Source organism: Lissotriton vulgaris, chromosome 5, assembly GCF_964263255.1.
Source record: "Lissotriton vulgaris chromosome 5, aLisVul1.2, whole genome shotgun sequence".
NCBI lineage: Eukaryota > Metazoa > Chordata > Amphibia > Caudata > Salamandridae > Lissotriton > Lissotriton vulgaris.
Genome location: NC_141693.1, coordinates 941,077,619 through 941,221,797, shown reverse-complemented (window position 1 = coordinate 941,221,797; position 144,179 = coordinate 941,077,619).

Sequence of the window (144,179 nt, the reverse complement as noted above, 5' to 3'; positions counted from 1 at the left end):
TCTACAGTGTTTCTGGATGTTTCAGACTGAAGCTGGCGTCAGCATGAGAGCACCACCATCTCGTAGCTCCGTCGTGGCCATTCCGCAAGCAATCATGGCAGCCGCTCCCCACCGGAAGCCTGCGGGAGTCGGGGGCCCCCAAGACTTTTGTAGAATCTTCAAGGCTGAGTGGACGCTTTCGAGAATGGAGCCCAAGCCCTAGCAGACAAGCGTCCGAGTTCCAAGGTGTCCCAGGGCCATTTTTGTGGACCAGGCCCAAATCCGAAGAGCTGGCCTCCATTTTAAGAGTCCTGTGGCAGCCGCCTATCGCTGCACCGCAAGAGTGGGCGCAACTCAACTACATGGTGAGCGGGACGCTGTAGCCGCAAGAGCGGGCGGTACACAGCTGAATGGCGGATGAGGCACAGTGTAGCAAAAGCGGGCGGAATGGCAACTGAAACGGTAAAGGGGCGCCCCACTACAGCAGACGAGCCTCCACCTGGGGAGGCCCGTTCATGCTGCCTCCCCCCCCTCCCGGGCGCCCCACGCCGCTTTTCGGAGCAGCATTGTAGGATACCAAAACCAGTGCGGCAACTTACTGGACATCACCTGGGTGCCGTCCAGATCGCAGCGCGTTCTGCTGCCTTGGGACTATTCGCACAACAGACCGCTACTGACGAGGCACAGTGCAGCAAAAGCGGGCGGAAAACCGCTGAATGGCAAGTGAAACGCTAAAGGGGCGCCCCACTACAACAGACGAGCCTCCACCTGGGGAGGCCCGTTCACGCCGCCTAAACCCCCCGCCCCACGGCCCCCGCCCCACGGCCGCCCCACGCCGTTTTTTGGAGCAGCATTGTAGGATACCAAAACCAGTGCGGCACCCAGGTGACATCACTGGGGTGCCGTCCAGAACTCAGCACGTTGTGCTGCCTTGGGACTATTCGCACAACAGACCGCTACTGACCATTGTTGCTTCTGTTTTAATAAAAAAAATTTAAGGTGTTTACTGTTTTTGTTGCGATGTATATATTTATAAGTTATTAAAGTGTTCTAATCCTACTACTTTGTTGGAGTGCTATATATTTTTAATGTGACACATAATTGTGAAGACTTTGATGTACAAAAAGGCATCCCTGGAAACCAGTGCGACAACTTACTGGACATCACCTGGGTGCCATCCACATCTCAGCGCGTTCTGCTGCCTTGGGACTATTGGCACAACAGACCGCTACTGACGAGGCCTCCCCGCGCACCCCCCGGGACGCCCCACGCCGTTTTTCGGAGCTGCATTGTAGGATACCAAAAACCAGTGCGGCACCCAGGTAACATCACCGTCCAGAACTCAGCAGGTTGTGCTGCCTTGGGACTATTCGCACAAAACACAGCTACTGACCATTGGTGCTTCTTTTTTCAAAAAAATGTTTAAATGTATTTACTGTTTTTGTTGCGTTCTATATATTTAAAAGTTATTAAAGTGTTATAATCCTACTTTGTTGGAGTGCTATATATTTATAATGTGACACATAATTGTAAAAACGTTGATGTACAAAGAGGCATCCCTGGAATCTTCCGCTTCAGGCTCGGTCCCACACACCCTCACAGTGAGAATCCCCTCCCCAATCACAATACAGGATGGTTATCAGATAGTAGGAACGCGTGTGGTGTGATGGATCTCATCGGGTGGGGTCCTTGATCTACTGTAACTCCTTTGAAGAGGGGTGATTCTTTACAGTTGAGGCCATAAACTACATCGGCAGGGCTACGTGATAGCCTGGGACCGGCCTGGACAATCAGACACAAAGGAAGAGGAATGTCAGAGGGTGCGGTAGTGAATAGGGTGAAAGGGTGGTGTCGGGCGGGCACAGGGTGTGATTCTCAGGGAAGAGCAGCGCAGATGGGGGGAGGTTTATGGCCCATGCATAAGACAGAGAGCGGGGGTGACCAGTGCATGGGGGAGATGCTTGCGAGGGTGGGGAGCCATGCTGAGGATCGGCGGCGTGCAGAGAGTGGGTCTGGTCAATGCATCTAAAATGGCTGCCGTGCACGACAAAAGTGTGGCATTGGTAAAAAAGCAAGATGGCGCAGACAATATTTATCAATACGGATTAATTTATAACAATTATTTTAACAATATATTTACTCGCAGTGTCAAAATGGCGGTCAACACTTCCTGATTTCCTTCAAATCGAACGTTAACAGACGTCACGCAGCAAAAAAAAAAAAAAAAACGCTCACGCGCAGCCGCTGGAAGACAAGTATCAAAATATATGAGCCTCCTCAGCCACCCTCAGAAAACATAGGGGGTCAGGATACGTCTCCCGTACCCCCTTATACCCATTTCTCACATTGTTTTTCCTCCATCTTGTAATTTATTTAAATCGAAACACAAAATGGCGAATTCCCGTTTCGCGTCCCGGTTCACTACCCGGTTCGCGAACCGGAAAGCGCTTCTACCGCAAAAAATCTATATTTTTTTATTTGCCCCACGGGACCCTTTATTAACCCCAACATCATTCCTAGGGGGTCAAGAAGGGTCTACCTTGCCCCCTTTCATTAAATTCCCCCTTCGTTTTTCTCCTCTTCTTGTCTCTTGATCCTACCGAGAGACAAGATGGCGGCCGCTCCGGACTGTTTAGAATGTTGACATCAGTGATGTCATCAGTGATGTCATTTGAGATGTCATCAGTGATGTCATCAGTGATGTCACTGACCATGTCATGAATGATGTAATATGTGACATCATTAGCAGTGGATTGCGGGTCCGCGATATATAGTTAGTGCAACTAACTATATATGGAATTTCAATGGTTTTATGCGAGTAAAATAAGGTTTTGTAAATGCTAATCCCTAACTATATATGGTCTATAACCTATGGTTTTTTCAGTGAATTTTCAAGGTTTTGTAAATGCAAATTCCTAACTATATATGGTCTATAACCTATGTTTTTTTCAGTGAATTTCATTGGTTTTTTAAAAGCTAATATCTATAGCTGTAAAATATATTCTTTATTACGTGACGTATCATGTAGCCAGTGAGACGCCTCATGATGCTTCGCATAACCGTGACAAATCGTCTCTGCAGCGCAAACAAAACCGCAATCGCAATTTTTTTTTTCTTTTGCCCCGCGGGGAACTTTAATAGCCCCCTCATCAATCCTAGGGGTTCAGGAGGAGTCTACCTTACCCCTTTCCTTCATTTACACCTTTTTTTTTTTTCCACCTCTTGTCTCTCGATCCCACAGAGAGACAAGATGGCGGCCGCTCCAGACTGTTTACAATGTTGACAGCCAATCAGCTACTCCTCAGACTCCCGTTACACTGCCGGTTAGCTTCCCGGTTAGCTGCCCGGTTCGCGTACCAAGACGCGTCTCTACGGCGAAAAAATCAGATTTTTTTTTTTTTTTTTTGGGCCCCGCGTGGCTCTATAATATCCCCCTCATCAATCCTAGGGGGTCAGAAGGGGTCTACCTTGCCCCCTTTCCTTCATTTCCCCCTTTGTTTTGGCCTCCTCTTGTCTCTCGATCCTACCAAGAGACAAGATGGTGGCCGCTCCGGACTGTTTAGAATGTTGACAGACACCGGAGAGCCAATCAGCTTCGCTTCGCAAAGTTCCGTTACGCGAAAAGTACGCGAACCGGAGCGCTGCCCGGAGCGCTGTTACAGATATATATCATTTTTAAACGTTAATTTCTCAAAATCCACTGAAGCACATATATTGAGACCTAGCAAAGGCACATCGGGCTAACAGTCCCTACAATTTTGCCAAGTTTCGTGCAAATCCATTCAGCCGTTCGAGCTAAAAGTGAGGCCAACCGCCCTATGGAAAAATGAATGGGAAAAACGCGTTTTGGGACCCCCTTTTTTCTCGGCCCCCCCTTGACGACACCCCCTCAAATTTTCAGGGGCTGCTCAGAAACAGAATGTGCCATTTTCCTGAAAATTTCAGCCAATTCCGTCCACAAACGCCAAAGTTATTAGACATAGAATTTTCAAAAGTTCCATAGAGAAAAAATCCTAACTATATATACCTACTGGCTATCGCCAGTAGGTAATATATATATATATATATATATATATATATATATATATATATATATATATATTACCTACTGGTGATAGCCAGTAGGTATATAGTTAGGATTATTTTTCTACAGAACTTTTGAAAATTCTATGTCTAATAACTTTGGCGTTTGTGGACGGAATCGGCTGAAATTTTCAGGAAGATGGCACATTTCGTTTCTGAGCAGCCCCTGAAAATTTGGGGGGGGTTCATCTATGGGGGGCTGAGAAAAAAGGGGGGTCCCAAAATGCGTTTTTCCCATGTTAATTTCCATAGGGCGTTTGGCCTCACTTTTAGCTCGAACGGCTGAATGGATTTGCACGAAACTTGGCAAAATTGTAGGGACTGTTAGCCCGATGTGCCTTTGCTGGGTCTCAATATATGTGCTCCAGTGGATTTTGAGAAATTAATGTTTTAAAAAATGTATATATCTGTGACAGCGTCCCAGATAGCGCTCCAGATCGCGTACTTTTCGCGTAACGGAGCTTTGCGTAGCGAAACTGATTGGCTCTCCGGTGTCTGTCAACATTCTAAACAGTCCGGTGCGGCCGCCATCTTGTCTGTCGGTAGGATCGAGAGACAAGAGGAGGAGAAAAACGAAGGGGGAATTTAATGAAAGGGGGCTTGGTAGACCCCTCTTGACCCCCTAGGAATGATGTTGGGGTTGTTAAAGGGTCCCGTGGGGCAAAAATTAAAAATTTGATTTTTCGCGGTAGAAGCGCTTCTCGGTTCGCGAACCGGGTCGCAAACTGGTAGCGAAACGTGAATTCGCCATTTTGTGTTTCGATTTCATTAAATTACTAGGTATAAGGGGGTACGGGAGACGTATCCTGACCCCTTTTGTTTTCTGAGGGTGGCTGAGGAGGCTCATATATGTTGATACATGTCTTCCAGCGGCTGTGCGTGAGCGTTTTTTTTTTTGTTGCGTGACGTCTGTTAACGTTCGATTCGATGGAAATCAGGAACTGTTGACCGCCATTTTGTCACTGCGAGTAAATATTTTGTTTTAAATAATTGTTATAAATTAATCCTTATTGATAAACATTGTCTGCGCCATCTTGTCTTTTTTGCAATGCCACACTTTTGTTGAGCACGGCAGCCATTTTAGATGCCTTGACCAGACCCACTCTCTGCACGCCGCCGATCCTCAGCATGGCTCCCCACCCTCGCAAGCATCTCCCCCACGCACTGGTCACCCCCGCTCTCTCTCTCATGCATGGGCCAGAAACCCCCTCCCATGTGCGCTGCTCTTCCCTGAGAATCACACCCTGTGCCCGCCCGACACCACCCTTTCACCCTATTCACTACCGCACCCTCTGACACTCCTCTTCCTCTGTGTCCGATTGTTCAGGCCGGTCCCAGGCTATCACCTAGCCCTGCAGATGTAGTTTATGGCCCCAGCTGTAGAGAATCACCCCTCTTCAAAGGAGTTACAGTAGATCAAGGCCCCCACCCGATGAGATCTGTCACACCACACGCGTTCCTACTATCTGATAACCATCCTGTATTGTGCTTGGGGAGGGGATTCTCACTGTGAGGGTGTGTGGGACCGAGCCTGAAGCGGAAGATTCCAGGGATGCCTCTTTGTACATCAACGTTTTTACAATTATGTGTCACATTATAAATATATAGCACTCCAACAAAGTAGGATTATAACACTTTAATAACTTTTAAATATATAGAACGCAACAAAAACAGTAAATACATTTAAACATTTTTTTGAAAAAAGAAGCACCAATGGTCAGTAGCTGTGTTTTGTGCGAATAGTCCCAAGGCAGCACAACGTGCTGAGTTCTGGACGGCACCCAGGTGATGTTACCTGGGTGCCGCACTGGTTTTTGGTATCCTACAATGCAGCTCCGAAAAACGGTGTGGGGCATCCCGGGGGTGCGCGGGGAGGCCTCGTCAGTAGCGGTCTGCTGTGCGAATAGTCCCAAGGCAGCAGAACGCGCTGAGATGTGGATGGCACCCAGGTGATGTCCAGTAAGTTGTCGCACTGGTTTTGGCATTCTACAATGCTGCTCCGAAAAACAGCGTGGGGCGCCCCGGGGGGGGGGGGGGGGAGGGGGGGAGGCGGCGTGAACGGGTCACCCCAGGTGGAGGCTCGTCAGCTGTACTGGGGCGCCCCTTTACCGTTTCAGTTGCCATTCCGCCCGCTTTTGCTACACTGTGCCTCATCCTCCATTCAGCTGTTTATCGCCCGCTCTTGCAGCTACAGCGTCTCGCTCACCATGTAGTTGAGTTGCGCCCACTCTTGCAGTGCAGCGATAGGCGGCTGCCACAGGACTCTTAAAATGGCGGACGGCTCTTCGGATTTGGGCCTGGTCCACTAAAATGGCCCTGGGACACCTTGGAACTCGGACGTCCCCTGAGCCTTGAAGATTTTATAAAAGTCTTGGGGGCTCCCGACTCCTGCAGGCTTCCGGTGGGGAGCGGCTACCATGATTGCTCGCGGAATGACCACGACGGAGCCACGAGATGGTGGTGCTCTCAGGCTGACGCCAGCTTCAGTCTGAAACATCTAGAAACAAGGTGGGGCTTTCATTGTTTGGGAAAAAAAAATGTTTTAATCCAATGAAAAGTGTTATTTTTAGGTCATATGATCAAGTCTTCCATCATTAGGAAACCAAAAGTAAAATGAACCAATGAAAAGTTTTATAAAGAAGTCACATGACCTGTTATGCTTACGTTACGTGCTGCTATAACAAGCGTAGAAAATCCGTTGGCACGTGAGGCGGCGTCAGTAGCGGACCGATGTGCGAATAGGCCGAAGGCAGCACAACGCGCCGAGATCCGGATGGCACCGAGGTGGTGTCCAGCAAGTTGCACTGGTGTGGCCAACCTGCAATGTTGCGCCGAAAGTCGGCGTGGGGTGCCTGGGGGGGGGAGGTGGCGCAAACTGGCCTCTCTCGCCTCCCCAGGTGGAGGCACCTGATGTGCAGTGCGGCGCCCCTTATCTTTTCACTCGCCGTCCAGCAGAGTTGCGCCCGCACTTGCTGCTACAGTAGGCCGAAGGCAGCACAACGCGCCAAGATCCGGATGGCACCGAGGTGGTGTCCAGCAAGTTGCTGCACTGGTGTGGCCATCCTACAATGCTGCGCCGAAAGTCGGCGTGGGGCCCCCGTTGGCCTGTGAGGTCGCGTCAGTCAGTGGGGGCTGTTTGAGAAAGCAATGTGATGCTGTGCGTCGCCCCCAAGATGGAGGCTCCTTGGCTGCAGTGGGGCGCCCCTTGGTGTTTCACTCGCTATCCAGCTGAGTTGCGTCCGCACTTGCGGCTACAGTAGGCCGAAGGAAGCACAACGCGCCGAGATCTGGATGGCACCGAGGTGGTGTCTAGCAAGTTGCCGCACTGGTGTGGCCATCCTACAATGCTGCGCCGAAAGTCGGCGTGGGGTGTCCCGTTGGCCTATGAGGTGGTTTCAGTAGCGGACCGATGTGTGAATAGGTCGGAACAAGCACAAGGTGCCAAGATCCGGATGGCACGGAGGTGGTGTCATAGTTGAGAGTTCTGAGCAGCGCTTGTAACACTGTCTGAAGCTTATTTGCACCTGCTGCAGCTTCACTATTGCCCTGGTGTGGCCAAAGATCGCCCATGACATAGGCGGCCGGCTCCCATGGTCCGGCGGAACTTTTTTCCTTTTCCTTTCTGCATCTTGTCCCACAATCCGTTTGACCTTTAGACACGACCAGGTCCCTGAATGTGTGCAGGGGGACGCTATTGATTGAATCAAAATGGCGGCTTCACACAAAGCTGAATCAAGCGTTGCTGGTGATGCTATACAGACAAAAAATGGTTTTCAGTTTGTACATTCTTCAGGATTTTTCCATCCAAGTCTGCTTGAGAGTTTGTAGAACAATGGCTTTAGATCTTGCCCTCCCCTCTTTTGACTGTTGGTCTTGTTGCCTATCTCTTCTGTTGTCATTTAACTGAACCTTTTTTGACTGCTGAAAGGGGTTCTGGTCCGACCGCTGGTTGGTGGAGACATTTTGACTATATCCTGGACCTGCCCGGCCTCGCCCAAAATGGCGCCGGTATAAATGGGACTCGTAACTTCTTGTTGTGTACTGGTTGCACAACCTTGATATCACGAGATACGTATGCAGTTTTGAAGCACATGGCGGGCGGGAATGAGAATTGATTGAATATTTTGACATCCCTATTGGTATTAAGTTCTGATGTGTTATTGATTACTGTACTATTGAAAGTTCGAATTAACGTCACCCATGGTACTTGCCCGCAAATGTATATCTAGATAATTTTATTGTAAGTGGCCCTGTCGTATTTTAATTACAAAATGTACGTCCACCGATTCCGCAACTGTTAGACACCTTAATTCTTGCAACCTAATGGCCCGCTCGTTGCGTTCCTCTACAGTGTAAATGTCTCCTCATCATATACGATTCCAGTTTGCTCCGTGGCCGGCCCACGTGGTTATAGGCCCGTATTTGTATACTGACATTTTCACAATAAAGGTTTTTAAAACAAAACATGGTAGTAGTATTTACATTGGTAAAGTTTTTAATTTTAGTCATTGTTTTCGAATCAGTAAAAGGCAAGTGAAATAAAGCAGTCCAATTACATGACGGATAAAAGGTATAATACGCAGGAATGCAGTAAAGATAAATGGTCAAGGGCTGTTGTGTTTTTTACTCCTGCAATATAAAGTGATCGATAAGAATCTGATATTCAGGCGTATCGGTGACTAAGACAGCAGGCCGAGCATCTTTTGCTCAACGGCTCCGTCATGGGACGAAGAAACGCCCTTTTTCTAGAAAAAGGAATATATGTTACTTGCAGGACAGTTGTAAATTTTCCGGGAAAATACATTAGCCTGGAACATTATAACATATATGTTTAAGAAAAAATAATGTTCGAAAGCAATAAAAAGCGTAATTTTTAGGTCATATGACCAAGCCTTTCATCATTAGAATAACAAAAGTAAAATGAACCAATGAAAAGTTTTATTAACAAGTCACATGACCTGTTATGCTTATGGTACGCGCTGCGCGCCGCGCCCCGGATCCCTTCCGGGAAGCTGCGCTTCGCGCACTGGAGTACTTCCGGGTGCGCTAACGCGGCGTGTCATATAACGCATTACGCGACAACGTAGGTCCAGAATATAGTCAAAATTTCTCCACCAACCAGCGGTCGGAACACAACCCCTTTCAGCAGTCTAAAAAGTTCTGTTAAATGGCAACAGAAGGGACAGGCAACAAGAACCATCAGTCAAAGAGGGGAGGGCAAGTTCTTCCCTACCGGGTCACGTTGGGGCGCTACCGGAACTGATCGAATTGGTAGTCTACAGTGTTTCTGGATGTTTCAGACTGAAGCTGGTGTTAGCATGAGAGCACCACCATCTCGTATCTCAGTCGTGGCCATTCCACGAGCAATCATGGCAGCCGCTCCCCACCAGAAGCCTGCGGGAGTCGGGGGCCCCCAAGACTTTTGTAGAATCTTCAAGGCTCAGTGGACGCTTTCGAGAATGGGGCCCAAGCCCTAGCAGACAAGCGTCCGAGTTCCAAGGTGTCCCATGGCCATTTTAGTGGACCACGCCCAAATCTGAAGAGGCGGCCGCCATTTTGAGAGTCCTGTGGCAGCCGCCTATAGCTGCATCGCAAGAGCGGGAGCAACTCAACTACATGGTGAGCGAGACGCTGTAGTCGCAAGAGCGGGTGGTAAACAGCTGAATGGCGGAAGAGGCACAGTGTAGCAAAAGCGGGCGGAATGGCAACTGAAACGGTAAAGGGGCGCCCCACTACAGCGTGTCTTCAGGTCAAACGGATTGTGGGATAAGGTCCAGAATGGAAGAGTCATCAAAAAGCAAAAAGTTCCGCCTGACCCCGGGAGCCGGCCGCCTATGTTGGGGGCGATCTTAGGCCACGCCAGGGCAACACGACTTGGGGAGGGGGCAGAAGTCAAGCGCACCCTCCCAGTCCGCGCCACCACACCGTATGTTGAAAATCTGAAGCCATCGTTCTACAAACTCTCAACCAGCCTTGGATGAAAAATCTTGAAGAATGTACAAACTGAAAATCAGTTTTTGTTTGCATAGCATCAGCAGCAACGCTTGCTATCAGAGTGCATGAGTTTCATGCTCCATCGATTGAGCTAGCCGGATCAGGCAACAAAAAGTATAAAATAGTTATGTAAATAGTTATTTAATAAAATGTTTTACCCTGTTACTTTGCTGGTGTGTTGTATATATTTATAATATTTGCATAGAGTTTATCGTTATTTTGGGTGGGGTGGGTGGCGGAGCCGAGCTGTCTTGCAGCCATCATGGTGTGGAGCTCAGTTCATCTCACTAGTTTCGTATTTCTCATGAAGGGTTGTTCCTAATGTTTCTATTTTAGCGAGGTCAAAAAGAGATCCCATTAGTGGCCTACTGATTTTGCTTGATTATTTTTTTTTTTTACACGATTTTTCACTATCTGCAAAGACTAAACAGAGTATTGCGGCTTTGTGCTTGTTAGTAAACAGAGAATGAACCAAAGAGAATAAATTCTAAAATAGTAAATGCTTGGATAACAATCAATCAAATGGAGAGACAAGCAGGCACGACGGATTACAACGGGGGCAAAGGCCTGCGTTAACTACCCTTCACTATCTGCAAAGAGAGAGTACTTCTAAGAGAAAAGAGGGGGGTGCAGCGTTTAAAGCACATCAGCGTGCATAAACACGAAAATGTTTTTACCTATCACGTACTTGACATTTGACAGCTTTTGATATTTGCTATTAAAAAACCATTGAAATTCAATAAAAAAAACATAGGTTTTAGCCCATATATAGTTAGGGATTAGCATTTACAAAACCTTGAAAATTCACTGAAAAAACCATAGGTTATAGACCATATATAGTTAGGGATTAGCATTTACAAAACCTTATTTTACTCGCATAAAACCATTGAAATTCGAATATATAGTTAGTTGCGCTAACTATATAACGCGCACCCGCAATCCACTGCTGATGATGTCACATATTACATCATTCATGACATGGTCAGTGACATCACTGATGACATCACTGATGACATCATCCAGTGACTGTGTGTTTCTGTAAAGTTAAAATATGTCTTACATATTGAAGAATGAGTGGATGTATAAGTGTCTGGATGAAGGATTTAGTAGGTGCATGACTGACTGTATGAGAGAGTGATTAAATGTGTGCATGGGTTAGTGACTAAACTGTCTTAATTTGTGCATTATTATGTCTGTTGTTCTGAAAACTGCTGCATGTGTTGATCAGTAGCTATATGAGTAACTATATGGGTTATTGATTGGTTGCCCAAGTATTTGTATGGGAGAGTGAGTGTGTGTGTGTGGGTGGCTGGGAGGTGTGTGACTCTGTGCATAGATGTGTGAACAGTTGATTCACTAGATGTATGGGTTCAAAACTGCATGTGGAAACAGCTGTATGGGTGGTTGACTGTGTGCATGAGTGTATTGGTGAGTGATTGGTTTCTCAGTGCTACATGTCAAAGTAAGAACATATGTAAAACACAGTACATGTGAGAGTTGACATATATAAATAACTGCATAAGAGCCAGTGAATGTGTGAGTGGCTGTATGGATCATTGTGAACTTGTATCAGGGATTGTATAAGGGAGTAAAAATGTGTTAGTATATGTTTGAATAAGTAAGATGTGTATAACTGTATAGTTGAGGAAATGGAGGTGTGATTGATTCTTTGCATGACTGACTAGGTGTGTGAGTAACTCCATGGATGAGTGACAGTCTGTGAGTGTCTGTTTACACTGAGTGTATCTAAGGTTATATCAGAGTCTGAAGAGGTTCATCGTATAATCACATGAATGATGTCATCAGTGATGTGATCAGTAATGTCAAATGAGATGTTATCAGTGATGTCATCAGTGATGTCATTTGAGATGTCATCAGTGATGCCATCAGTGATGTCATTTAAGATGTCATCATTGATGTCATCAGTGATGTCATTTGAGATGTCATCAGTGATGTCATCAGTGATGTCATTTGAGATGTCATCAGTGATGTCATCAGTGATGTCACTGACCATGTCATGAATGATGTAATATGTGACATCATCAGCAGTGGATTGCGGGTGCGCGATATATAGTTAGCGCAACTAACTATATATTCGAATTTCAATGGTTTTATGCGAGTAAAATAAGGTTTTGTAAATGCTAATCCCTAACTATATATGGTCTATAACCTATGGTTTTTTCAGTGAATTTTCAAGGTTTTGTAAATGCTAATCCCTAACTATATATGGGCTAAAACCTATGGTTTTTTCATTGAATATATATATATATATATATATATATATATATATATATATATATCCGTTCCAACTCCTACTCTCGGCAAAAGTGCAGAGTCCTCGACGTAGGTACAGACCACAAACACTGCGATAGGTTTTAGTTCAAGGGTGGTTTATTGCTCTTCTGTCCCCAGCATGACGCGTTTCGGCTGCAACACGGCAGCCTTGATCACATGACTAGAAAGAACCAATAAGTGTGCTTATATACTGTGAATGCTCCCAATCAGACTTAAATGCAACATAAACATGGAAAAAATACTTAGTAAACGGAGCAGTTATTTACAATCCCATCGACAATGTACAATGGTCCAAGTGCAAAAGGCAAGTTCATTACATGAAAAAATATCTATCAATGTAAACACATCACAAGGCAAATTAATATATTTACAAACTATTTCCAAATAAATATATCATTTATACTGATGCCTATGGAAATAAAGTGCAATGCCCATCATATTCATGATTCACTCCAATACATGTATTTAAGTATTACAAAGTTGCAAAAAGTCTTAAAAATGGGGAACGTGCAATTTATGCTATTATAAAGTGCATTTATAGTGATAATGTGCAAAATAGTGCATGTTAAAACTGAGTTCTATACTCTAATTTCTTAAGGGAGTGCATTGGAGGTGGCACGCTAATTTAATCTCTATTAATGAAGAGTTGCATGCCACCCACTAACAGAAGTAAATGTGTGTAATAGTTACAATGACGTCAAAAAACCTTTTAAAGACAACGTATGTGTTAAGGCACAACGGAAACATCATGGCATAGTGCCCAAATATGTGACAGGAAAAGCTACACCATGGGGTGCACCACGGGGCCCAACAGGTATTTAGAGTTAATATTGTGGCATAGTGCCCTTTTCATTTGTTCAACGGGCAGCTTAATCCCGACGGATATTTATTATGATTGAAGTGACAGGGTGGCTGATAAACCTTACTATACTGTTACCTCTAGAGGAAACAATAAAGATCCTCCCCTGTATTCAAACCGTTTGGGATTCTGGTATCGAGTAATATGATGTATATATATATATATATATATATATATATATATATATATATATATATATATATATATATATATGTCCTGGCGGTCGCCAGGATTGTTTTCTATAGGAAATCCGCAACATTCTTTTGGGAATAACTTTGGCGCCGGTAGAGGAATCTGCCTGTAATTTTCCTTACATTTGCCTCGCTGCGCTCCGCTCCTTCCCTGAAAGGTTGGGGGGAATTCGTCTAGCGGGGGCCGAGATAAAAAGGGGGGTCCCAAAACGTGTTTTCCCCATGTTCATTTCCATAGGGCGGTTGGACTCACTTTTAGCCTGAATGGCTGAATGGATTTCCACAACACTTGGCAAAATTGTAGGGACTGGTAGCCCGATGTGCCTTTGCTATGTCTCAAGATATGTGCTCCAGTGGATTTTGAGTAATTTTGGTTCAAAAAAATATATATATCTGGGCGGAGCATAACCACACATCTGATCTGATTGGCTGTCAGCACTTCATCCAAGAAGTGTTGGCAGCCATCTTGGGACCAATATACATGATAGCACCTCATTAAAAAGCATTGTAGTTAATAGAGGGTTTTAGGACTTTAGTTACATTATAAATCATGTGTTGATGGTAAAATACTCATTTTAGGAATTGCGGTGTGTTCTAAGGTGATTTTACCATGTGAAAAGCCTTCTGCTGTGATATCATGAATCATGTTTGAAAGAAAACTAATATCTCATGATTTTCCCACAGTGGTTTGGAAGGGGATCTATAAGCTAAACTGAAAGCATATTTTCTGTAAATTCACATTATCTTTCTCAGTCATGTGAGAATGAAGTCTGACATTCTCAGTAAAACATGTACATCCAACAAGGACAGAGACTGTCAGTTGATTCCTTTGTGTTCTACTGCAGCCTCCTAGAGTGTTCTAAAGAACAACTAGAGAGCTAACAGTCCTACTTATTACAAAGGTATAGCACACCTGAAGCCATTGTGATGGGAATAAAGTGGTAACTCTTAAAACATTTAATTTAAAAAGGAACAAAATGAGGGGGTATATTATGCCATAGAAAGTATTATTAGTGCTGCAGAAAGAAAAATTAGGGCACATTTTGAGTGACTTCTCAAATCCTCTTCTATTTCATTAAAAAAGTCTGACATGCAGTCTCCCAAGATGGCCACCAGAGCCAAAAGAGCCCAAATGTAGCCCAAATATCACCCAGATGTAGCCGAAGTATAGCCCAATGACAGAATGTCCCAGAGTGTTCTAAAGAACAACTAGAGCGCTGACAGTCCTACTTATTACAAAGGTATGGCACACCTGAAGCCATCTTGATTGGAATAAAGTGGTAACTCTTAAAACATTTAATTTAAAAAGGAACAATATGAGGGGGTATATTTTGCCATAGAAAGTATGATTAGTGCTGCAGAAAGACAAATTAGGGCACATTTTGAGTGACTTCTCAAATCCTCTTCAATTTCATTTAAAAATTCTGACATACAGTCTCCCGAGATGGCCACCAGAGACAAAAGAGCCTACATGTAGCCCAAATATCACGCAGATGTAGCCCAAGTATAGCCCAATGACAGAATGTCCCAGAGTGTTCTAAAGAACAACTAGAGCGCTAACAGTCTTACTTATGACAAAAGTATGGCACACCAGAAGCCATCTTGATTGGAATGGAGTGGTAAGTCTGAAAACATTTAATTTAAAAAGAAACAAAATGAGGGGGTTAATGTTGCCATAGAAAGTATGATTAGTGCTTCAGAAAGAAAAATTAGGGATCACTTTGAGTGACTTCTCAAATCCTCTTCTATTTCATTAAAAAAATTCTGACATGCAGACTGAAACATGCACTTTGAATACCAGCAGCAGAGCATTCCTTGGTGAGCAGTAGCTTTACCACAGTGATCTAATGAGCAACTAGAGTGCTAACATTTAGAATTTTTGGCAAATGTGTGACACATCTGAATGCCTTCTTGGTGGAACCAAAGTAAACAAGCATTGAAAATGCAATAGATCTGAGGCAAGATGGCGCCTGCACGTCAGGCGTGTTTGTGAGAGCTCCGTTTGGGCTGACAAGACGCACCTGAGTTTCAGCGGCGGTGTTCTTGGCGGCTGTTGAGCGAGTTTGGAAAATCTTTGATGGCTGGCCGACGCTGTTCCCCGTTTTAGTCTGAGGCTGTGTGGAGGCGCTTTGAAGTTAGCAGCAATAGCTGTAGTATTCCCGGAGTACGCCTTGGACCGCGTAACCCCCGCCTGGCTGGGAGATTCCCGTTGTGCTGGGGCAGGCGGGGAAGCCACTGCGGTGCTTGGAGAAAGTTTCGAAAGCCTTGTATTAAATACGCTGGCTTTGGTGCAGCGTCTGCTCGGCTGTTTGGCTTGGGCTACCCTGGCTGCAACCCCCGCCCGGGTTGGGCGACTCCTGTTGACTCCTGTCGTGCTGGCGTGCTGGGGCAGGCACCGGGGGAAACCTTTGAATCATCACACGCTGGTTTCGGTGCAGCGGCGGCTCGGCTGATCAGCTGGAAGGCTTCTGGTACGCCGGATTAGACGTGCGTGTTGCAGCGGCGCCTTGGGGAAAAAACTACACACTCTCTCTTGGTGCAGCAGAGACGGAGGATAACAGCTTAAGCAAAACCGCGGAATGCCACAAAACCCAGAGACTTTACAGCAGAAGACATCGAAAACTACCAAGTAAGATACCTTAATAATCTCCCTGTAGCAACTGTGGGTGTAACAAAAAGGCTGTAAAAAAAACTAAAGTAGACTTGATTCAGTGGAGTCAAAACGCCATACATACCTGAAGGGGCTAAAGGGAACCAAGGAGGTTTTAGAGGATCCCAGGTTCAGGGAGACTTGACATGTGGCTGAACAACGGTAGAAGGTGTGGCAAAGAGGCTTTTTGGAACTTTGGAATCTTGGCTATACATAGCACAACAATATAACGCTAGGATATTTCAAAAATGCCCCCAAAAGCTGCACGTGGTGGGAAAACTAGACCTAGTGGCGACAACCAGATTGGGACTCGCGCTGCACTTGCGGCAAAGACAAGACAAGATAATAGTAATAACGACCCGGACAGCAATCAATTGAGCACCCCAAAAATTCCACAAATGTTCTCCAAGGGAAAAGCACCAACAATCATTAATACTGACCCTCAGAATGATGGAGGAAGCCAGGGAAAAGGTGGTGTATCTTCGATTATTGATCAAGATGAGACATTAGTAGCTGCACTCGAACAATTGATTGTTTCTCCAACAACCTCTCTTGCTATGCCACCCATATGTGCATCATCCGCGGACACCCACGCACCATTAGAAATACAAAAAGATGCCGCTCTCAATAGTCATGATGAAAGGGCCATGGAAGCAGACCTACCCCGAGTGGAAGGGATAGAAGTGGAAGGTGATCCCGATCCTACTGGCAGCAAAGATAGCGAATTCTATTCTTTATCAGAACATTCAGAGGGGTCCGACCTGGAAGAGGAGTTGGATGAGGAGTTCGAAAATGTGAGCAAGTAGAACATAAGCAAGGAAGCACATGCTAGTGCTACAGAAGAAACGCGTACAATCAGGTCCTGGAGTGAGGAAACTTCAGAAGGAGATCCTACCATCATAGATCAAGAAATAGAGCTGGACCTAGCAGATTCTATTCAACAAACTAGCTCTAGCCCGGGACTGCCCAATCAAATGCCCATTGATATTATATTGAAAGCAATAACGGAGCAACGACTAGAGGTAAAAGCCGAACACCTGAAAACGCATAATGCATGCAAAAAACTGCAGAACACGGTACGACGCTTAGTCAAATCATGTAATGATTTCACAGATAGGATGGCAGAAGCAGAGGGCCGCATATCCTCATTAGAGGATCAAGTAACATACATTAAAACCAACCTTGGCGACTCTAAAGGACTAAAGGAAGACGTGAACTCTAAACTGGTTGATTTAGAGAATAGACTTCGTCGTAATAATCTACGAGTTTTGGGAGTTCCAGAAGGAAGCGAGGGCCAAGATGTACGACAATTTGTTGTTGAACTATTCGAAGAAGCCTTTCCAGAAGTCAAAGAGTGGACCTGGTCTTTGGAGATCCAGAGGGCACATCGTTCCCCTTTCCGCAAACAAACTGCACGGAACACTCAAAACACGTCAATATCCCGAGCCATCTTGATCTCCGTGAATAACTTTTTGGCAAGACAGAAAGTGTATGATCTGGCTAGGCCGGACAGGAAGCGCTCCGGGAAGGGTATAGAATTTTTTGTACGCCCTGATTATTGTCATTCCACTGTGGAAAATCGTTGGAGAATGCGCCAAATGATTGAACCATTTCAGAAAAAGGGCGCGCAAGCTTTCTTGCTCCAACCATCTACGCTTAAAATTGTGTATAAAGGCCAAAACAGATTCTTTACCGCTGAGGCTCTTGCAAAGGCTTATCTGAATACACTAGAGTGAGAAGTAAGATTTGAAGATTAGTGGATCAAATGTATAGTATACAGACTCACTCTATCTAATGTTTTGACTTTTGGTCACGCCCAAACATCGGCGGCGCTCTCACATACATCACCGGGGCAATAGGCCCCTTTGCCTTAATGTTGGGGAAGGGTCACGGGGGGAGGGTAGCAGTTTTGGGGGAGGGTTCGGGGGGGTGGGTTGTTCACGGGGGGTGTGCTTGGGAGGAAAAAGGGGGAAAAAATTCAGTCAAAGTCATGGATTATCATGTTGAAATGAATAGCTTTTTTGATGCTGCTGGAATGGTACAATGTTATAAATTAATATCTGCAATGAACTTTTACTTTTTTCATGGCAAATCCTAATTTCCGTATATGTTCTTTTAATGTATGTGGTCTCAATAATGCGCAAAAACGCAAACGTGTGATGCATGAAATTCGGCTAATTCAACCTGACATAATATGTCTCCAAGAGACGCATATACCATGGGTGAAAAGACATGTATTAACAGATCTTGGATTTACTGTGCTTGCTGCTTCGCAACAATCAACTACGAATAGAGGGGTGGCTATCTTAGGCCAACGCTCTGTAAACACGATGGGGAAGGTTAAAGTAGATAGTTTAGGATGCTGGGCTATTGTGGAATGTGTAATTGGTAATGTTGTGACAACGATTTGTACAGTTTACGGATCCAATGTGGATGATATTGCAGTTATAGAATATCTAAATGTAGAATTAGCCCTATGGAGCACTCCATTAATTGTATTGGGTGATTTTAATATCCATGGTGAACTGAACACATGGGATCCAAACTTCTCTAGATATACAGGGAGGAAGCCCAAGGTCTTCAGGGCATTACGGCAACTATTATCCCAACATGGGTTGATTGATGGTTGGCCTGTGAACCATCCGAACGATCCCGGATATACTTATTTTTCTTCACCACATAAGAAATTTGTCCGAATAGATTATATTTTCATACCCAGATACTGGGCACAAGGATCCAATATGACTGTTAAACCACGCATCACCTCTGATCATGCCCCAATTGTTATGGAGTTACCTATATCTAACACATATAGAACACAAAGATCCTTTACCTTTAATAAGAAATTGCTATTAGACGAAACATATGTGAACCAAATTATGGACTGGGCCCAGTAATTTCTTGATCATAACAAAGCTTCCACTTCGTATGCAATGGTTTGGGACTGTTTTAAGGCAGGGCTACGCGGTGAAACTTCTAGCTATAGTTGGAGCGTACAAAAGAAAAGGAAAATATAATGATAGAATTAATACGAGACTTAGCGAATGCAGAACACGACTTAATCCAAGATATTAGACTACAACGTAACAGTGAAACATCCCAAAATGAAGTTGCGAAACGTAAAGCGAAGATAAATACGATTTCGAGGCAGGATATAGCATTACAATATAAGGCGTTTCGCGCAGAAAGATATGAATATGGGGAAAATATAGGCAGATGTTTAGCACAGAGAATGCGCGGGAGACAAAATATGCAGCGCATAAATTCTATAGAAAATAATCAGGGAGGGTAGAAACACTAGAGGGGATATTACAAGTGTTTTACAAATACTATACAAATCTCTATACCCAAGAAGATTTCTCTTTTGATTTACTTAATCAATACATAGATAATGTGGAGTTGCCCCATTTAAATTTAGCACAGCAGGAACAATTAGAGTTGCCTATTACAATTGAAGAACTCGAGACCTCATTGAAAGAATTAGCCCTCGGGAAAGCCTCTGGCCCTGACAAACTGCCATTAGAAGTCTACAAAATCCTATTTCCCATAATTAAAACAGATATGCTTGCAACCTTTCTAGAAGCTCAAAAGGGTCACCCTCCACCATCATGGGAAGATGCTAGTATAGTTATATTTCATAAAAAAGACAAACCCTCGAATCTACCTGGGTCATACCGCCCTATTTCCCTTATAAATGCGGACGCAAAAATATATTCTAAAATTTTTGCTAATCGATTGAGTCAAATTGTCCCAACCTTAGTTTCTCAACAACAACACGGCTTTCTCCCAGAAAGCGGCACTATTAACCATATACACCGGGTTATCGCAACATTAGACTATGCTTCTGCACATCATAAAGACGTCGGACTGGTGCTTTTAGATGCTGAAAAAGCATTTGACCGCGTGTCATGGGCATTTTTGTGGGCAGTTATGAGGAAAATGGGATTTGGTCCACAACTCATATTTTCGCTACAAATTATGTACAGGCACCCGAGGGCTAAGATCTGTATATCTGGACAAGAATCCTTGGCAGTCAATATCACCCGGGGCACACGACAGGGTTGTCCCTGCTCACCCTTATTATTTGCCATTTATATAGAACCCTTGTTAAAGGCATTAATGTCATCCCAACAAATCCAGCCCATGGCTCTACCAGCCGGCGATATAAAGGTGTTAGCGTATGCTGACGATATTGCAGTGGTAACTTCTGATCCGGAACCTGCACTAATTGAAATAGAAAATCTGACAGGTGTGTTCGGTAATGTATAAACTCAATAGCCAAAAAACCCAGGTTATATGCTCACCTGGTCTCTGTCATAATGACAGCAGGGTTACGATAGAGGCTAAATACTTAGGTATTAAAATTAGACTCATGCCACAACAGCTAGTTGCGTCAAATTGGACAGATATATTAATGTCAGTTAAAAACCAACTTGACAAAATAGAATGTCTGCATTTATCGTTAGTGGGGAGACGCAATGTTTTAAAAATGACTATCCTTCCAAAAGTGTTATATTATTTCCGAGCAATACCATTGGAAATACCCACATTAGAATTGAAAAAATTGCAATCTATAACTGATCGATTTTTATGGAGTGGGAAAGCAACACGCAGAGCATCTAAATTTATGACTTTACCAATCCTAAGAGGAGGCTGGGGAGTCCCAAACTTCACACTTTATTACTTGGCATGCCTTATGCAAAACATTAAATATTTTTCAATTGGCGGAATTCCACCCCCATGTGAAAGCCCTGATATTTTCTCTCTTTTACTAGGTCCACAATCTCGTCAAATGCTACTTCGTTTTATAGAACCTAGCTACTACAAAAGAACTAGATTCAAACTTATATTGTCCGCCTTTAAAGGATGGCGCTCTAATCGGAAGCTTATCTCACTAGGTCGTATTAATTTTCACACACCTTGCAATTCTATAGAACTCCTCCCGGCAATTAGGGATCGTACTATGGACATCTGGCGGGAGAAGGGCATAATAGCTATTGGTGACATGGTTAAAAATGGCATTATTGCCTCATTTCAGGAGTTAAGAGACCAATTTAGCCTACCGAAACACGACTTCTTTAAACTTGCAAATAAGGAATTTCTTCCATACACACCCACATATTGTACCATTATGCTCTAATGAATTTATTGAAATATTTAAAAAACCAACACGCATAGGGACGGTTTACAACTTTCTGTTAAATTTGCATCAGGATGATATGGATCAACAGGCATCAAAATGGTGTACGAGACTAGGCACATTAACATAACCATTTCAAGAATCAATATTGGCTGATAAAATTATTCTTTCTGCCAATTTATATTCTCAACACTATAAAACTTTATTTAATCTCTATCATACACCACTTAAAATGTTAAAATGGAGTAATGCATATAACGGGAAATGTTATAGGTGTCAATGTGATTTGGCAGATATTTTACATATATTTTCAGACTGCCCTATATTAAAACCTCTCTTTATTTCTATAGAACTTTTTCTAGCACATATTACTAAATGTGATGTAAAAATCTCTAGAGAGATGATTATTTTTGGTTTGTCGAATGATGATGAATTGTTCCGAGGTTATCAAGAGAATAGATATGCCATATTCATGGCCATGGCTGTGGCTCGCCTGTGTATATCATCGATGTGGTTAAAACCTGAGGCACCTACATATGAAATGTGGCGAGCAAAATTTTATAATATCTTTAATTTGGAGTTTAACCTCTATCGCATTAAATCTATTAGGAAAAAGAGAAGAGGATACAAAATCTGGCAGACTTTGATAGAATATTTGGATCATTAGAGATCATGATTTATGTTATCTAACAATATGAAGACGCTGCCTAGATTGTATATATTAGATGTTATGACCACTTCATGATTCTACTACCTCTATGTATGTGGAATATTTGTTTATTTATTTTTTTTAATTTTTTTTGAATACATGACTTTGTACTGAATCAATAAAATTTTTTTTAAAAAAAAGAAAATGCAATAGATCTCGCCCTCGTTTAAGTTAAAGCCATTCTGTTTGTAATGAGGTGGCTTTTTAGCTTTGCTTTTATTAGTGTTTTTTAAACGTTCATGTAAATAACATGCATCTGTATGCATATATGTATATGTATGCATGCATTTATATTTGTATTTATATAGATATACAGATTATATATGTTTATATATGTATGTATATATATATATACATACACATACATATATATAAATGCATATGCATTTATATGCATATATATATGTGTATATGTGTGCGTGTAGAGAGAGGTAGAGAGGTAGAGGTGTAGAGGTAGAGAGGTAGAGGTAGAGAGTTAGCGGTAGAGAGGTAGAGACTAGTAGAGAGAGAAGTAGAGAGAGGTAGAGAGTGAGTAATAGAGAGTAGAGAGTGAGTAGTAGAGAGCAGTAGAGAGAGTAGCAGAGAGTGAGTAGTAGAGAGTAGTAGAGTGAGTAGTAGAGAGTAGTAGAGAGTGAGTAGTAGAGAGTGAGTAGTAGAGAGTAAGTAGTAGAGTGAGTAGTAGAGAGCAGTAGAGAGTGAGTAGTAGAGAGTAGTAAAGAGTGAGTAGTAGAGAGTAGTAGAGAGTGAGTAGTAGAGAGTGAGTAGTAGAGAGTAGAAGAGAGTGAGTAGAAGAGAGAGAGAATAGTAGAGAGTAGTAGAGAGTGAGTAGTAGAGTGAGTAGCAGACACTAGTAGAGAGAGAGTAGTAGAGAGTGAGTAGTAGAGAGTGAGTAGTAGACTGAGTAGTAGAGAGTGAGTAGTAGAGAGAGAGTAGTAGAGAGTGAGTAGTAGAGAGTGAGAAGTAGAGAGTGAATAGTAGAGAGTAGTAGAGAGTGAGTAGTAAAGAGTGAGTAGTAGAGAGAGTAGTAGAGAGTGAGTAGTAGAGAGTAGTAAATAGTGAGTAGTAGGGAGTGAGTAGTAGAGAGAGAGTAGTAGAGAGTAGTAGAGTAGTAGAGAATGAGTAGTAGAGAGTGAGTATTTGAGAGTAGTGGAGTAGGAGAGAGTAGGTAGTAGAGAGTAGTGGAGAATATTCCAAAGTTTGGCACAGCCCCACATTCACAATAAGTCCAATCAAATCATATCACTTAGAGTCCTTATTGAAGCGCTGAATCTTGGTGTATATTCAAATGCTTTTATTTTCCTTAAGTTTATGTACCACAGCCAGCCAAAACGTTTCGTTCTGTACAACAGAACTTCTGCAGGGCGTTCTTATTTCCTTCAAGCTATGTCGGTATCCTGTTGTCATATAACTAGATATTTCTTCCAAATGTTAGACGAGACGTAAGTACATTCTTATTCAAAGTGACTAGGTATCAATTTTACCCACACAATTCGGGCAGACTTGAGTAATTTATAGCATCCTCAAAGTCAGTCTTTCAAAAATTCCAAAGTATAGGACATGATAATCCAAATCCAAATGTTTCTCAAGAAAAGTCATTTTCAATCGTTCGGAATATCGGTGTTTGGGCAGATATGACCCAGGGACCCCCAGTATGCAAGGGGAATTAGTCCCCCCTCTGCAAACGCGCCAGTGGCCAGCGTTGCAGAGAGGTGTAAAAAGGGGCATAGCCTCATTACACCTCTGTGCAATGCAGCCCCCTGGCGCATACTGGAGGCTCCTGGTGGGCTAGTTGGCCCCCAGGTACCCCCAGTATGCAAGGGGAATTAGTTCCCCTCTGCAAACGCGGCAGGGGTTGCGTTGCAGAGAGGTGTAACAAGGGGAATAGCCTCATTACACCTCTGCAATGCAGCCCCCTGGCGCATACTGGAGGTTCCAGGTGGGCTAGTTGGCCCCCAGGGGCCCCTAGTATGCAAGGGCAATTAGTTCCCCCTCTTCAAACATGCACGGGGGCTGCGTTGCAGAGAGGTGTAAAAAGGGGCGTGGCTTCATTACACCTCTCTGCAATGCAGTCCCCTGGCGCATACTGGAGATTCCAGGTGGGCTTTCAGGTCTTATATAGTTAGGAATTATCATTAAAAAAACTTTGAAATTCACTGAAAAAAACATAAGTTTCAGGCCTTATATAGTTTTGAATTAGCGTTCAAAAAACCTATGATATTCACTGAAAAAAACATAGGTTTCACACCAGTTATAGTTAGGAATTATCATTTAAAAACCCTATTAAATTCACTGAAAAAACCATAGGTTTGACACCAGTTATAGTTAGCTGGACATTTTACTGACATAAAACCATTGAAATTCCCACGTTATAGTTAGTTGGACTCACTATAATTTGCGCGCCTGCAATGCACTGCTGATGACGTCACATATTACATCACTCATGACATGGTCAGTGACATCACTCGTGACATCACTGATGACACCATCCTTGTGACAGAGTGACAGACCGCCTTTCAGTGTAATGTAACCCTTGAAACACATATTCAAAAATAGAAACTAAAATTTTCAAAAAAATAGAGATACCATACCAGTTACAACAACCAATTCAGTAATACCACCATCTATATACACATCCACTCATTCACCAACAGTTCTATATAGTCACTCAAACATATATTCACTCATCATATGTAGTGAACCACCTATACATCCTGTTACACACAGACAGTCATCCAAAAGTTACTCACACACATAATCACACATGCAAATAAACTATTGAACATCCATTTATTTGCATATACAGCTATACACACACACTACCACCTTACTTCTAAGGAAACTTACACATACTTACTCTCTTAAACAATCACTTATAGAAACACATACTTATTTAAACAAGAACTCTTTTAATCTCTCACATATACTCACTTATATACATCAATACTCACATATACTAGATTAAAACATATGTAGTTACTGATAAAGACACTAGTGAGACAGTCATTCACTCACTAACACACACATATACACACTTATCCACCCATACAGTCCTGCACATATGCTGTCTTCAAAACACATACAAACAGTGAGTCAGTCATTGATGCATCTATGTGCTAAGTAACACCCCCACCAAACCATACAGACACTCATACTGATACTAAAAAAACATCTAATAGCCCATATACACACACATGTAGCTACTCACCAACCCATGCAGCCACTTATTCACAACGTGAAACACTGATACAAACATTTAAATATTTAAACAATACTCACTAATACATGTATTCACTAAGATACACTTAATAAGCCAGTTAACCAATCAATTTTTTGTCAAAAAAACATCCATTAAGACACTTATTTAAACATTTATTCTTCCATCGACCTTTACATATACATATATAAAACATATTTATTTTTCAGAAAGACACACATTCACTGGATGGTGTCATCAGTGATGTCATGAGTGATGTCACTGACCATGTCATGAGTGATGTAATATGTGACATCATCAGCAGTGCATTGCAGGCGTGCAAGTTATAGTGAGTCCAACTAACTATAACGTGGGAATTTCAATGGTTTTATATCAGTAAAATTCCGGCTAACTATAACTGGTGTCAAACCTATGGTTTTTTCAGTGAATATATATATGTACAATATATATGTATATATATAATTGTTATAGTAGTAAATAAAAAAAATAAAAAAATGTAATATAAGGTAAAATATGTTTAATAACAGTGTAAAATTATATATAAGTATATATAAACATAGAATTACATATGTGTGTGTTTATAAAACTATATATTTATAAATAGTATCAAACATTACTTAAACTATATTAATGTTATCTGTTAAAATATTTACAATTTACTATTTTTAGTATTTTTAACTATAATGACTGCTATATAAGCTCAGCTAACTATAACTGCTGAATTTAACTGGTTTTGTACTAGTGAAATCTGACCCTAGTTATAATGTCCCTGTAAACTTTCTTTTTTACAGTGAATTTCTTAGGTATTTTTATTGCTAATTCCTAACTATAACGTACCTGTAACCTACGTTTTTTTCAGTGAATTTCTAAGCTTTATAACTAGTAGTTGTGTCTGCAGTGAAAGGGGGTCTGGGCCTCTGACCAACTCTCAGAAATCACACTGTGTAGGACTTACAGGAGGTACCAGGTGGGCTTCTTGGCCCCCAAGGTCCCTCAGCAGTGAAATTGAAAACATGTCCCAACCAGTAGTGCACCATGAGCTGTGTTTGCTGAGTGGTGGAGAAAGGGGGCATGGCCTCCGAAGACCTCTTAGCAATCCTGCTGTGTGGGACTTACAGGAGATGACAGTAGGGGTAGTTGGCCCCAAGGATGTCCTTGGGGCCCAACTCCCCCTCCAGTAACCTCTAGTAAGTCCCACACAGCAGGATTCCTAAGACCTGGTAGGAGACCACTCACTCTTTCTCTACCACTCTGCAAACACACTTCCTGGTGCACTACTAGTTGGGGGATGAAGTCCCCTTGCTCTCGAGGGTCCTTGGAGGCCAACTAGCCTTTCTGTTACCTCCAGTAAGACTCACATCACTGGGGTGATGATAGAGGTGGTCAGAGGCCACGCGCCCTTTGCCCAGCACTTTATAAATGCACCTGCTGGCACACTGCTGCTTGGGGAAAGACATCCACTCTAGTCTGGTGGCCAGTACACCTCATTCTACCACCAGCAGTACACCTTGAGATGCATTTGTAGAGTAGTGGAAAAAGGAGGCATAGCCTCTGATCACCTGTAAGCAATCCCACTATGTGGAGCTTAGTGGAGCTAAAAGGAGGTCTTGTTGGCCCCTAATGACTGTCAGCAGCCAAGGGGACTTCATCTCCCAAGAAGCAGCAGCTTCATTTAGGCGCATTTGCAGAGATGGGGTGAAGGGGGGCCCTCCAGTAAGATGCCAGCTTTTTCATTTATTTTTTATGTTCCAGGAAGGGGGCCTGCATGGGCCCCCTTCCCTGGACCATTTTGGGCCCCGAAGACCCCATCCCCTAGGGCCTGGACCACTTTAATTTTTTATTAAAATAAAAGGAGAGGGTGCTCCATGGCCTAGGCTGATTTTGATCCCTGGGGCCCCATCCCTCTAGGCCTAGCCTTTTAGTATTAATTTTTTATAAGTAAAGGAAGGGTGGCCCCTTTCCTTGGGCCATTTTAGCCCCATAGACCCCATTCACCTGTGCCTGCCCCCTTTTCATTTTTTTAAATGAAGGCTGATTTTTGCCCCAGGATTCTATACCCCAGGGGCAAAGCATTTTCTTTTCTTTTTAATTTCCATAAAGAGAGGGGTCCCTTTTCAGCCAGGGAACTCCATCCACAGCAGTCCCCAGGGCTCTGAATGACCCAGGAGGGGTGCCAACAGTCCACCCTCCCATTCCTCAAATATAGAGTTTGGCCCCAGGGAGGTGGTGGTCTCCGGTGCCATGGGGTCTGTGAAGTCCCCCATTTTAAAATGTTAAAACCCTGGAAAGGTGGTGGTTTTGATGCCCACCCATTATATTAGCCCTTGGGTGGTGGTGGTCCTTGAGGCTGCGGGGACCATAGGTCCTTCTCCAAAACATGTATGTAGATGTGTCTTCCTAAAATTGCTTGCATTAATGTCCAAAATTTGTTTAGAGAATTGGAATCTCTTAACAGCTAAATTTAAACTGGTTATTGATTAGATTAAGCAACATACTGGAAGGACGGAAAAATCTTACTTTTGTGGCCTTCTTTTTAAAAGTCGTAAAGGTGGTTACGCTAAAGTTGTCAATTTCGCAGTACTCTTTCAAACACGCCATATGAAACCAATTCAATAAAGCATAAAGATTATGTTTTGAACTTTTTAAGAGGCGCACAATGCCTGCGATAATCCATGAACAGATTTGGATACATTTCTGGTGATCTTGTTTATCTCCAGAACTAATATCAGCTGTGTTGTTCCCTTGTACATGATGTTTTAGAGCTAAAACAGTTCTTTTGGCAATACAAACATGGGTGGGTGTTTGGCTTTATCCGCTTGTGCTATTAGAATTCCCCACTTCCCTCAACTCTTCTTTTCTGGCCCAGACCTTACATACGATCTCCTCCGTGAACCAGGTTGCACTGGTGTATTCACCATTTACTGGTTTTATCAGCAAGAAAAACAAACTGACAAGAGGTGACTGTACTGCATCCTGTTGTTCTGTGAAAAGCTTGCATCTAGATGCAAAATTTACAGCAACATGTATTTGATTTATATATATACATATAACCTACTGGCGGTCGTCAGTAGGTAGTTATAGTTAGGACCTAGTTTCCATAGGAAATACAGCAACATTCTATTTGGAATAACTTTGGCGCCGGTGGACGAACCTTCGTGAATTTCTCCAAGAAAATGGCCTGCTCCGCTCTGCTCCTTCCCTAAAAGTTTGGGGGTGAGTCAAGAAGCAGGGGCCGAGAAAAAAGGGGGTCCCAAAACATGTTTTTCCCATGCAATTTTCCATTGAAACGAAATGAAATGAAAAATTATATTTTTATAGCGCCAAACTACCCGGAGGCCTCGCAGCGCTTATAATGATTGCTAAAATGGGCTACCCACAGGTTAACAGGTATTTGTGTACAGATATGTTTTCAGCGCTTTCCTGAAAGCCATCCTGTTTGGGTTCCCTCTGAGTGCGAGGGGGAGGGAGTTCCAGAGTTTGGCAGCAGTATGGGAAAAGGAGCGTCCACCCCATCTGGCTTTGTTGATTTTTATTGTAGTCGCCAGATGCAGTGAACCGGAGCGAATAGCTCTAGAAGGAACATAGGGTGAAACTAAGGGGAATAGAATGGCAGGGCCCGTTCGATGGAGGGATTTGTGCACAATGCACATGGCCTTGAACTGAGTTCTGGCGGCGACTGGAAGCCAGTGAAGGTCCTTTAGGGCCTGCTTGGCTGACTGCCAGCGGGGAATGTTGTAAAGTAGGCGCGCTGCACAGTTTTGTGTAACCTGGAACCTGTGGGTCACCGCTGCTGGGGCTCCTAGGTACAACGCATTTCCATAATCCAGGCGAGAGAGGATCAAGGCCTGGACCATGATTCTCCTCGCCTGGAGAGGGAGCAAAAGGAGCACTTTACGAAGCATCTTCATAAGCCCCACGCATGTAGCCGCTGCTTTAGTTGCTTGAGCCGAGAAATCAAGCGACTTATCGAGCCAAATGCCCAGGCTCTTTATCTGGGGTTTGGGTGGGGGAGAGATGCCAAGGCAGGAGGGCCAAATGGAAACCAAAGAGGTCAATGGAGAATTGCCTAACAGCATAACCTCCGTCTTCTCTCCATTGAGTTTGAGGCAGGAAAGTTGCATCCACTTAGCAACAGCCTCCTGACAGGGACCTAAGGTGTTGGACGACCCTTCCGTGTGTTCAAGAGAGACCACCAGTGGGTATCGTCTGCGTAGGTGACAATACGCACACCAAAGGGTTGGACTATCCCTGCCAGAGGTTGCATATAAATGTTAAAAAGCGTGGGGCTCAGGGAGGAGCCCTGAGGCACCCTGCAGCTAAGTGGATGTTTGATGGACACTGCCTCATCCTCGAACACCTGGAAGAAAAGCTCATCCAGGAAGGAGGACAGCCATTCCAGTGCCGCACCCGACACACCCAACCCCATTAAAGGTTGTAATAAAATGGTGTGGTTGACCATGTCGAACGCGGCGCTGAGATCGAGTAAAATGATGGCTGCCTTTCCTCCCCGGTCCAGCACGGCTCGAGCTTCCTCCGTCACCGCAATAAGAGCAGTTTCGGTCCCGTGCTGGGGGCAAAACCCTGTCTGAGAGGCACAGAGCAGACCCGCTGATTCCAGGTAGTCTACTAATATGGTATTAATGTGCCTCTCAAGCAATTTGCTCAACCAGGGGAGCAAGGAGATCGGGTGGAAGTTGGCTAAGTTGTTCTGGTCCAGGGAGGGCTTTTTCAACAGAGCCCTGACCATCGCACACTTCCACGAGGCAGGGACAGAATTCGTGGTAATGGAGGCATTAAGAGTATTCAGAATGGCTGGGCGAATAGCATCCCAAGCCTTGATGAGGATCCGCGGAGGTGCTGGGTCGTTAGGGGATCCCGAGGTAACTTTAGGAATGATTTTATCGAGAGTGATGGGGTCCAACAGTGGGAATTTATCCATCGTGCGAAAGGCAGTGGGAGCAATCTCCACGGAGGTGGTAGGCCCCCCATCCTCGTTACCTCCAGAAAACGAGGAATAGATAGTTTGAATCTTCTGAAAGAAATAAAGAGCCAAATCATCACAGCGGGAATGGGCGTCCGCTGGAGACAGGCTCTCGGGGGCGGGAGAGATTAGGGATTTGGCTATTCTGAAGATTTCTTTGGGAGAGTTAGCGGCTAAATTAATTTTCGATTCATAGAATAGGGCTTGCGCAGTTTTCATTTCAAGTTTATAGATTTTTATGGCGGCTCTATAGTTGTTTTTTTGCGGTGAGTAATCACTTCGCCAAGCTCTCTCCAATTTGCGACAAGATTGCTTCATGAGCCTAAGAGCGGGGGAGTACCAGGAGGCAACTTTGGGTCTTTTTATTAAGTCAAGGGTTTTTTTGGGGAGGACTTGGTCGAGGGCACAAGTTATCCAGTTATCAAAGTTGGTTGTGGCCGTAGTAGGATTAGTCTCTGTCACCGGAGGATGATCATTAAGGATCTGTATCCACTCAGGGGACGGGAGCAAAGCCCACTTCCTTCCCCATCGTTTGTTATGGCTCAGTAGGATGGGGCAGGTGGTTGGAGACCAAACAAAGGGTATTAAAAAGTGATTGGTCCAGGGTAGGGGGATAGGTGCCTCAACTATTAGATTATCTAGATTGCTGAAGATATGGTCAAGAAGATGGCCTTTAATGTGCGTTGGGTGGAACCCTTTCTGTCCTAAGTCAATAGCCAAGAGGTTCGACCGAAGACTATTGGCTGTTTAGTCAGATGGGTCATCTAAATGTAAATTCAAGTCACCCAACATGGTGAAGTTAGCCGAAGTGAGCATTGAATTGGCGGCTATGTCTGTACTGTCAGAGATAAAGTTGCCAAGAGGCCCAGGTGGATGATAGACTAGAACTCCCGTGAAGGTTGAAGTAGGGGAGAATTCCAGAGTGAAATGTAGACTCTCACAACCTAGTATTGTAATAGGGGAGATGCGACACCTATAGTCCTCTCTATAGATAATAGCCAACCCTCCTCCTCTTCCAGTCTGGCGGTCCAGTCGTTTAATGGTGTAACCCGGGGAGGACGCCCAGACTGCCGCGGGATCGGCCTCAAATTGAAGCCATGTCTCCGTTAGGAAGAGGACTTCGGGTTTGTGTTCCTCTATGAGTATTGCCAACTCAGTGTGGTGTTTTGACAAGGATCGACAATTAAGAAGGGACATCCTCCATTTTTGCACCATTGGACCTTTAGCCAGGGCTACAGCCCGAACGACTGAACGGAATTACACCAAATTTGGCAAAAAGGTAGAGTTCGGTTTGCAGATCATGCTTTATGTTAAATGGTGTAAATCAGTTTAGTAGTTCTTGAGAAAATCATAAGTAAAATCATAAGTATATCTATAGGCGTGTACGGTACGTGTACAGTACGCGTACAGGTCCGTGTACCGTACGCGTACATATGCTTCCTTTCTGAGCACGACCTGCATGCTGATTGGCTGTCAACTCTCTGTCAACACTCGAAACCAGAAATTGTTGGCGGCCATCTGTGCCTCAGTAGACTGAGGCACAAGAAAGCAGAAACCCAAACGTGTAGAACTCAAAAAGGGGGCAGGGTAGAAGCACCCTGACCCCCTAGGCCTGCTCAGGGGGTCCCAAAAGGACCCCCAAGGCCCCTGAATTTTTTTTCTTTTACAAAAATCGAGGGGTACTTGTACATACGAGTACCTTTCCGAGCACGAGCTGCATGCTCATTGGTAGTCAACACTCCAAACCAGGAAGGCCTGCTCAGGTGGTCCCAAAAGGACCACCAAGGCCCAAACATTTTTTTTACAAACACGGTCTGTTTTTTTTCAAATTACCCCCCGGGGGACCAAATCCCGAGAGCATAGTGAAAAAGAAGTGTGGGGGGGGCCCAATCCCCCCCCCCACACTGCCCCGGGGACTGCCACCCCCGGAGAAAAGCAACGCAGCCCCCTGGCGCATTCCGGAGGCTCCTGGTGGGCTAGTTGGCCCCCAGGTACCCTCAGTATGCAAGGGGAATTAGTTCCCCCTCTGCAAATGCGCCAGGGGGCTGCGTTGCAGAGAGGTGTAAAAAGGGGTGTGGCCTCATCACACCTCTCTGCAACGCAGCCCCCTGGTGCATACTAGAGGTTCCTACTGGGCTAGTTGGCCCCCAGGGAGCACCAGTATGCAAGGGGAATTAGTTCCCCCTTTGCAATCGTGCCAGGGGGCTGCGTTGCAGAGAGGTGTAAAAAGGGGTGTGGCCTCATTACACCACTCTGCAATGCAGCCCCCTGGCACATACTGGAAGTTCCTGGTGGGCTAGTTGGCCCCCAGGGACCACCAGTATGCAAGGGGAATTAGTTCCCCCTAAGCAAACGCGCTAGGGGGATGCGTTGCAGAGAATGTGTAAAAACTTTTTTTTTCAATTTATATTAAAAATATGTAATGTATTTTAAAAAATAAAATATCAAAAAATAAATATTTTAAAACTATGTAGTAAATCAGTATAAAAAATAACAATTAATACATTTAAAAATTATCATTTACAAAAGCTTTGAAATTCACTGACATCACCCTTGTGAAAGAGTGGCAGACCTCCTCTCAGCGTAATATAACCTTTGATACACACATTCAAAAATAGAAACTAAAATTTTCGAAAAATTGGAGATACCAATTCCAGTTATAATAACCTATTCAGTAATTCCAAAATCTACATACACATCCAGTCATTCACTAACAGTTCTATATAGGCACTCAAACATGTACTCACTCATCATATGTACTCATACACCTATACATCTTATTACACACCAACACTCATCTATAGAGTTACTCACACACATACTCACACATGCAAATAAACTATCAAACATCCATTTACTTGCATATGCGGCTATACACCCACCACTACACTTACTTCTACAGAATCGTACACATTCTTACTCTCTTAAACAATCACTTATAGAAACACATACTTATTTATACAGGAACTCAGTCTCTTGTTCTCACATATACTCACTTATATACATCAATATTGACATATACTAGTGTAAAACATATGTAGTTACTTATAAAGATACGATTGAGACAGTCATTCACTCACTAACACACCCATACACACACTCATTCACCTATACACTCCTGGACACATGCTGTCTTCAAAACACATACAAACAGTGAGTCACCCATTCATGCATCTATGCTGTAAGTAATGCCCCCACCAAACCATACAGACACTCATACTGATACTATAAATACCAACTAATAACTCATAGCGACACTCGTGTAGCTAGTCACCAACCCATGCAGTCACTTAAACACAAAGTGACACACTGATATAGATATTTACATATTTAAACATTACTCGCTAATACATGTATTCACTAAGATACACTTAATAAGTCAGTTATACAATCATTTTTACAAAACAAAACATCCATTTAGATACTTATTTACACATTTATTCTTCCATCGACCTTTAGATATACATATATACAACATATTTATTTGTCATAAAGACACACATTCACTGGATGATGTCATCAGTGATGTCATCAGTGATGTCATTTGAGATGTCATGAGTGATGTCATGAGTGATGTCACTGACCATGTCATGAGAGATGTAATATATGACGTCATCAGCAGTGCATTGCGGGCGCACGAGTTATAGTTAGCTGAACTAACTATAACGGGGGAATTTCAATGGTTTTGTATGAGTGAAATGTCCAGCTAACTATACCATGTGTGAAACCTATCTTTTTTCAGTGAATTTGCAAGGTTTTATAAATGCTAATTCCTAACTATAACGTGGCTGAAACCTATGGTTTTTTCAGTGAATATATCTATATATATACACTTGAATTCTGAAGTCAAAATGAGGCTGTCTATGATAGCTGCAGTCATTGTGATGTCACGCTTGAACCTACAATAGAGTAGTGGTGTGAACTTCTAGTGTAGGTGAATAATGTTATTGTTCTAGGATCCTACATATATATATATATATCTGTTTTTGCAATAAAGAAGTGAAAAGTGATGAGGATATTGATGAAACAAGATATACTAATCATAGCTTCTTGAAAACAATTCTGATATTGTAGCTCAAAGCTTCGATATAGTTTAAGTGCTTTTAAATAGATATGCAAAGGGATTTTTTTCTTCATGAGATTATCTTAATTGTCTAGATGTCTACTATAACTGGAGCACACAACCTGTCACTTTTTTACAGTGTTGCAACAGGTTTCATTTATTTTTCATTTCAAGAAAGTGATATGTTGCAACTTTAATATATACATGAATTTTTATTGCAAAATCTGATTTCATGTTAGTGCTCTTTTTCCCCCCGTAATTCATTTTAACTCAAGGTGGGTGAATACAGTTCAGACTAAAATCATTTCACGTCTAGAAAATGAAATTACCTACCGTTTGGTATTACATTGGTCTTCGTTTTTAAATGCAAATATATAACAGCAAACGCAGTGTTTTTCCATTCAAAGGACCTATGTCATTAGTGCCACAGATTTTCAGATCGTAGGAAAGGGTGAAACTTTTCCTATGGGTTATTCTGTTAGTACATTTTTACAATGGATCTAAATGAAATAAACATATTTGGAAGAAGTATTGATTATAAAACTAGAAAATAGATTTTGTTAGAGGTCCCTCTTGTAATTCTTGTGGATTACTTGCATTTCTTTTACTTCCGGCATTTAGCACTTTCAAGATACCTCAGCCAGGTAGAAAATTCCATTTTTGTGTATAGTGATGACCTTCAAACTGGTTGAGTGGCGGCTGTGCTTCCATATATAGTCATGAACTCACTTTGGCACTTATTCACAAAGATATATCGAGCGATAGATAGATAGATAGACAGACAGACAGACAGACAGATAGATAGATAGATAGATAGATATATCGAGCGATAGATAGATAGATAGACAGACAGACAGACAGACAGATAGATAGATAGATAGATAGATAGATAGATAGATAGATAGATAGATAGATAGATAGATAGATAGATAGATAGATAGATAGATAGATAGATAGATAGATAGATAGATAGATAGATAGATAGATAGATAGATAGATAGATAGATAGATAGATAGATAGATAGATAGATAGATAGATAGATAGACAACCAGTGTACTAATGGGCAGGTTAGAAATGTTTGAGGGAATGCTAGTTTCTGATATACATTTGGCCCTCAAATTTGTTTAAAAATAATGTAATTCAACTAAAGAAACAGAACTAGGGAAGGATTTTGGAGTGGAAAATAACAACTGATTTTGAATCAAGGAAAGCAAACACATAAGCATTGCATTGATGGATGAGGTAGTCTGAACCAGGAAGTGATCTTTTCAATTCCACATTACTTTAAAGGTGAAAATGCCCAATTTCATGACGCTTGTTTAACACTGACATAATGAATGCATCTCCCATTCAGTTTACATGTATTGGCCAATAGGACTTTGCACGTAGATAATGATCCTAGTCTAAACTGTGATTTTTTTTATTTCAGCCTAGTGGAGGAAGGAAACAGCTATTACAAGCTCTTTATATAATAATATAGAGAATTAATTTACTGCACAAATCACTCCCGAATGAGTATCTTGGCGCTGCACTACTGAGCAGGAAGAACTTCCCAAAACAGCCAGGTCTTCAAAGCCTTCTTAAAAGCAATAGCGTCTGAGCATAAGTGAAGATTAGTGGGGAGTGTATTCCAATGATAGGGGACATTGTAGGACACAGGTCTACCCCTCTGATTTGAGACTCGAATGTGAGAGATAGTTAGAAGTGCCTTATCTGAAGATCTAAGGCATCTTGTGGGTCAATAAGGTTTTAAACACATGTACAAGTAGACAGGCGGGATTTGTGAAGTGCCGTAAGTGTTGGACAACAGAGTTTAAAAATGACCAGTTTTCTGACAGGCAACCAAGTAAGATATTGAAGAATGAGGCAAAAGGGGGGACGAGACGGAAGATTACAGATTAGTCGAGCAGACGAGTTCTGTCCCACCTGCAGCTTCGTCAACAGAGAGTCATTTACTGATTTTAAAAGAGCATCCCCTTAGTCCAGGAAACTGATTTTGAGAGTTTAGACCAGAGTTTTTTGGACACTGTCGGGGAGCAAAGGAAGAGCCTTTTTAGAAGCTTCATAGATGCGAAGGATGAGCCTCAGGTGGCATTTAATTGGTCCTTCATGGAGAGAGACCCATCCAGCTTCACACTGACATTTTTCACAGACTGCTTAGGAGAAAGGGCTGGGCCCAATTCAGGTGGCCACCAGTCAGCAGACCAGAGCTCTGCTGCTTTCCCAAAAAGCATGATCTATGTCTTGTCGCAGATCAGTTGAAGATAGTTACTAGACATCCATGCAGTGACTTCCCTCGCACAATTAGAAAACTTGTTTTCCACTTTGTCTGGGTCTGGTCCGAAGGAAATGAGAAGTTGGATGTCGTCAGCATACAGCACTCTCTCCACACCACAGGCTTTCACAATCCAGGCAAGAGGTGCCAAATAGATATTAAAAAGGGTTGGACTAAGACACGAGCCCTGGGGTACTCCCCTATGCAAGTGCATACTACAAGATTTGAAGGGGTCCAAGCAGACCTGTTGTGTTTGATTGGTAAGAAAGCGGCAGAGCCAATGCTGGGAACTGCCAGGTAACCCAGCCTCACGAAGCCTGCGAATTAAGATGGCATGGGAGACTGTGTCATAATGCTGCAGACAAGTCCAACAACACCAACATAATAGGGGTACCAAGAGAGAGCCTGACATTACATCCACGGCCAACAGAGTGCTCTCTGTAGTATGAAGCTCTCTATAACCAGATTGTGAAAAATCTAAATTGTGATTTTCTTTCGAGAAAGGCCGTAAGTTGTTTATTAAGAAACCTTCCAAGAGATTTGGCCAGGAAAGGTAACAGTGAGACCGGTAAGTAGTTGATGACATCTTTAGGGTTTGCAGAGGGTTTCTTGAGCAATGGAGTAACCAATGCGTGCTTCCATTCTTTGGGGACTGTAGCTAAAGTCAGAGAAAGATTACATTAGTCTGTGACTACAGGAGACAGACACGTTGCTAAGCTAACTTTTATTCTAGGGGGACATGGATCCAGAGGTGAACCTGACTTCACATGGGATAGCATATTTAACACCTGACCCTCAGAGCGAGAAATTGCTCAGGCTACACGTGGCTATCCGATGGAGCTAATTAAGATCCAAATTACGCTGAGAGCTGTCCGAGATACCTGGTAGATTTTTATAGATAGTTTCAATTTTATCTTCAAAAAAATTGGCTAACTTCTCACAGAACTGCTGAGAGGCCTCAGAAGTAGCAATACAGGTCTGGAGTTTCACGGAGTTATTTAAAGCTTTAAAAGGTTCTTGGTGAAGTTTCCTGCTTTTTTAATTGAGATTGTTAAAAACGCTTTGTAGTGAGCTTGCCTGCCTCGCGCTCGCTCTGTGAGCAACGCGCGAGGCACTGCTCTCGTGCTGCTGCCTACGTAATGTATTTGGCAGTTGGTGGCTCGAGCGTGACACTTTTGACTGCCATTCTGTGCCTGCATGTCGTGCTGGCGGAAGCCTGAATTAGAATAAAGTTTGTTCTTCATTCCTGGTGTCTGATGAGTTATTACACTCATTATTGGCGACGACGACCCCAGGCTTCCGCAACGGACCCACTCACTTCACTTATCCTGAAAAAGGTTTACCTCGTGTGGTGAAGAAATCGGCGGCGAACTGACGCCTCGCTGTGGCCTCTGCGCAGTGACAGAACATCAGGGAAGGGAAATCGGCGCTGTTTCCCGACGACGCTGGAACTCCCTCCTCATCTCCCTGCTTGAGGCGACTGGGCACTTTCACGTAAGTCGAGCGTGTGGAAGTCTACGCCCACCACATCAGTTTCCCGGCAGATGGCTGCCTCTTAGCCTCCTTAAAGGGGAAGTCACCGTTTCATCGTGTACTTGCACTCTATGGGAATTTAACACGAGGAATTGGTGTTCTGCTGAACGAAACAGAGTTGGACAATAGTGAAAATATTGATGTGGTTTGTTTTTCTCTCTGTTGAGGAAACGGTATACAATAGCACGATATATATATACATCTGGAGGGGAAATATAACTTCCAAATTCAAAGGGAATTCACGCACAAGCCTTAAACTTAAGACAAGTTTGCAATATAATTGACATTGTTGCTCCAGCACATTGGACTTTTCCCCTGTGTTAAGTTCTGTCACTGTGGTGTTTTTTGAAGCAGATTAATTGCTGGGTTACCACAACATAAATTGCTGTGGCATACGTCCTTCTACTCGCTATTTTCTCTTTATTACAAATGATGCAGTCAATTCACCCTCCGCCTCCATTCCTGGATACTCCCGGGGAACCACCTGTGGCATGGAGAAAATGGTTTGATGCCTTTGAGAACTATTTGGGTGCCATTGGAGCACACAGGTTTAGAGCTGAGAGGAAAAAATGTTTGCTTCTTCATTCATTGGGTTTTGAGGGTAGAGAAACTCTCAAACACTTGCCTGAAGTGATTGATGAAGGGGGTGAAGAGACTGATGAGTACCAAAAAACAGTTAGAAAACTTAAGTTAAGGTATGACAAACAACCCAGTGTCGTGGTTCTAAGGCATAAGTTCTTCAAAAGAGCACAAAAAACAGAAGAGGATGTCGACACGTATGTTACAGCTTTGAGAAAAATGGTTGCAGAATGCGAATTCGAGAATTTCAGTGAACAACTAGTGCGTGATCAATTCATTAGTAAATGCCTGGATAAATCCATCAGACAGAAGCTATTATCTTTGGAAAATCCCACCTTAGATGAATCCATCCGCATAGCAAAAAGTATTGAAACTTCACAATCCTCTATCAGAGAACTTGAAAGTAAAAATGTTGAAGTGGTGACTCCTGTTCGCTTTAAAAATGTGGCGAGAAAAAAAGACTTTCAGCAGAGTAATTTTTTCAAGAGAACTGATATCTGCTTCAGGTGCGGTTATCCTTCACATGCTAGAAGTGGAAGGCCATGTCCTGCGAGGAATGCCACATGTCGAAAATGTGGCAAATTGGGGCATTTTGACAAAGTCTGCCAGACAAACAAGAAAAGTCCAAACCAAGTTGCATGCATAAAGGACTCAAGTGAAAGTGACAGCGATGATACCCTATGTGAACTTAAAGACATGGTTCTCGTGGTTAAAGAAGGAGACATAATAACAGGGAATCCTGATGACTGTGTTGATCCTTATGCCATCATTTGTGTTGGTGATAAAAATCTGAGACTTTTAGTGGATTCAGGTGCCAGGATAACAATGATCAGTGAATCCTTATTCAAAAAGAAATGGGAAAATAGACCTTTGCAACCACCTGATCGCGAACCAGTATCCTATGAAGGGAAAAGCATTGAACTTCTAGGGTATTTTGAAGACGTCCTGGTGTTCAAAAACAGGCACATTTATGGGAAAATTTATGTGGCTGTCAATGGATTGGACATTCTTGGATGGTTCCATCAAGGTTTGTTCAGCATGATGCTACGCTCTGGAGCAAAGGAACAAATTTGAGTTGTTCGTGACCAAACTCATGTTGAAGAACTCCTCAATAAATTCCCAAGAGTATTTTCTGGTGAACTTGGAAAAATTAAAGGGTTCAAGCACAAGATAAGAATAAAGGATGATGCTGTGCCAGTCAAACACAAAATAAGGAGTGTACCTTTCAGCATCCGGAATGATCTAGAAAAAGAACTTCTATCTATGCATAAAAGAGGTGTAATAGAGCCGATTGAATCCTCTGATTGGTCTTCGGCTTTGGTTGTAGCAAGGAAAAAAACAATGATCTCAGAATTTGCATTGATCTGCGCAACTTAAACAAAGTGATTTGGGTAGACTCACACCCATTACCCAACATCACAGAAATGCTAGGTGTAGTTGCGGGGGCTAAAGTTTTCACCAAACTCGACTTGGCCTCTGCATACCATCAAATCGAACTTGACAAAGAGTCACGCCATTTCACTGCGTTCAACACACCATCTGGATTGTATCAATTCTGCCGCATGCCTTTTGGCCTTGCGTCGGCAGCCTCTGTTTTCCAGAGAGTCATGGTCAACCTTCTCAAAGGAATCAAAAGTGTTGCCATATTTCAAGACGACGTCCTCATATATGCCAAGGATCAGCAGGAACATGACCAGGTGTTATCTAAAATATTGTCAATTTTCCAAGAGCATGGGGTTGTACTTAAAAGAGACAAGTGCGTATTCTCTAAAGACAGTGTGGAATATTTGGGTCACACCATTTCTAGTGAAGGTGTAGCACCAAAACCCAGTTTAGTCCAAGCAATTGTAGATGCATCAGCTCCTAAAGACAAAGCAGGAGTGAAATCACTTTTAGGCCTCACGGAGTTCTATTCACGATTCATCCAAGACTATGCCACCAACATTCGTCCCATTTCTAAATTGTTACAAGACAAAAGTGAATTTGTGTGGGATGAAGAGTGTAGTAAAGCGTTTGATTGGATCAAAGATAAGTTGTGCACTGTTAGTGCTTTGAAACCTTACGTGCAGGATGTCCCCTGCACTTTGACTGTTGATGCCAGTAACTATGGATTGGGTGCTGTATTGACACAAGATGTTGATGGAAGTGAACATACCATTGGGTTTGCGTCCAGGGTACTTAGAGAAGCGGAAACCCATTATTCCGTGATTGAGAAAGAGCTCCTTGCATGTTGGTGGGGCATTGAGAAGTTCAAAAATTATCTCTGGGGGCGCAAATTCACTCTCCAAACAGACCATAAACCTTTAGTGTCTATTCTAGGTGATACGAAAGGACGCAGTGCTACTCCCCGCATTGCTCGCCTTGCATCCAAGTTATTGCAATTCAATTTTGATGTTGTTCACATTGCTGGTGGCAAAAATGTGAGAGCCGACGCTTTGTCACGTCTACCCTCCTCCACTAGCAAGACCACACCGGATAATGATGATTGTTGTTATGATGATGGTGAAGATTGCATTATTGCTAGTGTTGAATTGTCACATGTATGTTCTGTGGGGCAAGAAGGTTGGAGGGAAGCTTTAGAAAGTGATCAAACTCTGAAAGACGTTAAAAAACACATTGTCCAAGGTTGGCCGAGGGAAAGAAATGTTCGCATTGAGTTGCAGCCCTATGTGAAAGTGAGTGATGAACTTTCAATCGAAGATGGTCTAGTTTTTAGAACAGAGAAATTGGTTCCCCCCGAGAAAATTAGAGCCACACTGTTAACCCAAGCTCATGAAGGACATCTCGGGGCCACACTTACTAAGCGTAGGGTAAGAGAGTACTTTTGGTGGCCTCAGATGGACAAAGATATTGATGCCATGGTGCAAGAATGCACTATCTGTTCCTCTAGTGATAAAAGTTTTCGAACAGCCTGTCCCCCGCTCACGCCTATACCTCTTCCAGGTGCGCCGTGGGAGAAACTTGGCATCGATGTACTAGGACCATTCCACAGTTTACCCCATCAGTGTAAATTTGCCATTGTCATGATGGATTATTACACGAAATGGCCAGAGGCTAAGTTTGTATCCAAAGTTGACTCGAAAGAGATCATTGGCTTCATGAAAGATATTTTCATGAGAGAAGGGTTTCCTCTTTCTATCATTTCCGACAATGGCGTCCAGTTTGTGTCCACAGAAGTGGAAGAATTTCTTAAAGAGTCTGCCATCACTCACCACAGAAGTTCCCTTTACCACCCTCAAACCAATGGTTTGGTGGAAAGACTCAACAGAGTTATTGGTGATTGTGTCAAATGGGCTATTGTTCACAACAAAGACGTTCCCCAAAGTGTGAGAGCCATGCTGTGGTTCTACAGGACCACTCCACATTCATCCACAGGGGTGTCACCCTTTGAACTACTCAGGGGCAGGAAACCATGCACTGAATTTAGGCCTGCGTGGATGACCAAATGGTTCAAATCCCATTCTACTCCCCAAGAAATTGATGAACAGGTCAGGAGAAAAAATGAAAAAACACAATCCAAACAGAAAGAATACTTTGATGAAAGGAAACGGGTGAAATGCAGAGCATTTGCTGTGGGAGACTGTATAAGGATTAAGAAACAAGGGTTTGTAAAGAAAGGTGATGCGAAGTTTGGTGAAATTGTTAAGGTCGACAAAGTCTGTGGTAATGCTGTTCGTGTCAATGGACAGCACTGGTGGAATGTCAACAAGGTGGTAAAAGTTAAAAGTTTTGATGACAAAATGTTGAACTCTAATTGTGCTAAAAATGTTTCTTGTGATGATTTCCAAAGTAGTACCAGTGCACAGCTTTCAGCTCCTCAATCCTCGGTGATGAGAAGGAGTACCAGAGCCATAAGGGTTCCTATTAGATTTCGTTGATAACTTTCCTTCTCCCTTTTGTTCTCCTTTTTCTCTCTCTTCCCCTGGTTCTTTTCTCCTCTCCTCTTCTCTTCTCTTCTCTTCTCTTCTCTGCTCTTCTCTTCTCTTTCTTCTCCTTTTAGGGAAAGGAGATATGTAGTGAGCTTGCCTGCCTCGCGCTCGCTCTGTGAGCAACGCGCGAGGCACTGCTCTCGTGCTGCTGCCTACGTAATGTATTTGGCAGTTGGTGGCTCGAGCGTGACACTTTTGACTGCCATTCTGTGCCTGCATGTCGTGCTGGCGGAAGCCTGAATTAGAATAAAGTTTGTTCTTCATTCCTGGTGTCTGATGAGTTATTACACGCTTTACGGGTGGCCCTGATCTTCTTGTGATATCTTCCCAGCCTGGAGCGATAATCAGCTTTATCTTTAGGAGATTTAGTAGAATGTCATCTTGTGTGCTAGGTGCTTACACATAGTACCATGGCGCAGAGTTTGTGGAAATAGCTGTAGATGATAGCTTAAGGGGTGCAATATAGTCAATAGCGTTCATTAGGGAATCCTGGTAAATAAATAATGCCACTTCTACAGGGGGGAGAAATGGAGAATTAAAAACCTCTGTGAAGGCTGAAATGGATATACACCATAAGAAACACAGGGGGTCTATTAGCTAACTATTAGAGCTATGCTATCACTACGGAGTCACCTAGATCTCAACGTGTGTGCAAAAGAATAAGGACAAAGTAAGAAAACAAGTGGATACAAAGGTGAAAAAGAGATCGATACATTATAGACTATTCATCAGTGGCTGACCAGTCCAAAAGAGTGATGTAGGGTTTCCATCAAAAAAGACTTTTGTGATCAGTCATATCATCTGGCCAAACCCTGGTAAAGACAAAATAGCACACCCTCTGTTTGCATTCAAAAGGGCCACCAGTATTCGTGATCGCCTGGTTCATACACGACCAAGAGAGACTCCGAAAAAACTTGGCGAAACCCTTTGGGATCTCCCTCCGTTGGTAGGGCATCATTCATGCGGCACATGCTCGGTATGTCCCCAGACGAGACACACCAAGGAAATTGACATAGGTACGAATAGACCTTGGCAACTGAACAACTTCAGTAATTGCAACAGCACTAATCTACACCTAGGGAGACTGTTTCCCTTTTGTTGTTGTCCTAATATCGGCGTAATTGTGTCTATCTTGAAAGACGCCGATGCCGGGACTACAATTATGGCTGCCGTGACGATATCCGGTAGTCTTTCGCGCGCGATCACGCGTTATTTCCTAGTGATCGCGGGAAGACTACTAAGATGGCCGCGATGATGCAATTTTGTAGTTTTTACATGAGATCACACGTGATTTGGAGCGTGGTTTCGAATGCAAAGTAGTGCGCAGTGGAATATACTTAATATTTGATCATTAATGGGTATTGAACACTGGAAAAGGTACTGTCCTCTATGTTTTGGGGCAAACAATATAGTACAGGACATGTCACATTGATTATTGGGTTGAGATGTAGTATCCAAGTTAGGCGGAAGGTTACCATACAAACTACCCCCCATAGCCTATTTATACTCAATCCACACTGAGGTCGGTGCCTCCCCCAAGCCTCAGATGACAGCTTGAGGTACCGACGGTTAGGTAAGTGAGACTATTTGCTGCCAAGATACTACAGAGTTGGTATCAAAATGAATAAATAACATCTTGTGATTAGAATCTTGCTGGGATTTAGACCAGTAGTTGTCAAAGGTAATAGTGTTAGGACACTAGTTTGCTGGGTCCACTGGAGCTGCTATGGACCTACTTCAGTTTTAAACTCTGGGAAATAGGGCAATACAGGAAGGAGTTTGACACATAGTGATAGGCTTATATGTTTTTAGCTTTATTATGCGACATTTCCTCCTTTCTTCCCTATACCAGTGCGGTGCCTCCTATACCTGAGCAGTGTCCAGGCGAGGTGAGGTAGCTTCACCCATCAGTCGGGGTGAGCATTGAATTTACTACTTTTTTCACACATTAATGTTGGGTGGATAGGGTGTATTGAGAACCGATACAATCAGATATATAAGTTATTGTTTGATGTGTTTTCCTTCGCAGGATTCACTAGAGTACGAGTGAGTCGGAGGGTGACAACATATGGTTATTACAGGTTGTACCGTAGTGAACCATCTCTTTTCAGTTTTCCCATTTCTTCTTATGGTGGAGGTGAACTTTTTTCACTTGTAAGAGTGCAACGAGTATAAGAACAGAGGCCCTGATGAATGCCGTGGGATTAGACACCCAATAGGCAGAAACATGTTGGCCCCTTCACAGACAGATATTTGTTACTGTCATCTTGCACTGTTCTGTTTTTAATTAGGAGGCATGTCTTGTCCATAGAATAAAGTTGCGTAAAGGAGGACATTCCATCCTATTTTAAGTCACATTTTCTGTTTTGTTGCACCTTTTTCAAAACCATCAATAGATCAGTCATTGTGGATGTTTCATCAGTACTGGTGGACCAAATCCTAAGATATCAACACTGTGTGGTTCAGTCCCATTGATCAGGGGACTAGCCGTTCACACTCCAGGGTTTGGCCAGATGATATGACTGATCACAAAAGTCTTTTTTGATGGAAACCCTACATCACTCTTTTGGACTGGTCAGCCACTGATGAATAGTCTATAATGTATCGATCTCTTTTTCACCTTTGTATCCGCTTGTTTTCTTACTTTCTCCTTATTCTTTTGCACACACGTTGAGATCTAGGTGACTCCGTAGTGATAGCATAGCTCTAATAGTTAGCTAATAGACCCCATGTGTTTCTTATGGTGTATATCTATTTGGAGCTGGGGATAAAACCAGGTGTGGGTCTTTAAACTCTATATCCCTTGGACCCCCCCCTTTTGAGAAGTTGGTGTATTTACCAAGGCTGAAATGGAGACAGAGTGTCAGTTTTGCTGTGGCTTTTTTTTTCCATAGGTATGTTACAGTTCTTATTTGGAGTAGTGGAGAAATAGATCAAATAGTATAGCCTAAGGGAACAGGTGATACAACCGGCACTTCGGTACACTAGAGTGCTTGTATTGGGTGACATGAACCTACATTTTGATGATAGGGCTAATTCTGGAGTGCAGGAGCTCTGTCAGGAATTGCCCACTTTACAGCTGGTATTGCAATCTTCTTTCCCGACCCACCAACTGGGTCACCTATTAGACCCAATATTTGCCAACTGGGGGGATCTAATAATTGAACGTCCTAAAGCAGTTCCCTGGACAGATCACTATTTGGTCCTCTTTATCGCCCTGATACCTAATACCCTAATGCCAAAGAGGACAGGTGCAGGGGGACTGCATAGGAATTGGGCCATATTCTCAGCAGGCCTCCAGTAAGGCACAATCTGATATACAGAGAGTTTTTGGGGGTCGACCACTTTTTGGAAGGGCTGACAGGAGGGGACAGTCTGTCAGCCTCGCCTCCTTCCAGTCCCACTTCTACTAAGATGACAGAGGCTCCCGCCCCTATAGAGAATTTCGTGCCAACTCAAATTTCTACCCCAGCGAGGAAGGGGTTCAAGATCCCACGGTGGCAGATCAAGGTCATCCAACCAGCCTATCAAGGTAAGCACCATGGGCCCGATTTACAGAATGAACTTAAGACGAAAATCCTAAACCTACTACTATTTGGTATTCACAGAATGCACTTACTACTTTCGGGATTCACAGAATTAACGTACTACTTTCGGTATTCACAGAATAGATTTAAGTTTACTAACTTTACGTCCGCACTCGGGCCGGAAATTCCGGCCCGGAGGCGGAGTTTCCAGCTTGGGGGCGGAGCTTCCACGCTGGAGGCGGAGCTTGCGGGCCAGAGGCGGAGCTTCCGGCCCAGAGTTGGAGATTTCAGCTGTGGCTAAATACCCACCTCCGAGCCGGAAGCTCCGCCTCCAAGCCACAAGCCCCGCCTCCGGCCCGGAAGCTCTGCCTCCGGGCCGTAAGCTCCGCCCCCAAGCCGGAAACTCCGTCTCCGGGCCGCAATTTCCGGCCCGAGTGCGGACGTAAAGTTGGTTGTCTTAAATCTATTCTGTGAATACCGAAAGTAGTAAGTTCATTCTGTGAATCCCAAAAGTAGTAAGTTCACTTTGTGAATCCCAAAAGTAGTAAGTGCATTCTGTGAATACCAAATAGTAGTAAGTTTAGGATTTAGTCTTAAGTTCATTCTGTGAATCGGGCCCAAAGTCTTATTTCGCCTTGAAGGTGGCGGAAAGATTGAAACATTTCGCTTACATTTGGCTTTGAATCACTCAAAACCCCTGGATCTTGGAGACTGTTGTGGGGTACAAAATATAATTTTGGGAAGAGCTTTTCCAAGAAAGAATTCCAAAGGAGGTGACTTTGGACAAAGAAAATTCAAAATTAATAGAGAAAGAGATTTCCCAAATGTTAGACAAGGGAGCTATTATAAAAATTCCCCTTTCAGAATTGTCCAAAAGTTTTCTAAGTACTATATTTCTTGTCAAAAAGAAAGGCAAGGGATAGCGACCTGTCATAAATTTAAAACACTTAAACACATTTCTATTATACAGACCCTTCAAGATGGAGGCTATCCATCTTTTGAGGGACATTCTACAAGCCAAGGACTGGCTGGTAAAGTTGGATCTGAAAGATGATTACTTTACCATACCCATGGATGAAGAGTGTCAAAAATACCTCCGCTTTACTTGGAAGGGAACCCTCTACCAGTTCCATTGCCGTCCCTTCGGCATATGATCAGCCCCTTGGTGCTTCACCAAGGTACTTCAACCGGTGGTCAGTTATCTTAGAGAGAGAGGGGTTAGTCTAATAATTTACCTAGACGATATTCTCATCATGTCTTAAGACAAGTCAGAAATATTGAAACACTTAGATACGACCATGAACCTTCTTCGAGACTTGGGTTTCATCATAAATTTAGAGAAATCCATTTTATCACCAACTCAAGAAATAGAATTTCTTGGTTTCAAAGTAAACACTATTCTATCCAACCTAATCCTTCCACACCAAAAGGTTACCAAAATACAGAAACATGTTTCCCTAATTCTTTCAAAAGAATCTATCCATCTAAAAGACCTAGCCAGCATTTTGGGTCTCCTCTCATCCTCTATCCAGGCCATTTCTCCAGGTCCCCTTCATTACAGGGGTTTACATAGACTAAAAGATCTGGGCCTGAGGAAAGGCCTCCGGTACGAAAACTCCCTTCCCCTTTCAGAAGACGCTTGGGAGGAACTTCATTGGTGGTTGAACAACCTCCAAGCCTGGAACGGAAAATCTATTTTTGGAAACATTTCAGACTTTACCTTGGAATCAGATGCGAGGAACCATGGCTGGGGTGTTCGACTGAACAATTAAGAGACTGGGGGTGGTGGTCCCTATTAGAACAATCCCTTCACATAAATTCCTCTAGAAATGTTGGCAGCTTTGAATGCCCTTATGAGCTTCAAAGAGCTCCTGAAGAACTCGAATACCCTAATCCCGCTTGGACAACTTCTCAGCTGTCTCCTACATTAATCACCTGGGGGGCGCGAGATCCAAAAATCTCTCAGATATTGCCGAGCAAATATAGTATTTCTGTTTGGAACAGAAGATCACCCTCAGAGCAGATTTCATCCCGGGTTACCAAAACTTAAGGGCAGACTGGAATTCACATTTCCTCCACAACTCCAGCGATTAGATGTTGAATCCCGAGGTTTTTTGCCTGATTCAAGAGGTTTGGGGTCCAATTCAGATAGACTTGTTTGCCAGCAGATTAACTCACCAAGTTCCAAAATACTTCAGTTGGAGGCCAGACCCGAATGCGTCAGGCGTAGATGCCTTTTTCCAGTCTTGGGAAGGGATGAAAGCTTACGCCTTCCTCCCTTCACAATGATTCAGAGATTGTTGTGGAAAGTTAGACTCGAGTCATGCTCCATCATTCTGATGACTCCCTTTTGGAAATTCCAAGTTTAGCTTCCCGGGGTAACGGAGTTGGCGGTAGGCTTCCCGTTGTTGATCCCATCATGTTTAGGCCTACTCCAGGGCCCAGACGGAGAAGAACATCCTTTGGTCTTAGAAAGGAAGATGGACCTTCTTGTCTGGAGGATATCAGGGATTCGGGTAGATATTCTGAACTTTCGGGAGAAGCTAAAAGCTTATTGGAAGATTCATGGGTACCTGGAACCAGAAAAAGATACAAATTTGTTTGGAGAAAATGGTCTGGTTGGTGCCTCGAAAGGGATTTGGATCCGGTTCAATATCCTCTTCAACACGTAGCTAATTATCTTGCACATCTTTTTCAGTCAGGTTTTTCTTTCAGAACTATCAACTGCTACAGTTCAGCTATTTCTTCAGGCCATTCCTTGGTTAATAACCTTGCTATCAGTAGCAACCCCCTAATCAAAAGAGTCATGAAGGCTATTAGACTAAGGAGACCCCAAAGGGCTTGCTATGAATCCCTTTTGGGATTTTAACCTTATCTTTAATCTCTTTCTTTCATGGCTTGTCAACCACTTACTCTCCCTTAAAAGAATTTCCATGAAATTAGCAACTCTTTTGTGTCTAATGTCCTTTAGAAGGGTCTCCGACAGTAAATCCCTAGAACTTTCTTTTAGATTTTACTCCTCTGAAGGTGTTCATTTCGCTATCTGGAAGAGGACTAAAACAATGTTGGAGTCTATCTTTTATCCCTTTTTCCTTGACTGTGAAAAATGGTGTGTTGTGATTTGTATGAAGTGTTATGAAGATAAGATTTCCTCATTTAGACCCGATGGTTGTGATCAACTTCTTTTATCGTATGTTAGACCTTATAGGAAGGTGTCCCCAATGACCTTAGCCAGATGGATGCGTTTGATTATGCATGAGGCTGGAGTAGATCTCGCTAGATTTGGAGCTCACTCTTCTAGAGGTGCAATGGCTAGTAACGTTTTTTGGGCAGGAGGTTCTCTGCCCAATATATTTAAAGCTGCAGATTGGTCTAATGCAAGTACTTTCTCTAAGTTTTACTTGAGACCGATAGAGCATGTTAACAGTGCAGCTCTGCATGGCTTTAAGCACGCATAATGGTAGCCTCCGGTCTTGTAATGAAATAACAATTCTCCAATTATTATTAAGTGAGAATCTTGATTTCATTAAAGACATACGGAGGCTAACATTATCCCACCCTCCTATCCCTGACAGGTTTGGGTCCGGTATTGTTTATGTGTAATATTCTGTTATTGCACTTTATGTTGTTGCCTTTAGCTTTACTCTGTCTTTTACCTTTTCCCTGTACTGTGTTTTTTTATTCCTTCTCAGATAACAATGTTAAGGACTAACCCGTCTCACTGAATCTTCATTTTTGTACTCCTGTGTCATTGCTGCCCACGAGGAAGATGGGAGCCTGCGCAGGCTATTTGTCATGATATTAATGTTCCATTTATTGTGATATAATAACATTCTTTAAAGGGGTGCATGTTGGGCAGTAAATAAAAGTATTTGCATAATGTTAGCCTTAAATGAAATCAAGATTCTCTCTTCATAATAATTAGATAATCGTCATTCTCAACAGCAAACTTTAATCACACCCTTCAACAGGGCAGGCCACTGGGAGGCAATGACATTGAGACTGCCTGTAGCGCCTAGATGAAAGGATTACGGATGCTCTAGAAAGAGTAGCCCCATGGTCCTCTAGTGCGCCGAAGAGACAGTCAATATATGCCCCATGGTTCAATGAAGAACTCAGGATAGCAAAGACTTCCTGCAAGTGATCGAAACAAAAATGGAGAAAAGATTTTTCAGATCACAGGAATATTGAATACAAAACTAATCTAAAACACTATCACTCCCTCTTAAGAAAAACTTTTGCCGCCTACCGCAATGAAAGGATGGAGCAAGCCGAAAACTCTTCTAGAGAACGTTTTTGCAATTTTTAAGGACATTTCAACACTAGACAGAACTACGGCTTCCAACAGCAACTCTGCGGATTCTTGCAAATTGGTGGCAGACTTCTTGGCAGAGAAGGTAGCAAAGATTTATACCACCTTCTCGGATGAGGCACATAATGGGAGTTCAGATAGAGAGGGGGGATCAACGTGGAGGAGGAGGCACACCACCTCTCCAGAATTGATCTCCCCTCCTGTGTCGACCTCAAAGTCATTGCCTTAAGCATTAAATCTGGCTTACCTAGGGACCCTATGACTCCTAAAGTTTTGAGAGATAGCCTGGAAATCCTAGTACCCTATATTAGGCCCCTCCTTGCGCTCTCCTTTGAATCGGACATAGTTCCAAAAAGGTGGAAAGAAGCGGTTGTTCTTCCCATTAAGAAAAAGACGGGGGTGAGCGTGAGTCAGTTGGAGAACCTTCAATCGGTCTCACTCTTGCCATATTTTGCTAAAATAGCCGAAAAAGTGGTCAATACTCAACTGATGGCCCATATTAACCATCACAGCTTATTGCACCCTAAGCAACCGGGTTTTCGAACAACTTACTCTACTGAGTCAGCACTGCTTCTGTCAACGGAAACCATCCCCAGACATGTAGATTAATGCCAGACAGTGACTTTGGTCCTCCTGGACCTCAGCACCACATTCAACACCGTAGCCCACCCACTTCCCCTACAGTGCCTCAGGAAAGGCGGGGTGGATAAATTGGCCCTGGAATGGCTGGGATCCTTTTTAGAAGATTGAAGCTTTCAGGTGTCCCAACTACATTATTATTTGAAAAGCATTGCACTGGCTCAAGGGGTCCCCCAGGGCTCTATACTAAGCCCCACTCTCTTTAACCTATATATCACCCACTGTTGGAGATTATTGTAAAATATGGCATCAGTTTTGTATCATATGACACGCAACTGGTGGTTTCAGTGTCCCAATCTCATGAAGAGGCAGACACACATTTTTCCACTTGCCTACAGAAGCTGGCTGCCTGGATGACGAGTAACTGCTTAAAGCTGAATGGTAGCAAAACAGAGATTCTAGTCATGGGTAAAGCTCCCTTGATCTGGTCCTCGCCCTATTGGCCGCAGATCCTTGGCCCTACCCTCTCCCCCAGTAATCAGGTTAGGAACTTGGGGATGTGGTTGGACTCCAAGCTCTCTTTTGAAAATCACACTAGAATTGTGGCCAGGAAGTGCTTTGGAATAATGAAAGGGATTCGGAAGATCTTAGATGTGCTTCCAGTGGGAGCCAGGAAAACTCTAGTCCATGCTTTGGTAACTTCCCGCCTGGACTACAGGAATGCGTTATATCTAGGAGCAAGTGGCAAGTGTCTGCAGAAACTGCAATGCATTCAGAATGTGGCGACGTGCCCTGTTCTGATGCTGCCCAGGAGAGCTTCCTTCAGGAATGCCCTCGCCGCTCTACACTGGCTCCCGGTGAAGGAGAGAATACTTTTTATAGCCTTGTGTGGCAGGGGATAGGGCATCGCTACCTACATAATCTACTGTCCCCCTACACTCCAACACGGCACTTGAGATCTTCGGGGACTAGTCAGGTCAAGATTCCGATAATCATAAGAGTGAGAATGGGTGGTCGTTCTTTCTGCTATCTGGCCGCTAAACATTGGAATTACCTCCCTCTCGTCCTCCAGAAGGAACCATCAAAGAGTCTCTTAAAAAAAACTAAAAACTTGGCTCTTCCGCTTATAGGCATCTCTCTAAGCTGTATCACGTTACTGCACAAGACGAGTTTGGGCTGCAGCGTGGGGACACACTAGTGAGTTTAGTCATTCGCTCTATAAGCCTACTTATTATTATTCTTATTGTAGTGGTCTGACCAAGAAATCAGCAACAGGGAGTCACAAACTACTTCTTCAGCATTCGTAAAAATATGATAAAGCATATGACCAGCTCTATGTGTAGGGCTGGTCACCAGCTGCTTCAAACCAATGTAGAGCAGAAGCAGCTAAGAGTTGGATGTCATGGGGATCATCCAAATTTTAACCATGATAATTAAAATCACATAATACTAAATCCTTTTTGGTGACCAAGACGTAGGGGGCAATAAAGTCAATGAATGTTTGCGGAAGGTTCTTCTGGGCACCTGGGGGAAGGGGGGAATACAACAGTGCCCCTTTCCAGACTTCTATAGGTGAGAGTGAAAATTTATGAACACAAATCTCAAGCAATCCAGTACACAATGAATCATAAGCTCAACCTTAATGGAATCATGAAACGCATTGGCGATGCCTTCCCCTAGATGGTTTATCCTGTCAGATCCTAACAGAGAATAATATTCAGGGATGGCAAGGGAGATGCAAGGACCGCAGAGGCACAAATACAGTTTTCTGTAAAGAAACAGATACTGGGATTAGTTGAAGAGATAAGGTTCCATATTTCTATGGCATGTTTAGCCATGGATCTAATATTACAATACAGCCCCTGTATTTTCCTGGATTTCACAAAACCCATGGGGGAACCAAAGGAGGTAAAGGAAAAACCTGTAACGGTGATGATGTTGCCTCTAATATTGGCAGATCAACAGGGGCTAAGAAAAACACAGTAACAATATTTCCAAAGCAATTCAGAAAAACAATTTAGTAAGCAAAAAGTCAACAGAGATGGTCAGAAGTGTTTAAGAGAAACTGGATATCTGAATTTTTAAAATTGTAGGGCAAAAGGCACCTATGAAAAGTAGATGTTTGTGATTGACTGAAATTGATTGTGGCACCACACGTTCAAAGGAGACAACACTGGATGTCATAGCTGCTGAGGCTTCTTTCCCACTGGAATAGATTTGCGTCTGTCCAAGTCAAAGGTATTACTTCTGACGTAGGATCTGATTTAAAGTTTAGTGGATAAGGATAGGCAATCAAAAGATGCATGTTTAACAATCTGCTTTTGCAAGTTTGATGGACGAATGTCCACCTATGGTGTAACGCCTCCATAACATTTTACTTATGCTATTGTTAGAAATAGGGGTTTCTAGTTGGCAGAGGTAGGTACCTTTGTCCAAATAGGGACCCTTGCTTCCAGGCAGGATAAGGGGAATACACACTTTAGATAACCCCTGCTCACCCCTTGGATAGCTTGGCACGAGCAGACAGGTTTATCGCAAAGGCAATGTGTAAAATATTTGTACTCAAACCACACAATTATACAATGATAACACCACAAATGGCTGTCTACAATGAATGGACATCCCCACCCCATGTCACTCCAAAACAAGACAGTCAATCCACAAACATGCAGAGGCAAACGGAATGGTTAAACAAGAAAATACCTACTTTCTAAAAGTGGCACTTTCAAATACACAGTTTAAAAAACATCTTTACTAAAAGAAGTGTTATTAAATTCTGAGTTTAGAAAGCTTAAACTGTATTTCTACATCTTGTCACAGTGGAAAGATATACTTGTAAGATGTTACAAAGTATCTCCGTTTCTAACCTATGGGACAGATAGCCATAGTGAAAAACAAAATTGGTAGTATTTCACTATCAGGACATGCATCACACACCAGTGCATGTCCTACCTTTCACATACACTGCACCCTGCCAATAAGGCTACCTTGGGCCTACCATAGCGATGTCTTACATGTAAGAAAAGGTAAGGTTAGGGCCTGGCATGTGGGGGCACTTGCCAGGTCAATATAGCTGTTTAAACCTGCACACAGATACTGCAGTGGCAGGAGTAAGATACCTTTTCAGGGCTACTCATGTGAGTGGCACAATCAGTGCTCCAGGCCCACTAGTAGCATTTGATTTACAGGCCCTGGCACACTCAGTGTGCTTTACTAGGGACTTACCAGTAAACTAAATATGCTAATTAGGGAGAACCTATCGAATTAACAATGTACACAGGGAGCACTTGCACTTTGACACTGATCAGAAGTGACACAGTTCCCAAAGTATTTAAGACAGCAACAGCACAACATCAAAAATGCAGGAGGTAGAGGAAAAAAGTCAGGGGAAACCACACCAAAGATGCCAAGCCTAACAGCCATCAACTGCAAAATACCCTAAAAACAGTTTATGGACCAATAGGAAGGCTACAGACCATCTGCCATATTTAGAGTACAGTTTCCATTAAGTCAAACTTTGCAGTTAATAGCCCACTCCTGTGTTGGAGGAAAAAGAGCATTTACAGAAAAACCTTCCACAATTCCTGCACAACCTACTCAAACAGCATGGTCTTGCTACTACAAGGCCTGGAACTCTATCTGGCAATCATTGCTGTAGAACACAGAATGCACAACAAAATATAATGTAAATACCACCTTGTAAACTTTTTAAATGCACTGTGTTAACTAATAATGTCACTTATGTCTATCTACATCATAGCAACAATTTACCCCTGTCTTCCTGTTTGTCCCATGTCTCATACTACCTACTGCAATAAAATACTCACTTAATACAAGTTTACTATGCCCCACCTCAAATCATAAAGTACTGCACTTTTTTGCAAACTGTATATGATCAAGCAAACACACATTGCTAACGCACTATAACTACCATGTTAATATTTTAGCAAAGTGTATGTATACTAGTAATGACTCTAATAAAAAGTGGTTGGATTAAAAACACACCTATTATGAAAGTACCCTTGATCTATGTTTACCCACTTACCTCACACTCTGTGATCATGTGATTCTACCCTGTACCCTAAATAGATACCAAAAACCTTTCACTACAATGCTACTTTTTCAAAATATTGCACATAATATCATGGGCAGGGCGCACTTAACATGCTAAACATTGTACTGATATAGGCAGCCTATCTGTATGCACACTTAATATATGGCATGTACCCTATCTGAACACCAACACCTGAAGATATACCTCCATGTTATCATCCAAATAATAGCATAAAATGTAGTTACACACAATCCTTCTTTGTGTGCCACACACACTAGCCCCTCACACAACAACTCCCATTTACTTTAACGGAGATTGGAAAGTAAATGAACTACATTTCCCAAAATGCATCACATAGGAAATCACATGATTTGGACATAGAATTAAGTGGTTAGAATAAGCAACACATTGACATACCTAATTACATACTTAAACATGATAAAATATTCACCAACAATTTTCTACAAACAGAAAACAGACACAAGATCTTGCAATTTAGCACTTTGTAAATGAATGCAAAATGGAACAAAACATGGTTGTCTTCTGAGTATTAAAAATATTAACAAACAATATTTCCTTGAAAATTAAACAAAAGGTTGGTCTAGGGGGATATTGTCCTATAACAGTTAAAGTTCCACTGCCCCAACCAAGGTGCTTGCTTCCTCCCACCAATTCTGTTACTTTCCTCCTGAGGGGAGGTTGCTCTCCATTCTCCTGGAAATTATGGAAATCTGGGGACCTAGGGCTCCATTATGATGTCGGGCGGATCACCACCGTCATGGTGGTGGTGGCGATCCACCCTTCCCCCCACCCCCCCGCCACATTACAATGGCGGGGGGACCGCAGCGGAGGCAAACACCGCCCGCCACTTTACCGCCCCGGTCGCCTTGCGGCCGGGGCGGAAAACGAGTAACATGCAGGCGGTGTCTGTCAGACACCACCCGCAATATTACAATGGGCTTCTTTCAATGCCTTTCCGTGGCGGCATTGCCGCCATGGAAAGGCATGCGGTGTTCACTCTGGGGGCACCCTGTGGGCCCCCAGAATGAAGGCCATAAGGGGGGTGGCACACGGGGGGTACCTGTGGTACCCCCCTGCCTTTGCATAATCGAAGAGGCAGGCACCGCGCTGTGCCTGCCGCTTCGATTGTGCAAAGGCGTGCTTTTGTTTTTAACATTGTGGCGGGTGGAGCAGTGAGCACCGCCCACCACAATGTTAAATTGAGGAATGCGCCCGCTAATGGCAATGTCGGGACCCCCGCCCTTTAGGCCGGCAGTCCCGAGTTCCGCTAGGGTGGCGGGCGGGCAAAGTCCGCCCACCATCCTAATGTGCCCCCTAGTGTTTGGTAGGGGGTGGAATTTTGGTGGTGGGACAGTGTCTAGAGTTTCTGGAGAGTAATGTTTAGGGGTACTGTGATGTTTAGGGGTATGGTGATGTCTCGGGATATTGGGATGTTTAGGGACATGTGGAGGTTAATGGTCAGGTGGAATAACGGTGGTAGGTAAAGTAACTGGGACTGCAGGTGAAAGTGGGGTGGGTGTTGCAGAGGGTCAGGTGCCGGAACTGAGTCATATTTTGAAATGGTGTCAGAAGGAGGAATAGGGGAAGGTGTCACAGAAGCATTGGTGTCTGAGGAGTGACTATGAGAGACAGGACCTCCCTGTGTGGTAGACACAGCAAAGTGCATGTCCTCCAGGATGTCAATACCTTCCCCATTTACTGACTGACACCTACATTGACATGTAACAGTGACATCTGCCTAACAGAGCATTTCTTAGGAACCTTAAGGGCCTCCTCTGAAAGCAGTACTGACATAATGCAGTTGCCCCAGGCAAACAAAATCCCAATCTGTGCTGGATTGGTATTGGAGAAATGAGTGGGAGTGGTGCTTGTCCCAGTGGTGATAGTGGAAAAAGAACAGATGTTGTTGATTAAGATTGTTCAGCCACACTACAATGGCGCAGCGTAGTTATTGGCATCTGACTCTGACGGTAGTATTACCTCCGGGCCAAGACCCTCACCCTCAATGCCACTTGGTCTTTCAGCATTTGAGTGTCCACCTTTCATCGCTCAGTGGTCCTCCTGCTGGTCCTCTAATGTGTGGCTAGAATCTCTCTCAGTTTCTCTGGAGGTAGCTGAACGTACGCACACATTACTCATTCAGTACAGTGTGAAATATCAAAATGTACACACAGTAAAAATGTTTGGATTTATTTCCAGCAATTTTAGTAAGCTAATGCAAGGGGGATTCAGGTGTAAATGGCCTGATTTAGAGTTTGCCAAACTGTTTATTCCATCACAAATGTAATGGATATCCCACGTGCCTTAGTACATTTGTATTAAGTACTATGGCACTTATAATAATGCAGACAGGATATCTGTCACATCATAACAGCTAAGCGTATATATTTATTAGTTTTAGTGTTGTGACTGGATTGTCCTCTGTAGTTTGTCCAGTCCTACCCCAATGCCCTGCATTCACAATTGTAAGTGCCTGCTATTACACTATAATAACTATACAGACTTATCATCAAACAAAATGTGTGTTTTTATACAGGCTTAGGCCTGATTTGTGTAAAAGTCTGCTTATGTACTTGCCTACAACTTGGTTCGCCCGTAGTAGCATCCCCAAGTAGTGGCCACTCTATACTTCCTATACTACAGAGTAGTTTGTTTTGCAAGGTAGCACAAACACATCATGTTTTCAAGAGTTCTGAGCATGTCCAACAATTGATATATTTACCACAAGTGTGTAAGTCTAATCAAACAATTGATGAAGGGCCTGTTTTAACATTTTTTAGACAATATATGCCATTAGATAACATATTTGCCATATTACAAGTCCATAATGTGTATAGAACTTGTAATACAACAGACAATCTAGGAATGATGTTTGCCCTGGGGTAGCCCATCCCCAAATATATGCCAAAAATTCAGCTGCATAAATAATCATGTTCATTTGCTATACTATGCATATCTATACTAGTACACTTTAGGCCTTATTTAGAGTTTGAGAGTTGGAACGTTGCAGAAGTCCCGACCTTTTTATTACAAGTTCCACATGACAAAATACACTTGTAATATGGCTCATATGAATTCTGTAACATTTGTGATGGAGTTCCTATCCACCAAACTCTAAATCAGACATTTTAACATTTGATGCTCTGCGAATCAATAGTAAATCATTGTTTTTATTGATAGATAAAAAAAATTCTAGACACATCTAACTTGATTTATAGTTTGGTGCATGGGTGACTCTTTGATTAATATGACAGTTGTTTCTTTAGCCGGCTTACAACTGTTTTATGTTCTATGGCATCTTTAATAAGGTGGACTGTATATCTGTTACATTTGTTATACAGAACCAAGAGGGGTTATAATCAACGTCAATGTTTTCAAATGTGATGAATCTTACCCCTTTATCACTATTCCTTTAATTCAGCTCCTCCTCCAAGTCAGAGTAGGCCACTGCAGGAATGTGCTGCTTCATGGGGCCAACAATGGCAGAACTAGCTTTTTTAGTTACAAGGGCCTTTCTAGCTGGTTCGGAGTGATTTAGATGTGATCCCTGCAAAGGTTCATACCCGTGTTTCTTGCAGAGGATGCTGCGGTGCCTATGACAACTTTGATAACCCAAAGTCCTCACAATAGTCCACCAGATTTTCTTTTTGGTATGGAACTGACCTACACAGAAAGAGATAGGAAAACATGCTATTGACAAACACACATGTCATAGCAAACCTCACCATTCTTGATGACTATAGGTTCAGGAAAGGCGGCCAAGGCCAAATTTTATTGTAAAGGGGCCGTACTGACCAAGGTGCCTACTATTCCCTACTTAGGGGTAGTTTTTGATGAAAAAGGTTCCTGGTGCCTACAACTTTTACTTAAAAAGAACACCTTAGCCAGAGCGGAGGGGGCTAATCAGAATGTTGCCAAAAGATTAGGGTCTGAACCAATTCCTGCACTACTAAAGATCTACAGTGCAAAATGCATCCCGATGGCTATGTATGGGAGTGCCATTTGGGGTTACAAGGATGTGAAGGGGATCCAGGTATCTTAGATTAATCACATGCGGAAACTCCTTGCGGTCCCCATCGCAACACCTGTTTTGAACATGCACGAAGAACTGGTTGCGGGATATATTTCAGACCAGATTGTGGTTGCCCCACTGTTGTGCTGGCTTAGAAACTGGGCGTGCCCAACTCCAAATCTAAACCAACTCATATTTAACCATTGCACCAGTCTGGATGGGGCTTTACGTATTCCCTTGTTGAAATATATAAAGGAGCAGACTGGATGGCTCGCCCGCCCTGACCTGTTCCTGAATCCATGGGCATTGGGCAAGACTGCTAACAGAGGATTTAAAAAGCAATTTTCGGACAAGCGGCAGATGTGTAGGGAGGAGGATGGAATTAGCAAAACTATAATTGAAAAGAATTGCTATACTGAGCATGGGTCCTTAGATGCAGTCTTATTTAACTTATGTTAAAAAAGCATATCATTGCTTTGTTTTGAATGGATTTTGTTTGAATCTGGTCCCATGGCTTTTGGCATTTACCCTAGACTATTCAAAACCTGATTCACTCAAACCCTGCGACAATTTTTCAGATCAGGACACATTACATTTCATGTTTTTCTGCACCTTTTACAACTCCCAGCGCAGTAACTATATTTTAGCATTGTTAAAAGAACACCAGTTTGCCCAAGTGAGGCAGGCTTTGACTTATCTTCAAATGTTATCCTCCCCCACAGTCTGGCTGGGGGTTGCAAGTTTTTTAATAGGAGCTATTAGATACAGGAAAGGATTGCTGGCACTAGAGTCTGTTCTCTTATTTACTGTGCCCTTTATGAGATAGCTCTAATATACTTTAGTTTTATAGTTAGTGCTTTTTTGTACTCTAAATTGTTGCACTATTTGTAGATTCATATGTGTGTGATGAAATAGCTAATAGGTATGTCCTTTTATTATGCATAGGCATTTTTAGAAAACTACATTTTCTTGTGTGTTTTTCAAGGTTTTATGTAATAATACCCTTCAATGAAGTGTGCTTTTATGACTCTTGACTGTCGTATAAAGTATTTTTGACTAGACTTGAGTTGAACATTCAAAACAAAGATATAGAAGTACCCAAGATAAAAATATGTTTATCATGCAACAGAAAAATGTTGCTATAAATTATATACACAACAGTGTTGTCCTGAAAAAAAATGGTGAACTGTTGAACATTACCCACTTTTAGAAAGTAGGTATTTTCTTGCCTAACTATCCAGGCCTGCCTCTGCTGGGTTGTGTATTCCTTGTCTGGGTTTGTGAGTGACAGGGCTCGGGATTCCAGGAGGCTGGCTGGGGCAGTCCGGTGGTGAATAGAGAGATCTGCATCTAGATGGGAGGGAGTGGTTACACCTGGGACCTGAATAGGGCTGGGTCTTTCTTCCCTCTACAACGCTGGCTCCATCCCCTGTGGCTTGTCTGATGTGTCTGCCCTACACTGTGAAAGGAGAGGAGGAATCGTGTCAACAGAGTGCTCCAGAGCTGTATCTTCCCTTCCCTGTGCTGGCTCCACCTCCTGTGGGTCGGCTGATGTCTCTGCCCTGCACCGTGAAAGGAAGAAGAGAATCATGTAAACAAAGTGCTCAGGAACTGGTTTGGACTAGGCAGAGGCCTCTCTGCCTTCAGAGAACAAAGGATTTTGGGGTATAAATGTTGGGACCCTGATCCCTAGAAATTTGATCACTTCTGGACAAGAAACCTTTCTGCCAAGGAGAAGAACCAAGGAATCTGCAGGAGTTGTACTGCCCCTCTGCCAGTGTGCTGTTTGCTGGGTTGGCCTGCAGTGGTTGCTTCATTGCCAAGGGAAAGGAAAAGGAACTTTGTAAGGACTTTCATCTACAGAATATTCTCCAAGGGCTTGAACTGTGCTTGCCTCCTGCTGTAGTCTCAGGGACAAAAGACTTCACCTCCAGCTCCCCACTGAATTTCCTTGCTGGGAATTTTTACTCCAGACACTTGCGTGCCGCTGGGATCTGGCAGTGCGACACATTGAGAAGAAGCGTGTCGCCACCGCAGCAGAAATCGTCGCAACGCCAGAGAAGCGAGCCTTCGCCGCATCTCCCTGGAATCGTGTGTTCATCGAAGCTGCCTGCTGTCGCATCAACGGAGAAGCTTGATGCCATCATGAGAGTCGCCATCACATCACTGGAGAAGCGTGTGACAGGGCCTGTCGCGCCTCCAAAGTACAGAGTCATCGCAAGGCTGCCAGGGCATCCTTGTATCGTCATCGCATCACCGCATCAAGGGCGCCATCTTCTCGTATCGCAACCATATCATCGCATCAAGGCGCCATCTTGTGCACCGCAACCGGCCTGCAGGCCGAGAATCTACGCATCACCTCTGCACTGGTAAGGATCATGACGCATCCCCTACTCTGGGCAAGCATGGAGGCACAACGCATTCTCTCCCACGGATCACGGAACCAACGCATCTCCCCTTATACGCATCCAGGTACATTGTTGAGAACTTTGTCGCATTTATCATCAACTTGAACTAAGCAACTTTAATCATCTTTTAAGTAATCTTAAGTGTAGTATTGTGGATTTTTGTCGTTGGCTTGGCAGTTCGGACTGGACTGTTCCCATGAGGCACAGGGCCAGACTGATTTGCATACGGCCATGACTGAACTGAGGTGGTGTAGTGAGCTAAAGAATGATGATGGATTAAACTCAGATCAGTTGGCTGGGGGTCAGTGTTTGATTTGCTCAAGCGCTCCGTCCATCATCCCCTTTGGTATCGCTTTGTTCGCCCTAAGTTGGTAGGGTCCTTTGCTCACTTTGCCACTGGATTCAAGATAGCCTGGCTGATGAGGGTAATGAACCCAAAACCGGTCCCAGGATGCATGTTTCTGGTCCAGGGAAGACATGGCTTGGCAGTTCGGGCTGGACTGTCCGCGTGAGGCACAGGGTTTGATTTGCATATGGCCATGTCTGAACTGGGGTGGTGGAGTGAGCTAAAGAATGATGATGGATTAAACCCAGACTGGGGGTAAGTGTTTGATTTGCTCCAGCGCTCTGTCCATCATCCCCTTTTGTAACCATGTTAGGGGATGAGAAGAGGTATGTGGGTGGTGGGCCCAACTTAGTTTTTACATGTTCTTCTGTGTGGGCCGTCAGAGGTGCATTGGCTGGCTCCCCAGTTATAAAGATGGTATGATTAATATTAGACTTGCTAATTAGGGATGGTGCTGTATTTCCTTGAGAGCTGTTCTTCTACGATGTTTGGATCACACCATCAGACCCCAGACAGGAGTCTTCCCTGGCTTTTATGTCACTTACAGGGGGGAATGATTTATACATGGAAACAAAAGAATTATTTTTCAACTCAATCTGATTCAGTTTTGCCAGCAAATCCTTAGTCAGACTCCCCAACCAGGTAGTAAGACTGTCCAGCAACAATTCCTTATTACAATTACAGTTACAATCAGCAGGGGGTTTAACAGTTTGTGGCCACGGTGATTTCCTCAAGGCTCCTATGCCGCCAGCTCTCTTTCTTTTAGGGGGCGGGCAGCCCAAATCCTCACCCAGCATCAAGACTACAGCAGGGGTGCAGCTCGATGCTACCTCCTCCTCGAAATGACCTCCTGTCGATGGTATTTGGGACATTTACGTATCTCCAGTGGAAGTCGACCTTTCATCCTCCTTTACTGATGCCAAAGCTAATTTCTCAGACTCCATAGACAGCCTCTTTTCGGTTAGGGCTCTTTCCTTAGTGATAACATTGGCAGCTTTGGTAAAAAAGGAATCTATAGTCCCGACTGGGCCAGCTGCATTAATCATTTGCAAACCCCCCGGTCCAATAGGTAGATTCCTTTTACTAATAGCTAATCAGTAGAAAAGCACTTTGTCATATAAAATCTTGGTTGCCAATCAACAGAACTTCAAGGGTCAGAGATTGCAAAAGAGAGAACACAGGCTACTTCCTGATTCAACTAAAAATACTCAGAATGTAGACCAGGGTTATTTAACACAGTCAGAAGACGTGAGTCCTATATGCAGAGGGAGTACACACTATACCTTGATCATGCCTTTGTGGAGTCAATCCTGTCAGAAGATGTCCCATATAGCTGAATCCGTTAGCAAGAATCAAAGGGTATGGCCCAGCCCAGCCGCGGACGGGAGCAGACTGGCCCGCCTTGGCCCGGGCGCGTCCCACACCGCGGGGGGAGAGGCAGCGCTTTTAGCGCGATAGCAAATAACTCCCCCTCTCTGAAAGCAGCTACATGTGACGCACTGTTCCCTGGGATTTGAAGTCCCCTCCGCTGTTGTTTAGAGCCGGGATGGGCAGAGACAAACAACGTTTGTTGCACCCTGGGACTCCTATTCCACCAGGGCTCTCAGGCAGGCAGATGAAATCCTCAGAGTCACCGAGGCACTGGAGCAGGCAAAAGAAGTGCAGAAATGCGTGTTTTGAATGTGATACTCCATCAAAAAGATGGCAAATATTTTGTCTGACGTATTGCAAGTGTTATAGGCTATAACACAGTTTTAATCGAGCAGCCAGAACATTATTTGCCTTCATAATGATTGGAAAACATAAAATAATCCCTATACACAACAAATCTGAGTATGTTGAAGAATATTTATTATACATGAGTAGATATGGGCAGATCTTGGGAATGATTTAGAGTTTGTCAGATGGATACTCCATCACAAACATGACAGATATCCCATTCACCTTTTCCATATGCCATAGTCCACAACATACTTGCACAATCAGTATCCACTCCATCTGGAATTCCCATGATGCCTTCAGTGTGGAGTATGGCAAAACATTCTTCATCCATGGCATGAGATAGAAGGACCTTGGAGACCATCCATCAATTTCCATTGTCTCTTGGTGTGCCCTGAGGGCAAGGACATAGGCTCTCTCTCATTGGTTGCTCAACTTCTTGAGGCTGTCTTTATGTGTTTCTTTCATACTGGATATAGTATTCACTTTATCCTTGATTCTGGTCTGCATTTGACTTCTCTGGCTCATGGTTGTTGTCTGGACCAGTGGTCCAAATGAATGGGGCTTAACCATAGTTATCTCTTCCACTATCACAGTAATCTCATTTTCTAGGAATAGGAGTTGTTTTCTACCAGCCATGTTTGTAAATCTGAAACCAGTTACTCTGCTGCTACTGCTTGTTGTCAGTGGTAAATGGGTTTTATGTTTAGATGAATGTTGTTTGTTGTTGCAGAGTTCATTTTGAGCAGACAGATGAGTCTGTCTCTGAAAACCTGTTAGCCAGTGCAGTCCTTTATCACAAGGGGTCCTACATTCCTCTCTATTGACGTACAGCTCTAGACAAGGCCGAGAGATGTCTGCAATACCAACTCTTAAGGAGGGCTGTCTGTTGACAAAGGACGGGGCAAACCATGATGGACTACTAAAGGACAGTGTATGGTCCATCCTCTATCATGATGGATGACATATTTTCAAGCCAAACCTTAAATTCAGTAGATAGATAACCACCACCAGCCTGATGGGTGGATCAGGTATTCCATGCAGAATGACAATCCGTCGGCCAAACTCTAGATCTGGGGCTTAGTCTGATTTTTGTTTCTCAAAGTCCACTTTCTGAAAAAGGCTGGAAGATGTAGCCAAGCAAGATCCAAAGTAATATCAGCATGCCAATAATCTTCATGCAGAACAAAGCTGGTTTTCTTGCCTGCCTAGGATTACCCTTCTGGGAAAGCTGCATCGCTTTATTCTAGACGTCCAGAGGTGGACAAATAGGATCAATCCCACTTTTATATAACTACTAGGAATGTTCAACCTAGTCACTCCTATAGCCCTGAGGAACTCCAAACAAACCAAAGTTAGCCACATTTTCTGATTTAGGGTCATTCTTTGTAAGAAATGTTAGTGAACTCCATGCAAGTTATCCTATCCTGGACTCCTGATGGTGTCTAGTTTTCAGAAATGTTTGGGTTTTGTTTATTACCCTTGTTGTCAGTTAGGACTGAATTTCAGACTGAGTCATATCTTCACATTGCATTTTATGGCCTTTTGTGTCATGGGTGATAGACCCAGCCAAGATGGGTACCATTTTATCAGGAGAAGTGTGAGAAAACAGAACAGTAGAACAGTAGAACATGTGTTATCAACCACTTTTATCTCAATTTATTACCTTCAAATGTTAGCCAGTGAGCAAGAAAATTCACATTATGCCCATTTTATAAAATGCCATGTGACACTTATGATAGCATCTTAATCCAAAATTCAGAGTTGTACAAATAACCCCAATTCCTGAATTTAGAATCGGGCACTAATTTCAAAAATGTAGATTCTCTTTTATTTCTAGTTTTTATTCGTTGGATTTTGTCATATAAATTAGTACATATTAAAATATCATTATATGCTGCAGTTCAGTTATTGACTCTTTGTATTGTGTGCTTTTGGACAAACCACCACAAAACTATATATCGCTGTGACCATAAAGTTCAGAGGGAACAAATGGTGTACTCCTTTTATAAACCAGACAATGGTGCAAAAAATTACAAATGAAAACAGTGTCAAGAATTTTTTTTTTTACCACTGTTTGATTTTAACAGTTAGGGGTCCATTATGATATCGGGCGGATTGCCTCCGCCAGGCTGGCAGTAGCCACCACCAGCCTGGCGGAGGCAATCCACCTGATATAACCAGATTCCCCCCCCCCCATATTAGGATGGCGAGGGGGGGACCACGGCGGACGGAAAGACCGTCTGCTGCTTTTCCGCCCTGGTCGCCTTGCGGCCAGGGCGGAAAAGGAATAATATGCTGGCGGTGTCTAATAGACACCGCCAGCCATATTATGATGTCTTGTTTTCAGTGCCTTTCCGCGTCGGCAATGCCGCCACGGAAAGGCATGCGGTCTTAACTCTGGGGGCCCCCTGCGGGCTCCCAGAGTGAAGTACAGGTAGGGGGTGCTACCCCCTTCATTGTCATTTACAAAGCGGCAGGCACCGCGCGGTGCCTGCCACTTTGTAAATGACAATGTGAAAGTGCATTTTCAGCATTGTGGCGGGCGGTGCAGAGATCACCGCCGGCCACAATGCTGAAAATACAGGATGTGCCCGCCACTGTGTCGTGCACATCCTAATAGCACCCCTGGGACCCCCGCCTTATGGCGGGCGGTCCGGATTTACGATGGGATAACGGGCAGGCAAAGTCCGCCCGTCATCCTAATAAGGCCCTTAGTTTCTTTGGGAAAACCATAATCGTCCCAATAAATGGTTTCTTTCAGAATTTTAACTTTTGTCTGTTTCCAGACCTGCCAAGACAGTATGTCACAAGTTATCCTCTCCTTTCACATGGTCACCTAGAGAGGAACTGATTTCACACGGTGGCAGAGAAACCAGCTGGAACGACTACACAACATTAGGATTTCAGCTGTTTTGATCTGATCTGAACAGCTGATGTCTATTAATGGGTGTAAAAAGAACCCAGGACATTTGTAGATACAGCTTCAGCAAACTTTTTTTTTTTTAAATATATTTTTTAGAGTACGTGGGAAACGAGGGAGAGTGGGTAGAAAGGCCTCTTACAATAGAAGTTCCGGCATAAGGCCTAACCCCTTCCAAAGCATTGCCACCTTGTTACGCATCAGGCTCGGACTGGCCGTTGAGGGCACCGGCCAATTCCCTGGTGGGCCGCATGGTTGGGGGCCGGTTTTGGGCCCCTGGGACCGTTTTTGTTACAGGGCCGTTATGCTGCAAAAACGGCCCTGTAACAAAAACGGACGAAAACCGGCCCTGTCACAGAGCGCGTTCGCACCTCTCCCCCCTCCCCTCTCCTCCCGGAGGGGTGGAGGGGGGCCGGCAGAGCACTTTGCCAGGGCCGGTTCTGGTTCCCAGTCCGGCCCTTTTACGCATTGAAATGTTTTATTCAGTTGGCAAGTCTGTGATTAGCTTTCTGAGTTCACCCGGGTTTTTTGTTCACCTGATTGCACCACAAACTCAAATAAGAAAAATTGACTATCACAAAAATGATAAAACTATGTAGGAAAAAGAGTTAACAACTGTTCCTGAAAGTTGAGAATTGGGTGTCCTTAGAACTGAAAAAACCTTTTGCAATGCCATTTAAAAAAATATATACATTTTTTAAAAGCATACGCTGTCTTGCAGATTATTGTTTTACTCATTTTATTGAAAAATTGCTTATTTGGATTGTTTCCTCAGTCCCCATTAGAATAATCTACAAATCCTGGATACTTTTAGAATCCCCAACATGTGGGGAAAAGGATTTGTTGCAATCTGTTTTAGAAAAATAGTTACATTTATCAGGTGCTGTATATAGTATATTTGCCGTTTTGATATGTAATGTTTTAAAAGTTAATTCAATGATAAATAAATATTAGGGTATAACCATATTTCATGCATTTGTGGTTTGTCATAGTGATAAAGGTAGTTATTACTTACTATATGCCTAGTGATAGTAAATATTGGGTTAGAAGTTTACAGAATGATTGGAGTATCACTCATTATGAATCCCTCTGTTTGTGCTCTTTATTCAATGTTTGAAAACCATAATTAGAATTGGAAACCTAAATGTTAATGTATGCAAATTGCCCCATGTTTGTGTGACTGGAGTTAAAAAAGTAATCCTTGCCTTCCACCGTCCAAATGTATGACATTTCGCAAAGGTTTGGTTGAGTGTCAGGATGCACTAACCCAGGTATCCAGATCCAACAGGAGAGAAATAAATATTTTCCACACTTCATCAAATTCAAAGACAACTCCAAAATACTATTGTGGAGTTGTACAGGACTCCTGGGGAAAGGAGGAAGGCACAAGATAGACAAACAGAAACACTGGTTATATTATCATACCTTTTTGCAGGGTCGGGCTTAATCTCCTCTACTAGAGAGTTGATACCTAAAAAGCCATGGAGATCTTTAGAATAACTGCAGTTTGAACTTTTATGTTTTAACTTGAAGGGTTGCTTGCCTAACACATACCAGCTGAACCCTAAAGTAACTGAATACCGGTGAGAGCTATCTTCAAAATAAATTAAAAAAATGCTTTTTATTTTTGGTTTACCTCACAGCGACAAATGGATAACTTTAACATGAAATAATTTATTTGTATTACATGTGCAGTTTCCTACTCTGGTCATATATGTATTAACCATCTTTAATCTCAGCATGCTGCACCTCACTACATTTGTGCTACTATGCTTCCTTTGGAGGTTGCAATAGTTTAAACAAAGTTCACATCCCATGAATGACTCTTGTGAAAACAAACAAGGGTTCAATGTTTGTAATTCCTATTGATTACTCCTTTTGAAACAGACAAGTGCTATAGATTTCACAATCCCTACTGATTCCTTGTGAAACAAACAAGTACAATAGTGTGTATAATCCCTGTGGATGACTCCTTGTGAAACAAGAAAGGGAAAAACTATTTGATGTGAGATACTTCTATATAGTTCCAGATGCTTTTGTTTACTCCACAGAAGGTCAGGTAACAGGATTCCAACATCAGGTCCTGGCTGCAGGATCTATATATCAAAAGTGCCTAGAAAGGACACCATAGACTACGAGGAACTTATACTCTGTGTTTCCAAATGGTTATCACCTTCAGCAAGTCTTCAAGAGAGTGCTGTGGCTTTGTGGCACATGAAATTCATTTTGTCTTTACTCATGTTTCACAAAATGCATTCAAAAAGGGATGCGTCTATTCAGGCTGCAAGCAGACTCTGCCATCCTCTACTGCTGCTGAAGACATGCACGATCATGAGCCTTGGATTAGCTAATTGATCAGTTATTTGGATTTTAATTTTACAGTAAATCTGATCCCCGTTATATATGCCCTTTCTCTAATTGTTTTTAAACCTGACTTAGATTGGTAAATCAAACTGTCTCAATGTATGCTCTTTCTCGAATGTTCATTGTACTGGTGTTAGACTAATATGTCTGATAACCTCTATCTATGGATGGGAGTTAGAATAGTCAATTTGTCTTCCTCCATTTAGGTTGTTCCCCATGAATGAGTGAATGAGAAATGTAAATTGTGCCCACTTCTCTAATGCATGTTTACATTACTTTTGTTTTTTTAATCTAATGTAATTACAATAACCACACAGTATGTTTGCTTTCTCTATTTTTCATGTGTTGCAGCAAGTATATCAGTATAGAAGATGCATGTATTTTATACATTAACAATACAATGATATTAACTAGTATAAAATTATTAAAATTATAAAAATAATTTCAGACATTTTTATTCTTTAAACTTTATTTAAATTAGTAAAATGTAAATATTTACATTATTTTAAACATTAACCTTTTAAGTGTGGGTGTCAGCCAATGGCCAACAACTGCACTACCTCCCCAGTGCATGTGTCAGCCGTTGGCAGAAACTGGGGAGGTAGATAAAGGTCCTTCTGGTGGAGGGTGTCCTAACATCAGGCTACCTCCAGAACTTCCTGAGCCGTCTGATTTCTATTTTTCTACTGCAATCACGATCAGCACGCAGAGCGTGCTTACGTCATTGCCAAAACTGTGATAAAAAATAAGTTTTTAGATTCAGCTCTTCCTTTTCCGTAAAGCTGCGAAGATGGTGACTTTAGCACTGCACACCTTTCATTTACGACATTTTTTAAAGACAAAAACAGAGACACTTTTGTCCAGAGCACTTTATTCCTATTTCTCCCGAAAAACTCAAAATTGGGTGATATTTTGACTTATTTCTCGGCCCCCTACAGGGGAGTCCACAAGCCCTGTAAATCTTTAGAGTCCCAAGGATGGTACAAAAAAAGGACATAATTTTAGCATGGATACCTTATGTGGACTATAAGTTATGAAGGCCTAAGCACAAACCACTCATATAGCCAGAAAAGAGCTCAGCGTTAGGGCGAAAGCTAAGAAGTTAAGGGATTAACATTAATTACAATCAAAAATACTGTAAACATAAAGTTTATTACCATATACGTTTCTAAAGAAAATTCACAATGTCTGAATTTGTGCATAGAAACCTATAAATAGCTTGTCTAAATAATTTGTAGTGTAAAGAATAAAAGCAGATTACTTAATACACAAAAAATATTCAATAAACAAAATAAACCCAATCCAATCCAAAAATGCTTTATTCAAGATAAAATCATAAAAGCACAATATTGAACACATTTTGCTTTGTATTCATTTTTAAGATTGTCCTTAGGTAATTTTATTATTATTACTTTTAAATTGTATAATTGTATTAAAATTACTTTTACATTTTATTTTTGTATGTTGTTGTTTAGGTTACTATAATAATATTCTTGTGAATGTTTATATAATAAGAAATATTTTGGGGTTTGAATTTTAGTCATGGTTAAGACTGTCAGCATTTGAAATTGTCTCTTTTTGAATGTTCATCGTCATTTTGTGCTCACTATGCAGATAGAGACACTGCTGACAAGTTCTCAGTGTATGTGCTAAGAACCTAAACAAAATGATAAAATTGGCTTACCCTCAAATGTCAGATTTAACTTTCCAATAATTCCATGGAGTATGGTGCAGAAAATACAGCATTGGCATCGAAGTTAAATGTCACCTAAGGATGGCAGCACATATTGTGCCATCCTCTAGGCTGGCAAGGAAAATATAGCTTCAGACTTTCATATGTAGCCTGAGAGCTGCAGCTTTTAAAACTAAGGAGAACTTTCAGAATAACCCTTTTGACAGGCAGGAACCATACTATTAAATATAAAGTATGTCACCCATATGTAGGACTTCTTGTCAGTGAGGTATAAGTTTGGAATAAGTTAGAGAGTCCATTCAACTCCTGTTGCTTTGATAAATTCAATTATATAATGAAGCTGGATTTTGGATGCATATATGGGAAAAGTAGCTCTTAAAGAATTAGACTTTGCTTTCCTGGCGCTCCAGCATACTAATTAGCATTAGTCTGCCTGCAGCTGCCCTTAGCGACAGATATGCTAATACAAATGCCCAAAGCTTGTGACCATTCAAAATTTATAACCAACACTTCTAAAGTTACAAAAGCCCAAAAAGCCACAAAACAGCTATAAAGGTACTCTAGCACAGCCTTGGATAAGACTAACATGAAATAGGGCCACTCACATGTACTGCAGCACACTCAAATGGAAAATAATGAGATTAGTACTTAAAATAAAAACGCATAGAACTAATGCTAAATTAATCCAAGTATTGGAACTTTAATATACATTTTTTTTAACATAAAAAGCCATATTGTATTTAAAAATAAATAATGACTAATTAACCTATTTTGAAGAAGTAATGATATTTAATTTATAATCTTTTAAAAATGTAATTTTAATTTAATTCAATTATACAAATACCTTTTAATTACATTTAGTACATATTACTTACATATATTTATGCTTGGGTGGTGGGATTTGTTACATTTCATTTGAAAAATAACATTTCCTAATCAAATTAACATATTTTAATAATTTAATATTTAACAGCGCAGTAATTTGATGAGTTTAAGTGATGCAGTTCTAGGTTATTAATAATGATTTGAAAGTAATTTTTCATTTTAGTTTGTGGTAACAAATTTGTTAATATTTTTTTTAAAAATGAAATAAACTTTATTAACTGTTCCTTATGGGAGAGATCAGCCCCATTGGTGGAACTCTCTGCCTACATATGAAAAATTACTTGTAGTACCTTTACCAACATGCATTGCCTTTTAGTTGTCTACCCCCTGAAACTAACTTTTAGCTGTAAATCTGCACTAAAAATGGTGAATAGCATAAAAGTGTAGATTTATATCTAAGAAAAATACACAGACAAAAGAGTACATTTACATGAATATATTAACCTCTGTAAATAGGTGTCCCAATTTAGCTTATCCTCATGGTCGTGCCGATGCTCAGAGGGGTCCAGCCCTCAACAGCTCCAAGTCTGAATTGCATTTAGAGCGCAGACTTTTGGGATGATCAAGCAGGGGAAGGAAAGGAAGGTAACTGCAGGGAAGGAGGTCTGTAAATGTAGAGAGAGAGATTTTCAACATACGTAGTGTGAACCTACAATTCTCTTAAAAAAGGATTCTGCACTATATCAGAGAATCAATGAGATACTTGTAAAGGAATATAATCAACCCGGTAACGGGATATGGAAGGATGAATGTACGTTTTCCAATAATGCATACTACAATGAAACAAAAAGGTAAGTGAGGACAATTAACTCCTACAATAGTAAAGCATAACATACGCAAGACACAGTAAGGAACATTTCCTCTACCACACCTACCCTCATGAGAGTTTTGAACTGAATCACAGGGGACAGGAGAACCAAACCTCCATGAACCCACTACTGACCCCCTGTTGATGAATGGAAAACAAGTGCAAAGGTTGAGTATGTGGTGGGCAATATAGATAATTTGAAACAAGGCAACTGAGTACCAGCAAGAGACCTGGTTGAGTAAGTTCAGGAGAGGAACATCAATTACCTCCAACTAGTAGCTCTGTAACTATATTCCTCATAGGAAGGCTCAAAACTATATGTCCAATTAGAAATTAGCTGGCTCACACAGACAGCATTGAGGTGGGAGTTCCAGGACTCCCCCTAAGTCTGGAAACAGCCCTCTGTTTTATATAGCAAATACCTCTCTCCACGTGAGCCGAGTTTATCGGTCTCTCCAATGTAGGAGTGAAACACAGGCTTATTGGCAATGAAGAAAGGCAGTCCCCTCCGCATGAGTCGCAAGCGCTGACTCGCTAACAGATGAGACAAAGAGGAAAATCATTGCCCTATTAAAAGGGAGCATTTTAACAGTTTGAAGCTTCTGTTTCCTTCTCCCCCGCATGAGCCTTTAAGAATGCAGGACTCGCCAACGGGGAAGCGAATAGTGCACATAAAGATGTAAAAGGCACAATGGAAGTTCATGTTGTGATGTTGAATAAACTCCTCTGACTTCGGCACTGATGTTACAAGCACCTTTACCGGACCGTGTCTCCCCACTGCCTCCACTGCCAAATTCCGGATGCCAATGGGTAAATCAAAATAATCTGCAGTTTACAGAGAGTTCTTCTGGATTTTGTTCAGGTTTTTCCTCTCGACGGCTAACGCAGACTAGCATGTAACATCAGGAGCGCGAGTCATCCTGGGTAGTGGAGTTCCTCAAGTGTGACACTCTTCTTACTCATCACTTGCTAAACCGGCTGTCAGTGTTTGCAAGGATTATACAACCTGACAATAGAGCTCACATAGTCAATATTTTAAAATAGTGCTCAAACCCCATTAGGTATGGTACATATCAGATAGACTTTACTTAAGGAAAAGTGTGAATGAAATGTTTGATAAGTATTTAGAAGTGCAAAAATAATTCAAATATCATAAAACACAACACAACCGACATTCCACAACAAATTTCGTAAAATCAAGAAATATTTAATGTGAAAAAAACAACACAAAAATCCAATACACATGAACCATAGATGTTATTTTTTTAAATGTTAAGCTTCAAAAGCGCCCCTCCGAAGTCCTTGTTTGCAGTCGACTGTTACCTAGGACCAATTTCATTTTGACGGCAATAGAACATAGGTCAGATACACCAAGTGGGTCATCCGGGTCAAAGTTTTTATCTTCTGACTTCCTCTTTCTACTTTTTAGGAGTTCAAGTTGTCCAGCTGGCAAGGTTGAGGGCTGTATTTGATGAAGTCTACTCAAAGTCTGATACACTTTGGCCGAGGTCCAGCTAAAGCTTTTTGTAGGGAAAAGCTCTGAGCTAGAAATGTCAAATTATGCACCCCTGAAGTCCTCTCAATAGCTGGATACTTTTATCATCTTTGCATCACCAACATGTTTGCCAGTAGGACTTAGCCTATATTTTGGAGCTCGAAAACCTCCAGTGGGACAAGCCTTGAACCTGTAGTAGAGCAAGTTATCTCGAAGCTAGTTACTTTAGATATTAGAAGTCATTGAAGTCTTATGTCAGCAGCACAATCGATCAGGACCATCCTGTGAACCTTGATTAGTTAGTCCTGGTTCTCCGTAGGTCAAACTTTTCAATGACTAAGAACACAGGCTAGTGGACTTGCTTCAATAGAGTCTACCAGCACAGACTATTTCAGGTTCACTGATCACTGATTAACTTTCAGTTTTTGAAGTCACTGTAATCAGCAGAACAGCAGCCAAGTGGCCCATGGAGGCCATTTCTTAGGTAGAAGTGGGATAGCTCCAAATTTTCTCCACACGGGTCACAGGAAGCAGGAAACATGTCCAGAGGTTTTTATGGAGCTTGATGTGTGATGCCTCCTTTGTACTATTAACCACTATCCAGTAGAGAGTGGTGAATCCTGGCCACTCCCTAACAAATGACAAAACGTTCCCATAGAAAATCTTTCATCTTTTTGAGCATTTCCTAGTTGCTTCACTGCAAACTACCCTAGATTTCACCATTATCATGGTAAATCAACATGGGATAGCCTTTCTGCCCCTGAAGGGGTCTGGTGGCCCTTTCATGGGTTGTCTTGGGAAATAAGTAGTCATCAACCACACCAAACTTGTTCTGAGACCCGGTCCTTTTCCTAACTGAATGCAGCTAGGCGGCCTGTGCAGTGTTCTGAGATCAAAGAACCCCATTCTCCAGATCTCAATTTACAATTACACTCATAATGTGCGGGTCATACCCTGGTCACCTTCACTTTAATGAAGCTTCTGAGCTGTCTCCGACTGCCTTTACCTGAGATACACACACAGGTTTTCCTTCCAAAATACCTAAGGCATTTTTTCTGCTCTGGGAACAGTTTTCACATCTCATCAAGGGATGTGTCGGGATTTGCTTCACGGAATCCGATTGATGCTCATAAGGGTCCACCTCCAAATGTCACAATACCTCTGATATAAATACACAGAGGGCTTGAGCCATTAGGTGAGGGAAAAAAGAACCGGGAAGGGAAAGGGAAGGGCCAGCAGGGTAGGGAAATCCTGTAACGACAAAAACATATACTCTGTAAATACAATGGTGTCAACAAGCTACTCTCATATGGTCTTGCTAAGGAACAGTACATGTACCTTGTGGTCTGAATAAAGAATGATTCTGGACAAGCGTCTCCTCTATCGCCTTCTGCCACTTCAAGCAGCCTAGAGACACAAACACAGGTCAGCCCAAAAACACACTCACCAGAAGACATATACATATGTTTATGCAAGCCCCTATTGTTGGCATACCATGACGTCAGGCGAGAGACACTACACTGGATTCGGTTGTAGGCACAGTACCATACTTCGTTAGCATTCAAACACATATATCCACAAGGATGGGAAGAACTCAAGTATCCTTATTATCAGACACGGTGGTACGTGGGAAGCAAGAACCACTACACTCCGCTCTGTGAGGCATAAGGAATTAACAATGGTTGTAGTCCCTTCCAGACTAGTCAAAAGTAGAACACAGTCTTTGAAAATCAAACCAAGCAGTGTATCTCACCGCCTTGCCCCTGCTGACAGACAAGGAAATTATATGCACGGTGGCGCGTAGTTGCGACCACCACTACGCCCCGCGAATAAAGACACCAGCTGGGTCCATAACAAAAGGGAACTAAAAAGGTCCTTCTACGGAGTTACATTCACTCCTGTGACACGAGAAAGAACGGTAACGCGTGGCCGCTCACCACCGCGCTCCGCTCTTTCGGAACGAGACACGCCCTGAGTTGGCGGTACAGGCTCTTCGCCCACCGAGAAGGCTTCCTGGCTGAAGCAGACCCTGCCTGGCCCCACGTTGAAGAGGAATCGAGCAGCGCCTAGATTCAGCTCGCCGAACAGCGTCTTCCTCTCCCCCTGGGCGGAATCCGGAACAAACAATGAATAACACGCAACCGGATGTGTGTCGCCAGTCTACTAATACCTTCCCCCTCCGGGGCTGCTGGGAGTTGTAGTCTCACTCCCTAAATGGTCAGTGACGAGCTTCTCCTTTCACACGGTGACAGTGCAGGCGCAATCCGACACAACCTGACAGTATGTCCCCCCCCTTAGCGCCTACTAGGACTAGGCCGCAGAGGGAACCTACGATGAAAGGAACGGATAGCCACAGGGGCATGGATATTCTGTACTGGCTCCTATGAATCATCCTCAGCCGAGTACCCCTTCCAGGAAACCAGATACCACAACACCCCCCTCCGGTATTTGGAGTCCTTGATACTCCGCACCACATACTCGAAACCATCGCCACAGAGCACAGGAGGGGGTGCACGCTTCCTGGCACCATGAGCAGGTTTCAATAAATTGCAATGAAATACCGGATGGATACGGAGAGTACCAGGCAAACGCAATTTGTACGCCACCGGGTTGATCTGTTTTAGGATGGCATATGGGCCGATGTATCTGGGGTGGAAAATACTGCGAAGTTTGAATCGTATATTCCTGGTGGAAAGCCAGACCTTGTCTCCCACTTCATAGGACGGACCTGCTCTACGGTGTTTGTCCTCACCCCTTTTGTACTCCGCCTTTGCTTTCAACAGATGAACCCTGATCTTTTTGTGCACAGACTGCAGGTTCCGAATATGCTCCAACACTGTGGGTTGATCAGCCACTCCCTCCGGAATGCTGATAGGTAGTGTTCGAGCATCAAAACCATAAGTGGCGCAAAACGGTGATACCCCAGGTGAACTGTGCCAGGCATTATTGTAGTATATTCATAACAACAAGGGGCCCCAATTAAGTCAACAAGGGACCTCGGGGGACTTGAATTTTTTCAAACAACAGCGGTCCCATGCATTCAAAAATAAAGGAAAAAAATAATAAATATAGAGAGAATCCGTTCTATATTCTGAGTGACATGTCCAGCCGGACAGAGGTCTATAAGTTTCCTAAATACACAATTCAAATCAGACAAAATACCTTCTACTGATCACCTGTGTGATACACAAGCCTGTGCCCAACACTAACAGGTCTTAATACAGAAGGTAGATTTACAAACAGGGAAAGGCTTTTAAGGCAAACAAACGTTTTCTGTGTGGTAAATGCAGTTATACAGAAAAATCAAGGAAACACCATTACATCACATAGCAATCACGTTTTGTATAAGGTGTCACAGAAGTCGATGGCGTTTCGGTCCCCCTGTTAGTTATAGGGACCATCATCAGGACATTGGAATAATGCCTTAACTTTGTTAGCCTCTAATTACCCGAGGGAACGATAGGAAAAGGAATCACATTTATTTGAAGAAAAACTAACATAATCTGAGGAGGGTGACTTGGTGAAAGTGAACCAATATTGTGAGTAAGGCACTCATTACAACGGTCATGATCGTGACAGTGACCAGCGTCGAAATAGCTTGGCTGGTGACTCGAGTGGTGCAAAAAGGTGAACGTATAATGCCAATCAGACGCATAGGTGGGTGTCACTAGACTGATGGCTGACTGGTGATAGACTGAGTTCAGGACTAACAGGCGTATACATGCTGGCAGGTGCCTGGCAAGGGGTCTGGAACATCCTTCCGTAGGTGACTTCCGGATAATGGTAGCCAAAAAGGAGGAGATCTAATTAAAACAAGCGAGGTGAAAAGCACGGTATAGGCCGAGGTATTGTAGTTGGTGCCTGTCGAGAACATAATCATGCTGTTCAGGTGTACGGGTAGGCGTCGGTCGACTGGTGGCTGAGATCGGGACTAACAAACGTACATGGATTACTTCACGGGTGCCTGGCAAGTGCATACTGCCGTGTGAAACTTCAGATTAGAGGGGTGGACTAATATTTTACGAAGTGGTAAACACGGTGCATGCCGAGGTATTGAGGTCGGAGCATGCCGAGAAGGTACGCGCCGAGGGGCGCAGAGTACCATTGAAGGGCTTACCCGGGCAGTCATATTAGGCCGGCAAGAGGAGGTACCCGGATTGGAGTACCGCAACCCTTAAAATGAATTAGGTGGTTAGGAGAAAGGGGTGAAAACGAAACGAGTGATTAGGAGTCAAAAGAACGAGCGAGCTCTTAACAGGTTGAGTTGCTCTGCGCGTCGCGGTTTATAACCAATTTCAACGGCGCCAGGATACTGCCTGTTGAAAAGTAGCGACCATAAGTATTGTGGGGTCAATATTTTACCAAAATCGAGTGCAGCGGGCTGTGCAGCACTTACCGGATGAGTCGGAGTTCAGTATCTGCCTGGCGTGCTCGGCGAGGAGACGTGCAGCGTTAGAAGTACAGTGATGCCGATTGGGTGAGGGGCGTGCCAGAGTTATAACAACAAACGAAGGACAACCACCTCCGGGGCCATGCTGGGAGAGGTGTTACCAATGAGAAGTGTGCAGCGCAGGGTGAATGGTGATAGTGACAGTAAATAGACGTGGAGAAGTCCAGCAATTCATGGGGAAGCCAATTCATGACATTTAAAGTGAAATAAGAGGCAATTAAAAACAAAACATTTAAAAGAATACAGAATTCAATTAGAACACATCAATTAGGGTTTAGATAAGGGCAGTCCACTCCTCTTGGACGTTCAGACTGTCCGTTTTCAGTATCCAGCGCAACTCTTCTCTGTTAAGCATTCGGGAGAGATCACCACCCCTGGATGGGATGATGACTTGTGTGATCACTGTCCAACGTTTGTCATTTTCCGTGTGTCCTTTATTAGCAAAATGTTCCACCAAAGGGGCATTCAGTGTTTTACAACGAATCCGGCTTCGATGTTGAGAAATTCGAAGCTTTATTTTCTGCTTGGTCTGGCCCACATAAATTAGGTTGAATGGACAAAAGATGGCATAAATGATATTGCAACTATTACAGTTGGTAAAAGTTCTCAATTCATGTTTTACATCTTTGTATACAAATTCTTTGGAATCAATTGAAAAATCACATACCACACATGAACCGCATTTGGAATGACCAATGAGAGGGGGCAGTGACCAGAGATCGTGAAGGGTGGTATTCTTTACACTACTGGTCGGTAAGGCTGCTCTGACTAGATGATTTTTCAGATTTTTATTTTTCTTAAAAGCAAATAGGGGGGATTTCCAATCAAAAGACCCAGAATTCAATATGGGCCAGTTTCTTTTGATGCTCTTTTTAACTCGGTTATAAACAGTAGAGAAGGTAGTGACACATACTGTAACATCAGAGGTTTGTTTCTGCTTAGGCTCAAGAAGTGTCTCACGGGGGCAGTACCAGGCCCTTTTCATTGCGTTTTTGATTAGGCGCCTTGGGTAGCCTCTGGTTTTGAGCTTGTTGAGCAATATATTAGCTTCACTAAAATAGTCCTCTTTTCTAAAGCAATTTCTTCTGAGCTTAAGGAATTGAGAGTATGGAAGACTGTCCCTTAAGGCCCTAGGATGACAGCTATCATAGCTCAGCAGGGTGTTCCTTTCAGTCGGTTTGCGGAAAAGGGACGTATATAGTAAGCCCTCATGGTGTTGAATTGTAAGGTCAAGGAAGGGAATGCTGGTCTTGCTATGAGTCAAGGTGAAGGTGAGGCTGTTGCAATTATTATTGAGCCAGTGCAGGAGTCCCGAGAAATCGTCAGTAGACCCACCCCAAATGAGAAAAATGTCATCTATATAACGTTTCCATGTGATCAATCCCTGATGGAATTGATTGCTGTCAGAAAGGATGGTGTTGCATTCCAGCCAATCCATGTAGAGGATCGCCAGAGTGGGAGCAAAAATTGCTCCCATAGATGTTCCACGCACCTGCTGGTAGTATTGTAAGTCATACATAAAGAAATTCTGTGTAAGGCAGATCTCTAAGAGTTGGACTATAAATAGAGTGGGAACCCTATGTGGACGTGCTCTTGTGTCTAGAATGCTTTCCATAACGAGGAGTGAATCTCTCTGAGGGATGTTAGTATAAAGAGACTCCACGTCTAATGTGCATAGAGTCTCATTTTCGGGATGGTATGGATGATTTTCAAAGAGATTAATCATATGCATGCTATCTCTGATGTAGCAGCTGGTAGCTGGCACAAAATCCCGCAAGAAGAAGTTGACATAATGGCCCAATGGCTCAAGAACGGAACCACAACCAGAGACAATTGGCCTACCAGGAGGATCAACCAATCTCTTATGGATCTTGGGCAGTGTGTAAATAACCGGGGTTCTGGGGTTAGTGACATTAAGAAAGTTGTATTCATGTTTACTTAGGAAACCATTGTCCATTGCTTCTGAGGTTAGTTGATTTACCGAGGTTTGTATGTCCTTGGTGGGGTTATTAGGGAGTTTGCAATAGTGGTCCGTATTAGAGACCTGGCGTAAAAGTTCATTTTTATAGTTCCCAATGTCTTGTAGTATTATGCCCCCGCCCTTATCCGCTGGTTTGATAATCATATTAGTATTGTTTTTAAGACTGGAAATGGCAGTTTTTTCTTCCAGTGGGATATTGTAGGGTATGAATAGATGTGTTTTCTCTAGTTCGGATATTTCTTTTAAGATAACCTTCTCAAATGTCACAATCTCTTTGGGGATCATGTTGGCACTAGGGGAAAAAGTTGAGAGAGGTCTGAATTGGGTAATCACAGGTTTAGGTTCTGAAGGGTTAAGTTCAAAGAATGCCCTTAATCGCAATTTCCGAAAGAAGCCCATTAAGTCTGATTGAAGATTTAAAAAATCAGGGTAAGTGGTAGGAACAAAGGATAACCCCTTACTTAAAATGGAGGATTCCTGACTTGAGAGAGTATGGTTGGATATATTGAAGATGGGGATAATATCCAAGGTGGTATTGTTCCCTACCATTGGTAAAACTTCTGTCTGGTGTGACGTTCTCCTGGTGGATTGTGCCATCTTTGTTGTTGTTTTACTCTCCCTCTCTTTGGGGGTTCGGAGTTGCCTCTGGCTAGAAAACGGCTCTGATTGTGTGTGGGGCCACTCTGTCCCTCACCGGGGTCTGAACTATCAGACGATTCAGCAGAAGAGTCTGTAAACCCAACCACAGTGTTTCTTTTGTTGAAACGTCCCCAGGGTCTTGGGGTTTGTTGATGGGAGTTAAAGTTGCGGTTTGCGTAAAAATCTTTTTGTAGGTAAGGATAAGTACGCTCAATGGTAAGGGTTTTAATATCTTTCTTCACCTTATTAGACTTTTTATTTTGTTCAATGCGATGAAATTCTGAGACAGTTTTATCAATTTTCTCAAGGAGGGCTTTTGTGTCAGTAATCGTTTTGTCATCCGTTATTTGTTTTTCCAGATCTTTAATAATAACTTCAAGTTTTTTGAGTTCCTCACCAGCAGTTTCTATTCCCAGAACTAACCAGTGTCGCGAGCAGGTGGTACCAATGCCGCTAAAGCTGGTGATGTATTTGGGGTTATCAGTGAAAACCCCAGGAATATTTCTAACTTGTAATCCAAGGGGTATAGTGTTGGATTTCAAGTATTGGGTGAGCATGAGGGACATTAGTTCTAGTCGTAAAAAAAAAGGCATTATTGTAGGCCACCTCAGCCATCCACAACAAGGAGACCCATGAGTCCTGAGCTTCCACCGCATAACATCTGAGGTATTTTTTCAATGTTTGATTCAATCTCTCTGTCTGTCCATCAGTCTGTGGGTGAAAGCTAGTGGAGAGAGAAGACTGGATTTTCATGGCCTGGCACCAGGCTTTCCAGAACCTGGCTATGAATTGCGGGCCCCTATCAGAGATGATGACTTCAGGTACCCCATGCAAACGGATGACATTACTCAACAACAACTGTGCTGTTTGTCCCGCGGTGGGAAGATTCACGCAGGGAACGAAGTGCCCCATTTTGGTGAGGCTATCGATCACCACTAGAATAGCTGTTTTACCTTGATCTAGAGGCAGTCCAGTGACAACGTCTATGCCGATGGTTTGCCACGGTCGTTTTGGTGTGGGTAGAAGCATCAACAGCCCCTTCCTTTTACCTGTCTCGCTTTTGGCTCGGGCACACTCATCACATGCACCTACCCATGTGGATACGTCTCCTTTGAGTGTCTCCCACCAGAAGTGACGTAGCAACAATCGTACAGTTTTGCTCACACCTGCGTGTCCGGCCAACAAGGTATCATGGCAACATTCGAAAGCCTTTTTCCTCAATACGAGACTTGGTAGGTATAATTTGCCGTCCAGGAAGGGCAGCCCCTGTTTCATGGTGCGACCCCTTCCCCTAACAGCCCACCTCACCCATGCATCCGGGGTCTTAGATTGGCAAACCAGATCCAAAAAGGTGTTTCTGTGAACAGTGCAAACCACCTTCTTAGGGTCTATGATAGCCGCTGGGGATTTCTCTCCGAGTGCTATGTCAGTCTGATCTTGCCTGGACAGGGTGTCTGCTTTCCTGTTCTCTACTCCCGGTCTGTAAGTAACTATGAAGTCATATTCTGGGAAGAATAGCATTCACCTCATTTGCCTCTGGGAGAGATTCCTTGCTGTTTTCATTTACTGGAGATTCCTATGGTCAGAGAACACTGTGACTGAGTACGCTGCCCCCCACAGATGGTGACGCCATTCTTGAAAGGCTTTCTTTATTGCCAACAGCTCCTTTTCAGCTACAGTGTAGCTCTTCTCTGCTGTACTCAATTTTTTAGACATGTAAGCCACCGGGTGTAACTGCCCTGTGGTCTGATTCCTCTGTGACAAGATAGTCCCTATTGCTGTATCCGAAGCATCTGCTTCCACTATGAAAGGGAAATCTGGTTTCGGATGGGCCAAAATAGGGGCAGTGGTAAAAGCTCCTTTCAGGGTCGCAAAAGCGTCAGCCGCTTCTTGAGACCACAGAAAGACAATTCCTTTTCTGAGCAGTTTGGATAGTGGTGAAGCCACCTGTGAGAACTGAGAAATAAACCTGCGATAATAGTTCGCAAAACCCAGGAATATCTGGACGTCTTTCACACTGGAGGGAATCGGCCACTTTTGGACCGCCTGAACCTTTCTCTCCGACATTTGAAGCCCGATAGGACTCAGAACCACCCCCAGGAACTCCACCTTAGTCACTCCGAATTCACATTTACTCAGTTTGCAAAAAAGCCCATTTTCCCCTAACTTCTGCAAAACCTGTGAGACATGGTGTCTGTGAGACTCGGTTTTGTCTGAGTAAATGAGAATGTCGTCAATATAGACGACCGCACATGTATCCACAAACTCCTTCAAGACATCATTTAGAAAATACTGGAATGCCGCAGGGGCGTTACACAGCCCAAATGGCATAACAGTATACTCATATAATCCGTAACATGTCTTGAAGGCGGTTTTCCACTCATCCTCCTCCTCTCTAACGCGCACCAAATGGTACGCGTCTCTCAAGTCCAGAAGGGTGTATATCCGGGCATCTCTCACCTGATCCAGGAGGACTGAGATGAGAGGCAAGGGGTACCTGTTTCTTACTGTGTTCTTATTTAGTACCCTATAATCTACACAGGCTCGCAAGTCTCCATTTGCTTTCTTGATAAAAAACAAAGGAGAGGCTGCCGGGGATCTAGAGCGACGAATAAACCCGATATCTACATAGTGATCGAGGTATTCCTTTAAATGGGTAGTCTCAGGTATAGACAGAGAATACACATGACAAGAAGGTAGTGTGGCTCCCTCCACTAAGTCTATGCGGCAATCGTATGGCCTGTGAGGGGGCAACTGCTCGGCCTGACTTTCGCTGAAAACATTCTCATATTTCTTGTATTCAGGGGGCAGGATCATCTTTTTCTCCGCTGCGGTAGCTACCACTACTGGAAGACATAAGGTTGCTGCCAGCGGTGTGCTGGAAGTGCTCAGATGTTCCCTGCATTCCTCAGACAAGAACCGGACCTCCTTAGTTCTCCAATCAATCGACGGATTATGGTAGCTCAACCAAGGCATCCCCAATATGACTTCATAATGCGGAGCCTCAATGATGTTTAACGTTAATTCTTCTCTGTGTAGACCCTCTGGCCTTATACATGGCAACACCAGTAGGTCGGTTTGTTCAGTAATGAGGCCAGATATTAAAGGCTTCCCATCTACGGCCAAAAATTCCTTGGGCATCTCTATAGTAACTCTCACTAAGGATAGAGAGGATGCTAAACCACTGTCTATGAAGTTCCCTGTAGCCCCCGAGTCAATCATAACCTTAATCTGGTGTATCTGATCTTGACTCTCCAGGCTCATTGGGAGAACTATATGCGACTCAGTATCTTGCAGGGCTAAAATGGTTAATGAAGGAATCTTTAACGGCAGCGTCTCCCTTTGTTGCTCCGGGGATCTTTCTGTCACCACATCGGCTGCACCCACAGCAGAGAATGCTACCTGTTTGCTTCTGTTCCATACCCCTGTCGCCTTTGGTTTAGTGGGACACTCTTTTACATAATGCCCCTTCTTCCCGCAATAGAGAAATAAACCTAGCGCTCTGCGATTCTCTTTTTCCTCTCGAGACAAGGGTGCGCTGACAGCGCCAATCTCCATGGGTTCTGGACCTGATTCGGAGGAGGGTGAGGTTTTCCGAGGAGCAGACTCAGACCCAAAAGATCCCCGGTCCCACCTCTTTCACTCTCCTCCTCTTTCACTTATTCTACCATCTAATCGTAAGGTTAGATTGATCATATCGGTGCAGGTAGCTGGTTGTGGGTCAATCTGGGCAATGATATCCTTCAGCCCATCTCTTAGCCCTTGATAAAAGAGTGACATTCTCTTTTCCTCCGGCCAGGAAGTCTCTGCCACTAACCTATTAAAGTCTGTTTAGTAGCTCACTAGGTCCCTCCTCCCCTGTCTAAGAGTGAGCAGTTCCCTGTCTGCGCTGAAGGTAGTGGCTCGACGATCAAAAACCCTCTCGAACTCAGCACGAAAAGCCGTCCAATCTGATAGGATGGCGTCATTATTTCGCACCAGAGGCATGGCCCAGTTAGCCGCGTCCCCTATCAAATAAGATATGGCAAAAGACACCCTCGAGTGATGGTTGGGAAAGGAGGCTGGTTTGCATGAGAAATGCAGCATGATCTGAGTTAAAAACACTTGCGTCTTAGCCGGATCACCTGAGTAAAGCTCTGGACTAGCCAATGGTATGGGTGTGGGGACGGTGACCTGTACCTGTGATGTCGATGCATCAAAAAAGGATTTCTGCTTAACCTGTCTACCTTATCCCTCAAGGAAGCCGCCTCAGTCTTAGAGGCCAACAATTCCTGCTGGACTAACACCAAGGCCTGTAAGACATCCTCCAAGGTAGCCATTATGAACACAAGCGGATCGGGTGAAGCGGTATTCGTGGGCGTGTTATTCTGTCGGGATTTGCTTCACAGAATCCGATTGATGCTCATAAGGGTCCACCTCCAAATGTCACAATACCTCTGATATAAATACACAGAGGGCTTGAGCCATTAGGTGAGGGAAAAAAGAACCGGGAAGGGAAAGGGAAGGGCCAGCAGGGAAGGGAAATCCTGTAACGACAAAAACATATACTCTGTAAATACAATGGTGTCAACAAGCTACTCTCATATGGTCTCGCTAAGGAACAGTACATGTACCTTGTGGTCTGAATAAAGAATGATTCTGGACAAGCATCTCCTCTATCGCCTTCTGCCACTTCAAGCAGCCTAGAGACACAAACACAGGTCAGCCCAAAAACACACTCACCAGAAGACATATACATATGTTTATGCAAGCCCCTATTGTTGGCATACCATGACGTCAGGCGAGAGACACTATAACTGGATTCTGTTGTAGGCACAGTACCATACTTCGTTAGCATTCAAACACATATATCCACAAGGATGGGAAGAACTCAAGTATCCTTATTATCAGACACGGTGGTGCGTGGGAAGCAAGAACCACTACACTCCGCTCTGTGAGGCATAAGGAATTAACAATGGTTGTAGTCCCTTCCAGACTAGTCAAAAGTAGAACACAGTCTTTGAAAATCAAACCAAGCAGTGTATCTCACCGCCTTGCCCCTGCTGACAGACAAGGAAATTATATACACTGTGGCGCGTAGTTGCGACCACCACTACGCCCCGCGAATAAAGACACCAGCTGGGTCCATAACAAAAGGGAACTAAAAAGGTCCTTCTCCGGAGTTACATTCACTCCTGTGACACAAGAAAGAACGGTAACGTGTGGCCGCTCACCACCGCGCTCCGCTCTTTCGAAACAAGACAAGCACTGAGTTGGCGGTACAGGCTCTTCGCCCGCCGAGAAGGCTTCCTGGCTGAAGCAGATCATACCTGGCCCCACGTTGAAGAAGAATCGAGCAGCGCCTAGATTCAGCTCGCCGAACAGCGTCTTCCTCTCCTCCTGGGAGGAATCCGGAACAAACAATGAATAACACACAACCGGATGCGTGTCGCCAGTCTACTAATACCTTCCCCCTCCGGGGCTGCTGGGAGTTGTAGTCTCACTCCCTAAACGGTCGGTGACGAGCTTCTCCTTTCACACGAGCCCGCCGGTGACAGTGCAGGCGCAATCTGACACAACCTGACAGGATGATAGTGAGTGCTGCTGCAAATAGGCGAATACGCTTTAGCCTACTGTTGCTTAAGGCAGATAGCTTTTTAAAAGTTACTTTTCTATATATTTATCAAAAATACAACCTTACCATTCATTTGGATTTTTAATAAATATTAAAAATAGTGATTGAATTGACTATGTAGATTATTTCAAACCAATGTTGCCAAAAAGTGTACTTAATTGTACTTATAGAAGTACCTAAAGGGCTATCTAGTGAAATTGTCTTTTGGAGCCAGTCACTGAGGAACATAGCAACTTTAAATGCTTACATGTTCCACTTTTAAACACTAGGAACTCTACGTTTATGAGGTCACCTTAGCGGTTGTTTTTTAATATTTAAAAGTAGGATTCATTCCTGTCAACAGGGGATATTTTGACAGGTTCACCTGCAGATTTAAAAGCGACAGCAATCAGGCTACATATGCAGGCCTCAAGAAATATTTTCCGTGCCAACCCAGTGAATGGCACAAAATGTGCTGTAGTTCATAGGTGACGTTTAACTTATTTTCCTGCGCCATATACTATGATGTTTATGTTAATTTTAATATGCCATGTAGGAGATAGCTATCTTTTTCATCTTTTAGGGGTCAGAGTGCATATAGCATTGCCCCATTGTGCAAGTTCAGAAACCAGCAGCATAAGTCCACAAAAAGTGCTGCTGATCATACAAAAAGGGGTACTTTCTAACTATTATATATTGTAATTTTGCGCAAGATTCATATCCAAGGAATATAACAGTAATCACAACTCCATGTAGAAATATTTAATCTGTTTGTATTGTAATATACTCACAGCATTTTTAGTATGACATTTTTGCTTGAACATGAAATAACTTGAAAAAAACAGAGGCATTTGGCAAAACAGGAACAGTTTGTTTAATTAACTAGTGCGGCGGTGAAAACAGTTACAGGCATAGGGCCTGAGGACTGATTTAATTTACAATTGGTCTAACAAAGACTTTTATACAATTTCTTGGGTGTAATAAAATTGGTTCTCTAAGACCTTTTTTGGAAAGGAATACAGACTGCTGTCTTTATGGCCACATATTAATGTTTGGGTAAAGAATCCAGGTGAGCCATGACCTGTGTGGATACAAATAGGCCAGTAGATAACATGTTCAGACGTGTTGCATGGGGAGCACGTGATGACTGCACTTACTGTGTGTGCTGTGTCTTGATTGGCTGAATGTTCCTAACTTTATGTGGCATCTGATTTCATGGTGTTTTGGGAATGCGTGCACCCGTCCGGCCATGTGTGCTTTATTGGGGCCAAACTCCCTGGACCATTCGGGTGTTGCTGCACCTATCTTTGGGTTTGAGCTGGGATTTCCAGTTCGCTCGTTTGTCCCTTTGTAATCATGGCCATAATGATTAAAGGTTAATATAGGATTAATATGAATGCAAGTCCCAGATTTTTATGGTTTGGTGAAGTAGGATACTGTATTGCTATTTTGTGAAGAGTAGTATTGTTTTTTTAGTTTACATTAGTGTGTAAACAATGGAGCATAGAGAATCTATACAGTACCGTAAGCACAAGGCATGGTTCACTCCTGACTCTGAGATAGGTGCACCTTAGCGCATGCATACCCATCGGGTCAGAATATAGGTCCTGAAGAAAGCCGTGCATTGCCGTCAACAGACTGAAACATGTAGACAGAGTTTTTCACTTTCACTTTTAATACCTTGATACCTTAGGCCAATTTAACTATTAGAGGTGTCACCATTCGTTTTTAATCTTGCCTTGTTCCATAATAAAGTTTGGGGAACAATAAACACAATTTTAACTCACTAGTTCACGTTCTCAGTCACTTGCACCACTGCCATCAAGAATCCTGCTCCGCTGTAATCAGGCGTTGAAGCACACCTGAGTGGCATTTGGCTACTCGGGTGGGACCCCAATGATGAAGAATGTCACCAACTAGGTTGGTGAGTGAGGCGTCTTTTTTCAAAAAAGGAATGATTCTCACCAGGAATAACCTTCCTCTTTTTTCCTCCACCCTTTTTTGTGCATCTCATTTTAATTATTATTTGTTCGGGAAAACTCCCTCATTTGTTTAATTGTTCATAGATGAGCATTTTTGAACAATATACCTTGTTCCTCTATGACAGTGTGCATTTATTTTGTTTTTGGGAGATTTTAGGATCAAGAGTTTGGGCTAGAGATATTTTCATTCTTAGTTCCTGGGTTCGTTTTTCATTTTTCAAATTATTTATAAATTGGTAGAGGGTGGATTGGTGCCAGGGCGAGATTCCTTTGGTTGAGTCATGGTACCCTTTTGGAGTGTTTGTAGTTTTGCGGTCTCTGATTTTTAGTGCTTTTGGAGATATTCTAACATTGTATGTTGACACTGGGTGTGCACCAGTAGGGATGTTGAGGAGTACAAAAACAAGGGCAATGAAAAATTTCCTAGCTAATGTAACAGAAAGTTTCAATTCTATTAAGGACTCGAAGGCGAGGATTATGCCTTCTTTCTTCACTTTAATGAACAGCAGCAAAGATACAAGAAGACTACATTTCCCATGAAACAATTGGAAAAAAGTAGTCAAACAAAACACTTGGTAACAGCCAATCACAGAACATATCCAATGTCCAATCAGGGCTCAGTAGCCCACCATAGTCCATCAACAGTGTCCCCTTTTCCTCTTTCGGAGCGCGTAGGCAGCTTCTCCTCGCTCTTCAGGAATCCTGTTTGTTGGAGTCCGAGCCTGAGGACAAGGAAAACAAATTACCAGAGGAGCACTAAACAGCCATCACATGCCAAACCAGCAGAGCAGAATAAACCAAACCGTTTAACAATTGAATGAATCAAATTACTTACTGTCATACGGGGAGGGAATTCCTCCAAGAGAGAAGGGCTGGATAATCCTCGCCTCCGAGTCCCTAATAGAATTGAAACTTTCTGTTACGTTAGCTAGGACATTTTTCATTCTATGTCAGGACTGGAAGCAAGGATTATGCTTGTTCAAAGCTTGCCCACAACCAACTGAGCCATGTTCAAGATTGGTTTAAAATACAACCTCTTGAACGTGGAATCTGAGGACCAGTCTGCGGCGTTGAGGATATCCTCCAAGCACGCCCCTAGACTGAAAGCCTTCAAGGCCATGGCTCCTCTCGTGGAGTGAGCCCCAAACTGGGTAAGGCTAATGCCAGCCTCCTGCATCACCCAACAAACCCATCTAGCACTAGTGGATGAAGAAACCGCCTTAAAGAGTTTCCGAAGCGAAATGAGGAGTTGCCTTTCTCCAGGTGGGCGTAACTCCTCAGTCATTTCCTCATATGCTTTGAGGCAACAAACCACACAAAGTTTCAGGGAATCCGGGAACTCAGGATTCAAAATAGATCTAGTGTGGCACTTTGTGCGCCGAAGCAAAGTAAACGTAACCCCCTCTGGGGTAAAAATTCTGTTACAAATGTCTAAAGCTCGAATGTCCGACACTCTTCTACAAGAAATGAGGCACAGAAGCATGGCTAATTTCGCTGACAACTCCTTTCTGGAGAGGTACCTATTCTGTTGCCAGGACAGAAATAGGTTAAGAACTTGGTTAACATCCCATAGAGCAGAGTAGCGCGGCTCCGGAGTAAGCATGAGCGAATTTTGCGGATCTCGCGTTCGCGAATTTTGCGGATTTGCGGATTCGCAATCCGCAAAATCCGCGAATTCCCGCGAATTTGCGGATTTTTTTTTTTTTTTGTGTTCGCCCGTGTTTCTGCCAGTTCGCGAGGGTTTTGTACACTTTCGCAAATTGCGAACTTACCTGTCGGGTCGCAAGTTTCGCGAACTTGTTGTTTCTACGTGTCCAGCCTGTTTGGGACACTCTTCTTCATCACTGCCACTCTCTGTCACCACTGCCACTCTCTGACTACTCATGCCACCCTCTGGCCCACCCATGCCACCCTCTGTTTCATCACCACACCCTCTGGTTGTCCAGTGTACATTATTTTCGGCAAAGCAAAGCACACCTTCCCTGCCTCAAGTGACCTGAATTAATTTGGGGCTGATTCATGTGTCACAGAATATTTTTTTAGCTGGCACCTGCTTCCTTAGTGCGCCCTGATTAGTGATCTTTTGCACTTGCTAAGTGCTTTCATTGTTGCAAAATTAGTTACAACACCTGCCCTGCCCCAACTGACAATAATGAATTAGGGGCTGATTAATGGATTTTAACTTCCAGCCTGGCTCCTGCTTGTCTCCCTTAGCTGTAATTCAGGACCTTTGTGGCATATGTGTAACTATTCTGAGGTTCAGAGCAGGGTCACATACTAGTTTCAACTGGCAACTGAACTCTGGAGGGGCCCCTCAGGAAGCACTCCAGGAAATGGCTACTAATGATGAGCCTGAACTTTTGAACCTGGTAAGTAGTTACTTTCAGTTTTGCTAAGATCGTATTTCTGCAATTTTGCACTTATTCGCGGGGCGCGAACTCACGCGAACAGTGCGAGCAGTGCGAGCAAAATCCGCTGCTCGCGGATTTGCGGATTTTGCGGGAAATTCGCAAATCTCGCGGATTGCGGATTTCCCGAAAATCCGCAAAATCCGCGAGCGGAACGGATTTTCCGCCCACGCCTACTCCGGAGGAAGGGAGAGGCGTATGCCCCGCTACAGATGACAAACCAGGGGATGCTCGCCAACAGGGGAGCAGTCCACAGGAACGTGGCCAGAGGACACCGCTGACCGGAAGGTATTAACTGACTGATAAGCTAGGCCGTCAGAGGCCAATTGAGCCAAAAAATGCACAATGTGGACCACTTCTGCGACCAAGGGATCAAGACACTGTTGCATCCATCAACAGGTCCATCTGTTCCATACGGATCTGTACCTTTTGACAGTATTGTCTGCCCATGCCTTGGAGATAAAGGACTCAGCCTCTCGCGAAAGGCCAGAGGCTTACCATCTGCTCCCGAAATCCGCCACGCAATGAGTCTCAGAGATCTGCTGACCACCAGTGGGTGAGGAGCCCCGTCCGGACTCAGCAGGAGAGTTGGAAACTGGGGGAGTAGGATTGGAAAATCCCAGGAAAACTCCAGAAGAACTGGAAACCACACTTGGGACCTCCACAATGGGATGATCACCACCAGATCTGCTGCTTGCCTGCGAACTTGCGCCGTCACCCTCGTAACCATTGCAAAGGGCGGAAAGCATAGCCCTGCTCCGCACTTCATTCCTGGAGGAACGCGTCCGTGGCAACTGCTAGAGGGTCCGGGCGCCAGCTGAAAAAACGCGGAATCTGATGATCCAGCCTGGATGCAAACAGGTCCACTGATAACGGGCCCCAAAGGCCGCTCAAATTCGCGAAGATCGACGGATCCAGATGCCAGAGGCTGGAATCCCGAAAAGGGGGAGACTGGAAATCGGCCTCCAGATTTTCCCTGCCCGGGAGATACTCCACTGTGACGGAGGCTTCGTACTCGATGCAATACTGCCAGAAGCTTGCCGCCAGATCCGACAGGGCCTTTGACTTCGTGCCCCCCAGATGATTCACATAGCGGACTACAGAGATGTTGTGAATCTTCAGAAGCACACACGACTGCACTGAGTCTTTCGTCCAACACCGTACCACAAAGGGCCTCGCCAGGAACTCCGAACAGTTTATGTGCAATTTTTGTTCATCAGGTGACCACAACCCTCCTGTAGAGAGATCTCCGCATCTGGCATCCCAACCGAGCCGGCTGGCATCTGACTCTATCACAATGTCCGGAGCAAAGCCGAAGATTGCTCTTTCGTTCCAAGCTCCTATGTGGTCCAACCACGACTGAATCTCGGACCTCGCCTCGATGGACAAACAAACCTTGTGAGAATAGGGATCCCCCTTACGCAGGAAGAATCCTTTGAGCCGTTGAAGGACCCTTTAGTGGAGCGGGCCCGAGAAGATGGCCTGGATGGAAGAGGACAAGAGGCCCACCACTCGAGCAAGCTGGCGCAGGGAGATCTGTTGCCTGGTTAGAACCCGACACAGCTTGTGGCGAATTTTGGTCACCTTACTGCCTGGAAGGCTGAGAGTGAAGACCGTGGAGTCTATGACGAATCCCAAGAATGTAACACTCTGGACAGGTTGCAACAGGGTTTCCATCTTTTTGATCACAAACCCCAAGTTTTGGAGGAGTGATACCGCCATCTGCAGATGCTGAGACAGGCGCTTGGGACAAGTCGCCATCAGGATTAGGTCGTCAAGGTAAACTATCATTCGAATCCCCCTGGACCATAGGAACTCCACCACTGGCTTAAGAACCTTGGTGAAACACCAAGGGGCCGAAGACAGGCCGAATGGAAGAGACATGAACTCGTAAGTGTGCCGACTCCAGAGGAATTGGAGAAAACGCCGATATGGCGGAAAAATAGGCATCCCCAAGTACGCATCTTTGAGGTCCAAGCGAACCATCCAATCCGATGGCCGGAGGACATCCCTGAGGAGATGGATCCCTTCCATCTTGAAATGGCTGTAAACCAACCATTGATTGAAATCGCTCAAATTGATCACTGGCCTTTTGCCCCCATTGGTCTTGTCAACCAGGAAGATATTGCTCAAAAAACCTCAGGGATGCTGGGTTGTCAGGGCGACAGGGCCCTTCCTGAGCAGAGATGAGACCTCTTTGTCCACTAGGCGGGCGTCTTAGTCCGAAAACTGGATGGGACAAGGAGGGGACGATTGCACCGTGGACCCCTCGAATTCTATGTGAAAACCCCTCACCATTTGCAGCACCCACGCATCTCGTGTGATGGTCAACCAATTCTGAAAATACCGCGCTAAGCGCCCGCCTACCTCTTGAGGGGAAGAAGGGAGAACTCTCACCTGGGCTAGAGGCTGCAGCTCCTCCACTGTATCCTCTCCCTTTACCCCTTTTTCCTCTTGTGGGGTAGAAGTTGCAGATCCTGGATTGTTCCGGGTACAGGTGGGAGCCTCTTTGGTTGTTCTGGTGTTGCTTGCGGCCCGCCGAGCGGCCCCTGCCTCGGCCGGCCCTGCAAAAAACACAGGGGAACACCTTCTTGATGGTGGACTGAGCCCGATCCAGCGACTTAAAGGTGTTCACAAATTTACCGAGCTCCTTTACGAAAGGCTCGCCAAAGAGGCCTCCTTAGGCGACAGCGCCCGCCTCCGAATCCGCCAGGTCCCCTAGCTTCGGGTCAATTTTGATGAGAAGGGACCGGCGTCGCTCTGTGAAAAGAGCACAATTTGCATTCCCCATAAATATGACCACTCATTGTGCCCAGCTTGAAAGGGTCTCAGGAGAAATTATAGAGCCTGACTCTTTCGCTTCCTCAGTCATATCAAGAATCTTTGTAATGGGGCCCAGTGCGTCCAAGAGTTTATCCTGGAAGGCCCTCCAGGATCTATCTATGCCCTTTTTGGGGTCCCTTATAAATTTCTGAAGGAAAGTGCCCTTGCGCTGGTCAATATCGGGCGTCAGGGCCACCTTACCATCCCAAGTGGGGTGGGGGCATTCAGCCCGTAGGCAGTTGTGAGCCTCTTTCTCTAGAGGACGCCGTATGTGAGCCACCATATAAGCAGCCACTTTATCTGCTGGGGTCCATTCAGATGAACACGGATGGACTGTATCAATGGGGTCCAACATGTCTACAGTACTTGGGGGGTCCTTTGATGTCCCGGGAAGGGAGTGAGGGACTGGGGCAGCAGGGAGGGAGGCCTGACCTGATGGGGAACAGTCTGGGGCAGGGGAAACCGTGGCCGGAGCCACTGGACGACCAGCCATAAAGGCCTGCCTAAGGTGGCCGAAAGTGTCCCCATCAAAGCCCACATCACTGGACCGTTTAGGTGGTGGGGGGGTTAAGAGGGTCTTGGGCAGAGGTAGATGGAACCTGAGAAACAGGGGGCTATCTGCTGAGAAATCTTGGCAAAGGCTCGCTCTACCTGGCATGAAAGCCTATCTTCGAGAGAAGATAGCCTGGTCAACAGCTTTATAAATCGAGGTATCCACCACCGCATAGAAAGCATCCCCCATGGCATGTCTGCAAGGGGTCCTCCTCCTCTTTCTAGTCATTTTTATAGTATTCCATAATGACACTCAGGAAAGCGTAGTGCCCAGAGGAAGTGACTAATACTGGACTCACAATTTAAGGCTTTAACGGGCTGGGTGACAGCTTGAATATGTATAAATGTAGGCTGATAAACCGCATATTTTTACGGGGTACTAAGCCCAGGGACAGCACTGGTCAAAAAATCAAGCAAACCCCTTGCACAGGGTAAATGGGTCTGGGTAATGTCCCTCACAGTGCCCCTTTTGAAATACAAGACCTTACAGGCCTAATTCCGGTACTATACAGCTCTGCCTGCGATATAAAATTGTGGGCCAAGGCAAGAGCGTGGGCACTGGCAAAATGGCAGTCTAACTGCTTTCAGCTGCCGCGATACACCCCTCGAGGCGTCTCCCTCAGACCCGGTTCTCCCGTGGACTGGGCGCAACGTTTGAAAACTCCACAAGAGAGTTCAAACGGCGCAGAGCTACACTGCCTGCCACGCCCTCTGGTGGCGGGAGGCCGAGAACCACCAGCGAAGAGTCGCGTAGGGACGGGAGTCCGTGCCCGTGGCTAATCTCCACAGCGCAGCCCACACGCTGTGACAGGCAATCTACCACTAAAACTTGCTGAAAACAAAAGCACACGCACCACGATTAAAGCGCACAATGCCGCCAAAGCAACATTACCGATGCTGCGCGAAACAGCGCCCGACCTTGAACAAAGCACATAATTAGTATAAACAACCTTAAACCCGTGAAAACACAGCGAGAAGCAGCGCTTACTCTAGGACAGCCTAATTAGCATCACTAGCAGTGAATAACTACGGCGCAAAGCTGCACCTGTTAAATAAACACAACTAAATCATTAAGCACGAGACAGAAAACACTGAAGAGTACTTAAGTTGCTGCGAAGGGGACACTGTTGATGGACTATGGTGGGCTACCAGAGCCCTGATTGGACATTGAATATGTTCGCGCAAGAAATCATTGTCCACATCTCTCTTTTAGGAGCAAAAAAGGCCACTTTATTTTAGGACAGGTGCATCATACTTTTCACGAAACACATTTCATTATTTATTTATTTACAAAATCCAACTCTACAATGATCTTACAAAACTGAATCCCAAAACCCAGAACGAAAATCCTACCTACTACCCCTAACCTACCCACGCTACCCTTCAGGATGGCCAACCCGCTCCAGGCTGCCCACCCCCACTACCAAAAACCCCCGCCTCTAATTAGAACAAAGGCACCCATCCTAACTGTGGCAGGCTAAGAAAAGGAGCAGCACCTAAAGTACCGCATAGGAAGAAAAACACCCCCCACCCAAATGTAAAGAAAAAAGGGGAGGGCGGGTGGGGCAAAACAAACCTCCCACCTAGCCACCCGCTACGCAGTTCCCAACCGCCAGGCTGACTCCCTTATATCTGTTCCCTAATCAGTCCCCACCTGATCTCCTGATTCTCGCGCGAACCTACCCAGGAAGAGACCGGCTCGCGCCTGGCTCTCCCTGGGTCCCCCCTCGCGCAAGAAATCATTGTCCACATCTCTCTTTTAGGAGCAAAAAAGGCCACTTTATTTTAGGACAGGTGCATCATACTTTTCACGAAACACATTTCATTATTTATTTATTTACAAAATCCAACTCTACAATGATCTTACAAAACTGAATCCCAAAACCCAGAACGAAAATCCTACCTACTACCCCTAACCTACCCACGCTACCCTTCAGGATGGCCAACCCGCTCCAGGCTGCCCACCCCCACTACCAAAAAAACCCCGCCACCCAGGAAAACCTTTAGTGTTTTCCTGCCCCACCAAAAGGACAGGAAGGGGCACACCATAATTGAACTTGAAGAACCTTACTAATCAAATCCCTAAGCTCTAAAAGGTAAAAGGAAATACCCAAAGCTGAGAGATGCACACCGTCCTCACAAAATAAATGATGTTCAGAGACCTGTAAATGATAATGATTCAAACAGTATATACCCAAATTATGACAAAAAGGTCGCATTGTCCTGTTCACTTTTCTCCTGGCCTTTTCAAGAGCGGAATGGTTCCTCGCTCCACGCCATTGCAGACGAGGCACAAATTCAGTCCATATCAACATGGTGTTCACCCATGTGGTTTTTATAATTTTCAGGTCTTGCTTCATGAGTTTCAACAAAGTCAACCCCGATAAAGTAACCAAGTCATTCTCCCCCAGATGTAGCACCAGGAGATCCGGAGGGCCCCCCAAACACTGGGAAACCAAAGCAGCCAAGGCGGGAAAAAGCCCACCCCAGCGCATGCCCCCTGTTCCATACCAGGAGACTTCGTGTGACGTGCTGTTTAGACCCAGCGATCTCCCACAGAGCTGAGTGGCAGCGGCTAAAGCTGCACGTTTAATAAAAGAGTGCCCCAGAATCCACACCCTCCGTTTGCCTCCGGCGACCGACGGCCAAGGACCTAGGAGAGAAAGAAATGTTAGACAAACCAAAAATGCACTACTTTCTCACATATTTCTCACAACACTTGGAACGCCAACGCCCAATGCGTCGGATCTGGGACCAGTCCCACCCCAAACGAGCGGCCTCCGTTGCCGCACCAATTCTGAATGAATGGGTACCAAACTGAACCGGATCCTTCCCCAAGCGCAACAACACTTTGCGCAATACAGCCAACAATTGGGATGCCACAATGGGACTACCATCCACATGACAAAATATAGACCCCTGAAGAAAATACGGAGAGGAGACAAACACTTCCCATTCCCCAACCGGGCAACATGCAGAAACACCACTCCTGCCAAGGAACACCCACTTACCCCTCCCCAACTGGTCAGTTTTGGATGCCCGCAGCCACAGCCGCACCCTGTCACTCTCCAACACTACCTCACTACTAGTCATGCCTACCCTACCCCGTAACCCCAACAATTCAGACGCCCGAAATGCCCCAAAGAACAACCAAATGAAACACAAACGAAATTTGGCACACTCAAAGGCATCATGACAACACACCTCCAACTCCGGTAACAACAACTGAAGCAACTCAAAAGTTACTGGCTGCCGGAGCTGTGGACCACCAGCCCGAAGCCTAGCCAAACCTTTTAACATTTTTCGAACCAACACCCCCCCAACCGGATCCCTTCCCCACCAAAGCTGCCCATAAAAAGAAATCCCAGCCAACTTGCCCGAAATGGTAGTGGGCGATAGACCTTTGTCAGCCAAATGCAACACAAACTGCAAGATGCCATGTTCATCCGACCAATCAGCCCCAGACGGTCCCACCCAATCCTTACCGAACTGCAGAAACTCACTCCAAGCCTTCACATACCCCCGCCTTGTGGAGGCAGCCACCGAATGCTCGACTAAGTGGTGAACCCTCAATCCCCCAGGTCCCATACGTACTGTGGGATCGCTGTTGGTTCCAGGTCCGCCCCAGGAGCTAACTTGCGGAACTCTGCCCACTGAAATCGAGACAAAGAGTCAGCGATGCAGTTAGAGGTACCAGGAACATGCCGTGCTTTAAACACAATATTCAATTGCAGACACCGCAGCATGAATGCGCGCAGTAAGCGCAACACCCTCAAATCACGAGCCTTCTGGTGATTGACAAGATGTACAACTGCCAAGTTGTCCACATGAAACAGAACTGATCGATTCCGAAACTCATCCCCCCACAGATATAAAGCAACCAGCAGTGGGAAGAGCTCCAGAAAGGCGATGCTACGGCCTTGTTCCTGCCAGTGCGCCGGCCATCCGGCCGCACACCACCTACCGTCCCAAAAGATCCCGAAGCCGTGAGCCCCAGAAGCATCAGTGAATAACTGTACCTGCCACACCATGTCCTCATCCGCAAAAAACAAGGACACGCCATTGAACTCCTGCAGAAAGCGAAGCCAGACTGTCAGATCGGCACGGACAGCGGCGGTAATGCGTACCCGATGATGGGGGAGGCTCGCCCCGGACATAGACAGACCCAGACGCCGGCAGAAAGTCCTACCCGCCCGCACAACCCTACAAGCAAAATTGAGGTACCCCAACAGCTTCTGGACAGTTTTCAAAACGACTTTCCGTTCCCCCAAAACCATGTATGAAATCAGACATTTCCGTCACTTTAGCTGCAGGCAATCTCGCCATCATAGACAGCGTGTCAATTTCAATCCCCAAGAAAACCAGGGACGTACAGGGGCCCTCAGTTTTGTCCGGCGCCAAAGGAACACCCAATTCCTCCGCCAGGGCCTGAAAGCTGTGCAAAGCCGACTGACACTGCCCGGAGCGACCTTCCCCAATGAAAAGAAAATCATCCAGGTAATGACAGACCAGGATGTGGCCAGTAACAAAAGTGAATCTCCACTGCAGGAAGGTACTGAAGGTTTCAAAAAGGGAGCAGGACACGGAACAGCCCATGGGCAACACTCGATTCACGTAGAAACAACCATCAAACTGCATACCCAACAGACTGAAATCCCAAGGATGGATGGGCAGAAGCCGGAAAGCCGACTGAATGTCGCTCTTCGCCAGCAACGCCCCAACACCTGCCATGCGCACGAGCCGTAAGGCATCGTCCACCGAGGCATAAGTGACGGTTGAGTCGGCTGGATCGATGAAGTCATTAATGGACGTACCCTCTGGCCAGGACAGATGGTGGATGAGACGAAACTCCCCTGCCGCCTTCTTGGGCACCACGCCCAGGGGCGAAACAATCAAGTCGGGCAGAGGACAAGACACAAAAGGACCAGCAATCCTACCAGCCGCAAGCTCGGCATCCAGCTTCTTCCTCACAACATTTGGACTCTCCTTCACAGACTTCAAATTGTCCGACCACCTGCCCACCCGGGGTCCCTGATACCCAATCCGAAAACCGATTTTGAAACCCCAAGACAAAATCTTAGCGGCTTCAAAGTCCGGATAATCCACGAGCCAGAGATCAAGAACCTTCTGCCTAATAGGAGTAGGAGCCCTTGTGAACAGACTGTTGTTGCTGTCCCCTACCCCCGAAACCTCGTCCCTGATCGCCCAATCGTTGTCCAGGAAAACAGTGGGTGAGGGGGTGCTTTCCTCCACACTGGGAACACTCATGCTTGTACCGACAAGCTGGCCTGTTACAGGAACCCCGGTTAAAGTGCCAGCAAGTGCCAGTGGCGGCTGATTGACCTCTGCCCCAAACCCCCGCCCCAGACTGAGCAGGGCGAGCTGAAAAGGGCCGATAATACACCGGCTGCCCGCTAGCCGTGTGGGTCGTAGCAGACGGATTTGCCGATGCCATCCACTGTAACCATAATTCCGAATCAACCTCGCCCCACGAACGCTCGGGGAAAGCGCTCATGCGGGCCCTGAATTCGTCATCATAGGACAACTAGGCAAAACCACCAAAATAACTGTGAGCCTTGCGGACACTATCAGCATATTTAAACATATCAATTGCCTTCTCAGGATGACGTTGACAATAAACACTGGCATAGATCAAAAAGGCCGACGTCCAATTCTCTATAGACTTCGGAACACGAGGCCTCCGAGCCAGTTCTAACTCCTCCTCCTTCGACCCCTCTTTTGCCTGAACATCCCTATGGAGAAGTCAAAAAACATCCACAAAGGCCCCTGACCATATCAAATTCTTCGTTTTTTCGGACAAATGAGACCCCAAAGGCATCCCCACCCCAGAATAAGGTAACTTTTTCGGTAGGATACTATCCTCCGCAGCCTGTGGGGCAACCATTCCACCATTCCCTGTAGTAGAAACCTCTTTAGCAACTTGACCCATAGAAACATTCGAAAATACCGGCCGCTCAAGCCTCGGTGCCAGAGCAACTCGCTCAACCACAACCCCATCCCCAGTAGAAACATTCGAAAATACAGGCCGCTCAAGCCTCGGAGCCAGAGCGACTCGCTCAATCACAACCCCATCCCCAGTTGAAACATTCGAAAATACAGGCCGCTCAGGCCTCGGTGCCAGAGCGACTCGCTCAACCACACCATCTCCCGTACCAATAGATCTTGTACTCTTCACCGGGAGACTCTCCCTAGGTTGCCACACAGACCACCACCCATCCTTACCTTTTGGCAATTGCTCTGACTGCATTGTGACAGCCCCACGATCCTTCTGCGAAGGTCCAGACCTCACTGCCCCTCATACACCTGCATGGTCCGCTCGAGACTCCTGCAAAACACGAGAAACAGTGGGTTGCCCCATCCCACCCCCCTGGGCCCGTGCTGCCAAAAGCCCAACATTTGATTCTCTCAATTCCCCCTCCTCCAAATCCTCCCCACGAAAACTCCCACAGAAAGCTTCATCAGAAAAGAAAACTTGGTCACTGCCACTGGGCATAGCCCCATCACCAATACCCCCATCATAACACTGCCAATCAATAGGCTGAAGGCTGTTTACATTGAAAACTGTAGAAGAGCTATCCGCTCCAGATAGCCCCCCGTGAAGCCCACCACTGGAAACAGCCGTGCGGACAGGTCCCGGGCCCGTAGAAGCAGCCGACAGCCGCCCAGCCGAAGGCGCCGCATGAAAACTGCGGCCGCTCAAGCCAGACAAAGAAGAGGACCCCGCAACCGGGTCCCCGAAAACGAAAACGCCATCTCCCCCCGAGGAACGAGCTACCGACGCCAAACCATGTTCGCCCACCGACCCAAGCGCAGGGCCACCAAAACGGCCACCCGGCCGACCCCTGGGAACCGGAAAAAGGGTAGGACCCGTACCTGTGGGCACCCCCTTGTGCAACGAACCCCTCCCACTCGGAGCCAAGGGGGTGGAGGTGGCAGACCCCAGGTCAGACACACCGGTGTCCATGGACTGTGCAGCTGGGGGTGGCAGCCCAAAAGTGGCAGCACCCGCAGAAAGTACAACAGCAGCAGGGGGCGGGACGTCAGGGGAAGGGCAGTCCGGCAACTCGACCGGCAGGGGGCGGACATCAGTCCCATCCCGGGGCGGGAAGTCAAAAGAGGGGTGGGGGGCAGTACCAGACCCCGGTACGGCGGGGGAGAGCAAGAAACATTGCCCGTTTAGCCACAGGTAAGGCGAGGCCCCGTCCGGCAATAGGGGAACCGCAGAGGGGGGGACAGGGGGCACCGCTGCAGGGGGGGGGAATTGCACACGCCCAGGCACATCCAGGCTCCGCCCACGCTTGGGTCTAGGGCCTGCCTGAGGCTTCCCCGACTTCCCCCGGACCATCCCGCTAGGGCTCGGAGCCTGTCGGCCCGCCGAACGGCCCCTCCTCCCCCCGGGCGCCCCACGTGTGCCAGCACTAAAAAATGGTAAACCACATACCTGCTGGGAGGCGCCCGGGGCATCCGGCGGGGGTTCCACATCAACGGCGGGCAACACTAGCCCAGGCCCGTCAGCCGGCATCGCCGCCTCTCCGTCGTCCTCCTCCTCCAGGCCCTGCGATAAGCAGGCTTCCACCGCCCTGGATACGCCCTCAGACGCCTTGCGAGGGGGGCGAGCCATGCCAACCCACGCCTCCGCCGGGACACCTGGCCGCAGCAGGTCTTCGCGCCCCGCCTCACACAGGATTTGCACCGCCCTCCGGACCTCAGCCGCCGCCTCCATGACTCAGGAAACAAGGTAAACCACGAGCGCCGCAAAACAAACCTCCCACCTAGCCACCCGCTACACAGTTCCCAACCGCCAGGCTGACTCCCTTATATCTGTTCCCTAATCAGTCCCCACCTGATCTCCTGATTCTCGCGCGAACCTACCCAGGAAGAGACCGGCTCGCGCCTGGCTCTCCCTGGGTCCCCCCTCTGTATTTGGTTGTTACAATTGTTTGACTACTTTTTTCCCATTGTTTCATGGGAAATGTAGTCTTCTTGTATCTTCCCTGCTGCTAATTAAAGTGAAGATAGAAGGCAAAATCCTCGCCTCCAGTCCTGACATAGAATTCCATTTTTAACTCCAAATGTAAATTTTCTATTTGTGGAATATTCAACTGTTTCACACAGAATCATAGTTCTGTTTGCTTGTTTCTCTCCCATTACTTACCCTTCAGATAGCTTATTGGTGCTTTGGTATTACACAGTCCAATAGCTTTTGCCACTATGCTTCATCCAATATTAGTGCAAAATACCCTTTTGCATAAAAATGTATCAGCTTCTGATTCTTTGCACATAAAGCACTACGTTCCCTCACAAAAGTGCCCACTGTAAGCCATAAAAGGTTGAATGGTGTTACATTTTAAAGTAATGCGACTCCCCTGTTATATTTGCCCTACAAGTGACTCCTATAACCACTTTTGGTTGCATTATAAAAGGGATGTTTTTTGTCAAAGTATGGGATATATCCTATTGGCACATGTTCTTCTGGCAATATATTAATGTATCTATGTCGAATTATGCATATAATAACTTGAGTTCATTTGTTCAAATAATCTCTTTCACTCAACTAATCAGCAAATATCATTTTGGCAAGTAACATTTTTTTCCTGCACAATATTTCTTATCTTGTCCAAGAAGTTAATTACAACTATTTATTCAGCTGTCATATGTTCTCAGGTATGCGAACAGCAATTCATTATTTTAATTTTAGTTTCCAGATTGAAGGAGGTACTTTTTGATTTTTTTCTAAATAGAAATAGGTCTCATATATAGCAGCACTTTTCTTCAAGTAAAGTAGAATTTCCTCATTAGTGCACACTTTGCTTTGTCTCAATCAAAATATCTGCCACCTCTCTATTTCCATTATTTAGCTGAAACAAAGATGGTGCAATGTTGAGAATGTGTCCATCTCCCAACTTTTATGTGTTTAAGCTTGCAAGCTTTGCAAGTGGCAAAGCTAGCATATGTTTAGAAAGTAGGACAGCTTTAGTATTCCATTGTGGTAAAAGGAAATGCTTCCTGCTGCTTTTCAGGGAAGTTGGCGGACTTCTGCCCTTAGTAGGTTTCCTTCTTTGATCCCTGATCACAGTACTGCTGGTTGATCTCCTAGCTCCTTTCCCAACAAAGTCAGTCGAAAGAGCCACATGCAACCCACAAAGTACATTGCTGGAATGCCAACCTTCCATATTCCCACTGCAGCATCCTCTGTCTGAGCTCCTTTCCACCTCCACACACCAAGCTCTTTTTCCAATTGTGGTGGTGATCACTGATGGATTTCCAGTTGCGTCATCTCCCAACCTTAGTGGGAAAGACATGCTGTAACTAGAAATAATCACCAACACTGGGATCTACTTTGCCTGGGATGCAGTATGGAGAAGTCGATCAACGTATACCTAATTTTGAATGATGGTTGCCTGACTTCATGCTATTTAGAATGCAAAATGTAAAACTTTGTTTGCTCTTAACTAAAATTTTCTGATAGAGAGTTTACAACTGAGAAAAGGCTAAGCTAAAGAAAGAGCTGCTCCCTTTATGTATGATCTGTAGGGGTGATCGGAATATTTAATTCTGCCCACAGAATTGGCAGAATTTGGCGACTCTGCGTTACTTTCGTACATAGATTTCGAGTCAAATTCCACAGTTCGCTGCGTGGCAGCATTTCTTTCTGTTAGCCTCCAGAAATGCAATTGAGATTTGGTGTCCTCTAGCACCATTTTCTAACGTGGATGGTCCCGAGTGGTTGCCTGAGAAAGGCTGCTTCATGCGTAGATTTGCTACCTCTCTAGTAGATTTTCGACTGAAGCAGCAGCAAAATCATTTTGAATGACAATGCACTCTTGTACTCCACATGGTGCTCATAAGTCCTGCCCGTTATTGCAGGTTTATTCCCAAACTTTCTGCTTTTTGCCTCCTATTTTTTAGACACTTTTTGTTGGCTATAGGACTCTGGGCACCTTACATCTGCTAATCAGTGCTAAAGTGCGTAGGCTCTTTGTGTAAATTGTGATTGTTTTTGGATATCTGTGATTAGCATATTTGATTCAGTAGTAAGTCCTTTAAGCTTACTTCGTTGGCTAAGGGCCTATAAATAAACTGGAACTAGTGGGCTTGAAGCTTTGGTCGTGCCACCCACACAAGTAGCCTTCCAGTGTGTCTCAGACCTGCCACGGCAGTGTCTGCTTGCACAGTTTTTAATTGCCCTGTCGAACTGGCCAGTGCACCCACTTGTCAGGGCCTAACCTCATTATTTAATACATGTAAGTTACATCTAATAGAGGCCCAAGGTAGCCCTTGTGGAAAGGTTACATCTAATAGAGGACCAAGGTAGCCCTTGTGGCAGGGTGCAGTGTATCTGAAAGGTAGGACATATACTGGTGTATGTTACATGTCCAGATAGTAAAATACAGTGCATTTTGTCTAATAGAGGCCCAAGGTAGCCCTTGTGGCAGGGTGCAGTGTATCTGAAAGGTAGGACATATACTGGTGTAGGTTACATGTCCAGATAGTAAAATACTGTGCATTTTGTATTTCACTTTTGAAAGGCTGCCTGCCCCAAAGGTTAACATGGGAGCTGCCTTGTAACATCTTGCAAGTGTAACTTTCGGTTGGGACAAGATAGAGAAATTGAGTTTAGGCTCTCTGAACTCAGAATGTAATAACAACTTTTAGTAAAGGAGGTTTTTAAAATTGTGTGTTTGAGATGCCACTTTTAGAAAGTGGGCATTGTCTTGCTTTACCATTTTGTGTGCTTCTGCCTGTTTGTGTAATCACCAGCTGAATTTGGAGTGACAAGAGAAGGGGATGTGCATTCACTCTAAACAATCACAAGGGGGGTTGAGATGGTCCTACCTTTCCTGGGTGACTCATGGCCAGGCTGAATAGACCTTTCGGCATTTAGAGTGGCGGGAAGAGTTGTCACTTGCACCGTAATGGACTGAGGCTACCTTTCACAAAGCTACCTCCACCTCATGTGGTGAACCTGGCCTGAGCCAGGCAGAACTGGTTTATGTATGCAGCAGAGGCTTCTCTTTGTGCTGCCTTCAAAGAGAAATGTGGCATAAATATTGTATCTCAAACCCAGGACTTTAGATCACTTCTTAAAACAAGAGGACCCTGCCAAGAAGAAGAGCTGTGCGAGGAGCGCTGCCCTTTTTATGTGTGAGGGGTGTGTTGGCCTACAGTTGCTGCTTCTATCTGTGGGCAGAGGAAAAGGACTGACACCCTTGGCGCTGCTGTGGCATCCTGCTTGAGAAGATCTCCAAGGGCTTGATGCAGAGATTGCTTCCTGGTGGATGTCTCAGGGAAATCAAAGACTTCAAAAGGTTCAGTTCTTGATCAAAAAGGAACCTGCCTGGAAGGAGAGCTAGGAGAGCTGTGTGAGGTCTCCCAACCAAAATCAGCATTGTGAAGGACCCAACCCCCCATGACACATATCTGAGTACACTTGTTTTGTGTCGGGACATTACATGCTGGAACATCGACGAAGGCCCCTGAGTTCCGGTGGCATTTGGCCGTACTTTGGAAAGTCAACAAGACTAGCATAACCTATGTAGGAGGCGCCCAGAGGCTTCTGCACCCTACATGGTGTACTGGTTATCATATAGCTCATGATAGGAATGCACATGTGCTGCCACCTATCTGTGTTCAATGCTTATGATGATACTTAGTAATACAGGGGTTACAATCACCTTTCATGTCCTAATGTATGCCCTATTCACCCTGCATTGGGCAGAGTTTATGCACAATACTTATCACTGGCGATATTTGGTGATTTATGTACAATGATGTTTGGTGATTCATGTCTTCCACTCCCTACCTTACTGCTGCCTATCATGCCCAGATATTATGATTCATGTTGTTTTTCTCTTGCAATGATAGGACAACAAATATTATTTCAGAACCTGCATCATGTGTACAGAGATGGTGTAAGGTGTTTTCATGACACATGCAACCTATAAGTATTTACTTTATTGCACTAGCTGTAATGCTATGACAATTGCCCAGTTGGCAAAGTGATTTTTGATTCATGTGATTGTGGTCTACCTGGCATATACAATATATGCAATATTTTATTATAATCCTGTGTGGTTTGTTTTCTGTGGTGTATTTACTATGTCGCTGGTGTGTGTGTGTGTGTTGCATAGACATATTTATACATAGCCTCTGGGATTAGTCTGACTGCTCTGCCAAGCTCTAACGGGGTGAGCAGGGGTTATCTTGGGTGTGTACCTCCCTTACCTTGACTAGAGTGGTGGGTTCTGCCTGGCTTAGGTGCATACCCTATCCAACAGGAAATCCCATTTCTAACAGTGACGTTTGCACTGATCTTTTCAGCGGTGTTCACTCTGGTGCTAAATTACCCATTTGAAGAACTCTGTGGAATCTCGTAGAGTTTTTGGGTAACTCAGCAGAAGTCCATGGAGGGAAACTCAGTGGGTTACGCCCACCGCTAATGATCATACGTGTAAGGTAAAACATGTTGCTAATCCACATCAACGTAAGTAATTCTTATATGTAGCATCATGGGTATAATAATATGCATTGCACAAAGAATGACGACTTAAGCAAAGAATGGTAACACTAAAATATGCATGATGAGGCATAAATGAATGGGTCTCCTAAATGGCCCAGAAAAAAATATTCTGTGATTATAGATTGGGAATATTTGGACCAACTAGTTGTTCTGCTCATGCATATGATTACCTGCTTGAAAGACAAGATGAACATGTAAGTCTTTCTACATGATGGATTCCTCTCCTCTCTAGCAACAGGTTTTACCCACTCCATCTTTGATATAGACAAAGAGATTTACATTGTCACTCTTTCAAAAAAACCTTGAGAATGGGATTTGAGGGAGGTGTGTACTCCCCAGAAATAAATGACCATTTGGTATAGGATGTGTCCTTATTTGGCAAGGTACCAATCCCCATCTGTCCCATATCTTCTTTCACATTAGGCCAATGATGGTGGTTGACCACAAATCCCTTTCATCTGTGTCCCTTGTTACCTCCCGGCACCCGATGTCTGGGTCCGATGACACATGCAAAAACAACAATTGATGAACAGAATGCAGAACAATGTCATACATTCATCCCAGTACAGAGATCTGGGTCTAAATCCATAGTTTTTTTGCTCACCATGCCATTCCAGTTTGAACCCAGCCATATGCAAATCTGTCTTGACCCTGTGCCCCATGGGAACAGTCCGGCCTGAACTGCCAAGCCAGATCCTCCCTGGACTGGAAACAAGCAACCTAGGACCAGTTTTGTGCTTTCAGTACTCATCAGCCAGGAAAGCTTGATTCCAGTGGCATGGAGAGCAGGGGACTCATGTCTGAGCATACCCGTCCCACTCGCGGTGACAAATGCAAAAACAACAATTGATAGACAGAATGCAGAACGATGTCATACATTCACCCCAGTACAGAGATCTGGGCCTGAATCCATCGTTTTTTTGCTCACCATGCCATTCCAGTTTGAACCCAGCCATATGCAAATCAGTCTTGACCCTGTGCCCCATGGGAACATTCCAGCTCGAACTGCCAAGCCAGGTCCTCCCTGGACAGGAAACAAGCATCCTAAGACCGGTTTCGGGCTTTCAGCCCTCATCAGCCAGGATAGCTTGATTCCAGTGGCATGGGGGGCACGGGACTCACATCTTAGCATACCCGTCACACTCGGGGTGACAAATGCAAAAACACGATGTCCGATGACACAGCCATACCACCCACACTGTTGTTCCCAAAGGCACATACCTACCTGTCCTAAAGATCTACATCTGTGGTCAATACTGCAGCCCTGTTTACTGAGCTGCCACCCATGACACTGCTCCTTACCAGGCCGACAAGTTCCCATCAGAGCTGAGCTACTAAGACTTCATGCTGGTAGTTGGAATCCCAATGATTGCAGGGATGTTGTTCTGGTTTACTTAGTAGGCTGCCTTATCATAATTAAGCAAACACAGGACACAAAGTGAAAATAATTATCACTTTACAGCTGCATAGGGTTTATATGGTCATCTGCTGCACTTTCTGGTCAAACTGCTCAAGTTCCACTTGCAAGTCCATTTTGGTGTAAAGTCAGTCCACATTAATATGTCAAGTGTATTTTGCATATCCAAGGACGTCAATTCAGCAAAACCCAAGCAGTGAAGGAAATTATTTTTCAAACACTTTTAACCTGATGGCAACACAGAGTTCACCCCTTGCCCTCTTAGCTTCTTCTCTGACACTACCTTTGATACTGTGAATCATCTGTATAGTTGATTATGAGTGAGGTGAAGAGAAGTACCCGGGTTGGATACAGCACCATCCATTCTAAATTTCCCACTGTTCTTGCACCTATATTTTGCCAGTGGCTGATCACACAACAAGATTTTAGAAGCTGGAAAATCCAGCCAGGAACATTGCATGAGAATCAGGCAGGGCCTGAAGGAACAAGTGCAGTCCAGCCCCGACTCACCATCTCCTAATACTCTATGGGAGCATGGATGTCTCCCCCTTGCCTGGCACCAACCTATCCTGTTCCCTGACATCCTACCTCCCCTGCAACCTGCATTTGTCTTCCCGGTCAGATTTACCACCTGCCTAAGTGGGAGGGAAATGGAAATCAAATGGACCTCAACATTGGTATTATGCATGCTGAAAAGGTTCCTGTAATTGTAGGCACACAAGCTCTAACCCATTAATTCTAGACATAATAACTTAGAATGGGCAAATGTAATTGTGTTAATATCAATCACTTGGCATTCCTTCACTTAAATCATTTCATAAAACCACCTAACTCGCAATTAGGCACATTTAGACCTGTCAGCCTTAGCGTGGTCTTCCCCAAAAGTTTTGCCTCCTCCGTTTTTGCTAATCTCATTCTCGCTGTCAGTAGGACTCTGTGCACTTTACCACTGTATCCACTGGTAAAGTGTGTGTACCTTTTCCTTACAGGATGGTAACATTGGCGTATCCCCAATTGCCATATTTAATTGAGTTGTAAGTCCCTAGTAAATGGGACTAAGTGTACAGGGCAGAGTGCCATGTATTTAAAAAGTAGGACATATCATTTTAAGTTTTACATTTATTTATTTGTTTATGAAATGTATTAAGTGCGCAGCTACCCCCAACGGGGGTGTCCCGGCGCTGAGGACAACAGCGGCAAAGACCCTGCGATACTAGTAACTGGAAAACAGCAATATCTTCAAGTTGCGCTTGAACTGGGGTTCAATCTGAGGTTTAATGGTAGGGAATTCCATAGCTTTGCAGTGACCACCGCAAAAGCTCTGCCTCCTTTTCTTGATAGATGGAATCGGGGAGGGAGCAGGAGACGGAGTTGGTTGAATCTGAGAGCGCAAGATGAGTGGACTAGCTTCAGCCTACGTCTGAGATATCGTGGTCCTTTCCCATTCAGAGCCCTGAAAGTCTGGACCAGGGCTTTAAAGTGGATACGAGAAGATATTGGGAGCAAGTAAAGGTTCTTCAAGTGAGGGGTGATGGAGTGGCGATAAGAGATGTTACATATCAGCCTGGGCGCAGCATTCTGAACAATCTGCAACCGATGTAGAAGATACGCTGGAGCTCTCACATATAGAACATTAGAATAGTCTAGATGAGAGGTAATGAGGGCATGCACAATCGTCCTCATAGAATCCAAGGGCAGGTAGGGGGAGATCTTTTTTATCATGCGTAATTTGCCAAAGCAGGCAGAGGTGACTTCACGGATTTGGGCTTTGCATGATAGCTCGTTATCAATTTGAAAGCCCAGATTCCTAGCAGATTTAACAGGAGACGGGGGAGGGTTCAGCTCGGATGGCCACCACATCGAATGCAGCAATGGGGATTTTTGGTTGAAGAACAACACCTCGGTTTTGTCGGTGTTCAACTTCAGGGTATTAGAAGTTATCCACAATACAATGTTAGAGAGGCAGGCTTTGAAATTAGATAGTCCATTGTCAGAGTGGTCTCTGAATGAAAACATTATCTGTGTATCATCAGCGTAGGGGACCACTCTGGCTCCAAAGGCCTCTACTTCCCTCGCCAGAGGTGCTAGATAAACATTAAAAAAAAGGGGGGCTAAGAGCCGACCCCCGAGAGACTCCACAAGTGAGGGTTTTTTAATCTTTAGAAAGATAGGGCCGACACCACACCTGTTGCGTTCTGTCTGTTAGGAAAGATTTTATCCAGGTCAGGGGAGTGTCTAATCCCTATATTATGGAGTCTATCTAGCAGGATGGAGTGGGAGACGGTGTCGAAAGCCGCAGAGCACCAGCATAGCTACATTGCCTCTGTCCACGCTCTCCCTAATTGTCTCCGTAACTTCTAATAATGCTGTCTCTGTACTATACCCGGTTCTAAATATGGATTGCGAATCATGGAGGAGATTTCAAGACTCTAAGTAGTCGGCCAGCTGTTCTTGTACAACCTTTTCCAATATCTTGGCTGGTTTGGGGAAGAGCGATATGGGCCGGTAGTTGCTGTATACTCGAGCGCATCACAGGTAACTTTCTACCACTTTCTACCAAGGTTCTCTACCCTGCTGCAAGTGGCCAGTGGGGGAAGGGTAGTCAAGTTAAAAGGGATTAAGAAATGGTCCGACCAGCTCAGGAGAAGCGGTGGCAGGGTTGTGAGGGCAGACAGATTTGTGAATATAAGGTCCAGGGTGTGACCCGCACAGTGAGTGGGACCGTGTACTCTCTGGTCCAGGTTTATGCCAGCCAGAGTTTCCACCAGAGACCTCGCGTTAGAACAAGAGATGTCGGCAACATGTAGGTTGAGGTCGCCTAAGATGGTAAAGTGAGGGTGTTTCAGGGATAGGTCTGCTAGGGTCACTAATAACTCCGTGAGATAAGAAGTCTGAGTGCCTGGGGGATTGTAGATCAGTGCTCCCGCAAGAATCAGAATGAGTCTGAAATACTGAAGTACATTGCTTCAATAGGGCCAGTGTTTGCTAATTTCCTTGAAGTTATCTTCCATTGGGGTCGCAATATTATGGGGATCCCTCCTCCCACTTTTGTACCCGGTCGACTGATCCGACAAAGTGGTAGTCCTGGGGAATCGCCTGGGTGATATCTGGATTGGACATATCTTTAACCCAGGTCTTGGTCAGGAACATCATGTCCCAGGAATGAGAGGTTAGGGAAAGCCAAATGTCGCCCGCGTGCCGTGGGAGAGACCGGCAGTTAAGGAGACAGGCTTTTATCTCTCTAAGTGGCTCTATGTGTGGCTCATCCTTGCTACCTTCTCGAGGGCTATTTAATGGACGGTCGAGAGAGAAGTAGCAGTCATTGCACACAAAGTGATCAATAAGCAGCCGGGAAGGGTTGCACTTGGTATTACTAAAACCGGTCACAGGCCTCAAAGCTGGTAATTGAGACTTCGACCAACAGGTTCGCCATGTCGGAGGGCCACCGCCCGCATGCCTGGTGCTGGTCGCGGGACAGGCACAGACAGGCGCAGACGGGCGCAGACGAGCTTGCATTTGGTGCGCCTTCGGCGCGCCAGCGGCGCGCCTGCTGCGTGCGTCCACTGCACTGAATGTTTGAAAGTGTATCTCCTTAAGTGGCTGACGTGCTGACCCCTGACTCCACCCTCCCAGCGTCGTGAGTAGCGATTGGCCGCCCTGCCTACCTTCCACAGCAATCGGGCAAGCCTGTGGTGGACTGGGGTAGGGGAGGAAATAGCTGGAGTTACGGGAAGCACAGAGGAGATCAGGCACAGAAAAGGTATTTACACTAAAAGCAAGCAATTTAAAAAGGATCAGGGCAAACGTTAAAAGAAAACACGACCTGTAGCAGCTAGCGCGACATGGTATGAGCGCGTGTACCATGGTGTACTGTTGCAATGTACGTTTTTTTGCTGTATTGAATTGTTTATAATTAATTTGTCGCACATTTTGGTGTATATATTGTTTGTGGAAAATTATTTATTATTTTTAAATGTTTTATAGTGTGTCAAACTTGGGCATTTTGAAAGTTACAATTGTTCAAATCGATATGATGTAAATTATTGATGATAAAACGTCAGTGCCTAAGAATAAATTTATTGAGGCACATAGTCTGCTTAAAATAAAGAGCAGCAATAAAAAACCGAGACCAGACTTTTAAAAAGTTGGCATTTTCCTGCATTAGTCATTTAGTGTCTGTAGTCCATACCTCGGTGACATATCTGGCAGTAGCTGATAGCTGGGTTTTGTGTATTCCTCCTAGACAGCCACACACTATAAGGAGCTTAGGTGTGCCTCGATGGGACTTCACGGGCAGTGTAGTGTAGTTCCTATATTTCCAATAGGCTCTGCGCATTGGAATAATATCCTATAGATTAGACTTAGGACTGAGGTCGACTAGGTCTCTATCGAATATACTAAACGTGATAGTGAGTGCCAGCTAGCTCAGAGGTCACTAGAAACTTTCTTGAATTCACAAGAAGGGATTAGTATCTGACAACTGCATAAACATGACAACTTTGTTTCCCAAGAATAAGAAATATATCTGAAGAGTCGTGGAAAAAATAGATAAGTATTTCACTCAGCCAATCGTGCATGTTTCGTTTCAACACAGTTTGTAGAGAAATAGAGAGACGGGCGTTTTCAATAAAAAGGTTTATTGTACAGTCTTCTTTCTCATACAATAGAAGTGAACTGCTACAATCGTTAAGCAGACTGCAAAGTGTAATGCGTACAGCGAGAATCTATATCTATACTACTATTATAAAGAGAGAACTGTGAACCTTTGAGGCGGGTAAACTCAGGAACCACAGCGCCAAACAAAACACCCAATACAGCGTTGGAAATGTCAGGGTAAGCAGATAGACATAGGCTATATAGCAGCAAAAAATATACGTTACAAGGGCAAAGTACGCTCTTTGCCCAAGTAGTCCCATGGAAGTAGCGCCATGTCTGAGGTGGGCCTGTGCGCTAACGACGTTGAATGCAGTAGGCGTGCTGACATCACTTAAGAGTGACGGGGTCGGCCATTTTGGTAAAGTAAACCGGAGCGTAATAGTTGTTCTTTGCAAAGCACATGAGCTCTTGGACAAATCAATATTCAAGCAAGGGGAAGTTCCCTAATTGCTTAAGCCAATTTTCCAAGAAACCGTTGGTACAGGTGGTATTAGCCATGCCTGTATTTGGTCTACATGGGCTATGTCCAAATAAGGTATTGATTTCTATGTCTATATAAGGGCAATGTGAATTGTACCTATATGAGGGCATGATTCGGGAAAATTCACTTGGAGCTCTAAACGCCACACAACAGCAGGTTGAGGGACGGAGCTGGGCACAGTCCTACTTATACTTGAATAAGCTGTACCCGGGTCTCCACACAAAAGGCTGCATCTCCCCTGTTGTTAGTATGGGGCAGGTCAGGTAAAGCAGGATGCCTGGGGAATTGAAAGGGAGCCTCTAGAAACTTCTCCCATCTTGGAGGGCAAGGGTACCAGGTATAAATATTGGACCTCGTACACTACCTCTTCAGTACATTTTTGGACCCGTTGATACTCTTCCAGGAAGAAGGACTGCTGTAGAGCTGAAAGCACTGCCACCCTGCTAGACAGCTGATCTGAAAGAACTGCTGTCCCACTGCGCTGACCTGCTGCCCTCTTACCAGTTTGCCTGCATCTGTTAATTCCAGGACCTCCAAGTGACCCCAATGGCTAGTTTACTGGCCTCCTGATTAGACCCTCAAGGGCAGAAGGCTCCAATATCCTTGAACCCAGCACCTGGACTCTTCCATCTGTAAGTCCTACCCTACCAAATGGTGCCACCCCTGCCCTGGACCCTTGGAAGGTGGCCTGAAGGTGCTCTGCCTGCCCATCTGTGGAACCAGCATAACTGACGAATTTCCTCTGCTCTGCATTGCAACCCAGAGCCAAACCATTGCATCCCCTCTACTGCAAGGGTTCTCCTGACGCAAAGAACTCTGCATCGACCCTACACCCACATCTGAATCACTACCTGTGCAAAGCTTTTCCAGACACAGGCCATCACATCTCTCGTCAATTGCAGTCTTGAAAATGCAGCAGGTTCTAGCATCGCAGCCTCACAGCTCATTGGAATCTATGCATCACCTCGACTGCACAATGCACCTTCAATGCTGGACTTCGCATCACAAACCCTCATCGATGGGACACTCAACAATGATGCAGGACTTGCATCGCAGCTCTGCAGTACATCGGAACCAACGCAGCCTCAGCTGCTTGTCGCATCTTCGGCATGGAACCTCACAATGCTCTGCAACCAGGACCTAAGGCACTTTGTTTAGCGGGCCTAACTGAATCCCTGTAGCTAGCCTATGCATTGTGGTCAGCCTGAACGTGTGGCTTTGTCCAATGTGCAATGGAAATCACCCAAAAATAAGCTGTTTTTTCATCTTCCTCAAGATCACAATACATTTGTTTCCTTCAATCTGAACACGTCATCCTAATGTTTAGAATGTGATCCCTTATTAAAACAAAACATCTGCCTAAGAACAGTCCATATTTAACATGTCAGTAGCTTTTATTCTCATAAGATCAAGCACTTGACCGTGCTCCCATCTTTGGCTCAACTACTGCCCATTCTTAGGATACAGGCCAGTATCCTTGCGTCCCCACGCCAAAAACATTTCAGGTCTCATAATGCAGCAAATGTTCACAAACTACATAACAAAACACTCTCAACTGAAATTATTTACAAACGATGCATAACATGGAGGACAAAGAGAACATTTTGACAAGTTCTGCTGAATGTAAAAACATTTTGTTTTTGCCAAGAAAGTATACGCTTCATCAGCTGAGGCCTACTTGTCATGAAAAACATAATGAAGAGATAGAATTTTTATATTGGAATATTTCTTCCTGTCAGGCATAGTAATGGATATTTTCAGTGAACGACAAATGAAAAGAAAGTGACTTCAAGATTTCCATTTCTAAACTTCAATTACAGTACATAAATATAATGCTGCAAGGCAGTAAAAAAGTGAAATCTTTAAACTTATTTTATCTCTTTACCTAGTTGTTTTTTGACAAAATAAGGCCAACATTTGTGGAAACTGTAAATTTTGATGAGGTTTTTCGTTTTAATTATTTTCTAATGTTTCTTATTTCTTCACTTTAAGTACAAACGTCTCCTGTTTCGGAGGCACTGCAATGGTGACAGTGGACATTTCTGTCACCTGTCTACATTAAAAAATCCTGTGTATCCCTTGCCTGGTGGATTCAATTTACACCTGCCACTCCCCACGGCAACACCCCACTGGGACTTGTTATGGGAGTTGGAGGAATATCTTCTACCTGTCTGTGTGTTTTAGGTTTTTTTCTCAATCGCTGTCTTTCCAATTTACACTAGTCATCGTGTGAAAGGGGGGGGGGGGGCAGACTCCAATCATGAACAACAACTGCTCCTAGATTTAGGGTAATTGACATAGTGCAGTTTTTGCTCATTAGTGTCAACAAGGTGGCAGGAAAAGCATGGGTTCAGGACCGTATGGCAGGCCCTTGCAGCCCCTGCAGTGGAGGAGGCCCCACACCTTTAAGGGGCCCTTATTCAGCACGAGGTTAGTGAACACCTGTGAGATTCTACTTCAGGGTGGGGTCCACCATTTTGTGTTACGCCTCAGAATGGGAAAACAGAAGTTGCATTCTATCCAGAATTTAGAGTTACATGTGGCTGTCTCTCTTGAAAGAGAGTTTTGGATAGACAAGTTGTAATGTCGAGTGCCAATTTAAAGCGTCCTTAAGAGTGGTGTCCGGAAAGCTCATTTTACTCCACATGAGATATCTCCTCTTCGTTCCATAAATTATGACCAATGATGTCATAAAAAAGTTGAAGTCATGTCTTCCTAAAACAAGGCGTAGACAGAGCGGGTGATATTGACTTGTTAGGCAGTGAAGAAATCAGCACTCTGCACAAGATAGAATAAAGTGGATCGAACCAGAGGGCGGGAGTTCAGGCAGCCAAGTGTCAGCTACTATGACATGCACTATGCGTGTTCATGTGTCGCTTGGACAGGGGTCAGTTATGAAGCCAACAATCAGACCTCTCTGAGAAAACCATAGTATGTGCTGCCACTGGTGTTGTTCAGAGAGCAACGTCGAGGATGGGAGAAGAGTCTTACACAGATAAAAGATTCACTGAGCAAACTTTAAAGTCCCTGTGACTCACTATTTCTCACCAGGACAGGAAACTTAAATTCGAATAGTAGGAAAAATAAAAATGGAGGGGAATTGCCCCGGTTCTTGAATGAATCTAGTGTAAGCATTCATAAAAAGTGATTCAAACTAATCTTATTCCTATCGAAAATGACTCCAACCTATAGACTGATAAAAGTGTCTTCTTAAGGTTTGAGGGGCCACAGGAGAGAATCATTTTGCTGACCACTGTTGGGAAAAACTTTACATTTTGTTACCTATTTTCTTCATACTTCAGTCCTATGATGCCAAGCAATGTTGAATTGCACGGTAAAAGTTGAGACAGAGGCAAAAACAGAAGTATGGTAGAATGAACGCTCTTTCTAGGCCTCAGTGACATTTTCATTACTCTGGAGTAATCGGATGATCCTAGTAATTTCAGTAATGTTATGTAACTCTTTTGATCAGTAATTACTGAAAATTACATGACTGTGCCAATTAGCCTAATTATGAGTAATTTGGCACAAAAATCATTCAGCAGCAGATCAGGAACACCAAACTGAGGGGCATATTATCAAGAACGGTGATAAAATTATCGCCGCTTTAGCGGCAGGGGACTGCCGCTAAAGCGGTGATAATGGGCTTGATAATATGTGTGAGAAGGTGGCCTGATATGCAGTGCTCACTATTCTAGTGAACACTATGTATCAGTCCAGCAACCCTTATTGATGATTGGTTGTAAGTCAACCTTATAGACCAGCTATCCTAGTAGCGTGGATACGAGCAGTCTAAGGCTAAAGACTCGAGAGGGCGTGTTAAGCCAGCTGTTTACCACACATATACCCCTTGAATACCAAGTGAAAGGACACCACACAAGTGTTATGAAAATAAACAAGATATTTATTAAGAATCACAACAGCCCTGTACTCTTTATGAGGACAGGGTACTAAGCACAAAACAAAACTCTTACGAAAATACTTAAGTTAGCACAGTATATACAAATGCCCGAGGGGCACGGAAAACCATATACTCTGAAAGTGGAATGCGAAATTACTAGCAGGTAAGTACAGTACTAATAGGCTTTGGAATCGCTAGATCTTGACTATAGAATCTTCAGATTACTTCTAGGAGACCCAGGGGACTCGGGTGCAGAGTGTGCACTCTCACGCGTGATGCGGGACAAAGTCTATGGTAGCTAGAAATGACAAAGTTAGTGTTCTCGGGCGAACCCGACCTGGTAGGAGGAAAACGAAAGTGGATTCGGACCCTTGGATAGTGAGGCTATGCTGGGGCACCGAAATGCCGAAGTTACCTAGCCCAGGGGCTGCAGCTGCATAGGTCTGAAAAGACGTCGGGAATCCTCGTAGACGGACAAGGAGCCTGGAAGAAAGAAGTTGCTGGCAGGCGACCAGTGAAGAAAGTTCGATGGATCCAAGCCTGGATCGAAGGAAGATGACACCTGAAAGCAGAGGGGACCAAGTTCGAGACTACTAGCCAGTAGTCAGGTGGCACCAGGGAGGCACCGGATGGTAGTCACCTCGACTAGGTGAGTGGGTGACGCTGGGCTCGCAGATCTCACGGACCAGGAGGCGTTGTCGGCGACCAGGATGGAGGAGCGAGCTGTCCCACGAAGATTGAAGCTGTCGGCGTCGCTGGACCCAGGATTGGGCAACAAAGCCTTGGCAAATTCAAGCCCACGCGGTGGACTCAAAATGGCGTCTGGAGTGGACCAGGAGGGTCCGGGGTGCCTCTCTTGAAGAAGGAAGCAAGGGCCAGTCTGGAGCAACCAGACCAGCAGCAGTGATGTCGTCGGGCGTCGTGAAGAAGGCCACAAGCCAGCCGGCTAGTAGCCACACAGCGCGGTGAGCACGCAAAAGCAGAAGGGCCCCACGCAGATCGTGGAGATGCTGGAGGGCTGATCTTCGGTGCTGGAGCTGCTCAGGGTTGGGGCTTCTCGGACCCCAAAGCACTCACCAGTGGAGCACACGGTGGGCTTGTTGCAAAGAAGTCGTGCAGTCTTGGCGATCATCGGTCCCTCGAGGTCTCGTCGCACTCACAGTTCTCAGCTTTGCTGTAGAGGTGAGTAGAGGTCAGAGGTGCCAGGGAAGCCGGGTCTCGTCGAGCTGGGTCGTCGGATTCGTGAAGAAGGACTTGCAGCAGACCGCAGTGTTCTTAGGATGGTGCCTGCTTGATGCAGGGTGACTACTCCTTAGCCACAAGGGAGAATCTTGAAGAAGGAAATCTTGATGCCTTTCGCAGAAAGTCGGGTCTTGATTCCAAAGATGATCTAATTTGAACAGGGGGCCCGCTCCCATCTTTATACTAAAAAAGGGGGCTGACCCGGTGACTAGGTCCTGCCTATGGGTGGGACTAGGAGGGGGGTGGTTACACCCCTCTCCCATGCCGGACTTCCCCAGGCCAGGGGCTGGTGTGCCCCTGGAACTGGTTCAGACTGGCCTATGCGTAGTGAGCACCGGGGTGCCACTCAGCAGTCACCTTCCTGTAAAGCCCTGCCTACCCAGGATACACAAAACCATGTCTGGGACGGTGCTAGCACCGCCCCTGACAGGAAACCCTTTGTCCAGGCTCCCCTCGCTGGACGGACTCCCAGCTGCAGGGGGTCAGACTCGTGTCTGTGGTGGCAGCATCCATTTTGTGGAGCAGAGGCTTCAGTTAACTTTAACCGGGGTTCACAGTTACATACATGTCGTGTCCCTCTAGAAGGGTGGAATGCTAACCCCGTCGCCAGAATTGGCGAGGGGTTAGTATTCCAATTCGTATGACACCTTACTCGACATGTTTTGATAAAGCAATACCAAAGATAGCATTTAACCGCGAGGATTATAATGCACTTAAGAGTATATGGTATGCGATATCATGGAACAGCCATTAGGACTTGGTTCCGCAAGCTGCAGACAGGCTCAGCTCATGCCAGAGCACCATCTCACACGATTCCAAGCACTCTGCCTTCAGGATTGTTAAGGCCTGCCATAGGAGTGACTGATAGGAATCTGTGTGTCCATTTTAGGGTTAGATATAGGTATACTGTATCTACAGCAAAGGGTGATTACACGACTTTGCCCCAGCTGTCATGCAGCCAGTTGTGTCAAATTTAAGAGGCCATCCAGGGGTGGCATAATACATGCTTCAGCCCCTGGTAGGCCCGGGGTACACCTATGCCCTGAGTTACAGGGTCTGATAAGGTGGCCCAGTACCAATTGGTAAATGCACCTAGGGTACATGAGTAATTTAGAGAGAGAACAGCCAGGCTGTGGGTCTGATTGGCAGGCCCACAGCCAGAGAAAGTCGTAAACCAGTGAAACAAAAGCAAAAAATCTGGGTGATCATAGGATTGCAGACCCTACTCTCCTACATGACCCCCCCCAAACTTTGGGACAATAAGCTAACCTTGACCAGGTGAGTCTTCTTGTTCTAAGTGGAAATATCTGGAGAGCCCATCGGCATTGCCATGATCAGTACCAGGTCTATGTTCCACTGTAAAGTCCATCCCCTGCAGGGAAATGGACCACCTAAGCAGTTTGGGGTTTTCACCCTTCATCTGATTTAGCCACAAGAGGGGCTTATGGTCGGTCTGAATCTTGAAGTGAGTGCCAAACAAGTATGGCCTCAGCTTCTTCAGGGCCCAAACCACAGCAAAGGCCTCCCTCTCAATAGCTGACCAATTCTTCTCTCTGGGGGTCAGCCTCCTGCTTATGAAAGCAATGGGCTGGTCTTGACCATCAAAATTCAGTTGAGATAGAACAGCTCCCACACCCAACTCAGAAGCATCTGTTTGGACAATGAATGGTTTGGAGTAGTCTGGACTCTTAAGGATAGGTGCTGTGCACATGGCCTGCTTTAGGTCATCGAATGCTTTTTGACAGCCTGCTGTCCACTGAACCTTTTTTGGCATTTTCTTACTTGTCAGTTCATTTAATGGAGTCACAATTGATCCATAGTTCCTGACAAACTTTCTGTAGTAACCAGTCAGGCCCAAGAAAGCTCGAACCTGAGTCTGGGTGGTTGGAGGAGCCCAGTCCCTGATTGACTGTATTTTGCTCTCCAGTGGCTGAACCTGGCCTCCACCTACAAGGTGGCCCAGGTATACAACCTGTGTCTGCCCTATCTGGCACTTGGTGGCCTTGATAGTGAGGCCTGCTGCTTGCAGAGCCTCTAACACTTTCCTCAGGTGGACCAGGTGATCCTCCCAGGTGGAGATAAAGACAGCAATATCATCTAGATATGCTGCACAGAAGTCATCCAGCCCAGTGAGAACATGATTCACCAACCTTTGGAAGGTGGCAGGTGCATTTTTCAGACCAAAGGGCATTACCACAAATTGATAATGCCCACCAGGGGTTGAAAATGCTGTCTTGGGCTTGGCATCCTCAGCTAACCTGATTTGCCAATACCCAGCTGTCAGGTCAAATGTGCTTAAGTAGTTGGCAGAAGCCAATCTATCTATAAGCTCATCTGCCCTTGGTATTGGGTGGGCATCAGTCTTAGTGACTGCATTGAGACCCCTGTAGTCTACGCAGAACCTCATCTCTTTCTTACCACCCTGGGTGTGAGGTTTTGGCACTAGAACTACTGGACTAGCCCAAGGGCTATCTGAGGGTTCAATGACTCCCAACTCCAACATTTTCTGCACTTCAGTTTTTATGCAGTCTCTAACATGATCAGGCTGCCTGTAGATTTTACTCTTGACTGGCAGACTGTCACCAGTGTCAACCTCATGGGTACACCAATTGGTCTGACTGGGTGTCAGAGAGAACATATGTCTGAAAGTCTGAAGAACCTGTTTACAGTCTTTCTGTTGATGTTCAGAGAGGCTGCCACAAAAGACAACACCATCTACTGACCCATCATCAGGATTCTGAGTGAGCAGGTCTGGGAGAGGGTCACTCTCTTCCTCCTGTCCCTCATCTATGGCCATGAGCAAGCTCATGTCCTTCCTGTCGACATATGCTTTGAGCCTGTTGACATGGAGTACCCTGTGGGTGCTCCTGGGAGTTCCAAGGTCCACCAGGTAGGTGACCTCTCCCTTTTGCTCAAGAATTGTGTGGGGCCCAGACCATTTGTCTTTGAGTGCTGTTGGGGCCACTGGCTCCAACACCCACACCTTCTGTCCAGGCTGATAAACAGTCAGAACAGCCTTTTGGTCATGCCAAGCTTTTTGAAGTTCTTGACTGGCCTTAAGGTTTTCAGATGCCTTCTCCATGTACTCAGCCATCCTGGAGCGGAGACCAAGTACATAGTCCACTATGCTGGTTGCAGGCTTTTTGAGAGGTCTCTCCCATCCTTCCTTCACCAAACACAGGGGGCCTCTCACAGGATGCCCATACAAAAGTTCAAAAGGGCTGTAGCCAACCCCCTTTTGTGGGACCTCTCTGTAAGCAAACAGAAGGCAGGGAATCAGGACATCCCATCTACGCCTGAGCTTTACAGGTAGTCCATGAATCATCCCTTTTAGGGTCCTGTTGAACCTTTCAACAAGCCCATTGCATTATGGATGATAGGGTGTAGTGAACTTGTAGTTGACACCACATTCCTTCCACATAGCAGTTAAGTAGCTTGACATGAAGTTTGCCCCTCTGTCAGAGACAACCTCCTTAGGGAAGCCCACTCTGGAGAACACTCCAACTAGGGCCCTTGCCACCACAGGAGCTGTGGTGGTCCTAAGTGGAATAGCTTCAGGATACCTGGTGGCATGATCCACTACCACCAGTATGAACTTGTGCCCTGATGCTGTCTGGGGTTCCATTGGACCAACAATGTCAATCCCCACTCTTTCAAAGGGCACCCCCACCACAGGCATTGGTATAAGGGGGCCTTTGTTGTGCCACCTGACTTACCACTGGCTTGGCAAGTGACACAGGAGCGACAAAACTCCTTGGTATCCTCATTCATGTGAGGCCAGTGAAAGTGTGAGACAAGCCTGTCCCAAGTCGTTGTCTGGCCTAAGTGACCTGCTAAGGGAATCTCATGGGCCAAGGTAAGGAGGAAACCTCTCTGAGACAAGGGTACAACCAGCCTCCTGGTCATGCCAGGCTTGGGGTCTCTTGCCTCAGTGTACAGGAGTCCATCTTCCCAGTATACCTTGTGGGTACCTGTGGCGTTCCCAGGAGCCTCAGCAGCAGCCTGCTGTCTGAGGGGTTCAAGAGAAGGGCAGTCTAACTGGTCCTTCCCCAGGTCTTCCCTTGAGGGTCCCCCTGAACCCAAGAATTCAACTTGATCAAGTTCAAACTCTCTAGGCTCAGTTTCCCTCAATTCCTGTAGGTCAGCCTCCTCTGAGACTTGATCCACAACCTGGGGCAAGGGGGAAGGCACAGTCTTAACCCTACTGCTCTTCTTCTTGGAAGGTGTCTGGTCCATTGTTCCAGGATCCAGCACCTGTTCAGTGGGGCATTTCCTGACCTGTGACCTGGTCACAGCAAACACATGTGCTGGCAAGCCTAACATTTCCATGTGAGTCCTCTGCTCCACTTCTGACCATTGTGATGACTCCAAATCATTGCCCAACAAACAATCCACTGGGAGGTCTGAACTAACTACAACCTTCTTTTGGCCAGTTACCCCTCCCCAGGAGAAAGCTACAATTGCCATACTGTGATTGGTAGTGACATTGCTTGCATTGGTCACCAGGAATTCTGTACCTGGCATGATCTGTCCAGGGTCCACAAAGTTAGGTGTCACCCTGGTGACACTGGCACAAGTGTCCCTATAGGCCTGAGCCATTTTTCCATTGATGAAAGGTGTCTGTCTGTATTTGCCCAAAGTATTGGGACTTATATCAGGGGACATATCCACATCCCCTGTACAAACAAGGACAGCCTGAGTGAGTGTGCCAACTAAGTTGTCACTCCCCTCAGAACCCAGGGTTAACCCTACTAAACCCTTGGGAGGTGCACTACCACTGCTGACTGTACTAGGGGGCACAGGTGCCTTAGGGGCTGCAGTGGCAGGAGTCTGCCCTCCTCCTTTCTTGGTGCACTCACTAAACCAGTGAGGTTTACTTTTACAGTACTGGCACCACCTTTTAGATTGGCCTTCTTGGTTCTTCTTCTTCTGGGGAGCCTGACCCCCACCCTCTTTGGGTTGTTGGGGACCTGTCGAAGACTTCTGGTCATTTTGTTCCCCTTTAGAATCTTTACCCTTCTGGTCTGCTTTCTTCTGACCACCTTGATTCTGGCCCTGGTTCTGCTTAACTCTTGTTCTAACCCATCTGTCTGCCTTCTTTCCCAATTCTTGGGGAGAGGTCAGATCTGAGTCAACAAGATGCTGATGCAACAACTGGTTCTGACAATTGTTTAAAATTTGTTCTCTCATCATCAAATTGTACAATCCTTTATAATCAGTAACCTTACTGCCCAGCAACCAGCCCTCAAAAGCCTTAGTGGCACAATCTACAAAGTCAGACCAATCTTGAGACTGAGTTTTCTGGGTATCCCTGAACAGCACCCTGTACTGCTCAGTGGTTAGGCCAAACCCATCAACCAGTGTATTTTTCAAGACTTGGTAATTGTTAGCATCCTCTACTCGTGTAGTGAGGAGCTTGTCTCTACCTTTACCTTCAAAGGAGAGCCACAAGATAGCTGCCCACTGACTCTGGGGAACACCTTGCACAGTGCAGGCCCTCTCCAAAGCAGTAATCCATTTGTGGATGTCATCCCCTTGTTTAAAGGGGGGCACTATCTTACCTAGGTGTTTTGTATCAAAACTCCTTTCCCTATTGCTAGGTACAATGCTGCCACCAGTGGGGACTACCCCACTTAACTGTTGCTCTCTAGCAAAGGCAAGCCTCTCTTTGGCCAGGGCAAGTTCTTCCCTTTCAATCCTCAGATTGACTGCCCTTTCTTTAGCTTCATACACTCTCCTCTGAGGGGAAGTCATCCCTCTGTGAGAAGAGCTTTGAGAGCCATTGGTTTGAATAGATTTGCCAGAGCCTCTGGATAGAGATCTGGCTCGTCCATTCCCAATGTTAAGCTGACCTGAGAGTGGGCCCAGGGATCCCCCAGTACCAAGCTCATGTCTGCTTAAGTTGGACCTGGTTAGTCTGCTGACTTCTACCTGTCCCTTATCTGCCTCATCCCCAGGGAGATCCTCATCCTCCTCCCCCTCTTCAGTCTCAGCTGAGAGGTGGATTAGGTCAGGGTCTCCTCTGGTTCCCTCAAGGGGAGGCATGTTCCCATCTGGATTAGAAGAGCTAAGAAGTTTCTCAGCTTTTCTGGCATCATAAGTCTCTAAGAGACCAATCAGAAAGGAAGTTGTGGGGTTAGACCCCTGCTTAATCTTCCTAGAGGTACACACCTGTCGTAACTCATGGAAGCTAAGCACAGTATATCTGGAAGGGAGGACCTGTGGAGGGTCCACTGACACAAGGGGAGACTCAGAGTTTCCTCCTTTGTCTGACATACTGTTTCTAGTGTGGTGTAAGTGATGCACCTACCTACACTATGTGTTTGCCTACTGATCCCTTGCTAAGAGTTGCAGCCAAGGTGTGCTAAGCCTTGAGGAGCTACAACAGCTGGTTCAGTAGAACTCAGAGTATTCTAAGCTTAGTTATATGTACCTAACAGTACTTATGTGATCTTTCAACAAGATATTCTTAGGATACGTGTGGCAAAACAACAGCAAGCTCAAATCCCAACCGCTGCTCACCAATGTGAGAAGGTGGCCTGATATGCAGTGCTCACTATTCTAGTGAACACTATGTATCAGTCCAGCAACCCTTATTGATGATTGGTTGTAAGTCAACCTTATAGACCAGCTATCCTAGTAGCGTGGATACGAGCAGTCTAAGGCTAAAGACTCGAGAGGGCGTGTTAAGTCAGCTGTTTACCACACATATACCCCTTGAATACCAAGTGAAAGGACACCACACAAGTGTTATGAAAATAAACAAGATATTTATTAAGAATCACAACAGCCCTGTACTCTTTATGAGGACAGGGTACTAAGCACAAAACAAAACTCTTACGAAAATACTTAAGTTAGCACAGTATATACAAATGCCCGAGGGGCACGGAAAACCATATACTCTGAAAGTGGAATGCGAAATTACTAGCAGGTAAGTACAGTACTAATAGGCTTTGGAATCGCTAGATATTGACTATAGAATCTTCAGATTACTTCTAGGAGACCCAGGGGACTCGGGTGCAGAGTGTGCACTCTCACGCGTGATGCGGGACAAAGTCTATGGTAGCTAGAAATGACAAAGTTAGTGTTCTCGGGCGAACCCGACCTGGTAGGAGGAAAACGAAAGTGGATTCGGACCCTTGGATAGTGAGGCTATGCTGGGGCACCGAAATGCCGAAGTTACCTAGCCCAGGGGCTGCAGCTGCATAGGTCTGAAAAGACGTCGGGAATCCTCGTAGACGGACCAGGAGCCTGGAAGAAAGAAGTTGCTGGCAGGCGACCAGTGAAGAAAGTTCGATGGATCCAAGCCTGGATCGAAGGAAGATGACACCTGAAAGCAGAGGGGACCAAGTTCGAGACTACTAGCCAGTAGTCAGGTGGCACCAGGGAGGCACCGGATGGTAGTCACCTCGACTAGGTGAGTGGGTGACGCTGGGCTCGCAGATCTCACGGACCAGGAGGCGTTGTCGGCGACCAGGATGGAGGAGCGAGCTGTCCCACGAAGATTGAAGCTGTCGGCGTCGCTGGACCCAGGATTGGGCAACAAACCCTTGGCAAATTCAAGCCCACGCGGTGGACTCAAAATGGCGTCTGTGGTGGACCAGGAGGGTCCGGGGTGCCTCTCTTGAAGAAGGAAGCAAGGGCCAGTCTGGAGCAACCAGACCAGCAGCAGTGATGTCGTCGGGCGTCGTGAAGAAGGCCACAAGCAAGCCGGCTAGTAGCCACACAGCGCGGTGAGCACGCAAAAGCAGAAGGGCCCCACGCAGATCGTGGAGATGCTGGAGGGCTGATCTTCGGTGCTGGAGCTGCTCAGGGTTGGGGCTTCTCGGACCCCAAAGCACTCACCAGTGGAGCACACGGTGGGCTTGTTGCAAAGAAGTCGTGCAGTCTTGGCGATCGTCGGTCCCTCGAGGTCTCGTCGCACTCACAGTTCTCAGCTTTGCTGTAGAGGTGAGTAGAGGTCAGAGGTGCCAGGGAAGCCGGGTCTCGTCGAGCTGGGTCGTCGGATTCGTGAAGAAGGACTTGCAGCAGACCGCAGTGTTCTTAGGATGGTGCCTGCTTGATGCAGGGTGACTACTCCTTAGCCACAAGGGAGAATCTTGAAGAAGGAAATCTTGATGCCTTTCGCAGAAAGTTGGGTCTTGATTCCAAAGATGATCTAATTTGAACAGGGGGCCCGCTCCCATCTTTATACTAAAAAAGGGGGCTGACCCGGTGACTAGGTCCTGCCTATGGGTGGGACTAGGAGGGGGGTGGTTACACCCCTCTCCCATGCCGGACTTCCCCAGGCCAGGGGCTGGTGTGCCCCTGGAACTGGTTCAGACTGGCCTATGCGTAGTGAGCACCGGGGTGCCACTCAGCAGTCACCTTCCTGTAAAGCCCTGCCTACCCAGGATACACAAAACCATGTCTGGGACGGTGCTAGCACCGCCCCTGACAGGAAACCCTTTGTCCAGGCTCCCCTCGCTGGAAGGACTCCCAGCTGCAGGGGGTCAGACTCGTCTCTGTGGTGGCAGCATCCCTTTTGTGGAGCTGAGGCTTCAGTTAACTTTAACCGGGGTTCACAGTTACATACATGTCGTGTCCCTCTAGAAGGGTGGAATGCTAACCCCGTCGCCAGAATTGGCGAGGGGTTAGTATTCCAATTCGTATGACACCTTACTCGACATGTTTTGATAAAGCAATACCAAAGATAGCATTTAACCGCGAGGATTATAATGCACTTAAGAGTATATGGTATGCGATATCATGGAACAGCCATTAGGACTTGGTTCCGCAAGCTGCAGACAGGCTCAGCTCATGCCAGAGCACCATCTCACACGATTCCAAGCACTCTGCCTTCAGGATTGTTAAGGCCTGCCATAGGAGTGACTGATAGGAATCTGTGTGTCCATTTTAGGGTTAGATATAGGTATACTGTATCTACAGCAAAGGGTGATTACACGACTTTGCCCCAGCTGTCATGCAGCCAGTTGTGTCAAATTTAAGAGGCCATCCAGGGGTGGCATAATACATGCTTCAGCCCCTGGTAGGCCCTGGGTACACCTATGCCCTGAGTTACAGGGTCTGATAAGGTGGCCCAGTACCAATTGGTAAATGCACCTAGGGTACATGAGTAATTTAGAGAGAGAACAGCCAGGCTGTGGGTCTGATTGGCAGGCCCACAGCCAGAGAAAGTCGTAAACCAGTGAAACAAAAGCAAAAAATCTGGGTGATCATAGGATTGCAGACCCTACTCTCCTACAATCGGTCCTTGTGAATTCCCATAGCAGCCCAGGTTCTGGTGTTAACCTGAGCTTCTATGGGAATTCACAAGGGCATATTATCAAGCCCATTATTGCCTCTTTAGCGGCAGTTTCCTGCCCCTAAAGCGGCAATAATTTTATCGCCATTATTGATAATATGCCCCTTAGTGAGCAGCTGTCATCTGCTATTGTTCATTTTCTGTTACTTTTTGGGCTGAGGAAATAGTGTTGAATGCTGGATTACGCATCTTGCATAACTCTGCATAATCTCAAAGAATTTTACTGCAATTTCGGTAAATCCTCCTACAGAGAATGATGCAAGTTACGCCCACCTCTAGTTCTTTCCAGTTTCCCAGGTGCCATTTGGAAACTTGTGGCCCTGGGCAAGTGCCTAATTTGCCCATGATTTAAAACATCTCTGATTACCGGTTCACAATCTGTTGGCTAACCTTCACTGATATCCTTTCTTCCCTTTTCAGAAATGGAAATCATTATCAACATCATTCAACATAAAGAAAATCCTAACTTCCAGGAATGGTTTTAATGCAATATTGGAAAACAGCACAGCATATATCAGAATCTCCCGCGAGGTGCTTATGGGCCGTACGCTAATCAGTGGTGGATAATATAGAGAAGTAGCAGGTAAGAACATCACACACTGTTTTTGTATTTATACACATTGACCTCTTCATTTCCATGGAGCCTTAGCATGGCAGTTCCTCTCCACCAAGTGTTTAACATGCCTATGACCATGTACCCAGAGAAGCTGTTACTTAGCTTTGACTGATAGATTCTTGGTTCATTTATTTAGCAGAGCAGCACTATAGATCTAGATCACACGTTGACTCATTGAGACTACCTGGAATCCGGATAATAAAGATTTCCTCCACCATCTAAAGGTCTTCTGCGCAATTCTTTCCTGACAGTTCTTTATAGATTGCATAATGCGTGAAACATTGAAAGAGATTAGGCAACTGTAAGAAAATGGATTATTTTTTGGGTGGCTGGCCATCGCCCTCAAGAAATAATAACACAAACATTTCAGGGTGAACCCCAAAGTCGCAAATTTAACCTAACCTCAAGCCCCTGGTAGCTATGGGGCAGACCAGTCAGGCTTAATTTATGGTTATGTGCAAGGTATTTATGCAGTACTAGGCAGTCAAAATTCCAAATTGACTTAGGAAACTATAGTAAAATGTATTCAACAAAATGCCACTAAAATGACGAAAGTCAAATAAGGGGAAGCAGAGATACGAACTTTTAAAGTTTTACATAGCAATAGCACCAAACTGCTATGTCCCAATGATAGTCTATGGAAGCGGTAGACTGAGACTTAGGCACAATTTGAGCCAAATGCGATTGTTAGATAAGCCAAGCAGTTACACCGAGTGGATAGGTTTCGGTGAAAGTCTGGAAGTCAAAAAGATGAAAAAAGTTCCAAAGTCCCACATCAACAAAGAGCTTTGCAACTTTATTTGAAGAAAAAACAATTAACTGTTTTTTTATGTCCTAACACAGAATGGGACTTTGTCACTTTTGAAAAGAAAAATCGTCACCTCATGAGATACTACCCTACCCTACCACAGATTGGGACCAAGGGATTCTTGGGGATAACCAATCCAAGGTAATTCACCTGCTGTGGTACAGAAAGGAGGATCCAACGCTTCAGAGATTAGACCTGGTCTGCAGAGGAAGCTAGGTCCCCGTGGACACACCACATGTTTCAGTTGGTTTCCTGCAGCAAGGTTTGGCCCTCTACATCAGGAGCACCCACAGTTGCTCCAATTTAAGAAAGAGTTGAACTCTCACCTCTTCAAAGAACAATACATCCCAATGCATTAACTTACTATAGCTATCTTTCCAATCACTAGTTGACTTTATGCTTGTGCAGGACTTTGCTGCCTTATGGCAAGGTTTGCGCTATAGAATTACCAAATGTGTCACAATTAATGGCATAAAATAACAGCAGGTCCACTCTTCTGAATCTTCAGAACACATAAGCCGCTCTCTCTCATGAACTCTTTGCAGTTCAACCGTCACTGTCAATTAGAACTGGATTCCTCCCTGACTATCCGTGGTCACTAAGTGGAATGTGATTACCTAATCCAACAAAGATGAGTAGTAGTGCATTGCCTTCTATACAGATGATAACATTTTTCTTTCATCAAAGTAAATCAGCATTTAAAATTATACATTGTATCAGTGCAAAATACACCATAGTCTTTTCATGAGTACTCTTCATTGTATATCACAGCACACTATCTCACTGTATTTTACTGGCACAAACCAGAGGGATGAAGTAGCCCCTTCAAGGCACTATCAGGGTAATTTAGGTTTTGTTGGAGTCAGACGAGGAGCCAATTAGTTTCTGGGGCAGATTCTTAGCAGGCCTTACCCTCAGAGTTCTGCAACCCAGCATCCCACTCTAAACAGGATCGAACAGACAGTGCGCCGGAAGGGTCGCCCTATTCTAAATTTTCTGACTGATTTTCAAGCAGACAACTCAGAACAGGAGGTAGCTACTACACATGGGATAAATACCCCACTCTATTCTACACAACCGGAAGTGAGGACCTTGGGACCCGATGTAGGTAAATCTGATTTACCGACTCTAGAATACCGAATTTTACCGATTTGGTATTCTAGATTCGGTAAATCAGATGTAGGTAAAAAATCGGTATTTTTTCCGAATCTGTATGATTTGGTAATTAACGAATCGGTATTTACTGATTCGGTAATTGTCATTGATTCCTATGGGCCTTGAGGCCCATAGGAATCAATGTCAATTACCGAATCAGTAAATACCAATTCGGTAAACTTACCGATTTTGCAAGGGGGACAGGGTGTCACTTTGACACCCTGTTGCACCACTGATTCAGGTTTGTCTGCCATGTGACACACAGACATTCCCTGAGGGCATGTCTGTGTGCCACATGGCACAAGTTGCACAGATGTGCATGTACACAGGTATTCGTTATTTACCACCAAATAGTATTTGGTGGTAAATAACGAATCGGTAAGGGCCTGTGGCAGTTTAAAGTGCCACCTACATCTATATTTACCGATTCGGTAAATTTACCGATTCAGTATTTTACAGAATCAGTAAATTTACCGAATCGGTAAATATACTGATTCTGTAATTATAAGGCCCCCTACATGTCAAACAGCAAATACTGGTCGGTAACGGTCGAAATCGGCCGTTACCGACCGGTATTTGCCGTCCTACATCTGGCCCATAGTGTTTAATTCTTTTGGGACTATGAAAGATTCATACACTCTCATTGCTATCTACACTCCTGTCATTCACACCTACTTTAACCCTTCGACAGCCCCAGACAGCCACTGCAATGTTAAAGGAAAGCCACACAGCAGGCAGGATGGGAAAGGAAGATTAGCTGTTTGTCAAAGCCACTTGCTGCACTATTTTCCTTTCAGCTTTGAAAACAGGCTGGTGTTGATGTGGACTTGGGATGAAAATTTTCTTTGATGCTTGATAGCAGTAATTGATCCCCTTCGGTGTAGATTTAGGAGCTATGGAGAGCTCTGTTTTAAGGTAGAAAGACTCTATCATTTTGATTATTGTGTGAAAAAGGACTATTGTATATCTTTTACCTGAAAGCATGCATCAGACCAGCATGCAATAATTGACAGGTTTTACCATTTTAAATGCCCGTCTTAACCAAGATTTGATTTGATTTGATTTGATTTGATTTTGGGTTTTATAGAGCGCATAGCTACCCTAGGGCATCCCAGCGCTAGCGACCACTATCCTGTGGGGTGAGGAAATATGGGAGGAGGGCTCAGGGGAAGAGTAGGGTCTTTAGTCGTTTCCTGAACCTGAGGCGATTGTGTTCTTGCCTTAGGGAGAGAGGAAGGGCATTCCATAGTCTGGGGGCGTTGTACGAGAACAGGCGACCTGTTCTGGACTTCCTAATTCTGGGAACGTTTGCAAGGGAGAGGGAGTTTGATCTTAATTGTCTACTGGACTGTTGTTTTGTCACAAGTGGCCTAAGGATGGGAGGGCCTTCGTTGTGCATTATTCTATGAGCTATGCACAGGGATTTGAAGTTGACCCGTTCCTTTACTGGCAGCCAGTGCAAGCTTCTAAGGGCTGGCTTGGCCGAGTTCCTTGCTGTGGTTCCTGTGAGGATTCTGGCGGCCGCATTTTGTGCACATTGAAGTCTGTGGACTACAGTGGCTGGGGCCCCCAGATAGAGGACATTGCCATAATCCAATCTGGAGTTCACCAGCCCCTGCATTAGGAGCTTCCTGGATTGGAGGGGGAGTAGATGTAGAATCTTTCGTGCCATCTTTATAAGGCCGAAGCAGGTTCCCGCGGTTTTCCTAGCTTGAGTCCTAAAACTGAGCTCCTGGTCCAGCCATATCCCAAGGCTCTTTACTTCGGGTTTGGGGGATGGCGGGGTTCCCATGCATGGTGGCCAGGGAAGGGGAGTGGGGATTTTCTTAGGGTTTCCCAGGAGGAGTATTTCTGATTTCTCCCCGTTCAGTTTTAATCGGGAATCGCACATCCACTGGTGTACCTTTTCCAGACAACTGACTAAATTAGGGAGGGCGTTGTCTGATTGGTTGAGGGAAACGACGAGCTGGGTGTCGTCAGCATACATTATTGATTTAATGCCAAAAGGTTTGACGACATCCTCGAGTGGTTCCATGTACACATTAAAAAGTGTGGGGCTCAGGGAGGATCCCTGAGGCACCCCACACTTAAGTGCTTGAGCCTTGGAGGTGGAATACCCATCTGCTACTTGGAAAGACCTGTCTTCAAGGAAGGATGAGATCCAAGCTAAAGTCTGGATAATAAACAAAGACTTCCTTGCTTACTGTATTTTATTATTTCTTATTTAGTGTGACAGTTATCTCTAGTCATTGGATCATGGGGCCGGGGGATTTCATAAAGACCTGTAGACAGTGGAAGCTGTTGTTAATGCAGAAAAGGCTGAGGGCCAGTTGTAATTTTGAATGTTTCTGTCTCTCGCAATTGGAATGCAAGTTGCAAAGAGCCAACCAGTAACTGGCAACTGTGCAATGAAGCTTGCCTGTGAACTGGACTGCTAGCCATCCCAAATGACTGACTGCTTAAGCGATTAGCTTAATGGCTGATAAGCAAGCCTCACTTACTTGCCGAATTGGGTTGAACTTAACGGACAGGTTAAATAACTGCCTGCCTTCGTGACAGATAGGTTTAAGAAACTGGACTGGTTTAAGTGACTGTGGACTAACTCAACAGACTTACTGGACTGAGTAGGTAGAATCACTTGATGGTGTGACTGGAACTAATTGGTCATTTTTATGAACTGACTGAATTAAAAACAAGATCAACAAATGTGTCCCCTCTAAAGGGCTTGCTGAGGAGAGAGATAAAATGTATAGCAAATTCATTACAACCATTATGTATCTGTATACCTGCTGCTCAGCCAGTGTGAATGTGCTGTGGAATGTTGGTGTACATGGTGATGTAATAGAATGCGAGGATGCCTGGAATTGGAGAGTGTCAGTTGGAGGGTGGGCTGAGCAGCAGATGGCTGCTCCTGGTGGGGCTCTCTTCTTACCATCTTACTGAATAAATCTACTTAACCAAACAACATGGAACTGGACCTGCTTCTTTCTACCACAATATAGTACAAAAAACGTGTTTCTAGCAAATGGCATGGAGCATTTCTTCACCACTGTAAAGTCTCCCACAGCGCTCAATTTCAATGAATCCAACAAAACATTCTACATAGGGCTTATCCAACTCATTGAGGCTTAACAGAACATTTGGTTCAGCCTCGAACTGTCCAAGGTGTCAAGAGCCTGACGGTGACTTGCCACATATGTTCTGGAATTACCCTGTTGCTGTGGACTTGCGGTGAGAGGTCGCAAACACACTACTGACATAACATGCTGAACCGACCTTAATACCATGTTGAGTGGAGTATTGGAAATGTTTACAGCGCAGTAAAGCAGGGAGCGTTGCAAATCGCTTCAAACACCTGGCATTGTTGATGATTCATAGGTTAATTGCCATGTCTTGGAAAGCTACCATGCTGCAGGGGTTGGAACACTGGCACACTGTGACAGTTAAGTGGGGCAGGGTCAAGACAGTGGGCTGCGGTAAAGGAGGCACACGTGCTACGTAAGACACCCACAGCAGCGGACTGAGAGTCTGCTAAAGGACTTGCAGGCGCCCCAGAAGGATCTCCCTGCTCTTGAGTGAGTCGCTTGCCCAATTGCTAGAGAGTGCTGCATTGGATGCACCATTTTCTCCCCCTTTTCTTGTGTTCAGTCGCGCTGGTGACAGGAGTGGGAGTGTTCAGGGGAGTGGGGGGGTCATGCCTCTTGGGAGCAAAGATTGTTTACCTATAGTGGTGAGCATGAGGGGCAGGTGGGCTTTGGAGTAGGAGGTACAGTTGCCTCACCTTTGGGTCATGTTGTATAAGACTGCAGTTGTCATGGCTTATTCTTTATTATGTTCTAGTTTATACCTTATTGAATTAATAGCTCCTGATGGGCACAGTGGGGTACAACATATGTACCGTGTTTATGGTGGTGTCATGATGCCTTAATATGTGCAAATTGTTGGAAGGATTGTTTATAAACTGTATTGTGATGCTATAAAACTCACTAAAGACAGTTAAAAAAGCATGTTTCTAGCAGAAAGGAATCCCCATAAGTAGATCAGTCCTGCTGTCATCAAATTGAAATCTGATCTATGTTTCTTTCGTAAATGTTAATGTTCGTGAGATGGCACCTTGGCCAGAACTACGGCCATAATAAGATATGATAGCTAGATCTTTGATTGTGCAGAGTTCTCTACCCCGTATGCGGAGATTCCATAGTCATAAACTTACTGTTAAACCTGTCATCTTTAGGCTGTTTTCCCCTGTCTTTTTTCTCTTCTGACCTCCTGTTTTTGCCTGTGTGCTGCATTTTGCTTTTTTGGTTTCAGAACTCTGGGTACTTTACCACTACATATCAGTGCTAATGTGCAAGTGTTCCCTGTGTCAATTGTGATTATGATTGGTTATCCATGATTGGCACATTTAATGTATTGGTAAGAACCTAGTAAGGTTCACTGTGTGTACCCAGGGCATGCATTTCAAATGCTAATATTGGGCCTGCAGCACTATTTGTGCCCCCCACATGAGTAGCCATGCAAACATGACTCAGACCTGCCACTGCAGTCCCTTTGAGTGCAGTTTTAAACTGCCATGTCAACCTGGTAAGTGAACCCACTTGCCAGGCCTAAACCTTCCTTTTTACCACATTTAAGGCATCCCTGTGATAGACCCCATGTAGCCCCATGGTCACAATGCAGTAAATTTAAAAGGTAGGACATGTACTGGTGTGTTTAACATGTCCTGATAGTGAAATACTGCTAATTTCGTTTCTCACTATTGCAAGGACTATCTCTCCCATAGGTTATCATTGGAGCTGCCTTGAAACCTCTTACAAGTGCAACATCCAATTAGGAAGAGAGAGAGATTTGGAGTTTGGTGTCCCAGAACTCACAATTTAAAAATACATATGTTAGTAATTTTTTTTTTATTGCATGCTTGAAAATGCAACTTTTAGAAAGTGTGTAACAAGCAACAATGTCTCAGTGGGTAGTGTTAGAGGACAAATTAAAGAAAGCATGCACAAAAACATTGCAAAAAGGGGAAGCAGGGACACTGAGCGGTGACATTATTTCTCTCTTTCTTGTCATTTCTGTCTAAATACAGGTCAATTTCTGCATTCATTTGCCACAATGAATATTATCTCCCTGCCTCCTCCTTTTGCAACTTTTTTGTGCATGCTCTCTTTAATCAGTCCTCTAACATACCCATTGAGACATTTCAGCTTGTTAATCATATTAATTTCCAAGGTCTCAACCGGGTCTACAAGTATCCTCCTGTTGTTCATTTTTATTACTTTTAGAAAGTGTCCATTTTCTTGCTTTACCATTGTGTGCCTCTGCTTGCCTGCAGAATCCTCGTCTGAGGGAGAGTAGCTGTTAGGCTGTTTGAGCATTCACTCTAGACAGTCTCACAAAGGGAGTGAGGTGTGCCCTGCATATCCTGATGAACCATCACCAGGATGATGGGCCTTCTTGAGCTAAAATTGTGAGGGGAGTTGTCACAGACACCCGAATAGGGCCGTCCCTGTCCTCACACAAAGCAATCTCCAACCCCCTGTAGTGTTTCTGGAGCCAGGTCAGGGAAAGGCAGGGCATTGTGCACTAGAAAGACACTACAAATACTTTCCTTTGAAGTTTGCATACTTCAAGTGCAGAAACTGGTATAAGTACTGGAGCTATCATACTATAACTCCAGAACAATTCTGGACTAAGGGGACAGTCTGCCAAGAAGAAGAGCTGGAGAAGCTAACAGGAGGGGCTACTAATTTGCTGTTCACATTAGTGCATTGGTCTGCTGTTTGCTGCCTCTGTCTTGGGCAGTAAATGGACTGGACTTTGCTTTCTACATTCTGCTTGCCAAGGTTCCCAAAGGGCTTGTGTGTGCTTGCCACCTGTTAAGAAGTCTCAGGGCCATCAATGATTTCATATGTAGCCCCTGAACTCCTTTCTTGTGGGTTCTGACCTGCCAAGTAGTGTAATTCCAGTTCTGGGTCCTTGGAGGTGGCTTTTGCTGCAAAGGACTAAGAAATTCAACGCATCGACCTCCAGCGCCTGATTTTCCTGCTGCAGCACCACTAAGCGGCTGAAAAATCAATGCATTGCCGCGGTGCAGGCGAAGAATCGATGCAGCAAGGGGGCTAGGAACACACTGCCTCACAGTCCCAGCACAGTTTGCCCCTTTGCATCCTGGTAACTGCAGTACATAGTTCAAACTTACTTCAAAATTAGCTGTAGTTTTTCACCAAAGTTGGTGCAGATATTGCTGTATATCCCTAGACACGTGTTTCTGGGTTGAGCCCGTCATCAGTAGAGAGCAGCAGTATTAGAGAGCAAAGAAAAATCGAATCAGCGCCTGCTTGCAGCTGAAAGATCACTGCAGCCCGAGCACCGTATCTACGATGTCCGAAGCGCCCACTCCGACTCAGTCGCAGACCCTGCTGTGCAGCTAAAGAAATCGATGCATCAACTGCTTCACGGCTGGAAAATCAATGCAGTGCCTGTTTAGCCACCGCCACAGCAGTCCAGCACGTCTGGATTTTTCAACGCATCACACCTATGCGCTAAGTTCTTCATTGATGTCGCACAGCAGTAAGAAACCGAGATAGATACATCACCTCCCCTCATGGTAAGGAATCGATGCATCACCTCCTCGGGCAGTAAAGAATTGATGCATCTTCTCCCCTGCACTGCAGTAAGGAATAGATACATAACCTCCCTCTGGCAGTGGGGATTTGATACATCAGCTCCCCTGGGAGTAATAAATTGGTACATCACTTTGCTTTTCCAGCACCTCATCTCTCCTGCTCTTTCAATCTAACACTTCCCAGGTACCTTGTTATACAATTGACTCATCTAAAGTTTCCTACGGACTGAACTATTTTGAACCTTTTAAAAGTGATATCTTTACTTGTGCATGTTGGATTTTTGTTGTTTTCATCTAGTTTGAATCAGATAAATATTGGTTATTTTTCTAACCTGGTGTGGTATCCTCTTGTAGTGTTTTCACTGTGTTACTGTGTGTGTGTATGTACGAATGCTTTACACATTGCTGCTGAGATAAGCCCGATTGATCTCGACAAGCAACCAAGGAGGTAAGCACATGTTATCTTGAGTGTGTAACTCCTTTCCCCTGCCTAGTTTAAAGTTTATTTTTATTTTGCATAGTTAATTAAAACCCTTGCAATACATATTACAAAATTCTTAAAAACATAATTGTTTAAAACCATTAAGAAGAATCAAAAAGAAAGAAATTAATTAAAGTTTAAAATGGTATTTCAATAAAACTGATTAAGACACACTTTCTACACTAACTGCTGGCAAGTGCTGATCCCCGTTTTCACTTGCTCTCATCCAGTTCAACCATATACTATGTTTACCACGTGGACTCTACTTACACAAAGTTGTCCCCCTAGTGCTGAATGGAAATATTTATTAAGATGTCAGTAAGTCCTATTGTCCATCTGCTGGTCAGCCAGGCTCTACAGATCTTGTGTAGCATTTTTCACCATTTGTGGCATTCTCTGTTCAACCACCATCAGAAATTTCACAAATCTGCAATTTAGTTTGGTGTTTGACGGATTCAGGCAGGAGAGCACCGCTTGCCTTCTGGTGCAAATCCCTTTTTGCTTGAATTGATCTTTAAGGAGCAGTTGTCGTGCTTGGTGCAGCTCTTCACATAAACAGATTACGTGAAGGATGTCACCATTATTGGAGTTGCATAGCATGCAGGTCTCTTTTCCATCTTTCCTCAACCATGGTGGTAGGTGCCCTGTACATGGAAGAATCCCTGTGCTTTAAAAAGTTCGTTTTTATAGCTTTGGGGTAACCCTGGTTGAAGTATATTTGTGGCGTTAATGATTCATAAGAATTTAGAGTCATCCATGCATGGGATCTTTTTAAAAATGATGCCTTGTCCCCCAATGAGGAGAGTGGTGTTAAATTTTTCCAAACTAGTTTTTGAAGTTGCTGTGACCAAGTTGTAAATCCCAAAGCTCTAAGAGTTTAGTGACTTCCAAGGCTAGCTGAAGGTAATTTCTCACCTCAGAGACGTCCCTGTGTTGTATGTCGCGCCATAGCAGATGTTTGTAGTGGCGCATCTTAGTTTGTAACAAAACAACAATAGGAGAGGTAGGGAGATTAAGGAACACTCTCTTAGTCCCCGGTTAAATGCAAATAAACAAGAGAAGAGAGGTTAAATAGGTCTCAAGAAGCCACAGAGACGGAGCGAAGCAACTGGGGGATCACACACCCACTTTGGGTGGAAAAGAAAGCCCTCACACACCGACCTAGTCAATGTCATGCTTCATCATAGGGCCCCACCACAGAGGCAGAATGCCTCTTTGGTGTGCTACGACGCCAGAAGACAGCGGAGCAGGTTGTGTGAAAAGGGCGTGCTGTGAGTTTTAAAATTAAAAGTGCCTAAAGGGTATCTACAAAAATGTTTAATGGTTGATCCCTAGGACACGAATAAAAGGGTTATGTGTCTGAATTTACTGCAAAAGGTAATGGATTGGTTAATTCAGAATATACGTTAGTCAGTCAACATGTTTCAGCCTTAATAGTGGTTCAAATTTACCTAGGCATTCATCAGGACAGAATTATACCCCGGCGGTATGGACTCTCTAATCGTCCACCCTGACCTGGGGGCGTGAAAGTGGAAAAAATCAAAAAAGTGATAAAGTGCATAAAAAAAGGGGGAAGAGCAGGTTGCTCATTCCAAAAATACTCCTAATTGCGGAGTGTTTCTGCACTTTAGAATATGGCGCTAACTGCACCATGGGTCTCGAAAGGGGGGTTGGAGCGTACCTGGCACATCGCCCTCAATGCTCTCAGCCCGGACCAGCCGACGATGGTCGGGGGCCGGTTCTGAGGCTATGCGAGGTGCAAAAGCGTGCTGAGGGCATTGAGGGCGATGTGCCAGGTGCCCTACATCTGAAAACCCTAATACCGGTCGGAAACGGCCAAAATCGGCCAAGTATTTAGCCTTGTTATCAATAGGAGCTACTAGGCGGTAGCTGTTTGGATGAGCCTAGTCTCCTTTTTTAGGTCTCGCCTAGACGAAAGCAAAGCGAAGCTTTGCTGTCTAGGGAGACAACTAATGTTGTCACTTTCCGGGGAATGTGGACTGCAGACTGTGACGAGCTTGCCCTCCTGGAGATTGGAGCTCGTGAGCGCGCACGTCGCCGTGCCTGATATTCCCATGCACAGAAAGGCTCCCGCACGCATGTGCACATACACACACTGCATACACACACACACACACGCACCCCCCCTTAAACAGACACACGCGCAGACACACTACAACAGACACACGCGCGTACACCCCACCCCCCACTCACCCCTCCTCTCCCTCAACACACTCACCTGTTCTGGCGGTGCTCGGCGGCGGTTCTGCCTCTCGGGCGGCGGTAGCGCTTTGCGGGGCTCTCTCACCACATGAGAGCCCCACCTTCCCCATGCGCCCGGCCGCTCTTCACCCGGTCCCCCATATCGGGACCGGGACTCGATCAGGAGCCCTCGGGGCTCCTCGGACAGTGGCTTCCCTCTCGCGCCGCGATGGGGGCGGGACTTCCGGTTGGGCCGCGCTGCGATTGGCCGCCTGACCAACCGCTTCCGGGTCGTCGCAGGCAGCGCGGAGGCCCGGCGGGAACTTGAAGAAACTCCTGGTTTCTCCAGTCTGTACGTCAGAAGTCCCCAGGCTCTCCTTGGAGACTTGTGGTTTAACCACAACTGAAATATCTCACTGCAGCGTCTTATAACAGAAATTATTATGGGTAGTGACATGCTGAGCTCGTGGAAAGATATTCCTATCAGGGGATGGCACAGTTCTGTGTCAGGTTTTACGACTGAATAGAAATGACTGCTGCGCGCTGAGCCGGGCGCTTGGAACATGAATCTACCCGTGTCATATCCATTAAAATGTGCATGTGATGTGGGTCTCGAGGTTTTTTTTCAGCCTCCACTCCCAGCGCTGCCGTAGGTATGCCCCTGCCTACTACACCTTGTCTGACATACCCTAATGAGCTGCCGTCATCATAGCTCAGTTACGTAAATCAGATGTGTCAACCTCGTCATGCTAGCATGGACTGAGGCAGGAAGAGTGATGTCGGTGAGGGAAGAGATCGTGCTCGACCGAACCGTCCACTGACCTATGCTTATTTAAGTGATCCATTTCCGGTTTCTTTATACACTTTAGGTTACGTTCACTGCAGCCGGCGCCAACGGGGACAGGAAACCAGCCCTTCGTTTACCTGATCTTTGCGGCTCTGAGGACGATGCTCCGCAAGGTCAAACAAATCTAAACAGGATTGAGGCACAATTCGTGACTTGTTTAACTAGACCCGTCATACTCTCAGCGCCGACTCCGGCATCCTGGGTGCCACTGGGTGGTCCGTTCACGAAAGACGGCGACCGGGAAACTACAGAGGAGGGATACCGCACTATCGCTTACCACGATTAAGAAAACGCACCCGTTTTCCTCAAGTGCCTCAGCAGATGGATCCCCTCCCCGCAGTTCTGGTCTTCTGTGGCGTAATGGATAGGGCGGCTAACTTTCACGCTAAGAAACGGGGTTCGACTCTGGTGGGAGGCTCAAACATGCTGTCATTCTGTGTCCGTCGGGAATGCAACTGGTGCTCATTTAAATCACTGCTACCTTCAAGTGGACTTCACGCTATATAAAACCACCCCGAAAATAAATCGTGCAAGACTGTTTTGGGAGGAGGGGACTGCAAATTCAATTTATTAAAGTGCTTGTTAAAAATGTTTCACTCTCCTCTAGAATGCAGAAAACTCAGAGAAGCACCCAAATACTGGTCACGTGACATGCTGTACCAAGCTCAGTATTTTAGGGCACTGTTTAAGGTACGCACTTCATTACAAAGGTTACCTCTTGCAAAGGCGTCCAAACTACGCTTTTCAGACGACGGCCCTTTTAATCCCACTGAAAGCACCGATAAAAACCATCCCTGTCCGTACCCTAACAAATAATTTTTGAACGCATTTAGTACAAGGACTGTGCTGTCATTGCAAATCCTCGTCACGATGTTACCTCTTGTGCACAAATACAGACAGGATAAAAGTACCAGTCCTGTCAAGTAGCTGGACCGATAACGCTGACTCAGACTTCCACAACATGACATTAAACAGGGCCACAGACTGAGCCCTAAATGACGCCACTAACTCGTCCTCCCCCTCTTCCCTGAGAAACCGGACACATCCAGACGTCCAAAGTACTTTCTCTTGTAAAGTAGCAGACACAGAAGAAGAACACAAACGCGTGCACGCACATACATAGCATCACGGTTTGTTTTTCTGAAAACACATTTATGTTTTCACAGGAGGTCGGTAAGTGTAAATTAATCAGCTAAAAAGCGTGTGGCTGAATTTTACAGCTTCCCCCATCCTCGAAATATCGAGCGTTGGTTCAAGCTAGCAGCAAGGTGTGTGCCTCAGCTCTCGCTTTGTTTACTCACCTACCGAGAGAAATGCTAGGCCCGGCACGAAAGCGAACACACAGAGGGCTTGTGATGTAAGACATTTACTTAAAGAGAGCACTCTGGTGCCCGCGGTTTACGTAGTACCTGGACCTCGTCCCGAATGGTCGCTCCCCCTCGCTCCCACAGCTGAAGCACCTTCACTGAGCACTCGTGTCTCTGCACTCGTGTCTGGTATTGTAGCTCTGCTGAAAGAATTGACTGAATTGCTGTGTTAATTTAGAGCGCATTTGCATTGACTGAATTGCTGCGTTAATTTAGAGCGCATTTGCATCACAGTTCATAGCGCTTGTGTTAGAGCTTGGGCGTCGTACCTTAGAGCGCTTGTGTTATCGTAGCTCTGGTGACTGAATTGCTGTTTGAAATTAGCGCTTGTGCAATATTGATTTTTGAGAAGCCCTCCTTCATTGAGGCAATTGCGCTGGGTTTTGCTTTGAATCCCTCCCACCATTTTGTTGTTGTGCTTTCCCCTGGCCCGCCTCCCTGCTACCGCCTCCCAGCTGACCCTCCCACGCTCCGTCCCCCCACTATCCATTTAAGATAGATGAACCCACACGCAGCGTCCACGCGCTACGGCCGTGCCGGAGGTGCGCCAAAGGTAAGCACGTCTACGCCCGTCCGCGCCTGGACCGCGCCCAGCGCCAGACCCCCTGGTCCCCGTAATGCCCAGCCCACTCACTTCACTTACGATGCCACCACCCTCCTAGCCCTTAACCCCGGCCGCTCCCCCAACTGCGTCCAAGCCGCTCCTGGACACACCCATGGACCCTTCTCTTGCAACTCCTGCAAGTTCGACGGCACCAAGAACAACTCTTCATCCACTAACACCAACCAGAGATCTGACACCAACCACCTTAAATGCATTCTGCTCAACACCCGCTCGGTCCACAGGCACGCCATCGACCTCTGGAATCTACTAGACACCTTTTCATCGGACGTCGCCTTCCTAACAGAAACATGGATGAATGCTTCTTCAGCCCCAAACATCACCATCGCCATTCCGGAAGGATACAAGATCATCCGAAAGGACCGCATCAAGCATACAGGAGGAGGCATCGCTATCGTCCATAAGAACTCCATCCGCATCTCAACCAGCTCAGACGTCAACCTCGCTAGCGCCGAACACCTTCACTTCCAGATCCACACCGACCCCAAGACCACACTCAGAGGCACCCTCCTCTACCGGCCTCCAGGACCCCGTGCACAATTCAGTGACGACATCACTGACTTCATCACCCCACACGCCCTCCCCTCCAAGGAATACATTCTATTGGGAGACCTCAACTTTCACCTGGAAAAGAGCAACGACAGCAACGCCACCACCCTTCTGGACAATCTCGCCAACCTCGGACTCAAACAACTCGTCACTACCCCCACCCACATTGCAGGTCACACTCTCGACCCTATCTTCACCTCCAGCAAACATGTCTCATTCAGTCACACCACAGCTCTTCACTGGACGGACCACAGCAGCGTTCACTTTACCTACAATAAGACCACAATCCACAACCATCCTCAACCCACCCTGCGAAGAAACTGGAACAAAATCACCAGCGACCAGATCTCCTCATCGCTTCTTCTAAACCCCCCCGCCCACTCCTCAAACCCCGACCAAGCAGCCATTAACCTCACCCAATGGCTATCCAACAGCGCCGACATCCTAGCACCGTTGAAAAAACGCCTAATCAAGCTAGGCAGCAAAAACGCATCCTGGTTCAACGATGATCTTAAGAAATCGAAGAAACACTGTCGCTCCCTCGAAAAGGCCTGGAAAAAAGATCCTAACACCAGCACCAGGGACGCCTTCAAAAACGCCACCCGCTTACACCACCAACTAATCCGGTCTGCCAAGAAAGCCGCTTTCAAAGACCGTCTAGATAACAACGCCCACAACAGCAAGGAATTATTCAACATCGTCAAAGAATTTACCAACCCATCAGCCAACTCCAACGACATCACCCCCTCCCAAGCCCTCTGCGACTCCCTAGCTTCCTTCTTCCACAACAAAATCGCAGACATCCACAACAGCTTCGACAACCGACCCGAAGGCCAACCCACCCAATCTTCTGCAGGACCCTCACCCCCCTTGAACATCCTTAACGACTGGAACCCAATCTCCACTGAGGACACCATCCACCTGATGAACTCCTTCCACTCAGGATCCCCAACTGACCCATGCCCTCACCACATCTTCAACAAAGCAGAATCCATCATAGCACCACACCTCCGAGATGTCATCAACTGCTCCCTCAACTCCGCCACCTTCCCGGAAAGCTGGAAACACGCAGAACTCACGCCCTTCTGAAAAAACCCACAGCTGACCCCACCGAACTCAAAAACCACCGCCCCATCTCGCTTCTTCCATTCCCGGCCAAAGTCATTGAGAAAGCTGTCAACAACCAGCTCGCCGCCTTCCTCGAAACCAACAAATCCCTCGACTCCTCACAGTCCGGCTTCCGAGCCAAACACAGCACTGAGACCGCCCTCTTTGCAGCAACAGACGACATTCGAACTCTACTGGACAATGGAGAC